We start from the raw sequence: 144,179 nt of genomic DNA on the forward strand, positions 1-144,179 counted from the left end.
GACGAAATGAATCTTTAAGGTTATATTTTCTTTCATAAACTTTTTCTGTAATAGAGATCTATTTTATAACTTTTTTCTTTCATAGGAAACATTCTTGTATTCAGTCTGTTCTTCCAGTATAGTTATAATTTTCATTTACTGCATTGGTAACTAGAGCACATGCTTGCTCATAACACTTTATCTAATATTCAAATGGCGTAATCTCAAAGTTGATCTTTATGAAGATATCTATATCACTAAGACATGTGTTACATATCATTCCTATAACGTGAGCAGGTTTTTCCTGACTGATGCTATGATAATCAGTTGTCTTTTCAACTATTTTCTTTAGCTGGTAAAGTCAGGAAAATAAGAACATTTTCATTTAACGTTATCTTTTTAACACCCATATGTGATACATTCTTGCTAGTTCCTAGGGATAAAAAAAAAATAATTATCCATTTCTTTTCTCAAAAGAATCAGTCTAGTAGCAAAGAGATGGGTGCTAGCACACACAAAAGGTGTAATACAAATTTTAATAATCTTTCTTTAGTCCACACCATCCCAATTCTTTTTGTTCTCATTTCAATTCATCATCCAGGCTGCAACCTCAGTTTTTTGTTTGTTTGTTTGTTTTTTCTTAAAAGGTAAATCTCACCTCTTTGCTAACTTGCATTAAAAATCTTGATTTAAATTAAAGTATCTTAAGTAATATTGAATAATAATTTTGAAAATGGTCACCTTGAGCCATTTTCCATTTGGAAAAAAATAAACTCTGTTAGAAATGTTTGCATTATTTATTAGAAGAATAAGGGCATATGCACATTTAATCAGTAATTTATAACTCTCTTTTGGTCATTTCTTAGCAGTTTCCTAAATAACAAAATTTCATTGGCTACAGTATATCACCGATGGTACATCATTGTACAAAAGCTGTAGGAAGAGATTATTTACAGACTTTAGTAATAGTATCATAGGTGATTTATTTTGGAACCAACTACTAAAAACTTTGAGAATTCATTAATTGATAAATTACAGGCTATAAATATACAGATTTGTAAGAAAATACACTGCAGAATAAGCCAAATGTCTCTCAGCATTTAAAGCTGAAAATAGAAAAAATTCATATTTTATCATCAAGTAGTAATAATGGCTAACATTTATCTAGAATGTGAACACCTTACAAAGCTTTTTGTATTTGTCATCTCATTTATTCCTCATACCACTATCAATAAGGTATATTTTTATTGCCAATTTACTGCTATGGAAACTGAGGCACAGAGAGGTTTAGTACCAGTGATTACATAATGGAGTGGCAGAATCAGGATGCAAACTAGGCAATTTGACACCAAGGCTAGTACAAAAGAAAGAGAAATCTTGAATTTCTCAAGAAAAAAATTTAAAAATACACTCTTAGTATTATAACTCTCTCTGTAGTATCATAAAATAGAAGCCTAACTAGGTTGGACAAAAGGAGAATTAATTGGTTAACACATTTGAGAGTCCAAAAAATAGGAAAAACTTCAAGAGTATTTTGATTCAAGGGCACATACAATACCATCTCTCTATTTGCAGCTATGTTTTCCTCTACCATGGCTTCTATATCTAAGTTTCATTTGGCATCGAGATGGCTGTTGGCAGTTTTTAGTCCACATCTATAGGTTGAATTCCAAAGAGGAAAGAGAGGGAGAGAAGTTCTTGTCTATAACTTTGTTTAATTGTTGCAAAATCATCCCTGAATCAATCAATGTGACAAGCACAACGTGATGTTCTGCTTGGTCAGGTCTGATTTGCCTTCCAAACTCTGGCCCTAGAATTTGAGTCAAAACAGCCAAATCACCACAAATTGATCTTGAGAGATGTTTCATTGCTTAGAGAAAAATTGGAGCACTGAAACCTAAAGGAAAAAAAAAAAAAAAGTCAGAAATAAGGGAGATAGGGAGCTATCCAGCATACAAATATGAAATCCTTCAATTTGTAGGAATTACAATTATCTACTTATATATGCCTGTGTCCTAGAAAATATACAGTGCTGACAGTAATTGAATGGTAGGTTACTATCTAGCAGAACAATGGACTTTAGGTCTCAAAAACTCTAGCAGTATTGTAATACCAGTATATGAATACAATGTTAAGAATAATTATTAATAACTCAGTTGATTACCAGTAAGAAATTATTGCTTATACCTAAAAATAAAAAGCACTTATTTGACTATAAGGACTAAATAAGAGAAGAGCCTTATTTTTATCAGTACCTGACCCTACGAGGCAGATACTCCAACTTCAGAGATTAGGAATATTTGACTAAAACACTGGCATACAAGGCACTTTAAAAATTAATCCAACTTACCTTCATGGTACACTACTTCTTCTTGCAACTTTTATGCTGTCACATATGAAAGATTTCATCACTTTTAAAACACTCTTTTCTTCATGCCTAAAGCGTGTTCTTGTGCTTACTGCTTATTTTACTGGACATCAACTTTTCTGTCTTCTCAGCTAAGTAAATTGATAATCGCCCATCATACTGTCATAAAACATATATTGCTTCTTGGAAGTTTTCCCAAATGAGATTGGGTAAGTTTAGACTCTCCTACAGAGTGCACTCACGTGGCGTTATATTATTGATTATATTTGTGTACCTTGTATATTTCCTTCTCAAAATTTGCTTTCAAGTGACAAGGTTTTTTTTTTTTTTTTTTTTTTTTTGAGACGGAGTCTCGAGTCTCGCTCTGCGCCCAGGCTGGAGTACAGTGGTGTGATCTTGGCTCACTGCAAGCTCCACCTCCCAGATTCACGCCATTCTCCTGCCTCAGCCTCCCGAATAGCTGGGACTACAGGCACCCACCACCACGTCTAGCTAATTTTTTTTGTATTTTTAGTAGAGGCGGGGTTTCACCAGGTTAGCCATGTTAGCCAGGATGGTCTCAATCTCCTGACCTCGTGATCTGCCCACCTCGGCCTCCCAAAGCGCTGGGAATACAGACAGGAGCCACTGTTCCTGACCAAGGTTTGTATTTTATTCATCACTGTCTCTCTTACGCCTAGCATAGCATGGTGTCTAGAACACAGTAGGAACTCACAAACACTGTATTTCATTACATCTAAAATACTTTCTTATGTAAGGGGAGCCATCATGTTATACACAACTAAGTAAGAAGAAAAAATACTTTAGCAATTAGAACTGTTTTTTATATGGTATTTTCTTATAGGTTTTAAAATATATTCCTGGAATGTATTCACACTGAATCTGAAATTTTAGAATTCCTTTTCAACTTGGATAGATTGGTATTCTTTTTATTTTTCTCACAAAGTCAAACTCTGTGTCATTACCAACACTGGATGTTATGGTATTTCTTGAGAGCATCCTTAACAATTATGCTAAATTCTCTTCCAAGAATGACATACATTCTTCAGGTTTTTATACTGGGCTACTTTGATCAAGAATTCACATGCCTTCTTCCAATAGTACTTAAAAGTTTATTGATGAAAATGTCAATAGTTATGATTGTGCCATTGTGCCACCAAGAAGAATAACCAAGTTAGTACTGAAGTATGTTTAAAGTGAATAAAGAAAATAAAACAATTATATCTTATATTTATTTCTTTTTTTCAGCATATTATAATGAAGGCTTTCAAACATAGGGAAAAAATTGAAAAGTTTTACAGTGTCTACTCACCTACTCAGCACTTAGACGATATAATTAATATTTTATTATACTTTCTTTATCACATACTTACTCATCAACCTTTCTTCTATCCCTTCATAAACCTATGTTATTTTTAAGCACTATGAAGTTAGTTGCAGACATCAGTACACTCCCCTCTGAAGACTTCAGAATATATATGATTATTTAGATTTTAAACTTTGTTTCTTTTGAGAAAACGCTTACAAGCAACTAAATGCAAAAATATTTAGTATATCATTTTATAAATTTCCACAAACACATACACTTGTGCAAGCCGATATCATATCAAGATATATAATATTAGCATGACCCCAGGAATTGTCCTCAGCTACTTTCATGGTAAATCATAGTATCAACTCCCCAGAGATAAACACTATGTTGTTTTGTTTTGTTTTTTTATTATTCTAGAAGTTCTTATATATGTAACCATACAGTCTTATATATGTAACCATATGCAAGGTTATATACAACCATACAATCAATTCTTTGGCGAAATTCATTCATTCAGTGTTTTTGAGAGTCACCCATGTTACACATATCAATTGCATGTTCTTTTGATTGCTTAATAATATTCCATTTTATGATTATGTCACAATTTGTTTATCCATTATTTTACTGAAGGACTCCTGATACATTGCCAGAAAGTTTTCACTACTATAAATATAACCAGTATGAATATTCTTGTAGGTGTCTTCTTATGAACATGCTTTAAAATTGTATTGGATAAAAAAGCTTAGGACTAAAATTGCCATGTCACGGAAAATATGTGCTTGGTATTATAAGAAACAGCCAGATCGTTCCAAAGTAATTGTAACATTTTAAACTCTCACTAATAATACTTAAGAGTTCCAGCATCTCCACATTCTTGCCAATATTCAGTGTGGTCAGTTTTTCTTTTTTATTTTAGCCATTCAAGTATAATAATAGACAGTGACTTCTCATTGTTGTTTTATGATGATTCTTTTGTGGTGACTGAGGATATTACACACTTTTTTTCTGGTTTTATTGTTCATTCTTATATATTTTAAGACACCTATTAAAATATTTTGCTAATTTATATTATCTTTTAATATTTGATGTAAAGGAGTTCATATTTCTGAGATACCAGTACTTTGTCAGACGTATGTTGAGCAAATATTTCAAATATGTTTTCCACATCTGAGACTTAAATATTTGTTTCCTTTATGACATCTTTTAATGAATAGAGTTTTATTTGATGAGGTCTAATTTATTTTTACTTTTATGGCAAAGTTTTACATCCTAACAGACTTTAGTCTACTTACAAGTTGAAAAGATATTCTCCTGTCTTCTAAACCCTCAATGGAGGTTAACTTTAACATTTAAGTACATCATCCAAATTATTAATCTCAAATTAATTTTGTATATAAGGAGAAAAGAGTTGATTTTTTTCTCCATATATTTAGTTGTTTTACCACCATTTGTTGAAAAAAAAAATGTCTCCTTCCTATGTTTTTCCTGATTCATCAAAAGATAATTATTTTCAGATTTTTGTATTAGACATTATAAATAATATGATGTAGAAATTCTGACTCTTATATTCTCACAAATACTTTATTTTAAAACCAGCGATTTAACTTGGCTAAACTCTAATTAAGAATTGTTTCCCTTTCAGTGAACAACAGCTTAAATCTCAGATCAGGTCATTTAGCTTCTTCTGGACTGCTTGGAGACTTCCCCCAAGCATACATACTGTGGGGCCAAACAAAGATGTGAGAAGAGTATACATAGAACTTGGGATTCCCCTTTTTGACTTTCTTCCTCTCAGGATTTCACCCCTAGCTTTCCAGTAACTTTGGTCCTTTCCTGAGCTCTGCCTTGTTCTCATGTAAATAAGACTGAGGGGTTTTCATTGAAGTTTTAACTGACCCACAATGTATAATCTCAGACCTGCCTCCAAGTATGTAGTACACTGTAAGTGACAAATTGTAGCTATGAGATCACCAGTACCCTTAGGTCCACTCAAACATCTTGCAGTGCTGACACTATGTGTCAGTTAGCAATCTAGCCCAGGGATTTTCAGTCCTGGCCCAAGGACTTCCAGGAGGCAAGATCACCTTAGCACAGATGAAATTCTCATATACCTAAACCATAAAACAAAGCTTATCCTTACAAGTATAGCTTAAACTCCCTCTAAGAAAGAAACGCCTTGTAACTGACGTAGACTCAACACCGGTATAAGAAAGGAGGAAGTATCCCCCAAACTCTGAGCACGGTCTCCAGATGTAGACCTTCTTGGGCAGACAGTCCTCTGACCCCTAACTGCATCTCTCTATCTGGCCCATGCCACAAGACTGCTTTCATTATCTGTGGTGGCATATGCCACAATAAACTGCTTGAATATCAGAGGGTATCTAAGTCTCTTTTTGTTGTTTGCTTGTTTTTAGACATGGTCTCACTCTGTAGCCCAGTGGCACTCTTATAGCTCACTGCATACTTCAACTTCTGACTCAAGCAATCCTCCCGTCTCAGCCTCTTGATTAGCTAGGACTACAGGCACATGCCACCACACCCAGCTAGTTTATCTGTGATGGAATTCAAACTGAAAGTGAAAAGTAACTCCTGGGGAAGCTGATTAACTATAACCATCCAAGAGTCCTGAGTACCACAAAGTAAAAGCTGTAAAAATGGAAAAATCTCCCAGTGTAATTCCTTTCTTTTCTTCTAAGTGTCACCTCCTTTTCAGTATCTGCCTACTTTTGGACAGTCTCCAGTCTTCTGGTAGTGGTTTGTATCTTTTCCAGAGTTTGTGGTTATTCTTGGTGGTATGGCTGGTCCTGATTCAACAGGAGATGCACAGTCATACCTAATTACATTAGATAAATACACTAATTGTTTTTACATCCACTTATATGTAGTAATTCATTTCTTCTACCAATGGAATACATTATGATACGGTGAGATTTTTCAGTAAGATTAATTATTTTATTCCATTTTTGTCAAAACCAATGGAAAATACTAGGTTTAACAGAATATGAACTGATAGTGGAAAGATAAGTCATAAAGGGAAAAAACAAAAATAAGTTTCTGTTTTGTTTGATAAGTTTATATCAAACATGTAGATAATCCAAGAATAAGACTATTTTTTTCTTTAATTTTTAGAACCGAAGATATTTTATATATCCTATATATAGCTTTTATGTTACTCTAAAAATGTCTTTGTTATCCAAGAGAAAACAACTTTTTTAAGGCCAATACTTTAAAAGAAGATATAAAATTTATCAAAAAATTCTGACAAAAATAATTTTTATTACTCTAGTAATTCTAAATACAAAATATTTTCAATCCTTCTGTATACAAGTGCATTATTTTCTGTATATATATAGAAAGTATATTATATACATAATAAATATCAAAATAGTGAAATATTATTACAGGGAAATCAATAAATAACACAGAAGTCAACCAATCTGTGATTATTTATTTTATATATATACTTCCAAAACACCTCAATGAAAATTAATGTATCAATCACTTCTACATAAATTTTGCCAAAAATTATCCCAATGTTGCTAAATAACTGTCTGAATGTTTCTAACATATATAAAGTTGTTTTGAATTAGCTTTTGCTGTAATTCCACCAGGCAGTCTATATTTACGGAGTACCTATCTGTGCAGGCACTGTCTAAAAAACAATTATTCCAAATGAAGAAAGCTGAAGAATGATAAATACAGAAAAACAGAGAAATAACACAACCATATGAGAGAAACACAAATCATATTTTTTAAAAAAGAGGATTAAGATTGGCATTTGGAAAGAATTAGAAAATAAGAAGTTATGAGATTTAAAAGTGTAAAAGGTAAAAATAATAAAATGTAAATAAATGAAATCCAAATAAGAACCAGCTTTGCAAGAATTAAATGAAATGCCATTTAAAGATTGGAAAGAACATACACAGGGCATGTTTAAAACAAACTAAAAGCCCAATCATAGGGCACCTAAATGTGAAGTCCAGTTGACGTAGCACGTGGTAAACATAATTATAATTAAAATGGGAAAAAATAATTAAGATTAAATCAGTCAGAATATGAGTTTGAAAAATATTCATCAAATAAAGTAAATAAAAGGTTAGTGGTCTATAACAAGTTCCAATAAACAGTGCTTGAAATATATCACCTTCCAAAGGTCCAATTTGAAATTTGATTATGCTTTCCTTCTAGAGATGAAAGAATGCCAATTGCCATTTGTTGCTTTCTATCTTTATTATAGCATATTTACTTTCTTGGTCTCATGTATAAAGCTTTTGGTTCAGATATATTTGGAATGGAGTTATGGTACACCGTATTTTTTCAGGCTGTGACCTTAAAGAAGTCTTCATTTCCAATTATAAGGGAATTGAATGGATTTTTTTCTCTCTCGAACTTATAAAAATGAGTAAATCTTCTAGTCAAACAATACAAACAAGAAAACAAAAAGTGTTCCATTTTGAAAAACCTTTAGTGATATTCGGTTCCCACACACACATACATTAAAAAACTCAGCATTTATATGTGCTCCTAAAATTTCCAAGTTATACTGTCTGCTTTTGATTTATGAACCTGCTTTAGATTCCATTACCTAAGTGGATAACCTATGTAATAAATGATTTAACTACATTCTTCAACATAATTCTTAGATAAGAAAAAAGTTGCAAAGAAAGATGGTAGAGTAAAATCTATTTTTAGTACATCTTCTCATTTACTGAAAGTCCATATCCATTCTGCACTGATGAATAATGTAAATAAAACTTTGTCCAAATTTTCATATTTCAAATATTATGATACACACTTTTTTATAGTTTAACATATCTTCAACTGGATATATCTTAGAATTGATGACATCTTACAGTCACTTTCTACCAGAGGGCAGTTGTGACAGGAAATATGTTATGTTACTCTTTAGGCATTGGCTTAGTTTTTGTTCCTTGTAGCATGACAGGATAATCACAAGTCCTCAAAGTTTCAGTCATTATATTATCTAAGAATCATTTAAGAAAAGAATAACGGTTCCAGTAGTTACCTGAAAATGTTCAATTGACGTCTTCTGGCAAAATCAACAAAGTGCTAGCATTAAAAATTAGAGTGTTTATCAGTGCCTTGTGTGAAAATCCTGGAAATAATGGTGAAACTCTCTTAAGGAAAAGAGAATTAACAACCCTCTTGATGACACAGAAAATGGTATTGTAAGGAAAACCGTGGAAATTGATGACTAATCCAAAAGTTATTAAGAAGATTCAGACTCTAAGTGGGAAAACATTTTGATGATACCTTAACCAATGTATTTCACTTATATTTTTCTTTATATGAACACACAAGATGTGTGTATATATATGTGTATGTGGTAAAAACTTTCAAAGACAAAAATAAAACTTACCTTTATTCTAAATGTTTCTCTTCTTCTGTTAGACTATCTGAAATAAATTATCATTATTATTGAAAATTGGAAATTGATTTTGCATTTAAATTAGTAACCAGAATAACAGTCATTTTTTCATATGCAGTATACATATACTACCCTACGATATTAAAAAAGGCGGAGTTCTGGGGCCAGACTTTTGAGTTCAAATCCCTTCCTTGAATGTTTAATTACTTAACATTTTTATGTTACAGTTTTATTATTTGTAATACAGGTATAATATGTTATATCATAGATTTATTATATAGCTGGCATGTGTAGAGTGCTTACAATAGTGCCTCCTATATCATTACTGTTAGTGTTATGTGTATTTACTATGCAATGAAGAGGAACTCAAAATTTAAAACTATGGATATTACAAACCATTCAGTTTTTACTTATCAATCTTTTCTTATCTTTTTATCAACAAGTGATCTTTGAAACCAAGAGTGACTGATGATAAATGTGGAAAAATATCAATCAAAAGAGAATTATTTTTTTTCAAAATTCTGCCTAGAGTCCATATAAAGCCTACTGATTCACTATTCAGGACAGGAGTGAGGTAGAGAATAGAGGTAATATGTGTGGGACAGGTTTTTTGTTGTTGTTGTTTTGTTTTGTTTTGTTTTTTTGAGTTGAAGTCTCACTCTGTCACCAGGCTGAGTGCAGTAGCATGATCTAAGCTCACTGCAACCTCCACCTCCTGGGTTCAAGCAATTCTTCTGCCTCAGCCTCCCGAGTAGATGAAACTACAGGTGGGCGCCACCATGCCCAGCTAATTTTTGTATTTTTAGTAGATCCGGGGTTTCACCACATTGGCCAGGATGCTCTTGATCTCTTGACCTCATGATCCACCCGCCTCGGCCTCCCAAAGTTCTGGGATTACAGACATGAGCCACCACGCCCGGCCTGGGTCACCTTTTTATCCCAACCATTGAGAGTCTTTTTTTTTTTAAAAAAAATAGGATCTAGATTCCAGAATGACTCATAAAAATGAGACTGCCCAATGTTTCAACATTGCAACCTTTTTTTCTGTTTCTTAACAGCCAATTCAGAAGAGCAAAATGTGGCAACTATTTTAGTTACTTATTTTTAGTTTACTCTCCTCCAGAGAGTCAAGGAAAAGGGAAAATTAATAGCTCATGCTTTTCTTTGTTTTCTTTGCCTCATGGAAGTCTCCCTCTTTCTCCTGAGCTGTAATGTTACAGAATACTATGACTTCCTCTTTGTTAATAACAGTGAACATGTTTTCTTTACAAGATCGAAGAAATGGCAAAGCTAGACATTTGAGTTGCTTTTTGATTTTAAAAAATTAAAAAAATTAGCTAATTTTTAATGATTGTCAGTGTGATGTTTTGTGCTTGCTCTAAGAAAGGGTAAACAAAACTTCCTTAACAACAAAAAGTTGAAAACTCAAACCAAAAACATGATTAAAAGTAGGTAATGTGTTTACCTTTCTGTTCCTGGCTTATTTCACTAAACATAATGTCCTCCAGTTCCATCAATGTTGCCATGAATGACAGGATTTTGTTTGTTTTTTACTGCTGAATAGTATTCTGTTTGTGTATACAACTCATGTTCTCACTCATGTGTGGAGGCCTTAAAAATTTGATCTCATAGAAGTAAAAGGTAAAACAAAGGATACTAGAGGCTAAGAAGGGTTGAGGAAAAAGGAATAGGAAGAGATTTGTTGAAATTGAAAGATACAAAATTACAGCCTGATAGGAGGAATAAATTCCAATGTTCTAGATCACTGTAGGATGACTGTAGTTAACAATATGAAATAATTTCAAATAGCTAGGCAGAGGATATTGACTGTTCCCAACATAAAGAAATTATAAATTTTGAGATGAGATATATCCTAATTACACTGATCTGATACCTCTACATTATATGAATCACAACATCACCATGTACCCCATAAATATGTTCAATTATTATGTGTCAAAGTAAAATTTAAGTAAAAAGAGTAGGTACATATGCTCTCCTCTTAAAATGTTACTAATAATAGTCAAATACCACTTTCTGTTTTAAAAATTACTGATAACAAACTCGGATCATCAAATTTTGCCCCAATGAATATGCCTTCTTGTAGATAACTTGTTTAATTAACTGTAACTGTGTAACTGTAACTGTACATTGAATTTTATAGCAGACTAGCTTTTCTATGAATCTAGAAGTCTTGCTATATATAAACTTTAACCTTAACCGGGGATCCAGAAATTCCATTTAATGTCCAATCTATGCATGGATAAACATCAATAAATAAAAATCCTCAAAATTAGGTTCAATTTATTATTTTTACAGTTTATAGAAAACACATTGTAACCTGGAACTTACTCTAACTAAGATTGCATTAGGCTCCTCTCTAATATATATGATTATTTCTGAAATTTTAGCTCTGTTTGGCTCTTTGTTAATTTGGAGGCTGCTCTTCAGTTCCCTCTATTTGTTTGGATCCTTCCACACAAGTGAAGGATTCATGGATCCTTCATTTATTTATTCAACATAATTATTTGTGAGCCTATTATGAACCTGACAAAGCAAGGAACAAAAAAGTGCTGTCCCTGTCTTCTGAGTCACTGAAGGAAAAGTCTACACTTTTGAAAAAAGAGTGAAAGGGAACTCTCAAGCTAGGTTTACATGAAGATGGAGTTTTATTAGGAATTGAGAATTTCAGGTTAAGATCTGAGATGAAGAGAGGCTACTGAGAAGGAAAGCCTAGCATTTCCAAGGAATGGTTTCCCCTGGTTTCTAGGTGACTTTAGAAGCAACAGTCATGGGAATCTTAACAGAGTAGAGAGAAGTACTTTCTTTTGAATACACCAAAAAAGTACTCAGAAAGAATCTTTGTGTTAATAAAGGGCATTGAGTAAAATCAAATCCAGACATTTTGTTTGTCCAGTCATTTAACAAACAGTTTTGTGTGTCTGTAATGTAGAACTACGATAAACCTTAGGAAACAGACCCAGTATCTGCCCTCTTAGAGTTTGTACTTTAGAAGAGCCAAAGTTTATTTATAAATATACTTATTGTGATATATTCTGTCTGAGAGAAAATAAAGCAAAAAATATTCAGTATCCATCATGTGTGTTCAGATACAATTGTAAGTATAGCAGATTGGCTCCCTATAGGTGAGGAAAACATACCAGTCAAATACATACACAGATATGCAAACTGGCACATGTAACAAAGTGAAAGTATGGTGTACCACATGAGAGTACATAAGGGGTGACTGACAAGGTTGGGGACTCAAGGAAGACGTTCCTGAAGTAATGATGACTGAGCTCGTAATCAAAGGACTGTCAAGAGTTAACTAATAAAGTGAGATGGAAGATGGGGTGGAAGAATCAGGCCTAGGCCAAGCGATCATCTTTAGCAATGAAGATAAACTCCAATGACCTGATCTAATACCTTTCACAGCCTGCGTTCTAATCTACCATGATGGACCCAAAAGTTACAGTCATTCTCCTACACTTTGCAAAATGAGATACTAAAAAAGTCTAAAGAAAACAAATAGTGATTTTTCTGGGAAGAAACCTTCCTTAGCAGAATTCTATAGGAAATTATTTTTCCCCATTCGAAACGACCAAAGTGAGGCAAAGGGCTTTCATTGGGTTGACATAGAAAATGCAGGCAGGAAAGATTATGGAAGTCTTGGAAACCAAAATGAATATTCCATTGTGTGTAAGGACAGCTCTGCCTAAGCCAGAAGGGTTAACATGTGAACACTAAGACTTGTGGACCTGATGACAAAAACAAAAGGAAAAGCATGAAGCCTGAGACATTTTAGGAGACCAGATGGCAAAATAAATAAATAAAATACCTCTTTAACAGCAGACCCAGAATACAGTGTGAGGCAACTGCAGTCAAGCAAAACCAATGCAGTGTTAAAAAGGAGAAGACCAAGAAAGCACATAGCAGTGGCGTTAATAAAAGAAACAGTGATGAAGAGCATTTCGTGGTTCAGTTTAGCAAGCCCTTGCACTGTGGCAATATGATGCTATATCTGAACATCACTGGAGGCAACCTAAGAGCTCCGGCATGAACTGAAATGGATTAATGTATTTATTCATCAGTTTACCAAATATTGGTTGAACTCCCACTCTGTTCTAAGCACTCTGCTCGACATTGAGGATACAGCAGTGAACAACAACAACAAGAAAATCCTAGCCTTTATTCATTTAAAGAAGACCAATAAAAACTTGTAAACTAATCTTTAGTACAGTAAATAATTTTAAGTACCACAGTGGGAAAATGTCAGATAAGAAAGCTAAACACTTCTGGGAGTGGAAAGTCAACCATAGCTCAGTGGCAATGCAGCATTAAATAGAGTCCCACAAGAAGAGAAGGAGCAAATGATAGGGATTCCTGGAAAATATTCCAGGCAGAGAAGAGGAAATAGCCAAGACTCTTCCTCCAGAATTTTCCTCCTGAGTTCATAATACTGGCTTAGACAGCATTCACTAAGTGCTAGGCACTGTTTCTAGTGATTAACAGAAGTACACTAAGATAACTCTTTTCATCTTTACAACAACTCTAGAAGTCATGTACTATTATTATCATCATCCTATTTTACAGATGAGAAATGGAGGAAAAGAGAAGTTGAACAACTAATCCAGAATCGCAGTCACTATGAGGCATTGCTGGGATTTGAACCCAGATGGTCTGCATCTATATTGGTCTTGAGGCCTTCTCACATCACATCGCATCTGACCTCTTCCATAGCCACACCCTTCTTTGATTCTGTCTTTTCTGCCTCTCTTTTTCAATTTGAGAAACTCTTGTGATTATATTGCATCTATCTGTATAATCTGGAATATACTCTCTATTTTACAGTCAGCTGATTAGCAAACTTAATTTTATTGCAAACTTCTTTCTCCTTCACCAGATAACATAACATATTCACAAGCTCTGGGGCAGAATGTTGACATTTTTGTGGTGAGGACAGAGGGTGGGCAGGCATTAATCTGCCTACCATAAGCTCTAAAAATGTACTCTCAACCACTAAATTACTCTACCCTTACAAACATAGCCAGAACACAGGTGGTTTCTGTTTGGGTCAACCAGACTAAGTCTCATATCCTCTGCATATTCTAGGGCACCCACATGATTAAAACTAGACAAATTTGGGTTCTGAAATATGTTTTGAGTCTAGTCATAAACTCAACAGGCATTGAGTTGAAATGTAAAGGACAGGGGTGCTACTCATTCAATTGGCATGGAATTTGAGTCATATATGATTACTTGAAACACAATTTTATTATTTCTATGTTGTAAAAACATGAAAATATTTTTAATATAAAAAACTTTAGTACTCTTACTTCCCACTTACTTCAGTTCTATTGTCATTTGTACAACTTGTTTCTAGTAGCTTTTTCTCTACTTTTTTACTCTGCATTCATTCTTTTGTATTCCACATGAGAAGTTCCAAATGTTATTCCTGTCTGTTGTGTTTTTCAATACATCTAAAAGCAAAAATAAAGAGTGTCTGTCTACAATATAATTTCTCTCAAAGATTGAGACCATTTTCCTTTTCCTAAACCCATCCTATACTTAGTCTAATCTCTACAGTCTTCAATCATTGTTCCTTCATCCACTCTCCAGTCTTGCTAGTAAATTCTACTCATCTTTCAAAGCCTGGTTCTTTTTCCTGTGTGCTCTTAATGGCATTTGTTTCTTCTTTATGATGACACGTATTGTAAATTGTTATAAGTTATTATTTGTTGTATTCATTTTTATGTATTACTTACTGATTTTTTGTGTAGCAGGATATACCTGCAAATGATTTTTATAGACAAACATAACTCTTTAAATTTTTTTTTTTTTTTGGTAAATTAATACTGGTCACATTTTTCAGTTATATAAAAAATGTGTTTATAATTTTCTAACATTTCTTTATTTTCCTGAAATTAAATTCATAGATTAAATAATTACCTGCCTATGACTAATTAAAAATAATCTATCTAATATATCTAATGCCAACTTTGGAATCTGGCATTTGATAAATAAAAATAAAATAACTTATAATAAAACACTGCTTTCTTTTCCTGTCAATGCCCCAGCAGGTCTGCAGTACACAATATGAGTGGCAAAAAGGTTGTGCCTGTGTATAAAATTACAGTGGATTCACTGCCATGTATGCTCATTGATTCTGTGCATTATACTGTCGACTTAAATATTATCATTGGCATTACTATTATTTATTTTATTTCCCACAACATGAAATACTCTTGGTAAATTCCCCAACATAATATATATTTTATCTTGATATATACAGTAGTTGCATTTCTACATAATTCTGTGTAAATCAAAATAGTGTAAAAATCCTTTATGATTACATGTAAAAGAGAAAGAAGAATATATTACAAATAGAGTACATTTAAAAAATTTTAATAAGAACATACAACATGAGATATACCCTTTTAACAAATTTTAAGTGTACAATATAGTATTGTTAGCTATAGCCATGACGTTGTGCAGCAAATCCCTAAAACTTACTCATCTTTTGTAACTGAAACTTTACATCTGTTGGATAGCTTTTCATTTCCCCTTCCCTCATCCCCAGGCCACCACCATTCTACTGTCTGCTTCCATGAGTTTGGCTATTTTACATACTTCATACAAGTGGAAAAATACAGTATGCGTTCTTTGATGACTAGCTTATTTTACTTAGCATAATGTCCTCCAGGTTCATCCATATTGTTGCATATTTCAGGATTTCCTTCCTTTTTAAGGTTAAATAATATTTTATTACATATGTATACCACATTTTCTTTGTTAATCCACTGATGGACATTGAGGTTGTTTCCATGTCTCGACTATTGTGAATTACACTTCAATGAACATGGGAGTGAAAATATTAATTCTTTCCCTTCTCTTTTTTTCATTATTTACTCTCTCTTTGCAAAGAAATAGTGCAAGAGAGTATGATTTTACAGCATTTCCTTTTCCTAATGTTCTAAGATTTTTCTAAATCCAAACATCAAATTCATGTTTACACAATATGCAGCTAGTAATTGGTCAGACCAACTAATAATGATATATGTATATCTATGTATATGTGAAGGTGATATATTTTGAGCATAAAATAGGTATCTTAATAAACATTTGTTTAATTGGATTTAAAATCATTGTAGTCACTACAACCACAGTCCTTTCTTCTACTTTTTTTTCGCACTTTGATAATTAGGATTGTTGAAACTTTCTTCTCTAAGTATCCACCACAACATTGCATATGTTATAGGTTTCAGAAACTATTTTGAATGAATTTTAAAATGAATGCATAAATAAAGTGACTACTAATTGTTAAGCAAGAGGCTTAGCAAGAGGCCTATTATGGTGTGCATTCAGCACCTGCCTCGTCAACTCTGAAATAATTACTTTGATTTTCACCATTACCTTAGTTTTAGAAAATAATGTTATTGGATTTTGAAGTTAAAATTGAGGATTATTTTTCTTGCCTATACCTACCTGTGTTTGTAGCTAGATCAAGAGGAACGAAAATGCACAGCTATTTTTTGAACTTCAAGTATGGTCTCCTGTGCTGCAAACTATGCAAATAAATTAACACACCTGGGTGACCTAGGTCAGAAAAAAAACACATAAACAACAACTTCAAGTCTGTTTAGCAAATCTGGGTATTATTGCCTCATGCAGGCCATGTCACTGTGGACAGCTTCTACAGCTACAGCATGGCTGCAGTGCTGTACCACAGAAAATGTAGGCCCTGTTGGATCAAAAGTAAACAACCATGCAACAGTGAACTTTTGATAGACCACAAGTATATTTAAGTAGAAAAACAGCATCCCACCGTGTGATTACTTTAGCCAGCTGTGTGAATTTGCCTTGGGCTGAGGCAGACCCTTCACAGTGCCAATCCATCATTAGTAGAATTCTGAGTATGTGTCTTTTGGAGCCAAGAAAATGGGATAGAGAGAGAGGGAGTATCCAAATACCTAGGTGCATTTTGGCAAGCAAATCAACTGGACACAATTATATTTTAAACTTTGCACAGTAAAAGAATCATAGCATTTGTGAGAAAAAGTGTCTAATTGATTTCTTTACCCTTGATCACTTGAATGAAAGGGCATTAAATCAGCCATCAACACGAGACAATGTTTTTCTATACAGAGAAATGTAAGACAGAAATTACTTACCATGTTATAGCAATGCAGAAAAAATAAAACGTGTTTATAACCCCACTTTAACAAAAAGAGTCATAAAATATTTCTTACTTATCTACTCTGTATTAGGAGCTGTTATAATTGATTAATAGATATCTCTGAGAAAATGCCATTCTCCTTATAGATTATATGTTCTAATAATAAACTAAAAAATAAATTAAGATTATATATATGTATGTGTATATGGAAAGAGAGTACATAAGGAATATATAATAAGAGAATAATACAAAAAAGAGTGATCAGGACAGGAAAGAAGTTTGAAAGTGGGCACTTATTTTTACTGAAACTGTCAAAGAAGACCTCGGAAATGACAATTATGTTTGTATGCATTCTTTTATTTTTTTTATTTTTTATTTTTTATTTTTTATTTTTTTTGAGAAGGAGTCTGGCTGTGTCGCCCGGGCTGGAGTGCAGTGGCCGGATCTCAGCTCACTGCAAGCTCCGCCTTCCGGGCTTACACCATTCTCCTGCCTCAGCCTCCTGAGTAGCTAGGATTACAGGCGCCCGCCACCTCACCCGGCTAGTTTTTTGTATTTTTTAGTAGAGACGAGGTTTCACCGTGTTAGCCAGGATGGTCTCGATCTCCTGACCTCGTGATCCGCCCGTCTCGGCCTCCCAAAGTGCTGGGATTACAGGCTTGAGCCACCGCGCCCGGCGCATTCTTTTATTTATGAAACATATACTATAGGAGATGAAGATTTCTAAGAAATTTGCCAATAATTGTGAATAAATAGACAAATATCCCTACCATCATTACCTTCCAATGATGATGGAGAAGAGGAGTGAAAACCAAAAATATGATCAGTAAACATAATAAATAACTAATATAAGAGAGTATGATATGTGCCGTTTAAAGGTGATAACAGATATTTGGGATCCTAAGAGCTGGTGGAAAGCTGCCATTTAAATAGGGATCAGAAAGTTTTATTGGAGAGATAATATTTGAGCAAAGACTTGAAGGAGGTAAGAGATCTAGCCATAAGATATTTGGAATAAGCATATTCCAGGAAGAGGCAACGTCTAGTGCAGAATCTTGAGGTAGTTTGCTTGGAGATTATCAGAAACAGCAAAGAGGCCATTATGTCTGCAGTAGAGTTAGGAAGGGGATAGATTGCAGAGAGGCAATGGGAATCCAGGACGTGTGGAACCTTATCGGACATTGTAAGGTCTCCGGGTTTGAATCTTAACAATGTGTCTGTAGCTATATGTCAAACTATTTTTGCCTAAAAATTCAGCACTGCTTTACTTGATAGAAAAGAAGCTCTGAAGGGAGGAGGTGCACCTGCGCAGAATGAAAACCCCTTCCTTTTCTCTCTTGATCTTACAAAAGACTTCTACCCCAAATCTTCATCCACATACTTCTCCAACATACACCTATGCCTACATGCACTCTCAGCAGAGAAAATCATTTGTCTAAGTCAGTGGTTCACCACCCTGGCTGGGACTCAGCCTCACTGCTGGAGCTTATTAGCTGCACACGTCAGAGGCCCACTTGAATGAACCTAATTCAGAACTAGGTTTAGACACAGGCTTTTCTTTTGGTGTGAAACGTCCTTCAGGTGACTTTGATGGGCTGTCACATATAAGACCCACTGGTCTAGATGCTAGCTACTCAGTGTGCAGTCTGTGGTCCAGCGATATCAGTATCATCTGGGAGCTTGTTAGAAATGAGAAACTCAGGCTTCATCAGAAAACTATGAAATCAGAACCTATATTTTAACAAACTCCTCGGTTGATTTGTATGCAAACTCAAGTTTGAAATGCATTTCTCTAGCTCTTTTACTCAACTCTGAATTACTTTACACTCAGTGTTTGTACATATGCCCAGGTACTTCAGATCATTTCTTAGATGAAAGTAATTGCAGATCAAGGAAATAAAATAATCTCCTTCCCAACAGAAACACTTCATCAAACTTCTTGTGTAAATCTGTTCTTCTTTCTCACCCATATTTTTATAACCTGGAAACGATTTGTAAAATACTTTATGTGACCAGAAATCCTTCGTGATAATTCTGTGTAATTTGATACCCTAATAATACAATTATTTGTTAATTCTTTGTTGAAACTTTTTTTTTAAGTTTCTATGGAGAAGTCTTGAAATTAAACATTTCTCCTGATATGGTTTGGCTGTGTCCCTACCCAAAATCTCATCTTGAATTGTAATCCCCATAAACCCCATAATCCCCACATGTTGTGGGCAGAACCAGGTGGAAGTAACTGGATCATGGAGACAGTTTGTCCCATGCTGTTCTCATGAAAATGAATGATTCTCACAATACATGATGGTTTTATAAGTGTCTGGCATTTATTTCCCCTTCTTGCACTCACTCTGTCCTGCCACCCTGTGAAGAAGGTGCCTGCTTCTCTTTTGCCTTCCACCATGATTTTAAGTTTCCTGAGGCCTCCCCAACAATGTGGAACTGTGAGTCAATTAAACCTCTTGCCTTTATAAATTATCCAGTCTCAGGTATTTCTTCATAGTAGTATACGAATGGACTAATACAGTAAGTTGATACGGAGGTAGTGGGGCATTGCTATAAGATACCTGAAAATGTGGAAACAACTTTGCAACTGGGTAATAGGTAGAGGTTGAAACCATTGGAAGGGTCAGAAGACAGAAAGATTTGGGAAAGTTTGGAACTTCCTAGAGACTTGTTGAATGACTTTGACCAAAATGCTGATAATGATATGGACAATGAAGTCCAGGCTGAGGTGGTCTCAAATGGAGTTGAGTAACTTGTTGGGAACTAGAGTAAAGGTCATTCTTGCTATGCTTTGGCAAAAAGACTGGTGGCATTTAGCACCTGCCCTAGATATCTGTGTAACTTTGAACTTGAGAGACATGATTTGGGGTATCTGGTAGAAGAATTTTCTTAAGCAGAAAAGTGTTCAAAAGGAAGCATACAAGTTTGGAAAATTTGCAGCCTGATGATGTGATAGAAAAAAAAATTCTGGAGAGAAATTGAAGCCCACTGTAGAAATGTTAATCACCAAGACAATGAGGAAAATGTCTCCAGGGCATGTTGGAGACCTTCATGGCAGCCCCTCCCATCACAGGCCCAGAGGACTAGGAGGGAAAAATGGTTTTTTGGGCTGGGCCCAGGGCATCCCTGCTCTATGCAACCTTGGAACATGGTCCCCTCTGTCCCAGCTGCTTCACCTCCAAGCGTGGCTAAAAGAGGCCAAGGTACAGCCTGGGCTATTGTTTCAGAGGGTGCAAATTCCAAGACTTGGCAGTTTCCATGTAGTGTTGAGCCTGTGGGTATACAGAAGTCAAGAATTGAGGTCGGAACCTCCACCTAGATTTAAGGGGATGTAAGGAAATGCCTGGATGACCAGGCAGAAATTTGCTGCAGGGGCAGAGCTCTCATGAAGAACCTCTGCTAGTGCACTGCAGAAAGGATATGTTGGGTGGTAGCACCCACACAGAATACCCACCAGAACACTGCATAGTGGAACTGTGAGAAGAGGGCCACTATTCTCCCATCCCCAGAACAGTAGATCCACCAACAGCTTGCACCATGTGGCTGGAAAAGCTGCAGACACTTGGTGCCAGCATGTGAAAGCATCTAGGAGGGGGGCTGTACCCTGCAAACCCACAGGGCTGGAGTTGCCCAAGGCCATGGGAGCCCACCTCTTGCATCAGCATGACCTGGATGTGAGACATAGTATCAAAGGAGATCATTTTGGAACTTTAAGGTTTAATGTCATCCCTATTGGATTTGGGACTTGCATGGTGCCTGTAGCCCATTTGCTCTGGCCAGTTTCTTCTATTTGGAACAGGTTTATTTACCCAATGCCTGTACCCCCATTGTACCCATTGTATCTTTTTTTTTTTTTTTTTTGAGACGGAGTCTCGCTCTGTAGCCCAGGCTGGAGTGCAGTGGCCGTATCTCAGCTCACTGCAAGCTCCGCCTCCCAGGTTTATGCCATTCTCCTGCCTCAGCCTTCCCGAGTAGCTGGGACTACAAGCGCCCGCCACCGCGCCCGGCTAGTTTTTTGTATTTTTTAGTAGAGACGGGGTTTCACCATGTTCGCCAGGATGGTCTCGATCTCCTGACCTCGTGATCCGCCCGTCTCGGCCTCCCAAAGTGCTGGGATTACAGGCTTGAGCCACCGCGCCCAGCCATACCCATTGTATCTTGAAAGTAACTAACTTGCTTTTGATTTTACAGGATTATAGGCGATGAGACTTGCGTTGTCTCAGGTGAGACTTTGGAATTAGACTTTTGGGCTCATGCTGGAATGAGTTAAGACTCCGAGGAACTGTTGGAAAGGCATGATTGTGTTTTAAAATGTGAGGACATAAGATTTGGGAGAGGCCAGGGGTGGGATGATATGGTTTGACTATGTTCCTACCCAAAATCTCATCCTGAATTGTAATCCCCATAATCCCCATGTGTCGAGGGTGAGACCAGGTGGAGGTAATTGGATCCTGGGGTCAGTTTGCCCCATGCTGTTTTTCTGATAATAAGTCTCATGAGATCTGATGGTTTTGTAAGCATTTGGCATTTCCCCTGCTTGTGCTCACTCTGTCCTGTCACCCTGTGAAGAAGGTGCCTGCTTCTCTTTGCTTTCCACCATAATTGTAAGTTTCCAGAGGCCTTCCCAACAATGTAGAACTATGAGGCAATTAAAGTTATTTTCTTTACAAATTACGCAGTCTTGTGTGTTGCTTCATTGCAGTGTGAGAGTGGACTAATAAATCTCCTCTCCTAGCTTGTAAATACATGTGGGATCTTCTACATGTTGGAAATTAGAAAATGTTCAAATTAATATAGGGAAAATTTGAGGGAGGGGCCCCAAATATTTAGGCAAACTATGTAATTTTTTTTTCATTTTGTTCTCTTTCTCTCTCTGCTTTTAATGAGCAGACAGGAGGAATACACTTATGGCTCAGAATTTCTTTCTCCACATATGCATTTTAAATAAGAAATAACAGTCCCTAATTGAAACAAAATATTTAATTAAAAAAATTGAAAGGAAATTATTTAGGCTTTCACATATATAAATAAACTCTAAAAGCCTTATTTAACGTGATACACTAGAGATTATCACTTTTTGGTAAGGTCAACTTTAATGAGAAAAGATTATTAGCTAAATTAAAAAATAGGAAAATGAGTAATTAGTTCAGGAGAGAAAAATAAGTAAAATACTTTGGGGGAAGCATCACAATGCTGTCATGAACTTAAAAAAAAAAAAGTTGGCCTGCACCTTTTAAATCCAAAAACTTGAAGATGTCAGATAAAATATACCGCATGTAAAAAGTGTTATCTAAAGACAATTCATATTTTTTTTCTACTTTTTAAGGTAGCTTTTATTTTAAATACTTCATTTCAACCTCACTATAATTTTGTTAGTTTGGAAGGTCAAAATCTTTAGGACAGCTCCTTAGAAATCCAGAATCCTTTGGATTACTCATCGAAAGGTCATAATCTTTAGGATTGCTCCTCACAGTCTTTAAACATTAACTAAGCTATCTTCCATCTAGGTATGTACTTTCCAGAAACAACTATCTTCTCTAGTCCCTTGTACATTTTCTAAAGATCCAATGGTTTGAGGAACATAGAAGAATGGATGAAGAGAATACATAATATCAGTAATTTGATTTATTGACATACCTAGTATCCAAGAGGGAATGTCTCTGTGCCTCCATTTATAAGACCAAAAAAATTGTTCTTTGTAGTTAAATTAAATTTCCCTAATTTTAACTAGAACCTTCAGATTCTAATACACAGTCATTATAGCAGAAGTTAAAATAAACTCAAGGTTTTCAATAGGGTATGAAATTAGTTTGAATAATATATGCCAAAAAACTTTTACTGAATTATCTTAGAAAAAGAGAAATATGTATTGTACCTGTTTTCTTGAGTAATGTGGGAATTGTAGAGGTAAGAAACTTACTGGTTTATTTTTAGCAATTCTCAATTATATCAAATGTTTCTTCAGAATGGAGCTATTGCAATACCAAAATATATGCATTTGAATCACTGACAATTTAGAGACTATTGTCTGGGGAAAAATTATGAAAGAAGTTCAAATATTTTGAAAACTGTTTCTAAAGGAAAACAACTTTTTAATAACACCCACATCTTTTCATCCTATTACACTAGTTCCCCAAATTTACCACACAGTAGAATTTCTCACACTACTTAATGAAACTACAAAATTCAAATGTTAATCCCTGAAGATTTTGATTTGATAGAGATCTAGAATTTGAGTTTTCATTTTTTTAAAGATCCCAACAGACTTCGATGGTCCCCTAATATAGATATGAGGTTTTATAATCTATGCCAAAAGATGCAAATATATAAGATTATGTTAAAGAGATAATAAAATAAAACATAAAAATAAAAATAACTCAAAATATGTAACAATTCCATAAAAAATATAAATATTATATTTCAGTGTGGAACTACTTGAATTATCAAATAAATTAGATTTTTTTTTTTCTGTAAATGAGTCAGTCTAACTTGCTTAAGGCTATGTATTATCTCAGAGACCAACCATAGTGGCTACGAAGTACAACTGGGCACTCATGCCAGTGTCCTGAAGTAAACATAATCTTTTTCAGACAAGAATCAAATCCCAAGTAAATATCTCTGCAATTACTGTTTTCCACACTCCATTATGTCATGTTTATTCTTACCACTCTTTCCTATGACACTATGACATTGCTTTATCTATGGTTATTTTGGGAATCTACTTGAGAAATACAGGAATAAAGTGTTTGGTGAAGAGATTTTAAGGCTGTTTAGAGTAAGCCTCATTGAAAGTGTTCCCAATTAAATTTTGATTAGTGGAATTATGTGTTTCTTTATTTACTTTATTACTTACTGAAAAGTTACAAACTTTTCAGTATTTTGTAAATTTACATAATCTTTCTGAATTACTTTCACAATTAGAAAGAAATTTTTAAAAAGACCAAATGCAAATTGTAAATGGTATGAATATTGTTATAATAATCAAGGATATCTACACCAATTTGCTTATTCAGGTGATAAGATAATTCATTAAGTTAATAATTTCTGTGCTTTCATTCCTGTTAATATTTTTCCTTCCCTTTTTTTCAAACCATGTCCTTGGGCACCCCTTCCTCAGAAGCAAAGCAAAATACTTTCCTTTTCTCTCACACAAAAATTTGAGTTCATTGAATGTATACAGACTGTGAGTAGGTGAAAGGAAGCATTCATGATGATATGACAAATGTTAATTATTGAATATGAAAGTCATTAGTAAACATGAATTTATGTTTTACAGTAGTTTTCAAACTATTGGGGTAAAAGGAAGCAAGGAAAGTGCCCATGCAGGGGGAAAGAATTAGCCAAAGACTCTGCATTGGATCGAAGGAAGTCGGATTATTTAGATCCAGGTGTTTCACAGTAGGACAGAGTTAAGGGCATCTGGTAGGGTAAAATAGTTTGTGCACCTAAGTTAGTGCAGTATGGAATATACTCACTACTTTTTTTTTCTTCTTCTCAATTACTAAAGTTTATTTAATATACTCTATGGAATAATATTTCTTACAGTAAGTGACACAAATCATTTGCATCAAGATCCCCGAAGATATTTGTTTAAAAAAAATGCTGATCACTGAATCCCTTCCAGATATGTTAAATTAGAATTTCTGAGAGCTCAGAAGTTATCATTCAAATGAGCTACATAAGTTGTTTTAATCACAGTAAAGTTTGGAAACTATTGTTGTAAATGCATAAATTCATGTTTATTAAATACCTTTATATTCAATAATTAACGTTTATCATATCATCATTTTAAATATGGGAGAAAATCTTGTATCCTTTCCTCAGTCTGAGAGGAAGTCTTCTGTGGTCCACAATACATGAGAAAATAAGGATAAGGCAGTGAGTGTATAACTAGTTCTCAGCCTCCTGGAGAACTGATTGCTGTGAACAGGAGGATAATGAATCTTTATCGCCCTATTCACTTCCATATATTTGCTTCTGTCTAATCTAAGGTAAGTAAATATGGTATTTAGTTTTCTGAAAGAACTTTTAGTAGAAGGTATCTACAAGGGACAGATGCTTGGAAAACTCACAGCAATTACCACAATTTCTCACTGGCTCATAACCCTTTGGGTATGGTTTTGGAATTAGGGAGAGCAACACAAGGGTGAGTTACAACACTTTGGTGTCTACATGGAAGGCAACACACCCTATAGATATATAGTGTATTTAATATGAATATGGGCCTTATTGACAAATTATTATTTGAAACTTGGAGTGCCAAAATCTGATTCCAGACCTGTGAGCTATACCTAAAGTCCCAGGTCTCATACAGACAGTTCTGTTTAAGCCTCCTCTACATTTCTCAGGCAGTTTATTTTAAACAGAATGACTTAGACCTATGATATTTACTCAGGTCTATTTATTATGTCTCCCAGATTGTATTAATGGAGGGAAAGAAACTGATTATAAAATAATGGAGGGAAAGAAACTGATTATAAAATAAGGCTGGACTCTGCAGTTTTCAGTGGAGTTTTCCAAGAGGGAAAAACGAAACTGTGATAGCTTAGCGGGGAAGTATTGTCAGGAGATAGAGAACAAAGAAGGCCTTCATGTAGGGTAGCAGGGCTAGGTTCTGGGGAGTGTTCTCATGGGGGCCTGGATTAGTCTGAAAATCCTTTGGTTTAATGGTTTCTAATAGCATGGGAATTTCCCTAACACTTATCATAAAAGGAAAGACATTTTTTCCCGTATTCTCTCAGAGTATTGGTGGAATTAGGAACTTTTGATTGTTGACAACGGACCTTAAAATCTGCATGAACTTTTCCCCAAAGAAGATAAAATTAACCCTAATGGAAGTAACATGTAAGATTGGTCGCTATTTTAGTGTTGTTTTTAGAAAATAGGAAGGGACCACCTGTTCACTGAACCCATCTCAAATGAGGTGACAGAATTATAATTGCCTCTTCCCATGACCCATTGTTTCTGCCCAAGTGGAAGTCGTAAAAGTGGCCAAATTCCTCTTTACTTTGCAACAGTCACCTGGTTGTAAACAATACCAGAACTTCCCTCTCTGGGAGGCCCAGAACTTCTCAGAGATTGAGAAAAGGAGGAAGAAGAGAAGGAGTCATTCTAATTAGAACTAAGGGATGAAACCTGTAGGGATAGAAACTGAATGTGTTTAATGCTGGTTTGGGGTAACTAATAAAAAGGCATCGTAGGTTGGTCTCTGCCTCTGTGTCATTTTTGTTTCTTACAGAAGAATCAAACTAAAATTACATGATGTCTGATATTTGCTTTAAAATATTCTAGAAAACATTTACAGAATAGACTAAACAAGATTGGTAAATCTTTTGTGATTATTTAAGTTGGATGAAAAAGGGTGCAGGAGGGTTTGTTTATTGTTACCTTCTCTCTCCCTTATGTATGCTAGAAAATTACATTTAAAAAATTGAGTTTTAGCCCAGAAAATGCTGTCATCTCTGATTTTAGCTAGCTCTAAAACAGTGACCTTTTTAAATGCCCCCTGCCTCTGCCTTGAGTCCCCAAGTGAAATCTGGCCTTTTGTATGGCAACACCTCTGTTGAAAACATTTTCACATATACTGGGGAGGGCAATGGTCCTGAAGTTTTAGACCATAATCAGTAAAGAAGTTGCAGTGAGTTCTATTTTAGAAGTGAGAGAATTGGGAAAGAATACTTTAAATATCTGCTTCCACACGATCTAGTTAGATGAAGATATAACTACCTTCTCTCTCAAATACAGTAGCAGAGAATGATCCTCGAGGAATATCTGTGTATTTCTACACGTGTCTGTGTTCCGTAATACGTTGCCAACTGCCTCTTCTTTGAAAGGGTTAGCTTCAATTCTGACAGTATATTCTTCCTCTATTTTTTATTCCAACGTCTCTATGAAGTGGTGGGGATAAAATATGGTAGCATGGCAAATATTTTTGAAATCTCATTTTATGTTGTTCTGCAGAACTGTTTTGAAATTATTTTTAAAAATCCAGGAATATTGTCTTTGTTTAATCTCCTTTATTTGTCTATTCCATCCCTTCATCTCATTCCTTTAATTATATGCTTGTCTTATTTGTTTACTTCTATAATTTTTCTCCTCTATTCCATCAAGTCTCATTATGTTGAGATTTGTACAATCACATACAATCACAGATATTTTTCTAATTAAAAAAAAAAATCACTATTCACTCTGGTCACCATCCAAGATTCCTGTGGACACACAACAAACATAAAACAGAAGGGTGCATATTATGTAGAAGTAACACCTTGAGCTTCCTTTTGCAACGGGGAAGGAATTATGAAGTAAAAATTAACAAAGAGACTTTCACCTTTGTATGTCCAACATTTTTTCAGAGCTGTGTTGGTTGATGGTGATTACATTAATAAAGTCTATTTTAAAGAACAGAAACTGGGCCAGGTGCGGTGGCTCACACCTGTAATTCCAGCACTTTGGGAGGCCGAGACAGGCAGATCAAGAGGTCAGGAGATCGAGACCACCCTGGCTAACATGGTGAAACCCCGTCTCTAATAAAAACACAAAAAATTAGCCAGGCGTGTTGGCAGGTGCCTGTAGTCCCAGCTACTCAGGAGGCTGAGGCAGGAGAATCACTTGAACCGGGGAGGTGGAGGTCGCAGTGAGCCGAGATTGCACCACCGCACTCCAGCCTGGGTAACAGAGCAAGACGCCATCTCTAAATAAATAAATAGGTATCACAAAGAAAGTAAAAGGAAGAAGCAACCATCATCCTTTCAGTTGGAGGAAAAAGGAAGAAGTTGAAGGTATTAGAACTTAGAAGTTCGAAAGAGGAACCCTGTAGAGTTAAGACAGTCTTCTTAGAAAGGGGGAAGACCAAGTAGTGCTAATATTTTAGGAGCCAGGGAAAGGAACTCGACTGAGCTAGGACCTAGGCCTTGGAATGAAGATGCTGCTTGGCTGGTGCTGGTATCCCAGGAACTCAGATCCAGTGCTTTGCAAAGATGGAACTCATATCTCTAAAGACAGGGCTCTACTCATCTGGAACTAGTGCCTCTAAGGAGATACAATAAGTCTGTTTGGGAAAGAAAGTTATTCCTGTCACCATAATTAAAGTCAGGAATAACATTAGCATCACAGAGCAGATAATAGGTGTAAGTTTGGAGATAAGAGAAAAATGACTAACATGATAATAAATCCCTTCTGATTCTAATCACTTGTACACACCTTTCTGCATATATTAAAATGTCCATATAACAATATAAACAATTTTATGCTTTTGTCTCAAAGTATTCACTTATCTTTTATACACATGAAGATGTTGTCATCTACTCCCTAAGGGCAGACAAAATCTAAACAGTGATGGGATCCCTCTCTGGATACTATCCATTAATCCCCATCTGAAAATACTGTAATCTAAAAACTCAACTGTAAAGTTGACCATCCATGACAATCCTTAATATGATAAGGGTAAGAATGGGGGGCAAAGTAACTGGTACACATAAGCACACACACACACACATTACATCACAACATGCAAGAAGAAACAGGCTTAGCTGTTACAGTACTTGTTTTTGTAACCAGCCTTAAAGCCATAGTTGATATTATGCCCTGATTTGTAGCATTGGCTGAATTCTGTGGCGGTAAGTATTCCCATGAATGCCAATTTCAAGATGTCAAAGTGATGTCACTAAAAACACAGTTGGGAAATGATGCACATCAGTGATTCTGGGGAGTTCATATGAACCTGTTGCAGGGTGCCAGCTCTTTCATAGCATTGAAAGTTAAATTGCACCTACCCATCTTGCATTTGGCCATTTTGCACTCCTCATGCTGTTGAAACAAGATGCAAAGAGGATAGTATACTGACCAGGGCGATAGATCCTAACTAACATAAAATGGGGTTGCTACTCCACAGGGGAGCAAGAAGGGCTCTGTCTAAAACCTATGGAATACTCTAGGGGATCTTCTCATTCTTCCATTCCAACTGGTAAAGGTTAATTAAGAAAACAAACAAACAAACAAACAAAAAACCTTCAATGAAAAGTTGGAGCAAAGTGCAAAACAAATGAAAAAACCAACAGGCAACCATAAAAGAGATGAGGCATGTTCACTCATGATTCAGACCTTTCAGAAATGAAGGTTGAGATCACTACCAAATAAAGAACTTCAACAAGCTGAGACTCTTGACACAAAACTAGGGGCATATGGAATATGCAATGAAAAAAGAATACTGACTAGCCATATTTTTGTCCCCAAAATCTAAGAGAGTTTTGGCACATTTAAATACTCGAAAAAGTACTTGCCAACTGAATAAAAATTGTCTACCAAGCTAATTAAATTGTCATTAAACCAAGTGATGTTTTCTGAACTAAATGATCAAATACATTGATGTCTTTGGGTTTGAAATTCCCATTGCCTGATACATGTGTGCCAAAATATGACCAAAAAGTGACTCAATTAATTTTGCCAACCTGATAAAAAAATCTTCTGAGTAATCCTGTACAGAGGTACCCACATTTCTCACTTTGCTTTTTATTATATTGATATGATGGCTTTTGAAGAACTAAAGATAAAACTGTTATCTTCAGCTGACTTGAATGGCAGGGCTGAATAATAGCAATTTATTTGGATATTGAGCTTAAAGAAGAAATAACACCAAATCACCTATAATAGACACTGTTTTCTAATTCTCAGTATCATCCCTATCCTTCAACTCTCTCCCCAAAACTGCAGGGGAAGAAAGCTAAAGGCCCTATTTCCCTAATTCCCTGTCAGTAGGGCCATGAGAAGCACTCATGTAAGTTTGGGAGGTAGGAGATGAGGAGGAGTATTCTGCGACAGCTGTGGGCAAGTGTGAGGGAATCTGCAGGCAAGCAGCAGATAAAGGGTATTTGAGACAGGAATTCCACCTGAGGATTCTCCACATTAGTATTCTATGACTTGAGATCATTAGTAGAGACTACCTGAGGCTTTCTGGGGTCCTTCAGAAAATGACTCACCCTGGTACTGCAGGCAGCTGAGGTCACTGGCAACTAGTTTTCTGCTCTATTTTCATTTCTCAATCTCCTAAAAGTGCCTTTCTCAGCCCTTATAATGGATTTGGGAAGCTACTTGTTATTCAGTTAAATCTTTTCCCCGTATTACATTGATCTGTGATCACCTATGCATGATACACCATTCAATTCCATGCTTTTCCTTCATAAATTGCATAATGAAGATAGATGAAGCAGAAGGAATAAGGAGAAAAGGCAAAATAGATCAGTATTTGTTTATTTTTCTTGGAAATTAATACAAAGATTTCCTAGTCCCAGGGATACTTAGAGATGGATCAGATAAACATTTGTCAGAAAGTGCTGAAAATCAGTATTGTTTAAGGAATCTAATAATTATGTCTAAAATTAGCTTTAATGCTACAATATTGCATTTCTAAGAGCCATCATTGAATGGTAGGTGTTCTGAACCATTGTGAAATTGTTATTAAGTTATCTAAAATGTGATAGAATAATAGCAGTAATAGGACTGATAGCTTATATTACCACTTAAAACTATTTCTAGGTACAGGATTGCATAATTTCCTCCTAAAACTTTCCCTGTGGAAGCATTATTCTATCATTCTTTTCACTCTTCTAATTATTTTCAAATGATACAAAAATCTCCAATAAATTTATATATTAACACACACAAAATGTTTCATACAGACAAGACCCGATGCAATACATGTACTTTGGGAAATAGCAAAAAGTATAATTTACATGCTCCCTGATTTTACAGAGAACCTCAGAGTCATCCATAATCACCATGGGCCTGCCTCCTTATCCCTGCTTCTATACATTTTTCTCCCCATCCCACCACCACCACCAAGCTAATTTAAACTGAGCATGGAGATGACAGTTTAAAAAAAATCAGGATTATGCAAATCACCTGATTTTAAACTTTCAGGGCTTCCACCTTTTTAAATTACAACATGCATATGCCTTTGGTCACTCAAGTTCTGCAAGACAGGGCTCCCGTACATCTCTCAAGCCTTATCTCGTAATACTGCACCCTTTCCCTTCCTATGCTGCAGCCACTCTACCCTTGTGTATCAACCTCCTTCCTTTGTGTTAGCATCTTCGTATTTTCAGTTCTCTCCCTTGTAAAATCATTGGTGTTTTCTTTGTTTGTTTGTTTGTTTGTTTTGAGACGGAGTTTCACTCTTCTTGCCCACGCTGGAGTGCAATAGTGCCATCTTGGCTCACTGCAACCTCTGCCTCCAGAGTTCAAGCGATTCTCCTGCCTCACCCTCCCAAGTAACTGGAACAACAGACGCCTACCACCATGCCAGTCTAATTTTCATATTTTTAGTAGAGACGGGGTTTCACCATGTTGGCCAGGCTGGTCTTGAACTCCTGACCTCAGGTGATCCATCCGCCTTGGCCTCCCAAATTGCTGGGATTACAGGCATGAGCCACCATGCCTGGCCCACTAGTGCTTTTTTCAAATAAAAAAAAAATTTTTTTGAAATAATTTTTGAATTTATGTCAATGTTGTCAGCTAGTATTAAGAACTCGCAGAAGCACTTTTTCTAGAGTAGGACACTTGCATCGATAACCACAGCAAAATAATCACAATCGTGAAATTATCATTGATCAAATGTTGATTAAATATCATTATCTAATCCACAAACCTTATTCAAATCTCCTTGATTTTCCTTGTAATATGCTTCTAAGGACTAGAATCCAATCCAATATTGTATAATACTTTTAGTTGTCATGTTTCATTAGCTTTTAAAGACTGGAACAGTTGCTCAGGCTCTCACTGTATTTCATGGCTTTGAGAGATTAGAAGAATGCAAGCTAGTTGCTTTGCACAGTGTTTTATATTGATTTGTATTCTCATTACTTTGTATCAGAAAGTAGACAATGGTTAATTGTCATTTTACTGATGATACTAACTTTTATCATTTTGTTAAGATAGTGCCAGGTTTCTCCACTGTAAAATTAAGTAATATATGCATTAATTAATGTATAAGTTTAATTATTTTGTGAGAAATATACTCTGACACTTTGTAACTGTCCTGTTCCTCATCAAAATTTCACCCACCAATTTGCATCCATTTAAGATTCATGCATTAATTATTACTATGATGATCGCCAAATGCTGATTACCCAATTCCATCATTTCCTTTGCACTTATTAGTCAGCAATCTACTTAAGCAGAATTTGCCCTCTCTTCCATTTAATATTTATTCAGTTATTGTTTATTTATTTATGGATTTTACATTTCTGTTCTACTCAAAATGTTGACATTGTTACTATAGTTATTTTGACACTCAAATTATCTTATATTTGTTCAGTGGAAGCCTGTTCAGTGTTGCTGCTGTATCTTTTTGACACACTTACATTGTTCTTTGAGCACATTCTTACTCCAAGACCAAGTGGTTTCCAGCTCATCTTGTATTTCCTTGCCCAAGCCTTGGAGTGAGCCACTTCTTCAAAGAACCTTGGTTCATTTTAGTGAAGAATTATATTTATGAACCAAGACCAATGTGCTAATGTGCTCATTTCAAATGAAGCATCACTGTATATTGACTGGTCTGTGGAGAGAGTTGGGAAATATATATATATATACACACACGTATGTATATTTACATATACACACATATATGTGTGTGTGTATATATACATACACATACAAACTCACACATATGTATCTATTTTAATATCAACTTATATATAATTTATTCTTGAAAATCATGATTTCACGCTGCTACTTCAAATTCTAGCCATTCCGTTTCCATGTCTGTAACTCCATTTTTTAACAGTGTGAAACTTAGCTTCCTTTTTCCTCAATTTGTTTGCTTATTTTCTTCATCCTCTTATATTGTATGTAGCAATCTGATAGCAGTCTTGGTAATAGCTCAACACCTATGGAGGGGGAAAAATGAAAAGAAAAACAAAGAAAGAGATAATCTCACCATGTCTTTCAACTAGTTCAATTTCACCCTTGAGGTCTTAGCTCAAATGCAACTACCCTTTAAAATGGCCTTTTCACACAGGGCCACACAGGTCCCAAGTGAAAATATAAGTACATTGACTACCTAGTTTTTATAATGTTGTTTTTTTCAATGTGTCAAATTTTTGATGCTTTATTCCAGTAAACTGGTTAAGATCTTAGACTCTTTGAGATTTGATTCTGCCACTTATTAGCATTATGAAATTGGGTGATAGATTTTAATTCTCAAATATAAAATGGAGCTCACTGTACAAAGACAGCTAACTCATCCAGATGTTGTAAAGAACAAATGAGATCAGAACTTAAAGTTCTTGGCATGAGTTTTATCTGGCATGTAGTAATCACTTAACTAAGAAACGTTAGCTGTTGCTGAAATATATTTGCGGTAGTATTGTTGTTGTTATCAGGTTCAATTGATGTTAATATTAGCATTAACACTCTTCAGATTTTTTCCTACAATAATTTATGTATCCTCCAAATCATAACTACATGCTATATGGTTACCATTAAACTGTCTGAAGATTTTTTCTTAAGAAACATATAAATTCACAGCAATAAAAATCTTGCATAATTTTAGCATAGTATTCATAAGGATGTGAATATATTGATTATGTTAGCCTACAAATTACAAAGAGATTCTGTGATTTTCAAGTTGATTCATGGCATTTTACACACGCTAATACACACCCACATATACAGACGCATAATACATGCCTAAGCAATGACGAAAAAACTGACAAATTCATCTTTTGTTTATATTTTAATAAAAGTGTTTTTAAAATATATTAATAATGTCCAGAATTGTTACTAGAAAATCAATACATTATATCAATTTTCTTGCTGCTTGCTTTTATTTAGAAAAACAATATGTTTAATGATTGTCTGTATTTTGTTTTTAGGAATCAATAATGTTGGTCTCTCGTGTTTTTTAAGTAAAGGTTTCATTTCTAAATAGAAATAAAATACATTTTATTTTAAAGTTGAATGATAATCGAGTGTACAAAATAAAACTAAAACAACAACAACAACCAAAAACAAGAGGATTTTACATCAACTACACCTTCTAAGCAACCAATTATTAGCGTCAATTTACTTGGACATAACATCAATGAAAGTAGTTGAAAACCTACTGGTATGGAAATGTTCCACTGCCCTCTTATGGAAGATACTTGAATGACACTCAATGGTTTCACACATCACGTTTGGAGTGAAGATATAAATAAGATTACATTAAACAATATGGTTTGATTCATTATACTTTATTCTGTTCACTTATTGTTTAGATTTTTGTAAGTTAATTTCCTAACTACAAAATATTTTAAAATTATATTTGTATAATATTAAAATTCCCCTTGAACTAATCAGTATAGAATTTTGATAAATTTCCTTCTCATATATCGTCCTTCAAACTTGTATCAGAATTATAACAGTATGCTTAGTGAAAAATTAAAATACAGTAGTTGAGCATTTATGTTTTCAGATGGGTGACAATGCTTCATTTTAATGTTTAAATCATGGCTGGTTAACACAGATAGAAAAGCTGGATAGATGTGGAAAATAATAGTTCACATTATATAATATGTATTATTTGACATGCATTGTTCTAGGTCTAAAGTATTCCACATTATTAATCCACTATATGCTTACATCAACTTTATGAACCAAGTACTGTTATCATTTCTAATTCAGATGGAGGTATGGAAAAGTTACATGAATTATTCAAAGTCATTTGGATTCAAAGTAGCAGAGCTGGTATTTCAGCCAAGGCAACCTGGTTTCAAATAATTTATGTGAAGATCTTAGGCCTACCTTGTTTTATTACACTTTGCTTTACTGAGCTTTGCACATACTGTGATTTTTCTTTTACAAATTGATGGTTTCTTCCAGCTAGTCTATCAGAACCAATTTTCCAACACCATGCTCACTTCATGTCTCTATGTCACATTTTGGTAATTATTGAAATATGTTAAGCTTTTATATTATTATCACAACTTCTGTGGTGATCTTTTATGTTAGATTGTTGTTGTTTGGGGGTACCATTAACCTCCCCCTTATAAGACAGCAAACTTAATAAATGTTGCCGGTGTTCTGACTGTTTCACCAACTGACTTTTCCCCAGTCTCTCTTACTCCTAGGGCCTCCCTATTCTCTGAGACTCAAGAATATAAAAACTAGGCCAATTAATCGCATTACAGTTCTAAGTGTTCAAGCGAAAGGAAGTGTTACTCATCTCTCACTTTAAATCAAAAGCTAGAAATGATCAAGCTTAGTGAGGAACGCATGTCAAAAGCTGATATAGGCCGAAAGCTGATATAGGCTGAAAGTTGATATAGGCTGAAAGCTAGGCCTCTTACACCAAACAGGTAGCCAAGTTGAGGATGCAAAAGAAAAGTTTCTGAAGGAAATTAAAAGTGCTACTTCAGTTATCACACCAATGATAAGAAAGCAAAACAGCTTTATTACTGATACACAGAACGTTTTAGTGATTTGGATAGAGGATCAAACCAGCCACAACGTTCTCTTAAGCTAAGCGTAATCCAGAGCAAAGTACTAACTCTCTTCAATTCTATGAAATCTGAGAGTAGTGAGAAAAAAAGAAAAAAACTGAAGCTAACAGAGGTTGATCCATGAGTTGAAGGAAAGAAGGCATCTCCATAACATAAAAGTACAAAATGAAACAGAAAGTGCTTATGGAGAAGATGCAGAAAGTTATCTAGAAGATCCAGGAAAGATAATTAATGGGATGACTACACTAAACAATAGATTTTCAGTGTAGATGAAATAACTTTGTATTTTAAGGAGATGTAACCTAAAACTTAAAGTCAACGTCTAGCTTTAAATCTTCAAAAGACAGGCTGACTCTCTTGTTAGAGGCTAATGCAGCTAACGACTTTAAGTTGAAGCCATTGTTCATTTACCATTCCATCAATCCTAGGACCCTTTAGAATTACACTAAATCTACTCTGCCTGTGCTCTCTAAATGTAACAACATAGCCTGGATGACAGCACATGTGTTTATAATATGGCTTACTGAGTATTTTAAGTGCACTGTTCACTGTTAAGAACTATTCATGGGGGGGAAAAAAAAAAAAAACCCTTTTAAAATCGTATTGCCCATTGCCAATGCACCTGTTCATCCAAGAGCTCTGATGGAGATGTACAAGATTGATGTTGTTTTCATGTCTGCTAATACATTCTTCAGCCCAAAGAGCAAGAAGTAATTTTGGCTTTCAAGTCTTATTATTTAATGAATACATTTTGTAAAGCTATAGCCGCCAAAGATAATGATTCTTTTGATGAATCTAGGCCAAGTATATTGAAAACGTCTGGAAAATTATCACCATCCAGATGCCATTAAGAACATTAGTGATTCATGGGAGGAGGTCAAAGTATCAACATTAACAGCAGTTTGGAAGAAGTTGATTCCAGCCCTCATGGATGACTTTGAGGAGTTCAGAGACTTAAATGGAGAAAGGAAGCGTAGACACGATGGAAATAGTAAGTGAACTGGAATCAGTAAGTGGACCCCGAAGTTGAGACTGAATTGCTGCAATCTCATGATTCAAATTCAATAGATGAGAAGTTGCTTCTAGTGGATGAGCAAAAAAAGTGGTTTCTTGAGATGAAATATACTTGTAGTGAAAATGCTATCGACATTGTGGAAATGACAAGAAAGGATTTATAATACTGCATAAACTAACTTGATAAAGCGGCAACAGGGTTTGAAAGGATTGAATCCAATTTTGAAAGAAGTTCTGTGGGTAAAATGCTATCAAACAACATCACATCCTTCACAGAAATCTTTCACAAAATGAAGTCAACCTATGGGACAACCTTTATTGTCTTCTTACTTTTAGAAATTGCCACAGCCACCCTAACCTTCAGCAACCATCACCCTGATCAGTCAAGTGGATAGTTAATAGCATGTAGAAAGAAATTAAGTCAACAGTGCAACCATCAACATCAAGGTTAAATCCTCCACTAGCAAAAAAATTAAGACTCACTGATGACTCAAATGAATATTAGCATTTTTTAGCAACAAAATATTTTTAATTAAAATATGTACCCTATTTTTTATGCATAATACTATTGCACAGATAGTAGACTACAGTATTGTGTAAACTTTCTATGCACTGGGAATTTAAAAAATCCATGTGACTCACTTATTGTGATATTTGCTTGATTCAGGTGGTCTGGAACTGAACTTGCAAAATCTCTAAGGTATGCTGTGTATTTATCCATGATCCCCAAAGAGAACTTAGCAATGGTCAGCTCATCTCTACTTATATCATTATAATGAGTTCCCACAATTTAAGTGGGAAACTAATTTGATCCTATAATAAGAGTGTGATTGTTCAGATGGGGCTCTGTTTATTCTCCTCTAATGCTTCTTCCTCCTTCGATACCTGCTTCCCTTCTACCCCATCTACTTTTAAAAAAAAAATACAAATACAAAAAGCATGTGTCTTCCATGTCAAGTGCTGTGTAAGTTCCGGGAACATGATTCTGAACAAAACAGAACACCTCACTTCTGGGAGTTTATAGACTACTGTAAGAAACAGATAATTTCAATACAGTAATGAATGCTGTTCCAAGGGTGAACAGAGCACATAATCAGGGCAAACAGCCCCACAAAAGAAAATACAATCTAAACTAAGAACCGAAAGATGTGCTGATTTTAGTCAATGATTAAGGGAAGAATGGTATAGGTAATAGCATGTAGAAAGAAATGAAGTAGAAGAAATTTAGAATACAATAGTTAAAGAACGATGAATATAGCAATTGCTAGGGGACAGAGGCAGAAACCTATTGCAAAGAAGGAGGGTTACCATCTTAAACACTTTGTACTGAAGGAAATAAAAAGACTTAAAATGATTTTTGTACCTTAGAAGGTGTATGTTTATGTAAAATCTTGTTTCTTTATGTTTTCTTTGCTTAAAACTTTATTTTATACACCTCTACTAATGTGTAATTTTAAAAGAAAATGTGTTTATATTTCTCTGTAGAAATAAACTTAGTAAAATAATATTAAAAGATCAACATTATTGATTCCTAAAAACAAAATACAATCATTAAAAGTGTTCTCCTAAATGAAAGCAAGCATCAAGAAAACTGATACAGTATATTCATATTCCAATAACAATTCTGGACATTAGTAAAATATTTTGAAAACACTTTCATTAAAATATAAATAGTGAAAAGATTAATTAGCTAGATTTTTTCATCACTGCTTTGGCATTATTGTGTGTGTGTGTGTTTATGTGTATTACTGTGTGTTAAATGCCATAAATCATCTTTGATAATAATAAAACCTCTTTGTATTAAGTAGGCTAGCACAATAAATTTATTTACATCATTTTGAATAATATGCCATATATGTCTAATACTGCTAAGATAATAATATAGATTTCACTATTTCCCTTCATATTTCTAGAGAAAAATACAAATAACTGAAAAATTTAAAAGTATAATTCTAGTCTGATCATTCTCTTAAAAATACGTCAGGCTTGATAGTTATTCAATGAGCCAGACAAGGTTGCCATGCCTGGCTGATCAGTGAAGGACCTCAAAGAATGGAAAACAAAAGTAGGAGCTCACAGTCCATTACTCTGTCCCGTTCACATTTTTCTTTAATGATATTACACAGCTAATACTATCTTATATTAAAAGATAAAATCTCATCCACATATAGTTAGTCCTTCATCTCTGATAATCAAAACTATAATGTGAAGATAGAAATTTATAATTCTATTCAGTCTATTATCAAGTAATTATACTTTTTATTAAGACAAAGCATAATTTAATGCCAAAAATATTTTCTCCCTATATGAAAAACTTTTTTATGGCCTTAACATTACCTGAAATTGTATGACTATAATTTTAAAAAGTTATTATGCTTTAATAATATACAACTATTGAATTTTCTGAAACAAACTACTTGTGAAATTTCAGATATTTTCACGTAGTCATCAAAAATTGATGAAATAGAAAATTAGCTGGCGGAATCAAGGTAAAATCTCAGAATTACTGTTTATCAACATTACATGCATCATGAAATGCACACTAATGATGAGAATGTGAAAAAAAGTGAATGTTTCTACCCATCCCTATCATAGAGGTATTTGCTCACTCTGCCTAAGTGAATCAGTTCTAACAGCTTAATTTAAACAAATTGGAAATTTGAAAATTTGGAACCTCTGGAAAACTGAAGTTTAGTATTGAACTACTGTGTTTTCTAAAAACACAGAGGTAAATATACAACAAATTCATAACAAAAATAAGTGTTGTTTTTGCTATTGAAACGAATGAATAGCAAAACCAGAAGATAGATTTATTTACTTATTTTGGTTGAAATTTGTTTGAATATAAATATTTTATTAACAGTTGAGAAAAAATAAAAATGAAACGGTCTTGGATAAGAAAATGCTCCCTCTGCTTTATGGATGAGTTATTATTAAAAGAGTTATAAAGTAAAAACACAATAGAAAATAACTTCCATATCATGATATTAAAGTGTATATGATGTAGAAGGTCAGACTTATTTTACTGAAACTAATTCCTAGAACCAGTTTGCCAGTTGCTTCATCTGGCGAAAGAAATGGAGAGTAGGGCTGGGCATGGTGGCAAGAGCCTATATAGTCCCAACTACTCAGGAAGCAAGGCAGGAAGATGACTTGAGCCTAGGAGTTTGAAGCTGTAGTGTACAATGATCACATTAGTGAATAGGTGCTGCACTCTAGCCTGGGCACCATGGGGAGAAAAAGAAAAAAAAAAAAGAAAGAAGAAATGAAAGGGAAGGAAGAGAAGGAGAAGAAGGGGGAAAGAATGGAGGAAGAAGGGAGGGAGAGAAGTAAGGAAGGAGGGATGAAGAAAGGAAGGAGGGAGGGATGAAGGGAGGAAAGAAAAAAGGAGAGAAGGAGGGGAAGGGGGGGAGAAACAGAGGGAGGGAGGAAGGAAGAAAAGAAAGTGAAAGAAGAAAAAAAGAAAGAAAGTAGGAAAGAAAACAGAGAAAGAAAGGAAAGAAAGAAAAAGAAAGAAGGAAAGAAAGAAAGAAAGAAAGAAAGAAAGAAAGAAAGAAAGAAAGAAAGAAAGAAAGAAAGAAAGAAAGAAAGAAAGAGAAAGAGAGAGAGAGGGAGGGAGGGAGGGAGGGAGGAAGGAAGAAAGAAAGGAAGGAAGAAAGGAAGGAAGAAAGGAAGGAAGGGGAAAGAGAAAAAAGAGAGAGAGAAAGAGAAAGAAATAGGGTAGATATTGCTATTTTAGAATCGCTGGTTGTTTGGTTGGTTGTCTATTTCAACATTGCATTACTTGATACAGGAACTCAGAAAAAACGAATTTGAAAATATTAAATCTCTTGTAGGAATGCTTACATAAAGAAAGAATTCAAATTATTATTTTGAAAAGTGGATTAAGAAAGTATAGAGTGAATAGTTAAACTTTGGTCTGATTTGTTTAGCAGAGATTTGGACATCCATGTCCCTTCTGCTGAGACAGGCAATCTTCATTGTTCAGTTCTATAAGATATTAATTTCATTATTGTAATGCTCATATGTTCCTTTTAATATTTGCTCAAATTAAAATCTTTAAAATGAAGGTTTAAAAAGGCATATCCCCGATGAGACGAAGAGTGCTCTGGAGGGAATAAATCTAAGCCAGGGGTCTGCATTATGAAATCTATTGACCTTGCAGTAATGTTTGTAAATGCTAATAATGAGCAGATAGAATGGGTGCCACATTGCTTTTGTGCTTGAAAATTTTAAAATTTACTCTATATTATCAGGTCAAGGTTTGCTGGGGTTTCATGTTCTACTTTTTATTTTTATTTTTATTTTTTTTGCTTTTTATAATGAAACATTCCTTTAAAAACACTGAAACAACAAATTTTTGTAACTAGAATAATAGACTGTTCCGAAAAAAATTCTATTCTCAGAAAAATAAATGTCAATCTCTACTAATTAGTTTTTTAAAAAATCTTCTTTACTGTGCAACTGAATATACTTTGAAAAGGCAATAGATGAAAAATAATAGCAGCTGGGATATCACCACTCATCTACAGGGGATGGTTTCTTTTATTTACACGGCACCACATATGGTATTGCACAGGCATCACATGGCACATTTTTGCTGTTCAAACAAATCAAGTGTTTTTGGCCTTGGTGGTGACGGTGTGGGTACATAGGTTTTGATGGTGGTGCTAAAAACGATCATGGTGTGTTAAAGCAATAACCAAATCCAAAGGGCATTTAATTTAGGACAAGATAATGTGTAGTCCCTTTTTTTCTTTTCACCTCCATATGAGAGGCATTCTTAAGACAAACTTTTAGGTAGAATTTCACGTCATAATAACTAGAGGATGAGTCAGTTTTGGAGTCAAGCATTTGAGGCAAAGTAACATATGAAGCATTTTATTTCAGTTCCAAATTGTGAAGATGAAAATATGCTATACTCAGTAATATATAGCTTATGGAATGTTTTGTTTTGTTTTAATATTTCCAATAACTTTCTAGAGTTTTATGGTTTTCTCTTTTTGTCAAAACTTTATGGCTCAAAAATTTACAACTAAGCACTTTCATTTTCATTCTGTTTGAGAAAAGGCAATAATAATTTGTCTTATTTCATTTTGCGTTGCTATAACAGAATACCAAAGTCCGGGTAATTTATAAAGAAAAGCGTTTAATTAGCTCATAGTTCTGCAGGCTGAGAAGTTCAAGAAGCATGATGCCAGCATCTGCTTGGCTTCTGCTGAGGGCTTTTGTGCTGGTCACAACATGGTAGAAGGTCAAAAGGAAGAAGACGTGTGAAAAGGGACCAACCAGGAGGAACTTCCCTTTGCAACAACCCAATCTCATGGGCATTATTCCATTCTTACAAGAACTAATCCAGTCTCACAGGAGCGAGAACTCACTTCTGCAAGAAAGCCACCAGGCAATCCATGAGGGGTCCACTCTCATGACCCAAACGTTTCCCATCAGGCCCCATATTCCAATACTGCCACATTGCAGATAAAATTTCTACATGCATTTTAGTTGGGGAGAAACTATATCCAAAGGATATCAAAATCAGTATTTTACTTGTCATTTTTAAATTTTCTTTGCACCCATAATTCCTAACCAAGAATGCATATTAGAATAACTTTGAAGTTTTAAAAATATACCCTTGTCCTGCTTTCAATCCCAAAAGAATTTTTATTTAGTAGGTTGGAAATTGATATGGTTTGGCTCTGTGTCTCCATCCAAATCTCATCTTGAATTGTAATCCAAATTGTATTTCACATGTGTTGGGGGAGGGACATCATGGGAGGTGATTAGTTCATGGAGGTGGTTCCCTCATGCTGTTCTTGTGATAGTGAGTGAGTTCTCACAAGATATGATGTTTTTATAAGAGATTTTCCCTCTTCACTCAGCACTTCTCTTTCCTGCTGCCATGGGAAGAAAGATGTGTTTACTTTGCCTTCTGCCATGATTGTAAGTTTCCTGCGGCTTTCCCAGCCCTGCGGAACTATAAGGTAATTGTACCTATTTCCTTCATAAATTATCCAGTCTCAGATATTTCTACATAGCAGTGTGAGAATAGATTAATACAGAAATATAGCTTTAACAAAGGTACAGGTGATTGAAAACATAATTATAGTTAAGAAGCACTATGTATTGATATTGAATTTACTGGAACCACATACTCATTTGATGATTTCTTAAAAAGAAGTAACTTCTGCATAAAAATACACACAAACACAAACACATGAAAATGCAAGCATATTTTCATGAAATTATGTCCTAAGATCTCCCTGCATCGATATACTAGACTATCTCATTATGACTCTCATACCTTACTAAGTACATTTTCTCCTTCATTCTTTTATGCTTTAATTTTTTATTTTTAATTATTGTGGGCACATTGCAGGTGTACATATTTGTGGCTGATATGGTTTGGCTATGTCCCCACCCAAATCTCATCTTGAATTGTAACTCCCACAATTCCTACATGTCATGGGAGGAACCCAGTAAGCGGTGATTGAATTAGGGGGGTGGGTCTTTCCTGAGCTATTCTTGCAATAGTGAATGAGTCTCATAAGGTCTGATGATTTTAAAAATGGGAGTTTCCCTGTACCAGTTCTCTTTTTTTGCCTGCCACCATCCACCATCCACATAAGGTGTGACTTTCTCTTCCTTTCCTTCCTCCATGATTGTGAGGCTTCTCCAGCCATGTGAAAGTGTAAGTTCATTAAACCTGTTTCTTTTGTAAATTGCCCAGTCTTGGGTATGTCTTTATCAGCAGCATGAAAATGGATTAATACAGCTGCATGCATGAGACATTTTCATACAAACCTGCAATGCATAATAATAAACTCATGGAAATGGGGTAGCCATCTCCTCAAGCATTTATCCTTGTGTTACAAACAATCCAATTATACTCTTTTAGTTATTTTAAAATGTACAATTAAATTATTATTGACTATAGTCACCCTGCTGTGCTATCAATAGTAGGTCATTACTCATTCTTTATAACTATTTATTTTGACTCATCAAGCATCCCCACCTCCCCCACACTCCCCAACTCTCCTTCTACCTTTCCTAACCTATGGTAACCATCCTTCTACTCTCTATCTTAATGAGTTCCATTAGTTTGATTTTTAGATCTCTCAAATAAGTGAAAACATTCAATGTTTTTCTTTCTGTGTCTGGCTTATTTCACTTAACAAGATGACCTCCTCCAGTTCCATCCATGTTGTTGCAAATGACAGGCTCTCTCATTCATTTTTATGACAGGATATATTCAATTCTGTAACTATCACATTTTCTTTAACCATTTATCTGTTAATGAACACTTAGGTTGCTTCCAAATCTTGGCCATTGTTGTGACAAACATCAGAGTCTAGATACATCTTTGGTATACTGGTTCCCTTTCTTTTAGGCATATACCCAGCAGTAGGATTGCTGGATCACATGGTAGCTCTATTTTTAGGTTTTCAAGGAAACTCCAAAAGGTTCTCCATAGTGGTTGTACTATTTTACACCCCCACCAGAGTGTACAAGAGTTCCCTTTTCACCACATCCTTGCTAACATTTGCTACTGACTGTCTTTTGTTTCTCTGCATTCTCTATTCTGTTCCACTGGTCTATGTGTCTATTTTTATGGCAGTATAATGGAGTTTTGGCTAGTATAGCTTTGAACTATAATTCAAAGTTTGGCAATATGATTCCCCTGGTTTTATTCTTTTTGCTCAGGATGCTAAAAACGGGGCCTTTAAGTCCCTGGCTATTATTTTATTGGAGTTTCTGTCTCTCTTTAGATCTGATAATATTTGCTTTATATATCTGGGTTCTTCAATGTTGGTCACATATATATTTATGATTGTTATATCTTCTTACTGAATTTACCCCTTTATCATTAAATAATGACCTTCTTCATTTTTTTATAGTGTTTGTATTGAAATCTATTTTGTCTGACATAAGTATAGCTACTCTTGCTCTTATTTGTTTGTTTCCAGTAATTTGGAATATCTTTTTCCATCTTTTATTTTCAGTCTACGTGTATTTTTATAAGCGAAGTGTGTTTCTTGTAGGCGACAGATTATTTGTTCTTGTTTTTTAATCCATTCAGCCCCTCTATGTCTTTTGATTGGAGTATTTAGTTCATTTATAATCAATGCTATTATTGACAAGCAAGGACTTCCTCTTGCCATTTTGCTAAATTTTTTCCAGTTGTTTCATTGTCTTCTCTTTTTTCTTTTCTGCCTGTATTTCTTTTAGTGAATATTGTTTTCTCTGGTGTTATGATTTAATTCTTTACTTTTTGTATATCCATTGTATGTTTTTCAATTTGAGGTTACCATGAAGCTTGCAAATACTATCTTATAATACATTATTTTAAACTGATGACAACTTAATACTACTTGTATAAATGAACAAATATGCCAGAAGAAACCTTATAAAAACTCTATACTGTAATTTAATCCCCTACTTTACAAACTGTTTTTCTTTCTCTTCATATCTTATTGTACTATGTCTGAAAAGTTGTTGTACTCATTTTTAATGGTTCATCGTTCAGTCTTTCTACTTAAGATATGAGTATTTCATACACCCCAATTACGATGTCATAATATTCTATCCTTTTCTATGAGCTTACTATTATGTGTGAGTTTTGTATCTTCTTGCTTATTAAAGTCATTTTCTTCCAAATTCAAGAACTCCTTTAGCATTTTTTTGTAGAAGAGGTCTGGTATGAATGAAATCTCTCAGCTTTTGTTTGCTTGGGAAAGCTTTTATTTTTCTCTCAGGCTTGAAGAATATATTTGCCATATATATCATACTAGCGTAAAAGTTGTTTTTTTTTTTTTTTAATTTTATTTCTGGCTTCAGCACTTTAAATATGGTATGCCACTCTTTTTTGGCCTGTAATCTTTCCACTGAAAAGCCTGCTCCCAGACATACTGACATTCCATTATGCGTTATTTATTTCCTTTCTCTTGCTGCTTTTAGGAGCCTTTCTTTATCCTTGACCTTTGGGAGTTTGGTTATTATATGCATCAACATAGTTTTCTTTGGCTGAAATCTGCTTAGTGTCCTATAACCTTCTTGCATTTGAAAGCTGATATTCTCTAGGTTTAGGAAGTTCTCTATTATTATCCCTTTGAATGAACTTTCTACCCTGGTCTCTTTCTCCGTCTCCTCTTTAAGGGCAGTAACTCTTAGATTTGCCCTTTTAGGCTATTTTCTATATCTTATAGACATGCTTGATTCTTTTTATTTTCTTACGTGTCCTCTGACTGTATTTCAAATAGTCTGTCTTCAAGCTCACTAATTCTTTCTTCTGCTTAATCAGTTCTGCTATTAGGAGATTGATGCATTTTCATTATGTCAATTGCACTTTTCAACTCCAGAATTTCTGCTTCTTTCTAATTATTTCAATCTCTTTGTTAAATTTATCTGATAGAATTCAGAATTTCTTCCTTGTGTTATCTTGAATTTCTTTGAGCTTCCTCAAAACAACTATTTGAAATTCTCTGTCCAAATGATCACATATCTCTTTTTCTCCAGGGCTGGTCCCTGGTGCCTTTTAGTTCATTTAGCAAGCTCATGTGTTTCTGAATCATCTTGATGCTTATGGATGGTCAGTGCTTCCGGGGATTGACGAGTCAGGTGTTTATTGTACTCTTTGCAATCTGGGCTTGTTTGTGCCTGTCCTTCTCGAGAAGGCTTTCAAGGTATTCAAAAGGACTTGGGCCCGAAGCCCAATAATGCTGTTTTGTTTTGTTTTATTTGCAGATTCACAGAGATACCACCTTGGTGACTTGAATAAGATCTGGGAACATTTTCTGGATTACCAGGGAGAGACACTTGTTCTCTTCCCTTAATTTCTCTCAAATAAATGGAATCTTTGTACTGAGCCACCTGCAACTGGGAGTGTGGCACTGAAAGTACCCCTGTGGTACACTGTGGTACACTACTGGAACTATGCTGGGTTTGACCTGAAGCCAGCACGACACTATGTCTCACCCAATGCCCTCTGTAATGACTACCTGGCTACCACCTGTGTTCATTCAAGGCCCTACAGCTCCACAATCGGTAGGTAGCAAAGCCAACCAGTTCCTTCCTTTCAGGTCCTTCCTTTCAGGTGGTGGGTTCTCCCAGGTCCCAGACAGGTCCAGAGATGCTGTCCGGGAGGCAGGGATTAGAGTCAAAAATCTTAAAAATATACCTGATGTTCTATTCTTCTGCAGCTAAGCTGGCACTCAAAGCACAAGACAAAATTCTTTCCACTCTTCCCCCGCTTTCCTCAGTCAGAGGAGCCTCTCTGTGGCCACCATCACCACCAGCCCATAAGGTTCTCTGCCAGACCACCACTGATGTTCACTTAAAGACCAAGTACTCTTCAGTCAGCTATGGTGGATGCTGCCAGGACTGGGACACACCCTTCAGAAAAGTGGGCTCCCCTCTGGCCAAGAGCTGGTCCAGAAATGCTGTCCAAGAGCCTAGTCCTCGGCTCAGAGATCCCAAGACCGTGCTTGTTGCCCTAGCCTATTGTGGCTGAGCTGGTACCCAAGGTGCAAGACAAAGTCCTCTATTTTCTCCCTGATTTACTTAAACAGAAGGAGTCTTCTACTATTGTCACTAGAGCTGGGAGTGTGCTGGGTCACATCTGAAGCCAGTACATCTCAGAGCCCAAGGCCCATGGCATACTACTTGGGTATCACTACTGGTTATTCAAGGCACAAGGGCTCTTTAGTCAGCAGGTGGTAAGTCCTGCCGGGACTGGGTCTTTTCCTTCAGGGCAGAAGGCTCCCTTTTGGCCCAAGATGTGTCTAGAAGTGTCACCCAGGAGCTAGCATCTAGAATGGGGACCTCACAGCTCTACCCTGTGCCCCATCCTACGGTGGCTGAGCTGGTATCCAAGATGCAAGATACAGTCCTTCTTACTGTTTAATCTCTCCTCAAGCAAAAGGAAGGAGTCATTTTTGTTGCTGTGAGTCACACTGCCTGGGGTTGGGGGAGTGGTGGCACAGGCACTACTCCCTTAACCACCCAGGCTGGTGTCTAGGTCATGTGCCACCGTAGTCCATCCTAGTCCCAGCCCAGCAGTAGGAATTGCCTAGGAATTGCAGTCCTTGTGTCCTAGACTGCCTTTCAAGTTTACCTAGGACCCCAGAGCACTTTGGCCCATGTTGTTGAGGCTTGCTGAGACACCCAAGTTTTGACTGCTGGGATGGGCGATTTCCTTCTGGCTATGCATGGTCCAAATACTCTCCCTGTGCACAGGTGCTGACTGAGCCCAGCACAGCTTTTCTCTCTACGGTGGGAGGGCAGCACTGAGTTAAATGAAAAAGTCCCTTAGTCACTGTGCTTTCCCTTCCCCAAGTGCACACCCTGCACAGCAGGCCCTCTATTAGGAAATGGGAAAGAGGTGGCTTCAGCAATTCAAGAATGTCCCCTACCCTCTTCAATGCCTGTTTCAGCAATACGAAGTTAAAACCAGTATTATGAATGTTCACCTGATTTTTTTTGTTCTTGTGATCGTGCTCTTCTGTGTACACGCAGTTGTTAAAATTTGGTGTTCCTGCAAGAAAGATAAAAGGTGTAGGCTTCTATTCCACCATCTTGCTCCACCCCGTCATCCTTGTATTCTACTCCAGAATATTTATTATCCCTCCCGTCTCAGTCCCTAGTCTCCTTTCTGTTTGAAGACAGATGAATCTTGGCTACATCACATGGAGGTGCAACATTAGGCCAGAGTTTATAGAAGTAGTGGAAAGTAACACAAATTTGAAAGCCTCAAATTTTACAGTATAGAGAAGGCTATTTCAAACTGCTATTTGTTGATTAAATCTTACATTGCCCGGGAAAAGGCAGGTAGCAGTTCTCACTGGCAAACAAGAGAAAATGGAAAAAAATGAATAGCATTTATACTCTAATTATAATGGTGTCTTGCATAAAGTACTTAGAATAAGTTAGAATTTTAGTTAATAGATCCTGAGTGAATAAATCAATAAATAAGTGTACAACTGAAGAACCGACTGCATGAAGGAAGCAAAAAGAAGAGCACTTTGTCCATTTTTCTTTAACTTCTTTGGCCAGATTTCCTTATCTGCCAAGTGAAACCATAATAAGGGTTTTAAATTCTATTTCAACTCAAAAATAATATTCCTGCATTGTTCATATTACTCAGTGAATAGAAGGATGCAGAAATAATTCCTAGTGCAAGGCAGGTACCCAAACTGTAGATTATATCAAAAGGAAATGAAATCAGCACCTCATGGAAGATCTGTGCTCCCACATGCATTGCAGCCTGATTCATAATAGCCAAGATATGGAAACAATCTAAGTGTCAATCAATGGATGAATGAATTAAGAAATTATGATATATATACACAATAGAATATTATACCATTTGCAAAAGCATGGATAAATTTCGAGGACATTATGCTAAGTGAAGTAAGCCAGACACAGAAAGAAATAGAGAAATAGAGAATGACCTCACTTATATGTAGAAACAAACAAACAAAAAAAAGCCAAGTATATGGAAACAGAGAGTAGAACAGTTGATTACCAGGAGTGGGAAGAAGGTGAAAATGGGGAGAAGTAGGTCAAAAGGTTCAAAGTTATATAGATGAATAACTCTAGAGGTCTCATGTAAAACATGAAAATAATAGTTAATAATATTGTATTGCATACTGAAAAAAATGCTAAAAGAATAGATTTTAGGTTCACTTGCCACCAGAAAAGGCAACTATGGGAGATGATTGACAAGTTAATTGCTGCAACTATGTTTATGTATATCAAAACAGCATATTGTACACCTTACATATATACTTTTTTTGCTTTCACTATATTTATATACATCAAAACAGCATGTTGCATGCCTTAGATATATACTTTTTTTTTTTAAGAGCCCTCATGGCAAGAGAGCGAGAGAAGAAGAATGGTGCTATTTGGCAATGCATTATTGTGTTACCGTTAAAGTCTGGCAGGTTAAGTACTATAAAGATTAGGGTACTATATAAAAATATTGCCTCGACACAAAAATAAACAAAATTTTTATTACTTCAGCCTCTGAAATAATGAAGCACATTTGTGAGTATTCATATGTAAAATGCTGTCCAAAATAAATTTTTCACAGAAATAAGTAAAATATAGACGAAAGAATATAGAATGCTGTCATTTATGCAATATATTGTATTTCCAGAAGGATACAGAAGAAACCGGCAATGGTGATTGCCTTTAAGGATGGACAATGGATGGCCAGGAGAAATGTTGGATGAGAACTTGCTTCACACTGAATTGTCATAATTTTTTAGTTTTGTATCATGTGCATATACTGCCTATTTATAAAATATTAAACCTTTTTAAAGGGATACAAAACATAATACTCATGAATATATTTTAAAAGACTAAAAATGTATGCACCAGTGGAATTAATATTTTAAATGCTGTGATACTGTTTATTAACATCTATCTATAGCAGAGCAAGAATACTGGCTGAAATAAATCGATAGATACGGCATGTGTATTATCTCACCTATTTTGCTGCTATTTCCGTCACTGTTTTTAACATGTAACTGATCTGGTGGTAGGAAAAATGAAAGATTTTTAACTAGAGGGCACTCAGTGAGGTTTCTCTGCTCTATCCAATTTCATATACACAACAGTTTTATTTAAAAATCATAGTCTTTTATACTTTACAGACAATATTGACACAGCAAGCAGTCAATTGCACACATGGTTTCTTGGGAGGCTATAAGTACTTTTTCAAGAATCATAAGACTACATAAGAACACCATTGAACCATAATATTCTATTTTTCCTTTGTCTCTGAAGTGGTGGTAACTCTATTCAATTAATGTAATTAATCCCACTTGGAATGTGATGTTTAGTTATTATGAAATGCCTAAGTGCTGACTGAAATGAAAGACAATCCAGTTGAGGTGATACAAAGAAAATCAATGTGAAAAACAAACATTTCTAAACTTTGTTTATTTGTAGATTAAAATGTAATGCATTACAATTTTAACAATCACTTAAAAATGATGTATATTTGCATAAAACAGAAGCAAAACAGAAATAGATTAATTAAAATGCCATCTTGCTTCAAGTTTTCCAATTAGTACTTTAAGTACTTATATGCATTGCAAGTATATTGTATAAATATACTATGAATAATCTTGAAACCACAATAAATATCAAGTAGATTTTTAGGCACATGGCATGAGAAAAATGCAGAGTCTGCATAATTCTTGAGAGTGCTGAGTAACTCACTCTAGTTCATTTTCACACATATATTTTACACAAAATATACAGCCATCACTCACATGATTCTCAGTCACCTCTGAATCTCATCTTTCATCCCAGCATTAGTGCCTTCTTATGCTTTGATGCTATTGCTCTATACAGCTATTACATAAGAAAATATTTTGCAGTTTTCTTCAACTAATTGCCTAAGAAGGTATCAATGCTACCAAAATCAATACAGCCTATCTACATAATATATTCATGGAAATGTGCTGAGAGGCACCCACTTACAGAACTGCTCATTATGATACTGGAAGTTACCCTGAAGGCAAACTTATAAATTTTAAGGTATACCATTTTTAATTGCCAACACTACTAAACCCAGAAATTATTAGAAACTGAGGTAACACCATTTTTTTAAGAGATAGAAATACTTGAAAATACACCAAAGGTACTTAAAAAAAATCCTGGCATACATGTGCCTCAGCCATCCTAAGATTTGTCTGCAAACCTTTCTGTACAAATGTAAACCAAAGAATCCAAAAGAATGCTCAAGTTGAACTGACATATACTGTTAGGATTAAAGATCACAGCCATGGAACACCTGAGATCGCCCTCTGATAAGGGAAGCCTAATGCTTCTCTTAGTAGGGCCAATGTTCATTGGTAAAATTGAACCAAATAAAACCCACTGACTTTTCCCCCAGCTACAAATCAGATTCTGGCATATCTGGCATAATATCTGCCATCAAGTACCCTATTCCGTACCGTCCATTGGGAGCAGTATCCAGAGTTGGGGATCCACTCTGTTTTCGATAAATATTTTTACCAAAATTTGGAGATGGCATCTCGCTTGATATTTTTCCGTGAATGAGGCTTGTATCATCGCCCTCTAAGTTTACAGGCTCTTTCAGGACCCTTCCTCTCTTATAGGTCACAGATGCTAAATTACCAGAACTATCATCTATAAGGTTGAAGCGACGAACAACGAAGACTACAGGGACCGGGAGTATTGCAAAGACAACCAGAGAGACACAGACGACCAGTCCCCAAGTTGGATAGCTCAGAAATTCTTCAGATGCCTGTTAAAGAAGAAAATAATAATTATTAGTAATCTATCTTTCTTTGCACATACATGAAATATCGTACTTGCTTCCGGCTTATGAGGAAAGAATCTGGGCTGGCTTGGTGACTTGTTTTGACCAATAGAAAGCGGTGGAAATGACGCTAAGCAAATTCCAAGACTAAGCCTTAAAGACCTTCCAATTTCTGCTTCTGTTTCTTACAATGTTGCCCTGAATCCATAATGCTTGGAAACGTTATAAATGAAAAACCACCTAAAAAGAGAGCCCAGCTCTCCTCCAAGTTGAATGCAACTGCTTGAGTTAGCCCAGGCAAAAAAAGAAGAACAACGGCTTAGCTCAGCCACGGAACTGTAAGAAATAATACATCAATGTTGCTTTTAGCCATTAAATTTCAGAGTAGTTTGTTACTAAGCAATAGATACCTCTTAAACGTGTCATATATCTTTCTCAAATCTGAAAACCAAACTTTTGAAGCACATCTGGCCCCAAGGGTTTTGGTGAGAGAACAGATTTGTTTATGCCTCAGTCTAGAATTATTAACCACAGGATAGTTAAAGGTCACAGGTATCTCGGAAAATAAGCACTTTGATTTTATGGCAGCTGAGATATACCTAATGATTACATTATTATTCAGCTTGAGAATAGAAATTGAAATAGTTATTGCTAATATAAATGTTATAACAGAACTTTACTTTAAAATTTACTAAATTGTGTACTTTGCTAATACATATTTTTCATCATTACATAAAATCTGGGATACAATTCTTATTGATTGATTGATTGATTGATTGATAGAGCCTTGCTTTGTCACACAGGCTGGAGTGCAGTAGTAATCATAGCTCACTGTAACCTTCCACTCCTGAGCTCAAGCTATCCTTCAGCCTCAGCCTACCGAGTAACTAGGACTATAGGCGAGTGCTACCATGCCCAGATAATTTTTTTTCATTTTTTGTAGAGACAGGGATTCTCTATGTTGCACAGGCTGCTCTCAAGCTGCCAGCCTCAAGTGATCCTTTTGCCTTGGCCTCCCAAAGTGTTGGAATTATAGGTATGAGCCACTGCACCTGGCCTGGGATACAACTTAATAAATTCATGTATTAAAGCATTTCTGGTTTTGATTAATATGTTTCCTAGAGTCAAAGGCCTAATAATTATTGGTTCATCAATGTTAAGATGGATATATCTGCTTTAATAAGGACAAGGTCAGTGTTTCATATGTGTTAAAAACATCCACAATGTATTTTAAAAATCATATATGCTTGGGGCAGGGCACAAACGTAAATCTCATATCCTTGCATAAAAGCTATGCCATTCATTAACAGCAAAAAAATGCTGTGACAGAGACAAAATGCTCTAAAAAAGCTTTTTATGTACCTTTTAAAAATGTAATTCCCTTATTTTGTATTTACCTTATCTTCAATCCATGCATTATAGCCAGGAGGACTTAATCCCATATTCACAACACTAGCTATTAGCAATGATAATAGCATTAGAGGAGAAATGTATTTCCACATATAGTAGTAATATCTGCTGGGAGCAAAGCCCAGCATATCTTTTAGGTCTTCCATAAACCTGAATAAAAAGAAAGTATTTAATTATTCCTTAATTTAATATTGCTAAACCTTAAAAATGTGCATTGTATTAATGGTCTGACAAAGATTTAGCCATGGATACCCTATGACATTTTATATTGTATCAAAGTTCCTCTTGGAAGATGACTAGAAAGTAAAATGAAAACAGTTAAGTACTATAATTTTTATTTAGGGAAAACTCTCTTAAGCCAATTATTGAATTCTTCTACTGATAACTTTCTATTCTATAAACAAAATATTTTCAGTGCATTAAAAATTTATTGTCTCTTTTTTAGTAATACAAGTAATAATTACTAAAAGAAATTATTTAGAAATTATTTCTTTTAGTAATTATTACTTAATTATTATTAAGAAATATTAAGTAATTATACATTAAGGAATTATTACTATGCTATTAATACTATGCTATTAAGGAATTATTACTTTTAGTAATAATTACTTTTTAGTAAATAATTTTACTAACTATTGCTTTTACTAATTTTTCTATTACTTTTAGTAAAAATTAGTAAAAGTAATAATTCCTTAATATCACAGCATTAAAAGCATAATAATTCCTTAATATCATCAAATATACCTAATCAATGTTGTATTTTCTGAACTCTTCTTTTTACATTCTGAATTTTTAAAAAGGTCTACATATAGTAACTAATTGTTATGAATTGTCATATCTCTTGAGTCCATTCTTTCTTTCTTCTTTTTTTGAGACAGAGTCTCACCTGTTGCCCAGGCTGGAGTACAGTGGCACAATCTCGACTCACTGCAACCTCGTCTTCCCAGGTTCAAGCGATTCTCCTGCCTCAGCCTCCCGAGTAGCTGAGATTACAGGCGACCGCCACCATGCCCGGCTAATTTTTGTATTTTTAGTAGAGATGGTGTTTCACCATGTTGGTCAGGCTGGTCTCGAACTCCTGACCTCAAGTGATCTGCCCACCTTGGCCTCCCAAAGTGTTGGGATTACAGGTGTGAGCCACCGTGCCCGACCCAGTCTTAATCTCTATGTTTCTCCTCCCTTTTTCATTTCTTCCAAGTTGCTCCAGAATCTTAAAGGACATCTTCAGTGTAAGAATTCTATACCTGCCCTTTAGAAAAAATACGAACTTTGAAGAGCAAGAGACCTCATTTCAGATCACAGTTCTGTGTTCTTTTGATGTGTATCTTAATCTCTCTAAGTTTCATTTTTGGTGTTTTCCAAAAAGATAATATAATACCCACCTTTGAGGGTTATTACTAGAACCATAAACAATGGATGCTTAGCATACTACCTCACATATAGTACAAAATCGACAGATGCATCTATTAGTAGTAGTATTTTTTCTTCTGTTGTTATAAATAGTGTTATTCAGGAACACTAGCATTAAAAAGAGAGATTCCTTAGTAAGTTTATTATGAATAATTAACCATCTAAATGGAAATCTAAACTACAAATGTATTTACAGATCAATCCAATAACAACATCAAATTCCATCATGGTACGGGTTATGAGTTTTGAGTAGCCTAGTAAAGCTTAGAGAAAACTGGCCTTGAAATGAAGGTCAAGGTTACAGTACTGGCTCTACAGCTAACATATTGTATCCTCCTGTAAAAGAAGAGGCAGTTTCCCATCTGTAAGATATGGTTCATGTTAGTTAACACGGACTGTTTTTTTATTACAGACTTTATTTTTTAAGAGCAATTTTAGGTTCACAGCAAAATTGAACTGAAAGTGGAGAGATTTCCCATATAGCTCCTACCAATATACACGCATAACCTCCTCCATTATCAGTATCTCCCACAAGAGTGGAATATTGGTTACAACTGATGAACCTACATAAGTTAACATATCATTATTACCTAGAGCCCACAGTTTACATTAGAATTCACTGTTTGTGTCGTAAATTCTCTGGGTTTGGACAAATGTATAATGACATGTGTCCACCATTACAGTGTCATACAGAGTAGTCCCACTGCCCTAAACATTCTGTGCTCTGCCTATACTTCCCTGGATCTGGCCCAACCCCTGTCAATTGCTGATGTTTTTACTGTCTCCATAGTTTTACCTTTTCCATATTATAATATAGGGGAATCTTACAATATGTAACCTTTTCATATGTGACTTGTTTCACTAAGTAATATGCATTAAAATTCCCTCTGTGTCTTTTCATGGATTGAATAATATTTCACTGCCTGTATGTATCACAGTTTATTTATCTATTTACCTACTAAAGCATATCTTGGTTGCCTCCAAGTTTGGGCAATTATGAATACAGTTGCTATAAACACCCACGTGCAGAATTTTAAGTGGGCATAAGTTTTCAACTCCTTTGGGTAAATACCAAGTAGCATGATTGCTGAATTATATGGTACAAGCTATTACTACTATTATTATACAGTACATGATTATTAAATGTAAGTTCTCCTAACCTTCCTGGCCTGGAGCTTTTGGCAACCATAAAGCTTTGTTACAAAGCTTTGTTACAAAGCTCATTCAATACCAACAATATTCTTTATGTTGCTTAAAAGGACTCTGGTCTTCACTTAAGGTGCATGCATTGCTACTTTACCTAGGGCTGTAATGAGCTTGGTGATCTTATTATCTCTCAGTTCATATATGTGATTAGAGACAGTGACTATAAAAAGTATTGGACAAATCCTCCAAAGGTCTTTTTCCCTTGAGATTACTCTGATGCTTCACATCAGTTAAAATACATATAGTTTTCGTATCAGTGTACCTGATTGATGTGAAAAGTATATGTATTTGATATGAATTTATGAATAGTGAATTTATTCATTGTTTATGCACATAGCGAATTTAAGTAATGACTCCTTATAAATATAACGTTTGTGTGCAGCAAATGACATACACGTCTCACCTGGGAAAATATCATTTCCCAATATTGTCCTGCTATATAAGTCATTATGACACATGCACTCCTCTTATAAATCAGTTTAGCAAAATAATTAGGAGATAAGCTTTAGAGTTAAACAGAAATGGACATGAGTCCCAGGTCTGTCGCTGTCCAGGTGGGTGACAGGCAAGTCACAGGGTATCTCTCTAAGCTTGATTTTCCTTATCTGTGAAATGTAGATAACAACTACATCTGTGGAATGTAGATTAACAACTCAAAGAACCTAAGGTTCTTGGAACACTGCCAATACTTACTAGATCCTGAAAGTTACTTTTTGATAACCAGGACTAAATCAAAGCTCTAAAATTCTACACACTATTACATCCTATATAATTCTATTTGCCCAATAGGTAAATGTACTTTACCAAAACTGTTGAATCAATAAGAGCCTGCAAAAGATTTGATTTTTTAAAAGAATTGTTTCTTCTATTCATTTCTTTCCTCTTCTTAATGAAATGAATGTTGATAATTGATGTTTTCAAAAGAGAGATAAAAGTGAATACATAAAAGCAAATATACTTACTTATCTATGCCATAAACAAAGCATACAGCAATATTCTCCAAAATGACTACAATTAGCAGAGGCAGTGTAGCAGAATAATCATCAAACATTGTAACAAAGTAATTTCCAGAGCGTTGCACAAATATCAGGCCAATACAAAATGCCAGAAGACAACAGATAACTAGACAAAAGAAACAAATGAAAAAATGAGACTCTATGCAGAGCCAAGTCCTTTAAACTTTATTATAAATTATTATATTCAAACTTTTAAAACTTTTATAACATGTCCATCATATAAACAGGCAATACCTTTCCTGATACATGGTATATAACCTACTAGGAATTAGGTTACCTGGGTATAGTCCCAACATTCATACAAATTTATTCTAAGACAGTAATTCATCTCCCTGAATTCATTTACCAAGGTAAATTTACCAAGGTAAATAGGGCTGTAATGAGCTTGGTGATCTTATTACCTCTCAGTCCATATATGTGATTAGAGACAGTGACTATAAAAAGCATTGGACAAATCCTCCAAAGGTCTTTTTCCCTTGAGATTACTCTGATGCTTCACATCAGTTAAAATACATATACTTTTCATATCAGTGTACTTGACTGATGTGAAAAGTATATGTATTTGATATGAATTTATGAATAGTGAATTTATTCATTGTTTATGCATATAGTGAATTTAAGTAATGACTCCATATAAATATAACGTTTGTATGCAGCAAGTTATTCATTTACCAAGTACAATAATAAGTGAGACAAAATTTACAGAAAATTTTGAAAGTATAAATTTCCATACTCTATTCCTATAATTAATAGCAAAGTGACTTCAGGCAGCAAATATTCATAGGTCATTTCTTCCTTTTATAATGTTCTGTAGTGTTGAAATATAGATGAAATTTTTGAATTAATAATGAGACTAATATGGCTTATAATATTATGAAGTATACATATTATATCATTGATTGAAATATGGTTACTTTTCAAGCATAACTGAAAAAGTCTGACCACACCTAAAACCTCAACAACAATCCACATTTATATCTTTATCTTGCCTGAACAGGTTAGTTTGGAAACAAATTATAATGGAGTTATGCAATCTGATCATCCAAATAACATCTAAGAAAAATAATCTAAAAAGAGTTTCCCCAGCAATAGCTAAGAAACAGATGCATAAATTTCTGACCAGCTACTACTTAGAGAAGATTTGAAATTCATATAATATTCCCATGTTTTTGTTAGACTCTTTGTTTTTTTGTGCTCATTAGCAGAGAAGCCTCCAAAGGTAAAAGATGACTGCATTCCATTCCTCAACCACATTTCGGCAGAGGTGAGTAAACTTGAAAGAAGTAGAGTAGTAATGGCAGCTAAGGAAAAAAGACATCCATGGATTCAATCATATGAATGTTCCCTAACAATTTCAGCAAGTATGTGTTACACGAAGAAATTACCTCCATCTCTTAAGTACTATACTGGTGCTGTGAGTTACATCTTACAGAAATGAATATCATATGTAAACATATAATGTAGAATAAGAAAAGTAACATTTACTTGGATTCTACTGCATATTAAATTTAAATGCTTATCACAGTATAAAATAATATTGCATTATCTCATTTAATTTTTATAACATCCCAATTGAACAATGTATTGCTTTCTTTACAGATTAGAGAAATGGTCCTGAAGAACGTTAAGTAATATGCTTAAAGTCTAAGCTGGAAGTAGCAGAGTCTGGATTTGCACTCAAATCTGTCTTTCTCAACAGCCTGTGTCACTTTCACTATCTCCTAATTACACCACAGTATGAGGCAAATATAAAAAAAGCACATTATGGCCGGGCGCGGTGGCTCAAGCCTGTAATCCCAGCACTTTGGGAGGCCGAGGCGGGCGGATCACGAGGTCAGGAGATCGAGACCATCCTGGCTAACATGGTGAAACCCCGTCTCTACTAAAAATACGAAAAAAACTAGCCGGGCGTGGTGGCGGGCGCCTGTAGTCCCAGCTACTCGGAGGCTGAGGCAGGAGAATGGCGTGAACCTGGGAGGCGGAGCTTGCAGTGAGCCGAGATCGCGCCACTGCACTCCAGCCTGGGTGACACAGCGCGAGACTCTGTCTCAAAAAAAAAAAAAAAAAAAAAAGAATACAAAAATGACTTTAGCTTGCATTTCAGGCAGGATATGGATTTTCATATTAAGAAGTAGAAATCACTTTCTTGAATAATATAAAGCAGTTCCTCATTTCTGTTCAGCTGAATTGTGGATATATAGCTATCAACATTAACAAACTGCTGAAATTAAATTGTTTTATACACACACATACATGCACATGCACAAACACATACAGACATACTTATCAGAGCAGCAAGTGATAAAGGTATATATTTGAGAGTTATTTACACATAAATTCTTAGTTAATTTTTATGGCTAAGAAATAGCCTTTGGGAGATGCACACCATTGCCCAGCATTCAAGGTTATCCATAAAATTTTTATCCAATCTTATTTTACATCACTTACTAGTACTGTTTCTGTACTCTCGTATGGTTAGCTTTCTTACTGTTGCCTTTATCTCCATTTATGTATATTTACTAAAGTTATCCTCTGACCCTTGAGAAGACCCTTCCTCTTTCCAATTCAACTTCCATCTCTTTCTCTGACAGCTCCATCATATATTTAGATGACTTAGAATCTTTTGAATTCTTACATGTAAAATCCATTATGCTCTCTATCAGTATTTTACATGCTATAAGTCTTATCTATGCAATCTGATTTTAATTTTAGTGTTATTATTTTTGGAGATTTTTAAATATATATTTGTATCTCTCTTATAATTTTTTATATCTTTTATATCCCTTAAATGAGAGTGTGATGCATTAAACTGGTACTTTAAGAATCACTTGTAAATTGGACCTATTAACTACCATTCATATTGATAAATTATTTTCTTCTCTACTTGGAGACATTAACTACTAGTAAATCACTGTTGCTGCTGTATATGAGAACTGGATTTAGGTTTATCATTTTCAGCTATGTACTTTTTGGATAGGAATATTGCATCTGAACTGCTCTAATTATGATTATTTGACTTGAATACAAAATTATACACAAACACTCCATGACTTTATTCTAGTGTCAGTAATTCTTGATAATGCATTACTATTAATGAATTATAACAATAAATATTTATTAATAAATGATAAAATGTAATTTATATTAAAACATTCCTATTTTATAATATATATACAATAAAAATTTATATAATTAAAATGTATACAATGTATACAATCATAAATAAATAGTAATAATAGAAATTAATAAAACTCAAAATATAAGACTTTCCAGTTTTCATCTCTAAACTTTCACCAAGAATAAAATGGCCTGGCTTTGTTCAATGAAAAGTCAAATACAAAAATACTCACCAGTAAGAATTTCTTTCCTCACTTTGAAAGTGTCCACAATAGGCGTGACAATCCCTTCAATGGTTCCAAACATACTGCCAAGGCCTAGATTGACCAGCATGAGGAAAAACATCACTGACCAGAAGGGAGATGCAGGGAAATGTGTCATCGCTTCTGTAAAGGCAATAAAAGCTAAGCCAGTCCCCTGAACAGCCTGTAAAATACACAAAATAGCAACATTAGTACAGAATAATAATTAAACAATGGCTCTATATCTCAGTTACAATGAGGAGAAAAGAACTCTGAATAATGTCCAGGGCTGCTGGAAATAGACATGCTCACATCAGCTCTTAACCTGATGAATCATGTTGTCATTCTCAGAACCCGGATTTAATGTGATCAAGCAGATCCAAATAATGAAATTTTGTGTATAATTACTAAGCAGAGTACACGACTGTGTTGTATATACTATTTCACAAGACTCCTAGAATGAAAAATTATATTAAAGAATACATAATATGTTTGGTTTTTTTAAAAGCTTATGAATATGAATAGTGACATATTATCATAGACATATAAATACATATATATATATAAACTATTTCTGGCTCATATACATAAAGATTTAAAAAATTTGGTTTTACCTTACCTCAAAGTGGCTCAATCAATTGTTGTAAAATATATATATACTATGAATAATAAACTTGTTTTAAGAGAAAACTGCAAATGCAAAATAAAAGGATGTGAACAGAATAAGTAGATCATAAAAAGCCAATTTTTAATTTAAAAAATCTGTATCTTTACATTTTTTACTTCTGATATTCCTACCTCCCTGATTTAAAAAAAAAAAAAAAAAAAAAAGTTGGGCTGGTTTTCATAATTCAGGAGACACAATGAATTTCCAGACAAAACTAATAACAAAATGAATTAAAAGACAGACACTCCAATTGGGCAGAAAGAAATTGACTTACTTGCCAATATTAATGTTAGCTTATTTTTACAAATATCACAAATATTGAGTTGTAAAATAGCAACTTACTTCATCTAACTGTACCTATAACCAAACTTCAAGTTGATTGTGTCGTCTCATAAAGATAGATGAGAATTAAAAAAACAAAACTTTGAATAGTACATTAGTAATTAATTAAATATTTCCTTGAGAAATTCAAGGTTTTTCTATTAATGATGGCTTTACGTTTTTAATGAATAATATCCACACATGATTCTTTACGTTAGTCTCAAGTACATTTAACTATCTTAAAGCAAATAGTGACGAATTTCCCATTATATTTCCCTTTTTGACATACAGGAGACAGTGGCAGCCAATACAAGCACATTTATTAACGCTGACCGTTTTCTTACTTAATACAACATAGCTAAGAAAAAGAACTTGATCAGTCGGGCACAGTGGCTCAGAACTGTAATCCCAGCACTTTGGGAGGCAAAGGCAGGCAGATCATGAGGTCAAGAATTTGAGACCAGCCTGGCCAACATGGTGAACCCCCTTCTTCCATCTCTATTAAAATTACAAAAATTAGTTGGATGTGGTGTTATATGCATGTAATCCCAGCTACCCGGGAGGCTGACCAGGAGAACTGCTTGAACCTGGGAGGCAGAGGATACAGTGAGCCAAGATCGCACCACTGCACTCCAGCCTGGGCGACAGAGTGAGACTCCGGCTAAAAAAACAAAAAACAAACAAACAAATAAAACAAAAAAAAAAAAACCTTGATCATGACTTGTGGAACGCAACTACTAAAATTTCTATTTTAAATATTATTCATGCATCAAAGCAATCATATGATGTATATGTAAATGAGAGCCATAATTCTAATTCTGTATTGAATATTATAGCAAGAAAGATTTCAGACTGATCATCATTCTATGATGAAAATCACTTTATATTCATATTTTAAATTATTGTGGCTCAATCAATGAAATAACTTTTTAAAATAAAGCAAATCTTTACCATTTAAGAAAACATATTCTCTAAAATTAAGAATGTAAATTCTGAAAGCCTTACAATGCCCAGGAGCTTCTCTGGGCATTTTAAGAGCTTCCTCGGGCATTTGAAGACCCTTTTCCTGAAGGGAGTCTGCTGGACAATGCATATTTCAACTGAATGATAATTATTTTATTGCTCAAACATGGCTTACTAACTTTATTTAGCTCTTCTTCAATTTGGCAGGAATTGAGATGAAGAGCAGGAAACTCTTCTTCTTTCACTTTTTGAATGATGTCATAAACTAAATGATAATCTTCTGCAGTAACTGCTGAAAGGTTGATATGATGGGGAATAATATCCTGACTAATGTTTCCCATTTTCAAAAATTTCATGATCATCTCTGAATTTCTGAAAAATAAAACAACATACAAATGAGCACATAAGAGTTCTTTGGTGTATAGTTTGTAAACGACTATGCCATTATAAGCTAATGAATGAGCAATGTTCCCACACAAAGACATCATTAATGTTTGAGGTGATGACTATCCCAATTACCCAAATTTGACCATTATACATTGTATGTTTGTGTCCAACTATCACATGTATCTCATAAATATGTATAGCTATCATGTATCAGTAAAATTATAAATAACAAAATAAAAACTAAATAAGAAAAAAGGCAAATGGAAATTAATATTCATACTGTATAATGCATTTCTCATTTATGACATTTGCTTTGAAGCCCAGAACTGCAAACACCACCAATGTTGCCAGGACAGAAGTGAAAAAATTGATGAAGGACACCAGGACAGCATCAAAGTGGCAGTTGTTGTCTCTCTTGTTGTAGCTTGAAAAGGCAATGACACCACCAAATCCCAGACCTAAGGCAAAGAATACTTGAGTAGCAGCTTCTCTCCAGACCTTGGGCTCCAGCATTATTTCAAGCTGTTTAAAAATAAACATAATAGAATAAGCTACAAAATAATATTTCAGAATAATTAATTTTTATAGAATTTACTGTTTCAATATATTACAATGATATTTATGCAGCCAAAGGTTATTTAAATCGGGAAATAATATATTCTTAAGCATAAATAAACATCTATTTTTAGGAAACAATTATGAGTAAGCAAGTTTATTAATCCTTTACATGGAGATTTTAAGTACATGGGGATTTTCCACTTACATGGTGGTTTTTAAATACTTTAAGAATATGAAAGGGAATATGAAATGAGAATATGAAGAAAAATTAGTTATCTTCAGTAATTTCCCATTATGTCTTTTTTCTTTCCATAGCAAAACAGGTCAATTACCAATAAAAGTTAAGAGTTGCTTCACTAACACTCCATGCTTTGTGTTTTCTGCTGTTAATCTAATGGTTGAAGCAGAAAACGATTATAAACTTGTTAGAGTTGAACTATTTGTACTTTGCATATTCACATATGTATTCTTCATTCATTTAAAAGTCTACTAAAAGATTTTTCTTTGAAAATAGAGTAAATTCATCTATATTGTCTATAAGATACTCTTTCAGATCCAAAGTTCTGACACTGAACAGATATTAAATATTGAACAGATATTTCATGCGGTTGTGCTTTATGTCTTAGATAATTATCACTGTATATAATCAAAATTTAAATGAAACAATTCAGATCAGCCATGTATGGCACAGACCTCAATACATCAAAACAGTTCAGTTTGATTTCAGTAATAATAGTGTTTAAATTGGCGTTTTATCTCTTTTTACCATTACAATCAAATTGCCTTTATTGAGAGCAATGTCAAACATGGCTAAGAACATGAGTTCTACAGAGAGTTTCAGATTCTGATTCTGCCATTTAGTAATTTTACAATAGTGCAACCAATGGCAAATGACGTGTCCTCTCTGAGTTTCAGCTTCTTCAACAGAAAGATCAGAATAATAAGAAGGGTACCACTTACCACGGTGCCTACCACACTCTAAAAATGCTCAGTAACCGATAACATAGACAAGCTATAGCGGCAAACACACTGAAAAGCATTTTATGTGGCTTAATTCTTTTAGTATTCACAACAACCCATGAAGTTGTTGCTACTTTTACCTGAGTCTTAGGAAGGTTATGTAACTTGCCTAAGGTTACACAGCAGCTCTGAGGTAGAGATGAAATAAGAACACAGGTAGATTCCAAAATCCATATTCTCTCAAACAATAGGATGTATTGCTTCAACTAATTTTGGTTATTAAAATCTATGAAATATGCTTATTAAACATAATCATGATTATCTTCATCATTTATGAGCAATTAACATATGCATATTGTTTACTGGCCATTGCTACATCATATTCTATTAAAATACACTCAATTGTCTATCTCTATTTTGCCCACTAGATGGCAGAAAAGACCTATTTACTAAAGACCTTGCCAGCATCCCTTCCAATCTCTGACCTAAACCTCCACTCACTGTTTCAGGAGTATTGGATGTACTTACATACTTTCTCCCCTACACAAACAATGTAATTTTTTTAAAAAATTACAACTACTGGCCGGGCGCGGTGGCTCAAGCCTGTAATCCCAGCACTTTGGGAGGCCGAGACGGGCGGATCACGAGGTCAGGAGATCGAGACCATCCTGGCTAACCCGGTGAAACCCCGTCTCTACTAAAAAAATACAAAAAACTAGCCGGGCGAGGCGGTGGGCGCCTGTAGTCCCAGCTACTCGGGAGGCTGAGGCAGGAGAATGGCGTAAACCCAGGAGGCGGAGCTTGCAGTGAGCTGAGATCCGGCCACTGCACTCCAGCCTGGGCGACAGAGTGAGACTCCGTCTCAAAAAAAAAAAAAAAAAAAAAAAAAAAAAAAAAAATTACAACTACTTCTCATATTGAGTATCACATCCTACAGAAATGTAATAGAGTCTTATCAACACTCAATGAAAAGTTAGCTGAAGGAAAATTAACATTTTAATAGTGATCCCCAGTCTAGGTAAAAAATGTTAATTCATGCTGCAGTTTTCAGTACTGGGACTATATATAATTATTATGTATAAGCATTTAAATTCTAAAATATCTAGTTAAATCAAATGTTTAGAATTTTGTCAGAAGCAATTGTCAGTTTAGAAAGAGAATATATTCTAGAAATTCACACAGAACTTTGGTTGTCTTGAACTCAGAAAACATTTTCTTCAATATTATACATATAAGTATTTTTGGTCATTAAGTATGGCCCATTTGTAGCAGATTTAAATTATAGTGTGGCTGAAATTCATAAATCTTAACTAGTTGTTCACAGAGAAGTTCCAAGAACTCTAAATGTTAAACAGGACATTTGAAGTAGCTGAGAAAACCAGACACCAGTGTCAGCATTTTTGCTACTACAGAATGAATACCAACTCAGAACCAGACGCACAAAGAACACAGCTTCTTTTACGCAGTATCAAGGCAGCTGCCAGGAGTGACAAAGAATTCCAGAGAAGCTAATCCCTTCTGCCCAAATCTCACAGCACAATGCTGCCTGCACATTCATCCTTCAGATAACTTTTCATTTCTAAACTAATTTTGAAATCATATCTTTAGATAGTTTCATCTTTATGTCTGCCTATGATAGCATTAGCAAACTAATAATGGGGATCACCTTCATTTCAGTGAATTTTTTATATATATACATATATACACACACACACACACACACATATACAATCAAAAATTTGTTTCCTGTTAAATCAATATAAGAAGTTATGATTAAGTCCACAATTATGATTAACTAGGTTAAATGTGCCTAGTGTTGAGTTTGGCTCTACTAAGTTGCATGATGGATTATAAGTTCTGAGCCCTTGATGGCGTCTAATGAGAATTTTCCTAAAATATATATGCATCTATAGAAGTTACAGAATTTCACAAGCTGATCACTATATTCTTCCAGAAGATACAAAACTACAAAACCTCAAAAAAATTCGCTAAGAAAAGAAAACACTAATTTTCTCTGAGAGAGTATTTTAGGGTTCTTAATCTTATTTTAGGGTCCATGGATTCTAGATGATTGGTCAACCTCCGGATACACTAAGCAAATTAATATGTTCACTACTTTTTTTTGGTAAGAAAATCCTCGTCACTTTTTCAAATGGGTCCATAACACAAAAAGATTTAAAAGCACTAGAATAAAGGGGAAAGAGTAAATGAAGACTGAAAAATTGCAGTTAAATCAGTATAAAAATTAGAAACAAATTTATTATAAAAGAGGGATTTTTGAAGTTGAAATAGTGGTAGCCTCACTCTAAAATCAAAATGGGATATAGAAAATGGAGATAAATGGCTATAATTATACATTAAAAAATGCTGGTTTTTCTAGACTGGTTAAAAACTATATTTTGGCCGGGTGCGGTGGCTCAAGCCTGTAATCCCAGCACTTTGGGAGGCCGAGACGGGTGGATCAAGAGGTCAGGAGATCGAGACCATCCTGGCTAGCACGGTGAAACCCCGTCTCTACTAAAAAATACAAAAAACTAGCCGGGCGAGGTGGAGGGCGCCTGTAGTCCCAGCTACTCGGGAGGCCGAGGCAGGAGAATGGCGTAAACCTGGGAGGCGGAGCTTGCAGTGAGCTGAGATCTGGCCACTGCACTCCAGCCTGGGTGACAGAGCGAGACTCCGTCTCAAAAAAAAAAAAAACAAAACAAAACTATATTTTAAAAGTTTAATGTACATATATTAGAACAATTATTCCTTAAACATAACTTAGAACATTTTAACAATAAACATAAAGCTTTCATGATCATAAGCCTTAAATAGAAATATGGTACATACCTTAGGGGTAAACATGTGGCGAATTCCGTCAATTGAACCATTTAAAAGGAATGCTCTGATGAGGAAGCATATAAGTACCACATATGGAAATAGAGAACTAAAATATACGATCTGCAAAGAAAGAAAAATAAAAATAAGTGAGATGCAATGACAATTATATTTTTATAGTTAAGATTTTATATGTTAGTTTCTGTACTTTGACAGTCACTGTTTCATGACAGGGTTAATAAAACTATTAATAACTTCTAAAGCCATTTTTTAAGAATGGTTTATGAGTTGTGATTTGGCCTTAAGATTCTATCTGAGATGTAATTTAAATTTAAAAGATTCTATCTCCTTTGAAAAAATCCATAAGCTATGGTGTAGCTTCAACAGTGTTGATTCCTTATAGTCCATAAAACAAGAAATATTTAAGACAGAAATGAACAGGCACTAACTACCTAATGAATTTCTACTTTTTTGTTGTTGTTCTAAGTAGCAAAATAAAGTCCTATGTCTTTTTCTTTTAACCAAATTTTCATTGTGATTCTGTAAAGCTTTCAATGCAGCATTGTTCCTATGCTGTATCTTCCAGAACCCAAACAATAAAACGTGTAAAGATTTTACTTTCTGCTTCAGCAATTTTCACCATTAAACAGTTCATCAAATATTTATAATAGAAAAGGAAGTGTGCTACTCAGTCACTGCCTCCTTGACATCTTCCTCTGGAGGCCTAGTAGGTCTCTAAAATGTTTCAGATCCAGAGGGAAACTTCTGAATTTCCCTCAAAGCTGTTCCCACCCATCTCTATTTCAGAAAATGGCCCCACCCTCCATCCCACAGGTAAAGCCAAACATCTAGAAGTGGTTCTGGACCATTCACAATATTCTCCTATCTGAATTGCTGGCTGCCCCTTGGTTTATGTCTTTCCCTGCTTAAAACACTCCAGGAATTTCTAATGCCATTGGAGTGAAGTGCTGATTCCACCCTCTGGCCTGCAAAGCCTTACGCCACAGTGCCTGCCTGCCTGCCCACCACTCTTCCCATGGAGCTCTGGCCACTCAGGCCCTTGCTATCCTGTGAGTCTACCAAGCTCAGCCAGCCTTAGGGTGCAGGGCTGCACCTTCCTTCAGAAGCACCTCTTCCTTATTTGCAGATGACTTGCTCCTCCTTACTATTTTAGTCTCATCTTCGTCTTCTCCCTGAGGTCTTCCCTGACCACCCAAAATAAGGGGACGCCTCTTTCCATCCTCTCTTCTCCCATCTGTCCCTGCCAACCCTCAGTGATATTACCTGGGTTTGTTGTTGTTCTTTAGAGTACTTAGCACTTTTGGCATTTTATTTATGTGTTTCTGTGTTTATTTTTTGTATCTTCTACCAGGCTAAAAGCTAGTGAGGGTAAAGATCTTTTCTGTTTACTACCAAATCCCACACACCTAACACAGTTGCTGACATAGTAACTCTACAATATGTATCTGTGGAAGGAAGGAATGGAAGGAGAATGGGAACAATGGAGGAAAAAGTGTCATAGCAAATGATGCCTCCGGGCAGGTAAGAGATACTGAATTCAGTAATAACTACAAACAACATTAACATAAGGCAACACAATAAGGGGCACTTTCTCTCTCTCTTTTACCCACTTAAGAATCATATTTAAACACGTGGCACACTCTAAGGAAAAAATATGGATAAAATGTCAGCATACTTTAGAACTCAATATTTTAAAACTAAATTATATTTTAACTTAATTAGTTGTAATGAACATAATTTTTTAATAATTTCAAATTGGTTTAATCCTTTGATTAATCCTTCACTCAAATTTTAAAAATCAGAATGCTTTCAGATGGATTTTTTTCATTCTCCCTGCCTACTTCTGGCATTCATTAAATTTGGCAGTTGCCTTGATCTCACTTGAATTAAAGTTATTACCTTTATGATTCTTCTTCACAAATGTTGAGGCTAGCCAGAAGTATGGATTTACTTTTGAACAATAGCTTGTTTTTACCTTTTAAAACAAAACTCAAATGTACTGCTTTATTAATTCTACTTTTATATAAGTGTAATGAAGATTATACATTATAAAGTCTAGTTAGATTATGATTTTATCCAATAAAATATACCTTTTTAATTTTATATTTTATCTTTATATTTTTAATATAATTTCTAATTAGGTACTAAGAAAAGATTCTTCCTGTACTCATATTATTCCAGGCTAAAATATTCTAATCTATCCTTAGTATGTCCCTCTTCCTCAAATCCCATAAACCAACTGATCACCACACCCAGCTAATTCTACCACAGAAATCTCACATCTGTCCCTTTGCTTCCCCTCTCAATAGCACAATACCTTTCAGTATGAAAACAGTTTCCTGCTCATCTTGCCTCCAGATTCTGTTAGCTTTCCTCTGCATCCCAGAAATCCATCTTTCACACTTGCCAGAGTGATCTTTCTAAAAATCTGGTGCTGTCACTGAACTATTTAAAATCCTCAAATGTTCCACGCTGTTTGCTAGGTAACAGCCCATCATTTTACAAGAGTTCACAGATCCTTCAATATCATCAACCAATTTGCATATCATCCTTCATCTTCCACGAGCTGCACAAGTTGTATGTAAAAGTCACACAGAAATACTCAGCAGTCGTTGAGCTTTGCACATGCTGTTATCTGTGCCTACACACAGTTCTCTGTGAACTTGCTGGTGAACTTCTCTTCAACCATCAAACCCTGCTCCAAAATTCACATCCCCTGTGAAGCCTTCTTCCTAATCCAGTTTAATTGCAATTGCTGACTCTACACTATCACACACTTTCTTTTTTCTTTCTTTCTTTTTTTTTTTGGAGACCGAGTCTCACTCTGTCGCTGAGGGTGGAGTGCCGTGGTGCACTCTCAGCTCACTGCAACCACTGCTTCCCAGGTTCAAGTGATTCTTTTGCCTCAGCCTCCCGAGTAGCTGGGATTACAGGCACCTGCCACCATGCCCGGCTAATTTTTTGTATTTTAGTAGAGACGGAGTTTCACTGTTTTGCCCAGGCTAGTCTCAAACTCATGAGCTCAGGCAAGCCACCTGCCTCGACCTCCAAAAGTGCTGGGATTACAGGCGTGAGCCACCGCCTGGCCACTATTACACACTTTCTATGTGCTTCTGTTACTCTACTTAGTATGTTCTAATCATCATTACAATATGTTGTGCTATTGTTGTTCAATAATATAATAATAAAATATATTGCACATTAAGATAAGACTTACAGGAATTTAAGTTTTTCTTCTTGTACACAATTCACTCATTGATTATGGGTTCCATGAGGACAGACTGTGGCCTCATAGGCATATCCATCAGTGCCTGACAAACAGCAGATATTTCAAATACATTGTTCATTGAGATAGGATTTACAGGAATTTGAGTTTTTCTTCCTGCACGTAATTCCTAAAATTGCAAGCTTATCTTTATTCTGCAGTATTTTGAAAATTATATTCTAATTATATGTCCAGATATTTCGATTTTCATTTATTAATTCAACAAACATTTAAATTCTTAAGAACACTGATCTGTATTCAATAAAACTCTAACACAGTTTCCTAGTAAGTTACAAGAACATTTCAAGCCCACAAAATGGAGAAAAATAAGTCAGTATTTCAAACATTTAAGTGATATTAAGAAGGCAACCCATCAATTGTATTCCTCTGTGAGCAGGTAAGAGGACAAAATATTTCATTATTAAATTCCATGATTTAAAAAGATATGTCTTAGGAGTCAGCAGGTTACATAAATATCTGTGTCATTTTTAAACACAAATTATTTGCATCCGGTCATATGGCTCTAATCTTATTAGACCAAAATAGCCAGTTGCATAATATTATTAAAATGAGTTAAATTCAACCTACTGACTATATGTATACCAACCACTTTCTTGTTTCCATGCTTTATGTTTTGTAACTTGAAGTTATTTTATAAACGTGTTTATTGTTTGCTGCCTCTGCCACTATAATGGAAACTCCATGAGGACAGGCACATTGTTTACCTTGTTAGCTGTATTTCCTAAACTAGATCAGTGTCTAGAACATAGTAAATGCTTAATAAATATTTTCTCAAAATAATAATGAATGGGTGAATCATTCTTACTCATTGGCCAAGAAGTATACATGTTTAAAACTGGGAAATGATACAATGAAACATGTTCCTTTGATTTTTAAGACCCCCCTGGGCCTTGACAACTGTTATGCCTGTGGAAGCAAGTATGTTAGTAAGAGAGACTATTTTATCATTCAAAAGATTGTATGAAACATGTATAAAACATTTTCATTTTACTAAACTGTTTAAAAAATCGAAAACATAAACCATTGTTTTACATATGAAAATGTTTATTATAAATATACCTTCAGAATGTATCATTCTTTCTGAAAATTTTATAGTCTAGTTTTAGCCCTGTCTATCATGTATTGGTTACTTAATTCTGGCCAAATATTTATTTTTCCTGAGCTTGTCAACTTTGCAGTAAAATGGGGATAAAACATGTAAATTATCTAGCTGACAGAAAGAATAAACAAGCTAATGTATGCACAGTATTTAGCATAGTAATAGTAACAATAGAAAAGTAGTCGGAGTAGAAAATACTACCTTAGAGTTCGAAGAAAGCTTGGAGCTGCTCATTTCTATCCTCCATATTTGAGACAGGCATCCCTTTATTAGATGCTATAACTAGGGCACATGCCACTTCTGTGTGACCACCTCCAGTGATGCTGAGCTCTCTACCATTGAGGCAACTGATTTCATTATTGTCAAGTTTGATTCTTGAAAGGCCTTTGTTTCTTTGAAGGCTTACCACCATCACAACCTCCTCCATAATAGCCAATATTTGATCATAGTTTTGCTTTCTATGGTCACACAAAGCAGCCCTATTCTTCTTTTGTTTAACTCTTTGAAGACTTTGATCACAGAGCTGAAAGTTCTCATAATAAAAAGGAAAATACAAGATTTCAGTAAAATCCAGTATTGCAGATGTGGTCCAACTGATATGTGCCTACCTAGCACAAAGGACAATGTCCCTATCATACCCCTCTTTTAATTCATGCAGTTTCCACTTAGCATTTTGCGGTATATGTATATGCATGTATGACTATGTGGTTTGACCAAGCACATCACCAGCTGACTCATTCTTCTTTTAGCTGCTAAATCCTCTAAGTTGTTTTTCCATGTTCTAGCCTTAAACAATATTTCTCTCTTCAGTACTTGTGACACTGTTTATTTAGGGGCATTTTCTGTTTAGTAGGTAAACACAAAGCTTAACATTTAATTCCTCATGAAGTCATTCTTATTATACTTAACTCATTGTTTCAGATTGAGGAATTGTGACTATTTTGGCTTCCACATCTTTGCTCATATTACCTACAGCTTTCTTTCTCCCCATCAGTGCCTGTTAAATTCTTTCTTCAAATATTGCCCAAATACTAGTCTTTTCCTGAAGCATTCTCATTAAAATAATGAGTGTATGCACTAAATAAACTGTATTACATTTTCTATATAAATTTATACTATGTGACATGAGAAAAACAAGCCCAAGATTCTGTGATAAAAAAAGGATGCATAATTCTTTAAGTGATGCTACGACACAGACTAAGAAGAAACAGAAACAAAACGTGGTAGTAACAGAACTTGAGTACAAGAGTTTTCGAGCTTCTCTGGATGACCACAGTTGGTTTTCTTTCTACCAAATAATATTATGTTAGGAATCATATCAATATGGTTAGGTCTTATTTACGAATCTATTCCTTCATTTATAATGTGAGTGGAATGTGGTTCTGACGTAGTGGAAGACACACAATTGAACAATTTGAAGTTATTTAGTCATACAACACAATAACATTTGTCAAAGACTTAAAGATATTTAGATGTGTTATCAAGTATATTCACAAATTCAAAAGACAAAATGATACAGAGTTTCCTGCAGGAAAGTAAATGTAAAATCAGCTACAATTTACAAGTTAAAAAGTCACTAAAAATTTTAATTAAATATAAAGTAACAGGAAGCAAAGATGAATCAGACAGACTTCTGCCCTGAAAGAATTCACTAATTGTTGGGACTAGGACAGGGTGAGACATTATAGTGTTGCGTTAAAGAACACGGGCTCTAGATTTAGACAGACTTGCATTTGACTCCAAATACTAGAACTTAGTAGCCATGAAACTTTGGATAAGTCAACCTAATTTCTCAAGTCTGTTTATTTTAAATCTGTAAAATTGTTCTGAATATCAAAATTACTTCTCAAGAGTTGTTTTTGTAATTAAATGGGATAAAGCATAAAAAGTAGTTATCACAGTACCCAAAGCAAAATAAATTTGTAATAAATATTGGCTTCAATGATTGTTCTTACCATAATTATTGTCAGAAACATCTTTATCATCTATTATTATTATTATTATGACTACTTCTACTATTACTGCTACTACTACTAATACTATTGCCATTCCTGCTAGTATGTGATGATGAGTGGTAACAAGTTAGCCTGAAATCAGAGTTATACTTTGAAAAGGAAAATGGAACAGCTGTACTGTTAAACGGCAGAGAGAAGAGTCAACAGTAAATTCTTGCTATGATCCAGCCAAGAGATATAGAGAGCTTTAGAATAATGGCTGTAATAATGAAAAAAAAAAAAAAAGTAATATGAAAGCAAAATAGTGAATAGCAATTACTTTCCTAGTGCATCCTTTAAAAATAACAACAAACAAGCTACCTAGAATTCACTTAATGTCTTTTTAAACCACAACCATTCTAATTTTCAATTTGCCTTAGAAGGAATGATATTTAGTCTTTTACACTACACTGAATTCCTTGTTGGAATTATTATTAACTACTTAATGATGTTCAGAGCTTTAAGAAACACTCCACACGACTTTATTTCAAAATGTCTTATGCAACTATTCCTTAGAACGCCTACAGCAGAGTGAAACAAATGATATCAAACAAACAAAATGAATGAATTACTCATTTTACTACTTTCCCAACTTCCATAATTTAATTGGTAATTAGAGAACTGAAACATTAGGGTTAATTGAATAAATGGCAAGAAGAAAGGACTTTTAAGTATTAACAAACATTTTAAAGATCTTGTTGAAATAAGGAAACATTATAATTAACCTTAGATTTCATTATAAAACACTTATGTTTTTATTTGTCTTTTTAAAAATTTAAGCACACTTTTAAAGTGCCACTTTTCACTAATCTTTAACTACCTAGAATGAAGCGTTATGTGTGATTTGCCCACAGAAAATTTTAACAGAATTTGAGAGAGGGATGAATCCAGAAATGGTGATTAGCAGAAAAGAGAAGGGCTCTAACATACTAACTTTTCCAGAAGACTGAATGCCTTTGATCATAGCTAAGCAAACCATGACCCAGGCAGCCAACAAGCAGATGGTCATCTTCCAGTTTAAGCCCCCACTTTCAGAAATGGAACTTGAAATATTCAGTGCTTCCCTGTACCAGTAATAGGTGGTGGCAGAACTTTGTTCACATTCTGGTTCTACAACTGTAGAAAGAAAAGTAACACACAATTATTTCAGAATATAAAGAAAATGAGACAATTTTTTGTCCAATAAACCTGTAAGTGAATTCTTAATGCTTCCTAGAAAAGTACTACCATTGTATAGCAGCGTGTACATTCACAATGAACAATAAAATCTCAACTGTGCAACCAACAGAAATGTATCCTGTTAGATATTTCTTACATAGTTCTGCAGTAAGAATATGTGAACTTCTTATCAAAGTGATTTTTATTTATTTATTTTTATTTTATTTTATTTTTATTTTTGAGACCGAGTTTTGCTCCATTGCCCAGACTGGAGTGCAATGGCGCGATCTCCGCTCACCGCAACCTCTGCCTCCCAGGTTCAAGTGAATCTCCTGCCTCAGCCTCCCAAGTAGTTGGGATTACAGACACCCACCACCAAAGCCAGCTAATTTTTGTATTTTTAGTAAAGATGTGGTTTCACCACATTGGCCAGATTGCTCTCAAACTCCTGACCTCAGGGGCTCCACCTGCCTTGGCCTCCCAAAGTGCTGGCATTACAGGTGTGAGCCACTGCACCCAAACCCTTATCAAAGTAATTTAAACAAATCAGGCTTATCACCCCTACTACCCCTGGAATTATGGAATTGACTCCCTGGGTAAGCACTGTCAAATATGCTAGCTGCTGGCCAAGTGTTGCTTTTGAAATGAGGCCAATCTAAAGTGACATGGGTTACAAATGTGAAATTTGAACTAGATTTCAGATTCAATATTGGAAATTATTGTGAATTATTATATTAATAATGTTTAGAGTAATTATATATTGAAATAATATTTTTATATATTAGATTAAGTAAAATATTTCTTCTATTTCTTTTTACTTTCTTTCAACATGTTTACTTGAAAAATATAAACTATACTTGTGCATTAGAATCTATGTTTACTAGACATCACTACTATAGGTGACTGTTCTTTATAATATTTATATTATATTATGAGATTTAAAAAATGATGGGAAAAGTATAAAACAACCGAACCAAAGATATAAAGGCAACTATTTTCATTCAAATTCGTATTTCTGTCCCCTTTGTGTTAGTTTTAATGAAAATGTAAGGCATCAATCAGGGCCTACAAAATAAAGATTATCAAAGTTAATAAGTGAAGGCTTATAATACTTTACCCTAATATCATCGGGCATAGTAAAATAACCAGGAAAGAGCTAGAAAAACTAGATGGTCCCAAAAGTCTATCTCTAAGAGTATGTCAATCCTGAATGTGAGCAAAGTCTGTTATAATGATAATTTTGAATGATGTTTCTACATTATTTTTAAAAAGAAAATATCTCGAAAGCTTGTATCTTTGCCACTCTTATAATGCTTAAATACCAAAACACTATATTATACATATCTTACAAGTGTGTGAAGCATTTTTCACCAAAGGACACTGATCCCAAGGCAGGGGTTGCTGAAAAGACTGAGAAAAATAAAACAAACTCCAGCCAATGATGACGTTGTAGTAGAGAGCCACAAAATAGCACACCTGCAAAATAAAATGACATTCCATTAAACCTCTCATACCTCTTCCATTAAAACAATGAAATCAAATGCATAAAATGTTACTTAACATTTAAACATCCTCTTCATTTTATTATTTATTTGGAACACGTTATCTTTTCTAAAAAGTTAATGTCTTTCTCAGGACTTAGAACAGGCATTGACACCACCGAGCTATAGCAATATTTATAGTTAGTCCATATGCCAGTAATGTTTTCTAAAACATGGTAAAAGAGTTGTTTATTAACACACACTCCAAAGTTTCATTTAAAAATGAATTATATCATTTCAAACCCTATAAAGATTATAGCATACATCAACACCAGGAAACTTACTACACAACTTGCAAATCCAATCCCGCCCAGTTTAGGGCTTATGTAATTCCATACACCAATGCTGCCTCGCCGAATTCTTTGACCCACAGAGAGTTCCAGGAAAAAAAGGGGAATGCCTATTACCATAAGTAGTATTAAATATGGTAAAAGATATGCACCTAAAGAAACAAGAACAAAACATAGATTATATTTTCAATACTCACAGTAGAAAATACACTAATTCACTTTATCCCATTAAAGATATTTGAATTACTATATAGTGTCATTATGGAGAACTCTGAAGAAAACACAATTTCATTACTTTGCACTTTCTAGATTCTGAAACTTGAATTTGATTTCTACAAAGGGTTTCTGATAATAAAATAACTAGGATAAAATTAAGAATATTAATGAATAGCTTTAGTTTAAATTTATTTAAAGAGTAAAACAGTTTCATTTTCCATAAAAATAATTGATTATTTAAAATTCATTCTTTTCTGGGGCAGATTTCACAAACTCCTAGAAATCTTATTCACACAATGTTTATGAACTCATTTATTAAAATTTATGCAAACTCATTGAAATAATGCATTCTAAATCAGAAAAATTAGAGTGAATGAGATTTTATGGCTTTAAAATTGACTTTTATTTCCAAATAAAATAATGTCATGGAAGAAGAAATGTCTGCTTAGACTGAAAAATTTAAAAAAAAACAAAAAAAAAACCAAACAGCAAAATCATTTCTACCGGAGACAAATGTCGTTTTTTCCCATAAATACTACAGAAAAGAAGTATACAAAGAGTTTTTTGTTTTCCAAAATTATCAGAAAAGGTAGTGAGTCATTAAGAAACTAAAACATTTAATGTCTATTGTAAAAATGTATGTTATTATCCTTATAATAAAGTTTCCATATTTTAAAAAGTATTTTTTTTTTTTTTTTTTTTTTTTTTTTTTTTTGAGACGGAGTCTCGCTCTGTCACCCAGGCTGGAGTACAGTGGCCGGATCTCAGCTCACTGCAAGCTCCGCCTCCCGGGTTCACGCCATTCTCCTGCCTCAGCCTCCCGAGTAGCTGGGACTACAGGCGCCCGCCACCTCGCCCGGCTAGTTTTTTGTATTTCTTAATAGAGACGGGGTTTCACCGTGTTAGCCAGGATGGTCTCGATCTCCTGACCTCGTGATCCGCCCGTCTCGGCCTCCCAAAGTGCTGGGATTACAGGCTTGAGCCACCGCGCCCGGCCCTAAAAAGTATTTTTTAGTTAAATCACAAATTAAGATGTATGACTATGACTGGTGATTTTAAAAGGTACCTAAATAGTTTGACAGTGTTAATACAAGATTCTATTAACTGAATTATAAAAAGATAAATGTGAAACCTTTACTCATTTGTTTGTGTCTTTCTCTTCTTTTGGAGACAGGGTCTCACTCTGTCTCCAAAATCCAGGCTGAAGTACAGTGGTGTGAACACTGTTCACTGCAGTCTCAAACTACCCAGCTCAAGGGACCTTCCTGAGCCTGCGGAGGTCATTCCTACAAGAAGCTACATGTGCAAATTATTATTAAATAACCTCTTAGCTAAACTTTTTATATTCAATTTTTTAACCTGCAGTTTTGTCCAACTAGATACTGTTAAATGTAAAGGTCTTATAATCAATGGTAACTAATTCCTATTTTCTATAAAGAGCCTTTTATTATGCATTTCCTACATATTTATCATATGGTTAATGGCACTGAATAGATTTTTGAAGCTATTCAAATTGTCTTAATGGAATATTTAGTGGAATACAAATATTTAGTGAATAACTGTCTTCAGCTGAAGCAGTGAAATAATGGATTTTTTCAAATTATTTATCTCAGCATCTGTATATCTCTGTAATAATGATTATATACAGGAATTTTCCCTACATAGTGGTTGCTACATAATCTGAACCTTCCTATGACTGATTTTCAGTCTTTCATTCTTAGTTGATTCTAACAAAACTACATATACAATGTAAAAATTGGATGCATGAGCTTAGAAAACAAAATTCTAGTTCTAAAATGATGAGTAACATTCAGCAACTGTTGACCTGAACGTTTTTCCCAAAGACTGAAAGTGAATTTTAACACCTGCATCAAATCTTAGATTATGAATGGGTTGTTTACATGCATGTGAATGAGTAAGAAAAGAGAGAGAAAGAATTATGACTGAACTCATTGGGGATTTTTTTTTCCAGTTATGTGTGTGTGATGTGCTGTTGGATACTTAGACTTTTCTTCTATCTCAAATTCTTCTATGCAAAACAGCATGAAGATCTCTTAAAGAACTAAAAGTAGATCTCCATTCAAGACAGCAAGCCCACTCCTAGATATCCACCCAAAGGAAAAAAGTTATTATGTGAAAAAGATACTTGAGGCTGGATATGGTGGCTCATGCCTGTAATCTCAGCACTTTGGGAGGCTGAGGCTGGCAGATTGCTTGAGCTCAGGAGTTCGAGACCAACCTGGGCAACATGGTGAGACCCCTGTCTCTACTAAAAAAAAAAAATCCAAAAGAAAAGAAAATAGCTGGGCATGGCGTATGCGCCTGTAGTCCCAGCTACTTGGGAGGCTGAGGTGGGAAGATTGATTCTTGAGTCCGGAGTAGGGGAGAGGTTGCAGTGAGCTGAGATCGTACCATTGCACTCTAGTCTGGGTGACAGAGTCAGACCCTGTCAAAAAAAAAAAGCCAAAAACAAAAAGGAAAAGACACTTACATGCATATATTTACAGCAGTACAATTCACAATTGCAGAGATGTGGAAACAACCTAAGTGTCCATCGATTAACGAGTGGATAAAAAAAGGTGATATCATACACCATATAGAATACTACTCAGCCATAAAAAGGAACAAACTAATGCCCTTCATATTAACTTGAATGGAGCTGGAGGCCATTATTCTAAGTGAAATAACTTAGGAGCAGAAAACCAAAAGCTTTATGTTCTCATTCATAAGTGGCAGTTAGGCTATAAGTGTGCAAAGGCATACAGTATGATGTAATGGACTTTAGAGATTCAGAAGGGGAAGACTGAGATGGGGGATAGGGTTAAAAAACTACATATTATGTACAGTGTATGCTACTTGGGTGAGGGATGCATTAAAATCTCTGAATTCACCACTATATAATTCATTTATGTAACAAAAATCCACTTGTACTCCAAAAGCTATTGAAATAATTTTTCTTTTAAGCATGGCACTTTGGCATGCTGGGTACCTTGAACTAAAGGAAATTGGAAGGAACTCGGAAGCCAAGGCTTCCTGGCCTTTTCCTTTACTCCTGTCTCCCACTCTTTTTTTGTCCCTGAAGCAAGTCACAGACACAAGATTTATTTTCCCTCAAGGTGGGTCATAGAAACTAGAATGTCTCTTCCCCAGAGCAAGCCACAACACCTAGAAAGCTCATTTTCTCCCTTTTCCCTTGAAGATCCTCATTCCAGAGAGGTCTTGTTTCATATCCAGGAGGAAGGAATGCTACTCAGAGAGGCCAAGAAGAATCTGAACAGACAGGATTTGCTGGGTTTGCTGCTTTTAGTCTATTCTCATTAGATCATACCCTTTTGTCCAAGTACATTTCTACCTGGCTGCCTATTCTTCACATAATCTAAGCATAAAAACAGTTTTCCCTGAGTCTTTGGGTCTTCATTTCTGAAAGTTCTCATGTCATGTAAGACTACGATTAAATAAATGTGTTACGCTTTAAATATATATATTTGAACATTTACTATTTGCCAGCCACATTTCTAAACATATTACATGTAGCTATTAATTTATCCCTTACAAGAATCCTTGGAGAGAGATACAATTATTAACCCTATTTTACAGGGTGGAAACTAAGCCTGAACAAATGAGGTAGCCTGTGAAAGGTCACATGGGTAGTGTGAAAAAGAACCAGGCTTCAAACAGTCAAATTGACTTCCAAACCTGATCTGGAAGTCTGTATATTATACCACCTACTTCGCTTAACCATTGTGCTTTAAAAGGATAAAATCATTTGGAAATTAAACTTATATTGACTCTATTACTTTTTCTTTATTACTCAGAAAGTGCTTAAATGATTCATGAATAAGATTTTGATAGCCTGAGGCTGAGAACTATCTTCTTGTTGTTTAGCCAGAAGATATTCCTCCAACAATTAGAAGACTCAATGCCATACTGAATTTTGAGTGCAATCTTTGGTACTGTAACAACCATTCTAAAATGAAAAATCAGGTGGTATTTTATAATATGTATAGTACTGCTTTCTAATATTTCCATTTAGTAGAAAGTAAATAATACTAGAAAGATATTTTGACTTTTTTAACATTTGGAAATAAGAAGGAGGAGCCATTTTTGCTAAGAACCCATTACTACATATAAAATCTTTCAGCACTCTCCAGCAAGACAGAAATTGTACAAAATGGAAGTCAACCTCACTTTTTAGCCAAATCAGCTATCCTCTTTAACAGTGTGGTCAATACCATTTACAAGGCAAAAAAGTCTCAAAACCAGAATTGATCTTCTGCTAGTCTTGGCAAATGGAATGATTTGTGAGAAACAAAAGGCAGGAGAGTACATAGTTGCTTACAGCTGATTTGATAAATAATTCATGTGTGAGGTTACTGGCTAGCTAAGGAGCTGTTCAGTATAGGGATGCACAGTGCATCACTGACTCTATGTATCGATCTTTACCTCTAAGGCAGATTTGCCAAATGGGCTATGTTTTCCAAACCTTTTGTTTTGTGCCTACTTGAATTAACTAAAAGATATCTTAAACATATTTTGTCACCATAACATCTTAGAGTTTCATGTTTCAGTGGCCAGGAAAAAATTTACATACGCATGGGTTTTATTATTTTATTTGATGCAGGGTTTGTAGATTACAACTATATTAAAAATAAACCATATTTTTGCCCAGTCAATGAAATTATCACAAACTAGAATCAAATACCAAAATATTTGTTATATACTTTGTGTCCTGAAATGCATGACATATGGAGTATTTTGTTTTCAGCCACATTTATTTTAACAGCATGTACATGTACATAAATAATAATATTTCATATATATAATAACATTTCAATCCAATGTTAGATTAAATTCAGTTTGATTTTGGTATACTATAGAACTAGCATCATACATAAACAATTTTCTCTTTTGTAAAGTTTTTTCCCTAGACTTCTAAGATAATTTTTGCTAAATAAGCCTTTATAAGTACAAACACAGATATTAATAGCAAGAATAGCAATGATGTTGCAGATAATTTTGTTCAAAATTAAGGTTGCTAATTTCTTTAAAGTTGTCTTTGAAACTGAACATTGTTCCAAAATACCATGGAACTGGAAAGGAAATACATAAAATGCCTAAGGATGAAGAATGTCTAGCATTATATTATCTGTTTACATTCCTTCTACTGGGATTTAAATGTTCTTGTCAGCATTTGAAGATCATAATTATTCTAAATTACATATCATTTTTTATTTTTTGAAGAGTGAGGCAACTTAAAATTAAGAATTAATAAATCATGGAGAGAAAATTCTCTATTTTCCTTCACCGGTATTGTCATATATCAGAAGCTTTAGATTATTCCTCAAAGGGAATAACTGACAGGCACAAATGATGCAATATTTGTTAGAAAAGTTTCACTCAGTAATTCAGAGATGTTTAATAAGCTTCCAGAGAAAGAAGTTGAGAATGTGTTACCCTTAAGCGATCCCGGAGTATTCACAGCAAGCCCATCTGCTCCTATGGAAACCTAATCCGAAAACATATCTGGGTTCACTTCCCACAAAGAAGTGGGTTTCTCTAGCTTTACAATGAAATTGAAAGTTTCAAAAATAATGAGACACAGCAATAATACGAGCTATTTGAGAAACCCAATTGCAATTCACTACAGTAATTTATCACTTAAAAAAATTACTTACCGCCCCCATTCTTCTGACATAGGTATGGAAATCGCCACACATTTCCTAAACCTACAGAAAATCCAACTTGGGCCAGGATGTATTGTAGCTTACTGTTCCAAGCTGGTCTTTCATCTTCGACTTCAGATCCTTCTTCAACATCTGTATCTTTCTCTTCCGGGCTATCAACAATTAGTTCACTTGTCTTAAAAGCATCATCAGCTGAGTCTTCATTGGAAAGAAGGTCTTTGACAGACTCAGTAACATCATCATCTAATTCTCTTTTTACCACCTTGCTATTTTTAGGCATTGGAAAGTATGGGAAGTATTAAAAAAAAAAAAAAAAAAACCAACTCCCTATGGCAAATGTGTTAATTCTGTTTTTCAAAACAATGTTACTTGATAGGAAGACCGAGGATGATATCAAATAAATCCTTGATTCAAGGTGATAAAGCCTTATGGATTCTGAATCCGTATGTCCAGTATTCTGTAGGTACCTGTAAAATTATAAGTTGAAATGTGATTATATTTAATGATGAAAAATATTTAAAATACAGAATTATTCTTTTTTATTTTTATGATAGAAACCCTTTCTACAGAGTATAAGACATGTAATTGTCTTTAGCATTTCAGAGCTTAATATTCCCATAAGTATGAGAATTGTAAAGCACGTATGAGCTTCAAATACAACTTTCTTAGCTAACATCCTCCTTCTTGCAAAAATCTCAGATATACTCCAATGCATAATGAATATTCTGTTCATTAGTAACTAAACTTTTAGGACTCTTTTTCTTAATTCTTTATTTTTTCCTCCCTGACTAAAGCAGGTCTTTTCTTATATATCCTTGATTTTTTTCCTTATAGAATTACATACACAATTGCAAACCAACTCTGTAAATTTGTCTTAAATATAATCTCTTCTGTTCAAATATTTGTCATTCACTCATTTGATATTAATTGTTTTTCTTAAAAATTTAACCTAGTTTATTTTATTTTATTTTTGGAGACAGGCTCCCACTCTGTCACCCAGGCTGGAGTGCTGTGGCAAAATCAGGACTCACTGCAGCCTGTACCTCTCCCATAGATACTCTTGCCTCAGTCCCACAAGTAGCTGGGACTAAAGGTGTATACCACCACACCCAGCTAATTTTGTTTTTCCTTTTTGTAGAGATTAAGTCTCACTATGTTGTCCAGGCAGGTCTTGAACTTCTGGGTTCAAGGGATCCTACCTTGGCCTCCCAAAGTGCTGGGATTATATTGCATAAGCCATTGCAACCAACCCGTTTGATATTTATTGTGATGGGGCTTTATGGGATATAATAATCAATGAAACGTACAAAGCATGTTTTTAAGGATATTATATTTAACAGAGAGAAAGGAACATCAAATAACAATACTATAGTGGAGAATTTAAATGACCCAACATTATTACAACAGGAAAAATAAAGAATGTTGGATAAAATTAGAGTTGAGCACAAATGGAGTGAGGTCATACCCAAACATAAGGAAAAGTATAAATGAGATGAGAAATGGTCAATGTACATTATATATGTGATCAGTCTCTTAACAGCTCAAGAAAAACACTGTAATCACTTTGGGATTTTTTTTTTTCCTTTTTTTATTTGTATGTTACATCTCCTATCCTTTTCCCCATTCAGACACAGACCGAGTAAGTATACAAGACATGTCTACAAATCAGCGACACCTTGTTAAAATGTGACTGAAAATATGAGCACTTATCTTCAAATCTGGATCAGGAAGCTTATGAAATGGTAGCCCAATAATTCTGCCCTTCATTTATGGAATAAAATATAATTTCTTAAGAGAGCTGCTATTAGATTGACATTCAAAGTCAAAGAAAACAGCTATCATATTTCAATCTACAATCTTAAGGAGCAAGACAAAGTGTTGGGTAACCCAATAGAAAAAAATTACTTAACTTACTATGTAACTAATTTGTTGCCTTTAGGTTGGATGATGTTTAGTTGTTTCTAAAATTAAAATATACACCCTAAGAGCAAACACTTCTCATTTAGGATTTGGTGAAGATTAAGAGAAAATTGTTTAGAAAATTGTGAAAGAGGTGCATTCCCAAAATATTTTGACTGATAGACACATCTCTAGAATAGGTGTAAAACTTCCCACAGTGATTAAACTGATAAGAACAGATAGTACACTTGATCTTAGCAAAAAGGCCGAGAAGTGATCACAGTGACTATTTCACAGAGGCCAACAAGGTTTTGATATGGAAATAATTCATGAGGTTTGACATTTTATCTGTTTAATTTATATTATTTTCCCCTACAGCTCAGTAATTATTAGTTAAATACATTAATAAATATAGCCATTGAAAAACTGAAATAAACAAATTTCTAGACAGTATTTGCTGGAAGAAAACAACAGGATCTATAAAAAATTGTGATTTGTAAGACATGAATTATCCAGAAAAAAAGATTTACATTTATTAAATTATCTGAAGATACAATGTGTTGGCATAGTAGCAAGTGATATATGGAGAAGAGCATGGATTTAGTCTGATAAATTTGGAGTTGTGTCCTAGCACTACAACTTATTAATTGTGTAAAAGCTGATAGTTATGCCTCTCTTAACCTCAATTCCCACAATAAACTTTGGTTTCTTACTCCTTTTGCTTTTTCCATACAGACAGAAAAGTAAGGAGGATATCCAAGCTTAGAGATACTATCATAGTAAAAACATTCAACATTTTAAAAAGAAAAAAATTTAAATAGTGTTAACCATGAATCTCCCCCAAATTATTACGGAAAATAGTATATCTCTTCTATACATTTCTATTCTTTGAACAAAATAATACACAAAGAAAAATCAAAATAAAAGGTAATACCTCTGGCTACTACTGCATGTTTTTTACACACCAAGTGAATAATCCTCACCAATTTAGATAAGATATCCTTTGGCAAAGTTTACACTTAAAAATTCTGATCAGACTACCTAAAGGTCATATTTTCTATTTTTAAAAATCAGTATCTAATGTAAACAAATTTTAAATGTAATATTATATCATAAACACTTTGAATATACACATATACTATAGATATTGTATAACAACTCTAGCGAAACTTTATATAATAAAATACTTATTAAAAAGGGAGTTGAAGTGAGTATTTGCATGCATTAAGAGCTCCCCTTCTAATATGAGCAAAAAAAAAATAATGAATCCTTAATGATATTATAAATAAAATTATTTAAGCTCCCTTTTCTTACTATTTTGTTTACCCTCTCCCACTTCTTGGTCTTTCTGGGGTGGCTGTAGGAAGATAGGGGAAGAATTGTAATTAATATTAAGGTATTCACAATAACATGTAAGTCTGGGAGAAAATAAGTCATTGCCTTGAGAATGACATTGTTTATCTTACCCCCATATTATCAGTGTTTAAATTCATCTGTTGAATGAATGAACTGAAAGGTTTAAAGAATAAAATCATATAACTAAACAAGTATTGTGCACTATTAGATGTTTTCTTTTTTTTTTTTTTTTTTTTTTTTGAGATGAAATCTCACTCTGTTGCCCAGGCTGGACTGCAGTGGTGCGATCTCGGCTCACTGCAACCTCCGCCTCCCGCGTTCAAGCAATTCTCTGCCTCAGTCTCCTGAATAGCTGGGATTATAGGTGCCTGTCCCCATGCCCGGCTAATTTTTGTATTTTTAGTAAAGATGAGGTTTCACCATCTTGGCCAGGCCGGTCTTGAACTCCTGGCCTCGTGATCCACCCGCCTCAGCCTCCCAAAGTGCTACGATTACAAGTGTGAGCCACCGCACCCAGTTTGTTTGTATTTTTACTCCAAGACCATGCACCTACTGAACATAAGAATTCACTTCTTGTGCACAGGTTTCATACAGCCAAAAGTAAATAAATAAATTTAGTTTCTGAACAGATTTATTAAAACTAAGTATAGTGACAACAATTTAGAAGCCAGATCAATTTCAAATTTTTAAGAGAAACTTTCTTGAAGGATAACCATTTTTATAAATTCTAAAAGCCCGCCTAAAACCTTAGTCCATAAATGTAGTCTATAAACATAGACAAAAAAGAAAATCATAAGAGAGGTTGGCAATTGCCAAAAATGTGTTATAATTGTTACAACTGGGAATAGAAGAAGAAATGAACAGAATTGTCCAGGAAGAGAGATAGAGTGATAAAGTATCAGTGCTTGATAAGTCATATGGACAGTGGTGGAATCAGTATCAAGTAACAGCACAGCCTCTGCCAACTTAGCAGCATCCATTTTTGTGACAGAGAATCAACTGAGGAACAAACTATCATTCACTGCACTTCCTCTGCACCGAAGAGTTGTAATACATGTCCTCATTATTATTTGGTAAGAGCCTCCTGTCTACAACTGTACAATAGAGGAGGAGTCAACAAAATATTGCTCATGGGCCAAATAAAACCCACCATCTGTATTTTGTAAAAAAAGATTGTATTGGCATGTATCCATGCCCATAAAATATTGCTCATGGGCCAAATACAACGCACCATCTGTATTTTGTAAAAAAGATTGTATTGGCACATATCCCTGCCCATAGATTTACATATTGCTATGGCTGATTTTGTGCTACAACAACAGAGTTATTGTTATGGACTGTAAAGCCTAAAATGTTTACTAACTCTTCACTGAAAACATTTGCCAACCTCTCTTTCAGAGAATAAATCTAAATGAAAAATGTGGAGTTCCCCAGTTCACTCCATTTGTACGGCACTACTTTCCATGTCAAAAAATATTCTAATATAGAACTTTTCTTATTCAAAATGAGTAGTTTCAAATAATGAAAAATATGTGTATGGAAATGGAGAGATAGAGGTGATAGTGGACAGAGGAAGAAACATAAGCAAAAGACATATACAGAATATAAATATACACCGGGAAACAATATGCTTCAGAGTTACAAAGAAAACATTTATTTAAAATAAATTTCATGGAAGTGAACTAAAAGATTAACTGAAAGAAAAAGGTAAGTGGATGAACACCAGAAATGGGAGAATTCATCAGGGGACTAAAAATCACATTAGAAGCAACTGAAAGCTGGGTGTGGTGGCTCATGCCTGTAAACCCAGCACTTTGGGAGCACTAGGTGGGTGGATCACTTAAGGCCAGGAGTTCGAGGCCAGACTGGCCAATATGGTGAAACTCCCTCTCCACTAAAAAAATACAAAAATTAGCTGGGTGTGGTGGCGGGCACCTGTAATCCCAGATACTTAGGAGGCTGGGGCAGGAGAATCATTTGAACCAGGGAGGCAGAAGTTGCAGGCAGAGGTTGCCGAGATCACGCCACTGCATTCCAGCCTGGGTGACAGAGCAGGACTGCGTCTCAAAATAAAATAAAATAAAATAAAATAAAATAAAATAAAATAAAATAAAATAAAATAAAATAAAATAAAATAAAATAGAAAAAGAAACAACAGAAACTAGAATAAATACTACTGAAACTATATCTGAGACATGGAGGACAGATGTAAAGAATGTTCACAAAAAAGAAATGAAAAGGTACAAATATCTTAAAGTAATTTAGAAGAAAGCTAATGGAAACTGAAGTCAGCTAAAGGTAATCCAACAAACTTCTAATTGGTATAGCCAAACACAATAATACAATTAATAAAACACAAAATATTAAAAGAAAAGCAGAAGTTTTGCTTGAAGACTTGTATTTGCAAATAATAACAATATAGAAGAATAAACACTGAGAAATTACTAAGATAAAGAATTCTGAGGGATTTCAAGCAGAATTAGAAAGATGAAATTAAAACACTTCTCATAATATTCATTAATTTCAATAAAACTAAGAGAAAAATACGTGATTTCCAATTTTATACCCAATTAATTTGTATTCTGATTATAAAAGCCACAGGCAAATATTCCTATGCATGGGAGAAATGATGAGTCCTATGGGATGAAGGAGTGGGGAATGGAGGGAAAGACTAAATAATCATAAAATTTAGCCAAAGAGAGAAAACAAAGTAAAAGATCTTAGTAAAGAGGAGCCGTGTTAAAGAACAGAAGTGAACATTAATTTAAACAAGGAGATATGGTTTACATTTTATAGAAATTATGTGCAGGGGACAAGTATGAATTAAATTATAAAAATAAAAGCAAAAATTGAAATGAGAGGAGAAAAAGAAATAAAAGTGTAAAAATATGCTCATCTTTCATGTAGGAAGTAATAGATACTGTGTAAATATGACTTGTTTGGGCTCAGTGGCTCACACTTATAATCCCAGCACTGGAAGGCTGAGATGGGCAGATCACTTGATGACAGGAGTTCAAGACCAGCCTGGCCAACATGGTGAAACCCCATCTCTACCAAAAACTACAAAAAAGCACCTTTAGTCCCAGCTACTTGGTTGGCTGAGGCACAAAAATCACCTGAGCGAGGAGGTGGATGTTGCAGTGAGCCGAGATCGCACCACTTCACTCTAGCCTGGGTGACAGTAAGATCTGTCTTAAAAAACAAAACAAAACAAAAAAAAAACCTTATTATGTAAAACAGGATAATGACCTTAAGCTCTTCATGTGTTCATATAATCTCTCCTATTTAATTGTAATGTGATATTATAAGAATCAATATGTGTTGATGTGAAAAGACATGTATTATTCCCAAATATTTAAATATAGATTTTAGAAAGAGACTATCTTGAGTGCATATTGTAACTCTGTCACTTATGGTTTTATGACCCTGGCCAAGTTACTAAACTGTGCTTCAGTTTCTTCATTTATAAAATGAGAACAATAATATACTTATCTACTAAAAAAGTGCATAAAGTCAATGTTAGCACACTGAGAGGACTCAATATATTCTCTTTTATTACTATGATTATCACAACACTATAGACTATAGTGATTTGTTGACTATAGTCAAGACTATAACTGATTTGTTGTATATGCTTCTGTAATATTAAGGACAATGTTAAGTCCAGAGCCAATGCTACATGTTTTAATTTTCTTCTTAACACAACTTTTTTGTTGTTTGTTTGTTTCAGATATCCATTGCTGCACATCAAATATCCTCTCTATTTAGTGGCTTTGAAAAACAGTTTAATTCGCTCATGATTCTCTGGATTAGCAGTGTGAACCAGGTTTACATGATCAGTTGTTCTTGAATTTGGTCCTGCACTGCAGTGATCTGTCAGTTGTAAGGAGGTGGTCTAATATGGTCTAACTGACATTCTAGCAAAAGGCAAGCTATCAGATGGAGCACTTTGGTTTGCTTATAAGTAATCTCTCCAAAATACTAGCTGCAACTTGTTCATACTGTAGCTCAGATTTCCAACCGTAGCCAAAAAAAAAAAAAAAAAAGATGAGTCCAATGCACAAGTGCTACTGGAGCCTCTCTCTAGTTCACATTTGCTAATGCCTCATTGGCCAAAGAAAGTCTCAAACCTAAGTCCACGCTGATTCAAGAGTAGAGATAAACCTTACTTTTTGATGGAAGGGGCAACAAAACCCTACTGCAAAGGGCATGCAAAGAGAGGAAAAAAAAAAATACTGCCACTATCTTTGAAAAAAATTCAGCATCTGCTTAGTTTCCACCTCCCTTGAGTTTTAGTCTTGAGGAGAGGCACAAAGAGACTAAAAAAGTAGGCATGTCATCCAATTCCATCAAAGGCATTATGCCCAGGCTGTAAATACTGCCGTAGTCATGGACTTTGGTTCCTGGTTTTGAGAACTATTTTCATTCTTGTCCTTTTCCATTTCATTGCCAAGCACCCCATTGTTTCTTTGAGCTCCTGTGGCTGCCAATATTACTTTTCTTTTGCCTCTTATCCAGCATAAGTTTCTACAGATTGCAAAAAACCCCAAATGGCACACCAATTATGAATCAAAAACTACTGCTATGTTTCCATTCATCTATCTCTGTATATGAACATAAATACACAAATATGTTGGGAACTTCACACTATTTAACTCTGAACTTACATTTACCTCTTTCTCAAGCTCTCGTTTTTTGTATTGCTTTAGTTATCTTCATATATTTTTCAAAATAAATCCATTTTGAAGCACTTAAAACTAGATCCAAAATTTTTATAACCATGATAATAAATTTCCATCTCAGTGGTTCTTAACCCCAACCATTTTGCTTTTTGTGTTCCTTCTCAAGATTGTTTCACCTATTCTAGGTTCTTTGATTTCCACATAAATTTTGAAATCAGCTTGACAATTTCCACCACAAAAACAAAACAAAACAAAACAAAACAAAACAAAAGCAGCCTACTAGGATTTAAAATTGAATTACGTTGATTTTCTTGATCTATTTGGGGAACACTGACATCTAACCAATTAAGTTTTCCAGTCTATAAACTTGGTGTATCTTTTTATTTATTTCGTGCCTTTAATTTATCTCAACAGTGCTTCAGAGATTTCATTGGTCTTCTTCATTGGTCTTGCACAACTTTTGTTAAATTTATCTCTGATTAATGTGTGTTTGGGGTATGATTGCAAATTCTTTTCTTAGTTACAGGTTTCAATTGTATTTTGCTAGTATGTGGAATATAACCGATTTTTAATATAGGCTTCTGTCCACAAAGATGCTAAATCAAGTTTTGTATCTTTCTAAGATCCCGGAGGACCTCCACTTACATAATCATGTCATCAGTCAATAATGATAATTTAATTTTCATTTGTATAATTGTTGACTTTTATATCTTTCTCTTGACTTATTTTACTGGTTAAGACATCCACCAAAATATTGACTAGATATGCTAAAGGCAAGCATCTTCATTTATGTCTCAGTGTTACTTGAAAAGTAGTCAATGTTCCCCTATGTACAATGTTAGTTGGGCAATTTTTTCATAGATCCCTTTATTAGTTTAGATACGTTACTTTATATTCCTAGTTCAGTGTGGTAGTTACTTTGAATTATTATGGTAAATTTTGACAAATTATTTTTGCCTTTATTAAGATAACCATATGAGTTCTTCATCTATTGATATGGAGTATCCCATATTCATTGCTTTTGTATCTTAAAACAATCTTTCATTTATGAAACAAACCTCACTTGGTCATGATGAATTACTTTTTAATACGTCACTAAAATAAATCTGCTATATTTTGTTATAGATTTTCTTTCAACTGCATTCATGGGAAAGTGGGTATATAAATATATATATATATATATATAAATTTATTTTGTTTCTCTGGTTTTGGTGGTGTCTTAGAAAGCTTTAAAATGATTTCTCTTTTATTTTCTGAGAGTATGTGTATAGAATTAGTTTCGTTTCTTCTTGAAAAGTTTGGCAGCACTCACCAATAACCCAAACCATCTAGGTTTGGGGTTTTCTTTCTGAAAATGTTTTAAATTAAAAAATTCAATTTATTTCATTGATATACAGCTACTAAGATTTTCCTTTTCTTGTTTTACTTTTGGTAAGCCATCTTTTTGAGGGATTTGTCCATTTTACGTAAAGTGCCAAATTCATCGCCATAAAGTGTTCTATAATATTCCACAGTTTTTAAAACATATATAGAATTTGCCATCATATCTCATTTTTATTACTGATATTGGTAATAGGTCTTTTTCTTTGTTTTTATCTTGACCAGTCTTGCTATATAATATGTTCACTACAAAATTAACTCAATATTTTCTGCCATTCTTGTTCCATCTTTCAAAACTTTCTACCCCCCAAGCCATTGTTACAATCTCTTTTGAAATTGTATTACATTTTAATTAACATTTCCAGGGAAAATATGCAAACACTTGAAGTAGGAGGTAGGTATCTGCATCTGACATAAATGATGGATGACTCAACAGATATGTCTGCACTGGCTAATTTTTGGCATTTGTCACAAGCTTAATATTCTATAATAAAGCACTAGAACACCAGTAAATTATCTCCCTGACTTTGACAACTCAAAATTTCACTGAAAAAAAAGTTTTATTTAAATATGAACTAATCTGAATATGGAATTAATTATTTCCAGATTCAAATGCAATTCATTTTTCTATTTTCTTTTTTTTTTTTTTTTGAGACGGAGTCTCGCTCTCTCCCCCTGGCTGGAGTGCAGTGGCACGATCTCGGCTCACTGCAAGCTCCGCCTCTCGGGTTCCTGCCATTCTCCTGCCTCAGCCTCCCAAGTAGCTGGGACTATAGGCACCCGCCACCGCGCCCGGCTAATTTTTTGTATTTTTAGTAGAGGCGGGGTTTCACCTGGTCTCGATCTCCTGACCTTGTGATTCGCCCGCCTCGGCCTCCCAAAGTGCTGGGATTACAGGCGTGAGCCATCGCGCCCGGCCTCATTTTTCTATTTTCTAATATAGGACAAAAATAAAGACCATCCAAATAAAATCAAAATTTGGACCATATTGTAATGCTCAAGAAAATTTGTCACCATATGCTGATTAGTTTATAGTTATGGTATAATTACAGAGAAAAAAATTTTCATCAAGAGATTTGATGAAATACTGAAATAATAATGTTGATGAAAAATATGATTTTTTTTTGCAAATTATATCCCCTTTACATAAAATTTTTTTTTTTTTTTTTGAGACGGAGTCTCGCTCTGTAGCCCAGGCTGGAGTGCAGTGGCCGGATCTCAGCTCACTGCAGGCTCCGCCTCCCGGGTTCACGCCATTCTCCGGCCTCAGCTTCCCGAGTAGCTGGGACTACAGGCGCTCGCCATCTCGCCCGGCTATTTTTTGTATTTCTTAGTAGAGACGGGGTTTCACTGTGTTCGCCAGGATGGTCTCGATCTCCTGACCTCGTGATCCGCCCGTCTCGGCCTCCCAAAGTGCTGGGATTACAGGCTTGAGCCACCGCGCCCGGCCTACATAAAATTTTTACAATGAGCTATAAAATAAAAAATTACAGAACCAATCAAAAGGAAAGGAAAAATTTTTTTACAAATAACGATACCAAGTCACAATTTGTCCTTCATTAAATATATTTTTTTTTTCCCCAAAAGGTGGACTATAAATAACATGCCTGCCAGAATGGCTAAACTTTGTTTTTTAAAGTAATAATACCAAATATTGGTGAGGACACGTAGAAACTAAATCAATCATATGTTGCTGGTGGAAATGTGAAATAGTACAGTCACTCTGAAAAAAAGCTTGGTTACTTTTAACACTAGTAAAAACTTCTCGTAGTAACCAGCAACTATATTTCAGGGATATATCACAGAAAAATAAGAAAAAGACTTACCAAACTTGTATACAAATGTCCATAGCAGCTTTACTCATAATAGTCAAAAACTGGAAACTATCCAGTATGCATTTGGTTAATGGTGAATGGTTAAATTGTGCTACATTCACACCATGAACCACTACTCAGCATTAAAAAAAACTACTGATACATGCAACAACTTGCATGTACCTAAAGGAAATGATACTCAGTGAAAACAATATAAAAATGCCAATTTCAAAGAAATATATATATAACAATTTTTATATAACATTTGTGAAATAACATAATTATAGAAATGAACAACATATCCATGGTTTGAAGAGTTAGGGACAGAGACGGTAAGTGCGTGTGCTTATAAAAGAGTGGCAGGTTACTATCTTCATTGTGGTAAGGGATACAAGAAGGTACACATTTTATAAAATTTCATAGAGCTATAAACATAGACATATTGTGGATTCTGCCATATCAATATGCTGGTTTTGATATAGTACTGTGTCTTATATAAGATGTTAAAGTGGTGGGGAAGTCAAGTAAATCGTGCACAGACCTCCATGTGCACCCTTCCGTGAAATTGTAATTATTTCAAAATTAATTATAATCATAAAGCAATTTCCATAAATTGGAGTATATTTTTGTTGACTTCTGTGAACCAAAGACAGACAATCTTTCAAAATTCTTTTAAAGATTTCTGAAGTAGAGAAAAAGTTTTTAAAACAAAGTTTTATTAACATATTAAGAACACCTCAGACTTAGGCATTATATTCATTTCCTGAAGATTGCTTTAACAAATTACCTCAAATTTAATGTCTCAAACAACAGAAATGTATTCTTTCATACTTCTAGAGACCAAAGAATCCAAAATAAGTTTCAGTCAACCAAAATCAAGGCGTTACCAGGTCGGTATTTTCTCGGGAGGCTCTAGGGGAGAGTGTGAACCTTGCCTTCTCCAGCTTCTGGTGGCTGCTGGCATTCCTCAGTTTGTGGCCTCATTACTCCATTCTCTGTTTCTGTGGTCAGATTGCCTACTTCTTTCTACTTCAGTCTAATATCCTTCTCCATCTTTTTTATAAAGATGCTTGTCATGGCATGTAGGGCCCATCTGGATCTTCTGAAATCATATCTTCATCTCAAATACTTTATCTGCAAAGACTTTTCTTCCAAATTAGGTAACATTTACAGATGTCAGGGAGTAGGAACTAGACCAATCTTTAGGAGGCATATTTAAACTAATGTATACTATGTTTTCTAAAAATAATAATTTAAAGGCACTGAATATGTTTTATTTGTTCATAAATCCTTATAAAATGTTATTGGATCTTTCATAGTTATTTGCTATAGTAGGCTGTTTTCCCTTCTTTTCAATCTGGGTTAACTTTGAGCTTGCTTTGGCCAGAAGGCAGCAGCAGTGAAACTATGCAAGTTCCAAGGCTATAGAAGCTCAGCAGTTTCTGCTTTCCCTCTTTTGGAAGCTAGGCACTATATAAAACAGTCTACTTCTCCTGCTAAAACCCCACATGGAAAGAGGGGGGGAGAGAGAGAGAGAGAGAGAGAGAGCGAGAGCGAGAAATAGTCTCAAGCAACCATCATCTGAGGTGAAGCTCCAGACATAGGAAAAAAGGTATTGATATTCCAACCCTAGCTGAACTGCCAGGTAACACCAATCAGAACAGATGAACCATCCAAAAGAGCCCAACCACCTCACAGAATAATGATTTTAAAAAGTCATTATTTTAAGACACTATGTTGTAGAATGGTTTGTTGTGTAGCAATAGATACCTGAAACATTTGTCTATGGATAAGATTAATTATGTATTGGATTTAACTAAAATTAAACAAACTTTACTGAAATTTAAAATACTGTCCAATAATCTTCACAATGTGGCTAGATCTATGTAGAGGATATGTGGTTTAGGTGTTTAAATACACACAGTGATTTTATTTTAACCACAAAATAGGTATTAACTTTCCAAGCCACATTCAGTGAATCATATGTAAAGATGCATATAGTCAATTTCATGCTTAAGGCATCTTGGAAATCATAAGCGAAATAGGAATTATCACTGCAAAATCTGCAGACATCAAAATGACCATGAGAGAATACTAACATAAACTCTACACACATACATTTAGTAACTTAGGTGTAACCAATCAGTTCCTTAAAAAACACAAACTACCATAACTTAGCCAATAAGAAATAGATCATTTAATAGCTGTATAACTAATAAAGAAGTTGAATGCATAATTTTAAAACTGTCACAAAAGAAATCTCACTGGAAAATTCTACCAAACATTTAAAGAAGAATTAACATCGATTCTACACAATCTCTTTAGACAATAGAAGATGATAGAATAATTTGAATTTCATTTTATGAAAGCAGTATTACTCAGATACCAAAACCAGGCAAAGATCATAGTAAAAAATAAAAAAACTACAGATCAATATTCCTAATGAATATAGACACAAAATTCCTTTACACAGTGTTAGAAAACAGAATTCAGCGATGTATAAAAAAATTATATTCCATAACCAAGTAGGGTTTATTCTAAGTATTCAAGGTTGGTTCAATATTCAAAAATCAATATGTAATATACAATAATAACAGACTAGAGGAAAAATCACGTGACTATATTGATCCAGAAAAGACAAAATTCAATATCCATTTATGGTCAAAAATTAGAAATAGAAGGAAACTTCCTCAACTTGATCAACAGCATCTACAAAAATTTTACAGTTGACATTATATTTACCAGTGAAAAGCTAAATGCTTTTCCTTCAGGATAAGAAACAAGACAAAAACGTCTACTCTCACACTCTTATTGAACATAGTATTGGAAGTTCTAAGCAGTGGCATAAGGTAAGGAGAAGGAAATACAGTCACCCCTTAGCGTCCAAGGGGCATTGTTCAAGGACCTCCCACAAATACCAAAATCCTCCGATGCTCAAGTCCCACATTCATCTGTGTGTCCTGCATCCCACAAGTATTAGATTCACATCTGCATTGGTTGAATCTGTGGATGCAGAATCTAAGGATACAGAAAGCTAACTGTATAAGTCACATAAATCAAGAAAGGAGAAGAGTCAAGTTACAAATTTATGTATAAGTCACATAAATCAGGAAGAACAGCCAAGTTACAAAAGAGTTCCATCACATAAGGATTCCCTGTGTTGGCCTTTTATAACTACAAGCACTTTGCTCCAGTCCCCAGGCTCTCCTTAACTCCTGGCAACCTCTAATCTGTTCTCCATGTTTATTTTTTGGTCATTTCAAGGATGTTATATGAATGTTAATAATACAGTATTCAATTTTTTTGCAGACATTCTGATTGTCTATATTACAAATTCTAATGAACCTACAAAAATGCCTTCTAGAATAATAGTACAAAAAAATCACAGAATACAAGGTAAACGTACACAAATCATTTATAGTTCCATATGTTAGCAATAAACAAGTGGACACAAATTAAAAATGCAATAGCATTTATAATCATTAAACTGACATAATTACACAAAAATGTAACAAAACCTGGATGGTACATTTTTTGCTGAAAACTACAAAGTGCTGATAAAGTAAATGAAAGAAGATCTAAATGTATGGGAAGACATGCCATGTTCATGGGTTAGAAAACTCAACATAGGAAAGATGTCAGATTTCCCTAAATTGATATATGGTTAAAAGAATTCCTATCAAAATATCAGTGACATTTTTCTACAAAGAAGATTATTTCAAAATTTATATGAACAGGCAAAAAATTAGAGGAGCTACAACAATTTTAAACAGAAGAATGAAGTGGGAGGAATGATTCTTTCCAATTTCGTGACTTATTATGTAGTTACAGTAATGAAGTCTATGTGAGGTTGGTGAAAGGATAGCCAAAAATGAATGTAACAGAAGAGGCTACCCAGAAAGAAGTGCACACAATATGCCCAATTAATTTTTGATAAAGGTCCCAAAGCAATTTCAATGGAGAAAAAAATAGCTCTTTCCATGAATCGTTCTGGAAATAATTGGACAACCCTAGGTAAAAGTATAACCCTGAACCTAAACCTCACACCTTATACAAAAATTAATTCAAAATGAATCACAAACTTAGGTGGAAAATATAAAACTTTAAGAAACAAATCATCAGATTAAATCTTTGAGATCTAGGGTTAACCAAAGAACCCTTAGACATGACAAAAGCAGGATTCAGCAACACAAAAACTGATAAGCTGGGTCTCGAAATTTGAAACTTTTGCTCTGTGAAAGAACCTATTAAGAGGATGGGAAAAAAAAAAAAAAAAAAGCTTAAAAATGGAAGAATATATTTGAAGGTCACAAAGGACTGGTGTTTAGGATATATAAAGAACTCTTAAGGCCGGGCGCGGTGGCTCAAACCTGTAATCCCAGCACTTTGGGAGGCCGAGACGGGCGGATCACAAGGTCAGGAGATCGAGACCATCCTGGCTAACATGGTGAAACCCCGTCTCTACTAAAAATACAAAAAACTAGCCGGGCGAGGTGGCGGGCGCCTGTAGTCCCAGCTACTCGGGAGGCTGAGGCAGGAGAATGGCGTAAACCCGGGAGGCGGAGCTTGCAGTGAGCTGAGATCCGGCCACTGCACTCCAGCCTGGGCGACAGAGGGAGACTCCGTCTCAAAAAAAAAAAAAAAAAAAAAAAAAAGAACTCTTAAAACCCGACCGTTGCCGGGTGCCATGGCTCACGCCTGTAATCCCAGCACTTTGGGAGGCCGAGGTGGGCGGATCACCTGAGGTCAGTAGTTCGAGACCAGCCTGGCCAACATGGTAAAACCCCGTCTCTAGGAAAAACACAAAAATTAGCCAGGCGTGGTGGCAGTCGCCGGTAATCCCAGCTACTAGGGAGGCAGAGGCAGGGAAATCTCTTGAACTAGTGAGGCGGTGGCTGCAGTGAGCCGAGATCGTGTCATTGCACTCCAGCCTGGGGCACAAGAGCGAGACTCGGTCTCGGGGGGGGAAAAAAAAAACTCAACTGTTGCCAGCCGCCGTCGCTCACACCTGTAATCCCAGCACTTTGGGAGACTGAGGCGGGCGGATCACGAGGTCAGGAGATCGAGACCATCCTGGGTAACACGGTGAAACCCTGTCTCTACTAAAAATACAAAAATTAGCCGGGCGTGGTGGCGGGCGCCTGTAGTCCCAGCTACTGGAGAGGCTGAGGCAGGAGCATGGCGTGAACCCGGGAGGCGGAGCTTGCAGTGAGCCGAGATCTCGCCACTGCACTCCAGCCTGGGAGACAGAGCCAGACTCGGGAGGAAAAAAAAAAAAACAATACCCCACCATTATAAATAAAATAAGAAAATAGGTACAGACATTCCATTGAATATAATACATGAATGACAAATAAGCACATGAAATGAGGCTCGATATTATTAGCCAATAGGTAAATGCAAATTTAAAATACAATGAGATGTTGCTATATACCTATCAGAATGGCCAAAATATAGTGACAACCAAATTCTGGCAAGGATGCAGAGAAAATGGATTAGAGGTTGCCAGGAGTTAAGGAGAGCCTGGGAACTGGAGTGAAGTGGCTGTGGTTATAAAAGGCCAACACAGGCAATCCCTATGTGATGGAACTCTTTTGTAACTTGACGTATCAATGTCAATATTCTGATTAGGAAGTTTTCATGTAGTTATTACAAAATGTTATATTTGCAAAATGTTATATATATTGTGTAAATGTTATGACACAATGTTATATTGTCAAGAGCTTACAAGAACTCTGTGTTATTTCTTACCACCTACATGGGACTCAACTCCCATCTCAAATTTAAGACTTTTTTAATACCCTAAAATTATGCCTTTTTTTTTGGCTGGTATAATTGGCTAACTTTATTGAATCAAGTACTAAATATGCTTCTGCAATATAATTTTATTACTAAAACTCTGGAAAGAGGAAACTTTCTTGTAAATTCAGAAACAACAACAAAAATCAGGGAGTCGTCAAAATACTCATTGACTTTTGTACCTTACTAATTCCATGGCATCTGATGAATGAATAAAACTCTACCAAAGGTGTTCATTTGCCTCTGTCTTCACTTTAAAATATTTTATGTATTTATATTTTGAATACAGAATACTATGATATTAAAGGGCACAGAGTAAAGAAATATATATATCTTCCTACCCTTTCTCCCTAGAATATACTGTACCATCTGTACCTCCCAATAAGTAATCAAAATCTTCAATAAATATTTTCTGTATATACTAGCATATATATATGTGTGTGTGTATACACACTTAAACACTCTCTATATATTCAAGCTAATATGTGTTTTCTCCCCACCAGCCCCCAATCTGCTTCTTTTTACACAATTACGATGTGCATAATTCTACCTCTTAGTTTTTCACTCAAATAAATTCTTCGAAACTTTTGATCTCAATGTAATAGCTTCATTTAGAAAAACTTCTGTATGATATTGCTTGGTATAGGTATACCATATATTTAGATCACCGCTGAGAATTTGCTACTACAATGTTCCAACAAATTACTTTGTATATCTTGCATCTCCATATCTGTAGAATAAACTTCTAGAACTGGAATAGCTTGATCAAAAGGTATGACGCTCTTATAGTTTTGATAAATATTACCAAATAGCCCTTTATAAAAATTGTGTCCATTTGCACTATCACCAGCAATGCATGAGAGTACCCGCTTTCTTCTGCCCTCTTCTGTATAACAAATAATCTCTTTGATCTTTGCCAATCTGATAGGTGAAAAAGTTCCCAAAGTATGCACCCTATTTAAAAATAAAAATCAATTAATCTTATGTGAAAAGATACCTTAGCACATTAATCACAAGGAAATAAAGTGACCTTCAAGGCTGAACACAACTTACAACTCTGCCCTGTGTCAAGTGATACTATGCATTTAAAATTGCCCTATATCCCAGTTTATTTTTAGGGCTTGTTGTCCACAGAAAAAGAGATGATAATTACTGGTCAAAGTTAATACTTAAGCAGATAAATATATCAAAAATTATTTAGTAAAGACTGCCAGAAGAGTAGTGTTATAAGTAAGGGGGAAATAAATCTAACGATTCCTGCTGTGTAACCTTGAATGTTGTTCATGTATCCAACTATGCCTGTGGATTTTTATTAATACCATCTGCTGAGAAACCATTTCAAAATCTACTCTGCAGAGCTGCATAGGAATATACTAATATATCCTATCATGCATATGTATGTAGTAATAAAGAATTAACACATACTCTTCCACAAGCTGAGAGGTCCACTGAGAAATGAAAGAAAAGTTTTTAGGAGCTTTTGATAGCCACCAAGGTCTCTTTTGGGTCTGCCATTCTAAGTCAATGATTGAATTGCCTAGATGATATAATCCAGAGTTAAAAAGGATGCAAATATCTTACCTATCACATACACATTTTATTTTATGATAGGAGAAGCATATTTACAATTTCAACTATGATCACTGGGTAAGGTAATAACTATGAATATGGACTTTAGATTTTAGTAACTAGTCTGACTTATTTTAAATGTTTCAGTAGGTGGTAAGGAAGGCATCTCATCTGATTATTGGCATCTCTCATAACTGTTATCCAGTTTTAAGATTCTGTATTATTTCATATTTATTCAGTGATAGACTACTTATCTCCTAGAAACATATAAAAATGCTTTTATTTATTCCATTAAAATATTATATCTTGAGTTAACTATATTAGAATTATAAAATAATTTTTCAATCAAGTATATAATGTGCAATCAGAAAAAAAAGCTTATCAACAGTAAAGTATTATCTTTCTTTAAAAATCCTATTAATTCCTGTCATCCTTAAAAAAAAAAAAAAAAGACTGAGAAAGCTTTATTTGGAGAAAAATGGTTAATAAATTCTGTTTTAAATTTGTTGGGATATGTTTTACTCCAACAAATACACATGGATCATTGATGATTCCATGAAAAGGCAACAATCCACAAAAATAAAATCACCAGATTTTGATGGTCGAATATCTTGAATTTAATATGAAAGAAAAAAATACATACTGTTTATTAGTCCAAACTGCACCATGCTGTAAGCTCCCTGCTGTTTTGCAGACCTTGGTCAAAGCGAAACATTTCACAGGGGTTTGAGCTGTGAGAAACATCCCGTCTAACCAACTGTCCACAAGGGGGACAAAGGCCCAACTAAAGAGACATCCCTATCATATCTTATTGGACAAAGGTCCAAGAACACCCTGAACACCAGAACGACATTCCGCCAGAACAAGGGCCAGAATCGCCTCTCCATGGAAGCATCTTATCAATATCCCGCCGGGCAGCAAGCCATACTGCTCAGACCCCTTCTGCCCATACCTTTAAATTGACCCAGCCTGTAAGTGGCAGCGGGCTCTGGCATTAGCCGGGTCCCCCACTTCTGTAGGTTTTATGCTGGACAGAAAGCCTGAATTTGCTGTTGAGCCGCCTCCTTTCTGTGTGTGTGTGTGTGTGTGTGTGTGTGTGTGTGTGTGTGTGTCTTTCTTTAACCCTCGCCTTCCCTTCAAAACCTGACACTGTTCAAAAAAAATTTAGTCCATCATTAAGCATTTATTAAGAACGTACAAGTCAAGCCCAGTACTAGGTGCCTAAGACATAAGTAGGTCTATTTCAGCACTGTTCTTGCAGAAATGAGACTGGGTAGGTGAGGGGCTTGATGAGGGTTGTGTCTGCAGAGAATAATTCCTCAAAGCAAACACTTTGTTGCTGGTGTCGCGGAAAAGCAATCAGGCATTGACAGGTAGAAAATAGCTTTTACAGGATGGGCTATGAGGAGACCAAAGGCAGCATATAAAGCAAATCCTTCATTTTTCCCATACGTCTTAAGTAGTGAACTGCAAGGATGGTGCAGACTAAGATTGGGTCTACCTTTAAGATCTGGAGGGGAAAATGGCAAGACCAGAAGAAACGGTCGCAGACTCATTTGCATAAGCACCCAAACACTGCTTACGTCACTGCGCCGGAGTCCGGACCCCGCCCCGTCTTACTCCAGCCTTTCCCAGCTAGGGAGGAGGATGGAAAGGGAAAGCGGGAGGATGGAAAGGGAAAGCGGGAGGATGGAGAGCGCGAGCCTCGGAGCTTTGCTTTCCTCAAATGCGTATCAAATGCTGCTTCTCAGCTCAGGGAAAATAATTCCCGCTCCCACAGCCTGTGCCACTGGGTGGGTCATGCTGGCCCCCGAACGCCTCGGGCGTCTTGATTCATTCTTATGTATCACGCTGGTGCGCTACGTTAGAGTGCAAGATTTTCCCTGTACTCAATACCGTCTTCTTCCCAGTCACACACAGAACAGCCTAGTGAAAGAAAGGTAGAAAGGATCTGGGTTTCTAACTGATTCCCATCTTCTTACAATCCCAGCAGCACCACCCTCACCGCCACACTCTCAAATTCCGGGTGCGCAGAAACACAGGAGCCGTGATTTCTCCAGCAGCCACGTGCCTTTCGCACGGCGAAAGGCCCCCTTTCGGGCCATTTATCACAGGATACCTCAAGCAAAAGGGAACTGTGGTCACGTGAAAACACTCTGTCCTCGGTAGTCGCCTTCAGCCTTTGCAAAAGCGAACGGAAGCGAACGAGGAATAAAGCTCTCTGCTCTCCCCACCCCATCGCCCACCTGCACGAGGTTTAGCTTCCAATTCACCTCGCGCCTCTCTCTGCCCCGACCCTCCCAACTTTCCTCTTGGACTTCCCCGTGTTGGACCCCACCCTTCAACCAACCCCGACTTGACTTGGAAACAAGTAGGTCTCTGGGGATGCTGTGGGTAATTTCCACGACGGGAAGGAAGGATGGCGGCACGTTTCAACCCATGTGCTTCCCCTTACATGTGCAGCCTGTCGCCCCCCACCCTGATTGTGCAGAGGTGCAGAGTTAGAAGGTTGCCCGCCCAGCCCAGCTTCTCCCTCCCAGGGCTTTTGAGCTGCCCTCCCTCCTCCCACCCCAAGACGCAGGGAGTCCTTCCCGGCATCCGTCTGCCAATTCGCTCCCTGTGCTGGTGCCCAGGCTCCTGGGTGGCTAATGGCGAGCCCCACCTCATCCCCAGTTGTGCCCTTAGCGTAGGCGCTTGCCATTACCGTCAGTGTGTCTTGACCAAGCGCCTTTTGCTGCTTCCACGTCCTGGCAGGAGCAGCAGCAGTCGCGAAAGGGTAGGGTCCAGGTGGCTGTGACGGAGGCCGAAGAGGAGCTGTTTTCAGAGAAGCAGCTTCTTGTCTAAGATGGGACCAGGAGCTGGGTTTTGGGGGTTGCTGCCCTGCAGGCTGGCAAGGAGAGACTCGTGAGCGCCTGTGTGTCTGCCAGGGAAACAGCACGGGATACAGGCGCGCGGGTGCGGGTGCGCGTGTGCATGCGTATGTGTGTGCGCGCGCGCGTGTGTGTATGTGTGAGGGTGTGACGGAGGCGCCCACGTGCCCGGCCCGCCCGTGTTGCGGGCGCCTAAGGGCTGCAGAGGAGAAGGGTAAGCTGTGGGCGGCGGCGGGGCGCGGAGGGGTAGCCAGGAGAGCCCGCTGAGCTCCGCACCTCCCCGCCCCAAAACCCACTGATGCAACGGCCACTGCGGCTGCCCAGCGGCGTCTTCCCAGAGCCCAGGGCTGTGCCCGCCCGATGCGGGATGCAACTGAGGAAGCCCGCTCCAAAGCAAAACAAAACAAATTCCTCCAGCCATCCCGTCTTTCTCAACCCACTCAAGCGAAAGAATGGACACCAGTTACCCGCCCCTGACTTTTGCCTCGGTGAGAATAATAATAGGCATGGTGCTACCTGGCACCATGTGAATATTCTCTAAGAGTCAGTAATGGGACTAGAAAAAAAAAAATGGGTGACCCGAAGAACCCTTTTCCCTACCTATCTCCACAAGCCGGCCATTTCCATCTCTTGCGAAAGAAAAAGCCTCTGGGCATTGGCTTCTCCGTCAGGCGGTGGCCTGATAGCGCTCAGTGATTCCCTCCAGGTTATGAAAGGCCGTTTTAGAAAGCTGGTCCTCCCTCACCTATGGTGTGTTGGTGCCTCAGCAGCCGACTCTTTTCCAGGGGGTCTCATTAGAAGATGAAGCCTGACTTACCTCTGCTGACAATCAAGGCATGATCATAATTAAGCCACGTGGAGAATTCCTAAAATATACATCTCTGAACACAAAGCTTAGCCTGCTTTTGAAAATGGCTGAACTGTCCGCTAAACAGTGCATATGCTCTAGGGATGAAATTTTCCGTCCTTGAAACATTCAAAATTTAAAAGAAATGCAAAATGAACCTAGAACGTAGGTAAAAGGTTAAGTAACTTAGCAAAGTACATTTTTCACTTCCAGATTATTAATATTACTCTTAAAAATACTTTTGTGCACTTTGAGGCCTTTTAACAATCCCTTAGATTTTTACAGTTCGCAACCAATTAAGATTGAATTAAATAAAAAAGGCCATTGCAGACAGGTTTTTCATGCAGTGAAAAATCTCTTGGAAAGAAATCACAAGACCTAAATTTCAGGTCAGAACATTGCTACTAATCCTTAGCTTTTAAAGCAGCCAAGAGAGCTTTTTCTCAGACTCTCTTCCAATCCCAACTTTGAAAAATTAAAAGTTAAGAAATTAAATTAGATTTGATTCCCTGATACCCCTCCCCTGCCATAAGTAAATAAATGCTCTTTGATAGATGCACCACAGGAAAAAATAAAAACAGTCAAAATAAACCTTTTATAGAAATTTTTTGCTTTTTACTTCACATTTTGGTGACAGGCAAATATTTAATGTTGATATATAAAGAAACTGAAATACAGTACCAACGTTATCAATAACAACTGAGAAAATTTTAAGAAAATAAGGAGATCTGTGTCCACCATGATCAGGATTAGGATTATCTGTGGGAAGCAAAGTTATCCCTATGCTGGCAGAAATAGTTCACGGTAGTACCAAGAAGTACTAAAATTATTTCTCTCTCATGCGTTTTCACTTATGTCTGATATCTAATTCCAATACATACGCATAGGTCCCAAAATATTTGTAGAGTGATGCCCTCCATAATGACTGATACTAAGTTATGTCTCAATGCCAATGAAGAGAAGTAAGAGAAAGGAACTATTGTTTTAAGCTTCCCACTAAGTACCTGGGGCTTAATAATATCTTACTTAATCCTCTCAACTAATTAATGAGGTGATTTTTCCTAATTTAGAGATTAGAGAGAGGTGATACTCAAAAAAATTGCAAAAAGTCAGACAACTTGTTCAATGACAGAATGGAGAAATAAATTCAGATCTGCTGGCCTCAAACTTCATGTACGTTTATACTATTTTGTAAACCTTTAACAAATTTATATATTTTTAACAGGAGGAAAGAGTGGAATCTCAACACATGTGGTAGGCAACTTTGAAAACAATAAATAGAGGAAGAATGGAGAGACCCCAAAAGGAGAGTCTGGGAACCCCAGCCAAAGGTAAAATGTATCCATTTTTAAAATTTAACAACAATGAGCCTTCAGAGATTTAAAATTCAGTTGCTAATATATTTTAGGCTAATGATCACAGAGTTCTTTCTGTTTCACTATTGGGCAAAATAGCCAACATGGTATTGGTGTGGGAGGAAGAGGCAGCACACAGAAAGGAAAAAAAAAAAACAAAAAAACAGAACTTGGAAGAATTAACTACAAGTTAAGGTAGACTAGTGCTTCTGGCCATACTGTATTTACTAATATTGACAAGATTCATTAAATGTTAATTATGTCTTTGCAATGTACAGAATAATTTCAATATTTTATGAATATATACTTCTTAATTCTTACACCAAGCCTGTGATGTAGGTCTAGTTATTACCAAACATTGTCAAAGAAAAAACTGAAGCTTTGATTGTCCAAGGTCATACAGTCAGAAGGCATCTGTTAGATATTGTAAAAATAAAAACCTGTCCCTATCTAAATCACTTTCTGAAATTGATACTTGCTTTCAAGCAATTAACATTATACTTATTATTTTTAAAATTTGATAAAAGATCACATGAAGGAAAAGAGTATTCTCTTTGACTAGATGAGAGAAGGAATCTGACTCACCAAGCATTTCTACCTAATTTCTTAAACCAAATCCCTTAGAATAACAATATTATGTAAAAACTTCCAAAGATGTAGCACTAGAGTTCAGAAAAATAATTCAAACATTTACTAAAGGATGATTTTAAAACTACAATACTTAAAAAAAAATTGAAAACAATTCACATCCTAAGATTATATTAATTCATTTGCTCATATTGCTATATGTGCAATAGAGTATATTGTGAGGATCTTTTTTTTTTGCATCGTAATACAATTGTTTATTCTAATGTCCTCCATGCCAAATGTTGTTTGAAATATGGTCTCCAAATTTTTATGAAACCAAAGTCTGCACAAGCCAAAATATCCACTGAATATTCTGTTCTGTTCATACTACTGATAAAGAGCTGAGAGGTAGATGCAAGGAAAGTAGGTTCTCTGATGTCTTAATAGGTAGAGGATGGGTTAAATGAATTGAAAAAGGCCAAAGTAATCAAATCATTTTTTAACTAATTGATTAAGATAGTAAAGCAATTAAGACAATGTAGAAAATGATTGAATTTTGCTGTTTCTGCACTTTGAAGATAAAGTCTAAATGGCCCTGGCAAGTAAAAATACCAACACAAGCTGTCATTTTTTTGACAGAGAAATGCACCCCCTACCTCTGTGAACTGATTATAACCACTAAGTTTTTAAGTTGCTCTTTTATTATAATGTTTAATATAATAGCAGACTATGTCTCTAAAACATTTTGTGTGTGTCAGGTACTATGCTCAGCATTAGTCTATATAGCTACTTAAATATCCAAAACCAAAATATTTAATGATATTTGTTTTGTATAAATATATGAGTTGCCTTTTATTTGCTGCACAATCTCACTGATATATACATATTCTATAGGCTCCATGATTTTTATACTTACTTCTAAAAACAATTTAAATACAAAAGTGATACTTGCTCATTGAATACATTTCAATCTATGAACTTGTACATGGTGAAAAGTTAAGGCCCCTGTGTTTATGTTCCCCTGACTTTGAGGAGGGTCCCAGGAAAAGGGTAGAGTTAGATTTTAAATAGAGTGGTCAGGGTAGGTCTCACTGAGATTTTATTGGTTCAAGGACATGAAGGATTTGCAGGAGTTAGCCTTACAGATATTAGGAGATGGGGGTAAGTTCCAGGTAGAGGTCAGTGAAAAGGGTCTTTTCAGTCAGTTTAAAAAGATTGTAGGATTAGTGAATAGACTGTAAAAGAAGAATTTAACTGGTGTGTTTGAGGAAGAGAAAGGAGACCCAGATATTGCAAAGATGTCTCACTCCGTAGAGACAAGCTTATAGTTTTTATAATTTATTTTATAAAATTCATATTCATAGATTTTCTGTTATTGAACCATGCTTGCATCCCTGGAATAAATCCTACTTGATTATGAGATACTATTCTTGTTTATATAAGTTGATGGACCCATTTTTTTCATATTTTTATAGAGTTTTTCATCTATATACATAAATGTAATTGATAAGTGATTTATGTTCTCCTTATAAGGTTATTCTAGCATTGTAAAATGAGATCCAAAGCTTACACTTCTAGTCTCTCGAATACCCTTTTATGAGATAGATATTGTTTCTTACTCACCTGAGAAATCAAGGAAAGGAGGAAAGGGGTAAGATACAGATATTTTATTTATGCTTTTTTTTTTTTTTTTTTTTTTTTTTGAGACAGAATCTGGCTCTGTCATCCAGACTAGAATGCAGTGTTGCAATCACAGCTCACTGCAGCCTCAATCTTCCAGGCTCAAGTGAACCTCCCACCCCAGCTTCCCAGGTAGCTGAGACTACAGGTGCATGCCACCAATGCCCAGTTAATTTTTTAATATCTATTTATTTATTTATTTATTATTTTGAGACAGAGTCTCGTTCTGTCACCCAGGCTGGAGTGCAGTGGCACAATGTTGGCTCACTGTAACCTCCGCCTCCTGGGTTCACGCGATTCTCCTGCCTCAGCCTTCCGAGTAGCTGGGATTACACACCACCACACCCGGCTAACTTTTTGTATTTTCAGTAGAGACATAGTTTCACTATGTTGGACAGACTGGTCTCGAACTCCTGACCTCGTAATCTGCCTGCCTCGACCTCCCAAAGTGTTGGAATTACAGGCGTGAGCCACTGCACCCGGCTTAATATTTATTTTTGTAGAGACAGGGTCTCACCATGTTGCCCAGGTTGGTCTTCAACTCCCGTGCTCAAGCAGTCTTTCCACCTTGGCCTCTAAATATGCCAAGATTACAGTTGTGAACCACAGTACCTAGCAATATGTTTTATTATTTATTCAGTTTTTCTGTTGGTCTATTCAAGTTAACTAGTTTTTCACGAGTACATGAGTAAATGTTGGCAGTTCATTTATTTTAAAGTGTTCATTTCACCTAATTTTTAAAAGTGCTTCAATAATTTTTATACTATTTTCTTTTGAATTTTAAATCCTAGATTACATTTATAGATATATGCACTTCTCCATATGATTGGTTTCAACCTTTTCTTCATTTCTCTTTTAATCTGTTAAATGCTAAATGTTATCTGTTAGTCTTTTCAAAGAAACAGCTATTACTATTACTGGTGTTGTAATTTTTTATTTTCTGTAAATTTCTTTTCTTGTGTTATTTATATCTTTCTTCTACTTTCTTTGAGTTCAGTCTTTTTCTAGCTTTTGAATTCGAACAAGTGCATTATATTTTAATTTCTACATTGCTTCAAGGTTATAATTTATTTTATGAGTATAGCTTTAGCTGCAACCTAAACATTTTGGTTATATAATACTTTAAGTGCTCATTTAAAATAATTTCAGGAGTCTCTCTGAACCTATTCTGGCTTGAGGAGGCTACCCTAAAAAATAATAACGATAATTTCAATTATTATTTACTTAATTTATAAGCATATTTTAAACTATTTTACTGTTTATTACTTATAGTTAAATTTAAGTCATATAACTTAATCTTTATGATATCAATTCTGTTGAATTTGTTGAGACATTCTTTGTGGCCTAGTACTTGCTCACTTTCATTTACGTTATCTATGTTGGCTTCCAAAGAGTATGTATGTTTTACTTGTTAAATCCAGCTTATTAATTGTGGATTTTAAATCTTCAAATATGTAGCATAGACTTTTAAGACACATATGATTGCATAATCCTATTCCAACTAGATTTAGATTTTTATTTGTTTGTTTGTTTTGAGAAGGATTTTTGTTCTTGTTGCCCCAGTTGGAGTGCAATGGCACGATTTCAGCTCACTGTAACCTTTGCCTCCCGGTTTCAAGCAATTCTCCTGTCTCAGCCTCCTGAGTAGCTGGGATTACAGACATGTGCCACCACACCCGGCTAATTTTGTATTTTTAATAGAGAAAGGGTTTCACCATGTGTGTCAGGCTGGTTTCAAACTCCTGATCTCCAGTGATCCACCGACCTCAGCCTCCCAAAGTGCTGGGATTACAGGTATGAGCCACCATGCCTGGCCTAGATTTAGTTTTTTTGTTTTTTCTTTTTCTTTCTTTCTTTCTTCTTTTTTTTTTTAAATTATATTCTAACTTCTAGGGTACATGTGCACAATGTGCAGGTTTGTTACATCTGTATACATGTGCCATGTTGGTGTGCTGCATCCATTAACTCATCATTTACTTTATGCTATCCCTCCCCCTTCCCCCACCCCATGACAGGCCCCAATGTGTGATGTTCCCCACCCTGTGTCCAAGTGTTCTCATTGTTCAATTCCCACCTGTGAGTGAGAACATGTAGTATTTGATTTTCTCTCCTTGCAATAGTTTGCTCAGAATGATAGTTTCCAGCTTCATCCATGTCCCTCCAAAAGGACATTAACTCATCCTTTTTTATGGCTGCATAGTATTCTATGGTATATAGACTTAGTTTTTGTGTTTTTTTTTTAATTTTAGATTAAAAAAATAAAATGTGGGAAGGGGATTGGTTTGTTTTCTTTCTCTTTCTTTTTCCTCCTCCTCCCCCTCTTCCTCCTTCTTTCCCTTCACCTTCCCCTTCCCCTTCCTTCTCCATCTCCTTCTCCTTCTCCTTCTCCTTCTCCTTCTCCTTCTCCTCCTTCTCCTTCTCCTCCTTCTCCTTCTCCTTCTCCTCCTTCTCCTTCTCCTTCTCCTTCTCCTTCTCCTTCTCCTCCTTCTTTTCCTTCTCCTTCTCCTCCTTCTCCTTCTCCTTCTCCTTCTCCTTCTCCTTCTCCTTCTTTGACTTCTATACCTCCCAGGGAAGACTTTGGCTATGTTGGGTCACATTCCTACACCTGAGCCAACCAAGGTGGCCTCACAAATGAAGTTCATTTTTCCATATGATCAAACAGAGTGGCATAAACTTCTCCCAATGAAAGAAAGCACTATTAACAGTAAAAGGGCAAGGGGGGTGGGGGGGAACACAACATTTTAAACACTCAAAAACATAAACAAATAGAAGATTTCCTACACTTCATGATATAAAAATACCTTCTACAGGGAGTATAGCTACATTGGATACTAGGAACTGAAGAGTTTGAGTCATTGAGAAAAAGTTTGACGGTCTAGCATGTAATTAAAGGGTGATGTTTGGGCCTGGCTTTCTCAGCTGATGGTGGAATCATGAGTCACGAGTACTCAAATGAATGAAGAGCATCATCCCTGAGTAATGGTGAACTCTGACCTCCTATTGTTATTTCTGTATCTCATCCTTGCCCCCCCATCCCTGACCACAAGCAATATAATAGGGGTAGACTTGCAGGTCACCAGTCTAATAAATTGGAAGTTGGCTTTAGACCTAGAGAATTTGGAATTCTCTAGGTGTACAGGGATTCAGCATATGTAATTTTATGCAAGTAGTAAATATTTACTCCCCCACCTCCCAAATCTGAAGTTGACATATGCTAGAACCTGAGTAGGTAAATGCCCTAGGATTATCAGACCACATTCAGCAATACAGTAGTCTCCCTTTATCCTGGGAGAATATGTTCTAAGACTTTCCATGGATGCTTGAAATCACGAACAGTACCAAACTGGATTGCCATCAGTTGGAATATGTTTCTTTTAATGTCTTTTATCCACAAATTTGATGCCTTTTCCATCTTATCTAAGCACTAAATATGCACTGTAGCTATAACTTTTGCAGTTTGATGTGTGACAGGAAAACCAGCACAAATCTACTTTTTTCTTCACAATGACACAGATAGAAGAATTATTCTTAATGTAAATCTTAGCAACCTCAGCATACGATTGTTTCTTCTTTTCATATTGAGAGCTTTCATCTTTCTATTTTTATTTTTAATTATTGAGACAGATTCTCATTCTGTTGCCCAGACTGGAGTGCCTTGGTTCAATTATAGCTCACTGTAGCCTCAAACTCCTGGGCTCAAGCAATCCTTCTGCCTCCATCTCCTGAGTAGCTGGGACTACAGGCCTACATCAATACTCACAGCCTCACATTTTGCTTAAAGAAGGCACTTTACTCCTTTCCCCTGGCATATCGAAATTGCTAGTATCGCTACTCTTACACTTTGGGGCCATTATGAAGTCAAATATGGATGAATTGAACACAAGCATTGCCATATCATGATAGTCTATCTGATAACCGAGGCTGATACAAAGTGACTAATGAGCAGGTAGTGTCTGCAGCATGGAGAATCTGGACAAAGGAATGATTCATGTACTAGGCAGGACAGTGTGATACAGAACAAGATTTCATCACACTACTCAGAAGGGCCTACAATTTAAAACTGATAAAACTGTGGATAAAGGGGGACACTGTAGCTGCAACTCTTATTTCTATAAATTAACTTAATTTCTAACTCGGAACTCACATACAATTTATCTGGTAAAGAAAAAAAAAGTATACTTCATTCATTCTAAGGGCCTCCTTGCAATCTCCAAGCATCTTCCGTGCCCCCACCTCACTCCTACATTTTTATATCAAGGATTTTGGGACTTCATATAGGCCCCGGGCAAAAGAGTTGGTATCATCTGATTATTGGGTTGTCTGTGTGCAGAGATAATCACTAAGATGTCCACTGTCTTTGCTCATATTATTACTTCAGGTTTTATAGGGTACCACGGTTTCCATTCCAAGTTTGGAACACAAGACTGCTTAGCAGAGTCTATGCTTAGAATTCCACCCAACCTACAGTTAAACTTTGCTGATTCCCTGTTGCCTCTATAGCTTAACAGATGCTAATACTAAGCCAGAAGCTATTAGGATTTATTAATTGCAAGGCAGTTTGCTTGCTATCAAATAAATACCCATGCATACTTCTTCACAGACCCACATATGCTACCATGTGGCCCTCCCTACTCAACCTCAGTATTTTTTTACTGGAAAACACATGCCAAACAACGACACCCAGAGAACTGGAAACCCTGGGAAAGATCTTGTGATGCCCCCAACTTTACCTTATAGGGAAGGTACTTAAGTAAAATCGCATTATAGCATCCTTCATAGGGAATTGTCCAATAATTACAATGACAACATTGTAAATTAATAAAATTGTTATGTTAATCTCTGTTGCATGAGGAACACAAAAATAAAGGCAAAGTTACTCACCGTTAAGAGAATAAGAAATAAAGGAGGGAAGCTTGTAGTGAAAAGGGGGCTATGTCATTCATGGGCATCAAAGTAAGGGGCAGAAACAGTTTAAATCAAGATCAAATATCTACATTTGAGTTTCAGATATTCCATTTGTAGCTCTTATAGCTTGAGTTTGGTCCCCCAACTAATACTTCGGTGACACTTCTCATACTGACTCAGTTTTACCATTGTTATTTAGTGTCTTTCCTAATACTAAAGAGACTGTCAGAATCTCATTTACTACTGGCAGGGAAATCACTAAAGCCTTTTAATATAAGCAGATTCTAGAACCACTTTCAGACTCCTTTCCTTAAAGTCAGTTCCCCTAGAACCATTCTTGTATGAACATTTTTATTAGTCCTGGTTTGGTCAGCAAAGCAGAGCCACCATAAATGTTATAGGAATAAGATATTTAACATAGGGAACATGACTTCAAAAATTTGGCAGGAATTGATGTAGGAGAGTAAAATTCTAGAATGGTACAGCCAGAGAATCAAATATTTACCAACAACTTTAGCTTCAAGCAATGTAGCAAACTGGTTGTATGACCTCCTGAAAATTGTGGCTTCTATTTATGTCTTCCAAAATACATGCACGTTTATCTTATTATCAAGCCCTAAAAACCTACAAGAAAGAGGATTCTTTGAAATGTACTGCCCACTACACTAGAAGAAAGTAACGGTAGCAACAAATTGACAACATCCAATCCAGTGAAGTATTTCTATCTCTAACAGAAATTTTTTCTCATGAGTTTGTGTGTGTGTGTGTGTGTGTGTGTGTGTGTGTGATATTTTTGTTACATGTTGTTTTTATGGCAATGCTGATTTTTACAAAATGAATTGGAGATATTTTTTGTTTTACCAATTGTCAAATAGAATGGATGTATCTTCCTGGAAGTATCTCTTCTTTGCAAGATTGAAATAAATTAGCTTGTAAAGCCATCTGGCCTGGTAGTCTTTAGGAGGTAATTCTTTCACATTTTTTCCAAGATCTTCTTTAAAAATCTGCCTATTTAGTTTTTTCTTCTTTCTCTATAGCCATTTTGGAAATTTTTTTCAGAAATCATTACTTCAAGAATATAATTTTATATTGAAAAATCAATTTTTCCTGTAAGCTTGTATTTCAGTTAGTTCAGGTTGCTATAACAAATTATCATAGACTAGGCAGCTTAAACAACAAACATTTATTTCTCACAGTTCTGGAGGTTGGGAGTCCAAGAGCAAGATGCTGGCAGGTCTGGTGTCTGGTGAGGGACTGCTTCCTGGTTTGCAGATAGCTGACTTTTTTCTGTGTCCTCATATGGCAGAGAGCAAAGAGAAGAAAAACAAACCCTAGAATCCCTTTTATAAGAACACTAATCCCATTCATGAGGTGTCCACCCTTATGATCTAATTACTTAACTATGGATCAGTCCATGGCAGCTTGTCTCAGACAGCCTTACTGCACCACTATTCACCGAAAAATCTGAGTTCCTTACAACACAACATGCATTTATTACTCACTCACATTACATTCCTGCAACTGTAGTTTGCTCAGCTCTACGGCTCTGCTCCACTTTGCTCCATGTTTCTTCTCATTCTGGAACTTTGCCTGAAGGAGCAAACTTTCTACAGGACAGGCTTATTCTCTTAGGAGATAAGTGGGAAGGGAAGAACAAGAGGACAGATCAAACCACGCAATTACAAACAGAGCTTCTGTTTAGATGTAGTTAGTATGTTTCACATTTTTCAGTTTTCATTTTCCAAAGCAAGTCAAGTACATTTGTGGCTGCTCTTAATCTAGAGACATTGTACGGGGGGAAAGCCAAGTTGTCTAGCCTTCTACTCTTGCCACCAAACCCCACAATACAAATCCAATACTTAATGGCAGAATGGGGACAAGATTAGCTATGAGAAGCACTACCTTTTAGAGTATTCATTGTTTCATAGCAATTCTGCAGTCTCACTGAGCTAACTTTGTTGAGTGTTCCTACTCTAATCAAGGAAATGTTACTTAGAGGTTATGGTTTTCCTCCCCAGAAGTAGCACACTTGTTTTTTGTTCTCCATGACTCCTGGGTTCCCACTCTTTTTCCATTATTATCTTTGTCCACATCTGAAATGGAGAGTTTTGTGCCTAAAATATCTGTCTCTCTAACTAAACTGATGGTGTTAGGGAAACAGGAGCCTACAAGAGCCAGAGTAACGCCATTTTAAAATCAACTCCATTTTGAGACTAGCAAAGCACATTTCTTGCCGATCACAACCCATATTCACAGATGCTTATAGCAAAAGAAACAACCTAAGGATACGTGCAAGAACACACTCCTACAACAGCAAAGTCCAGATCTCTCAAAACCAATAACAATATATGTTCTTCAGATAATAACACTTATGATTTGATGTAGTCACAAATAAATAGAGAAATAAATTTAAATAATAAATTTTAAATAAATAGAGAAATAAATTTAAATAAATAGAGAAATAAATTTGCCATAATGTCTGCTCACCCACATGTGGACACAGCTTAGCTTAGTCTTTACATAGACAAGATCCCTATATAAATAATAACTTAAAGCCAGGGCATTCCTCCTCTTGCTTGCTTACCCTACTCTGCACCCAGGCTGGAGCCCAGTGGCCAATCTTGGCTCACTGCAATCTTCACCTCTCAGGTTCAAGCAATTCTTCTGCCTCAGCCTCCTGAGTAGCTGGGATTATAAGTATGCACCACCATGCCTGGCTATTTTTATTTTTATTTTTAGTAGAGACGGGGTTTTGCCATGTTGGCCAGGCTGGTCTCAAACTCCTGGCCTCAAGTGATCTATTCACCTTGGCCTCCCAAAGTACTGAGATTACATTTTTACTTTTACCAGTCAGAGAAGAGAACAACTTATATTTCCAAATCCTGCAAGTCTTGAATTTCTAAACTGCTTTTCTCTTTCATCGCATTTTGAAAATGAGCTGATTCTTCCTTGAACTTAACTCTTTCTTGGAAGGTATCTTATCAAATGCAGCTAATACCAAAAAGCTCATTTAACAACATTCTGTTTAAAAGTTCCTTTTCCCAGAGCTACAGTTTCATTACATACAATTATGTGTTTTTTAAATTATTGCAAGTGACATATTTACCAAATATTTTGCCATTGCATTATGTCTGTTGCCATTTCTCTAGTAACTGTTTACTATCTATCTACAGCCTGATCACAAGGCAATATTACATGTGTCAGTTTTTTGGTCCATATTTGCTTATTTGTTATGTGTTATGTCAGGACCCACTTCTTGTATCAATTTCTCTGTTAATCCTCTTTATTGGATAACAAACATGCTTAATGTAGCTTATTCTGGAGCTCTTGCAGCAGATGCCTATGTGTCCAGGCAAAGAGCAGAGGCAAGAATATAAGCAAAACCACGGGATCATATTCATAGCTGCTAATACATTCAGAATGTTTTAGTTTTGTGAAAGACCCAACTCTTAAACTTATTTATGTATTTTATCAATTTTTCTACTTTCGAATTTACTAAATTTGGCTTTAACTCTGTTATGTTCTTCTTCTCCTGTTATTGATTTGTTTGTTTTTCTATTTCTGACTCCTTAAATTAATGCTCAATTCATTTTCCTTTCTTCCTTACCTTCTTTCTTACCTTTTTTTTTCTTTGTTAATGAGGAAGTGATCTTGCCAGTCACAAAGTGGTATTGTATTCAGCCTCTTTCCTAGAGTTGCTGACTCAGTGTCAGGAACTTTCCCCAGATGCCCTTTTATTTCAGCTTTCTCTGAAAGTTACTTTCTGTTGTCTGTTGGCTTATTGGCTTATGGTTTGACGTCCAGCTGCTTTCAAATTTAAACAGTTCCATTGCAGGAAAAAAAAAAAAAAAAGAGATAAATGGTATCTCTGCCTCATACTTGATTGAAGATTTTACCCCTTGCTCTACAAATCAGAGTGCACTTAAGATGTTCTAAAAGGGTATGTCTTTATTATTTAGAAGTGACACAACATTTTCAAGGAGAAAAAGAATCCTCTTTATGCCTTCATTTGCTATATCTAGTTAAAATTCTTCACAGTTATTTTTTAACATCTTTCTTTAGTCTTCAGTTTATATTCAGAAATTTCCTCGTGAAAATTCCCTTTGATCACTGCAGTGAGGAGCCAAGGAGGATTTAATTGCCTGTGTTCATCTCACTCAAAACTTCTCTTTTGAATCATACATAAATAATGCAATACAGATTTCAATAATGTCTAAATACACTGAAGTTGTAGGGAGGCAGAGTTTTTACTTGTGGAGAAGAGTGATACAAATGAGCAATGCTGGAAGTCAAAGAAGGAAAAAAATGTAAAGAAGAACCGCCTACTGTTGCAGCAGAATTGCAGGTATCAGAATAAGTTCATTACTTAAAGGTATAATTTAAGCTTTAAGTGATTAAAAAGAGATGGGAGCATTCAAAAGGATACAGGAAATAGCTTGAAAGATTTCCAACCTGATATATATATTTAAATTGTATATTTGAATGGAAATTCAGTAGAATTTTATAAACTTTATACTTGAATATATAACATATATATTTAAAAATAAAATGTATTTATAAATCATAATATATGTCAATTTCAAAATAAAATTCATGAAATTTTACCGAAAGTGCCTAAAGTCAAAGACACACCTAGCAATGAGTATACCTAGAAGTCAAGTCTTGGCTTCTAGATGTTATTCTCAATTCACAAGAATCAAAGTTTCTGAAAGGAATGGCTGCATCAAGGTCTGGGACCAACACAATACAAGATGAGCTTGCAAATATCCTGTGTCAAAAGTGATTAAAATGGGATAGGGACATATCTAAAGGAAACAGAAGTAGCTTGGAAATTAATAATAACAGTGATGTAGTATAATTCAGTAAACAGAGTAAGTCCAGACCATGCTAACAACAAATAAATCAATAATTATGGGGGGATATAAAAGCTTTTTGTTACAGTAAAATGCCAACTAATAAATGTTGATGGAATAAAAGACAGAGAAACAATCATTTTGCATCCAGGAGAGTAATCATAGATTAGAGTAACAATATGATTTTGAAAGCTAGTGGTTAACATATTTTCCAATACTTATTATGAAAAATCTCAAGCATACAGAAAAGTTTAAGGAATTTTCTAGTAAACACTGATAACCCACCACTTTGATTCTACCATTAACATTTTACTACACATGGTTTATCACACGTTGTGACATAATAAGGATGTATATTTAGTCTCTGCCCCCAAGAGCTCCTAAACTACTTGTCATTTCCTGGGTCACAGAAAGATTTTTTTGTTCTAATGAGGGAACTCTTGTTGGGCTCCTGATAGCTTCATAGTGGGGGCTGGTTACCAGAAAGACCAAGCCATAATTAGAATATTGGAACTTTCAGCCCCACCCTTTATTATCTGGGAAAGGCAGAGGGGCTAGAGATTGAGTTAATAATTGTTCAAGCCTATATGAAGAAACTCCTATAAAAACCTCTAAACTATAGAGTTCAGGAGCTTCCAGGTTGGGGATGCATCCATGTGCCTGGTGTGTGGCACACCCCCACTCCATGAGGACAGAAGCTTCTGTGCTGGGAACTCTTCTAGATCTTGCCCTATGTGGACCTCTTCACCTAGCTGTTCATTTGTAACTTTTATAGTATCCTTTACAATGAGCCTGTAAACATTGATAAAACGTTTCCCTGAGTTTTTTTGGCTATTATAGCAAATTCTCAAACATGAGACGAAGGTGGTAGGAAGCCCAATTTGTAGCTAAGCCAGATAGAAGTGAGTACCCTGGGCACTAAATACTTGTGACTGGTGTCTGAAGTGGGAGCAAGTCTTGTGGGACTTACCCTTTAAACTGTGGGGTCTGCACTGACTTTGGATAATTAGTGTGAGAATTGAATTAATTGTAGGACACCCAACTGGAGTCCACAGAAAATTGGAGAATTGGTTGGTATGGAAAACTTACATCTTTGGTGGGTACTGAGTGTAAAGAAACAGTTTCCTATACACATTAGACCATCTTTTCACCATTCTACCTAATAATCAATCCATCATATTTTATTGAAGCATTTCCAAATAAATTTTAAATATCAATGCATTTTCTCTCTGAACACTTCAGCATATAGTCACTGGAATTCAATATGTTTGTAGTTCTTTTTTTTTTTTCCTTTGGAGACATAAGACATAAGACAAAGTTAACAAGTCTTAAGTATATCATTTAGAATCTTGACACAACTGTGTAACCCAACTACTTGTCAAGATACAAAACATTGCCATCACTGGAGAAAATGTGTTCTTTCCTCTTCCTAGTCAACACCTATACCATTCGCCAGAGACAACTACTTTTCAGATTTTGATTTTCCAACATATATACATTTTACTTCTCTACAACTTTATATAAAGAAAATCATAGAGTAGTGTCTTTTATTAATGCTAGTTTCACTGAGCATAATACTTTTTGATTCATCCATGTTGTTGGAGTTTCTTTTTATTGCTGAGTAGAATTCTTTCAGATGAACACAAATATACAACGATTATTCATACTCTTACTGATGGGTATCTGTGATATTTTCAGTGTGGAATGTTTAGAATACATTTGCTACAAATATTCTTGCATATTTCTTTTTGTGTACTTTTTTTTCATTTCTTTTAAGTAAATTCCTTGGAGTAGAATTCTTATGCTGTATCATAGTTGTATATTTAGCTTTAAAGGGAACTGGTGGAACTTTTAAAAAATGGATCTAGCTTCCAAGTTTGTGTTCTTAATGACTATGTATAGAGTCGAGAGGGACTTTATAGGAAGAATAGGATTTTTTTCTTTTCAAAGAGGAAATTTACAGAAAGATATTTCAGATCAAGGGAATAATACCAAAAAAAGTACAGACCTGTCAGAGTACATTTCGCCCATGAGAAGAAATTAGGTATGTTTTTGGATATAGTGAGAGACGAGATTGTGAAGGTAATTAAATCACGTCCTGGAGGTTTGCTTGATCACAGTGCTAAAGATTTGGGACTTAATGCCACAAAAAGTGGGCAATCATAGCAGTTTTGGGGAGAAGGAGTAACCATTTATTCATTCATTCTTAATAGAAAGTATTTCTAAACTGCTAAGCATACGTAAGCACTGTAGTGGTCTCTCTAGTAGTTTAAGAAGAGATACAAGGGGTCTGAGACAGTACAATCTCAGAAAAGGAAAGAACATCTCTTGAGAATCACTGAAAAGGTGAACTCTAAGGGATTTTGTGGTTAATTAGCTTCAGCTTTCTGAAAGAAAATAAGGGTCTGTTGTTAGCCCGAATCTGAAAAATTGAGAAGCTAACATTGCCTTAACCAGAATAGGAAACCTAAAAGATAGTCAAGTTAAAACCAGAAAGCTGGAAGCAGGAAGTGTTTTTGAAGACATACCTCTTAGGAAACACAGCAGTTCTGCTATGATATCAAGTACCTCATAAAAGAGCTTCTAAGTGTGAGAGTTTGTGTTCCAAGTTTTACATAAGAAAATAAAACTTGTTTAAACTGTTCTGCAATAAACACAGGGCTATTTTAGTTCTAAGTTGATATGCCATAGTCCAGTTATAGTTATAAGGATCTGTCAGATAATTTCTTAGAATAGTTTTGTTTGTTGTAGGAAAGAAATACAGCAAAGAAGATCATATTTCCTTTGAAAATAACAATATTCAATGATTTAAAATTGGATTTCAAGTCAAGTGCGGTGGTTCACCCCTATAGTCCCAGCACTTTAGGAGGCCAAGATAGGCAGATCACGTGAGCCCAGGAGTTCGAGACCAGTCTGAGCAACGTGGCAAAATACCAACTCTACTAAATATAAAAATTAGCCAGTCCTGGTGATATGTGCCTGTAGTCTCAACTATTGGGGGGCTTGAGGTGGGAGGATCACTTGAGCCCAGGAGGTGGAGGCTACAGTGAAGTGAGACCATGCCACTGTACTCCAGCCTGGGCAACAGAGCAAGAATCTCTCTCTAAATAAATTTTATATGTATGTGTGTGTGTGTGTGTGTGTGTGTGTATATATATATATATGGATTTCAGAGCTTTTAAAATGTATTAATGTATTAGTATTAGTGCCTTTTTGGACTCAGGCTAAACCAATATGCAGAACTAAGAGATAGAGGGAGCTATAATAACTTTATATTTCAAGGAAAAGCAGTGTACAATTGTATTTAATATGTCACTTTAATTTTCTGCCCAGAAAGGATTTGGAGATTTGCGTAAAACCTGAGAATTCAGAGTGAGTCAGAAGTGAATCTATAGTCTCATAAAAGCTCTACTAACAATTTTTCTCTTTCATTATTTTAAGATGCCCTACCTTGAGTCTAATTATCATATCATAATCTGTTGGTTATTTGCTCATGCTTCTCTTGTAATACTTGAGCATTATATTTTCCACCCAGGTAAGTCAATTTTTATATTAAATTATTAGATTAAATTCTGCTTTTTTCATTGTCTAGAGTCTTCCTCTATTTGAGAATGCTGGAACCACCATTTGATGAACACTTTTACCTGTGTGCTCAACTCTGTCAATTTCTGATTAGGAAAGTTATAATAAAAGTCACAATTTTAAATAATATAGCATGTAGGAGGATATAGGAGGGACTTGGGACATTCAATTGAAAAATAGTGCTAATTCAAGAAAAAAAAAAAATGAGGACCACTGAATAAATCAGCTGTTGCCACAATAATGCTGCAAAACAAATAATTCCCAAGGCCAAAGTCTTAAAACTACAATTATTATATTTGTCACATATCTATGTGGTTATTGAACAGTACATTTTCTAGACTGGCCTAGATCTATTGCTTCTAAACTTTATTCAGTACTGCTTCACAAGTTCCTCATCCATCTTAAATCAGTAGTGTGAAGGCATGCTTTTCTCATGGAAAAAGGCAGGAATGTAAAAAGGGTCAACAAAAACTGGTAACTCTTAAGGCCGGGATTAGTTCTGGGACACTATTAGAACTGCTGATATTCTACTGGCCAAAGCAAGCCACTTGGCCAAGCCCCACATAGTGAGGTAGGGAAGTAAATTTCTTCTATAATTTTAGGGGAAATAATTGAATATTTGTGAAGAGTAATCTAATACAATACAAGCACTTAGGTAATCTAAACTATTTTCTGCAACCTAGAATTATCTCTCTTGAATTTCATACCTATACATATCCCTGCCTAGCTGTTTCCCCAAATACTTCTCTGTCCTTGACAATTCTGATCTTGCCCAGTAGCATCTTTGAAGGAACATTTATTTGTAGGCACAGCCTCACCTGAGTCATCAATAAAAAAATAAAGCAATTTATTAGTCATCCCATTTCTGTTAAGTCTTGCTGTAGAAAGTAAACATCATTATGCCATAGGTCCTATAGGCTTGCCAGGCATCAGCCCGTGTTTCTAAAAAACTTTTGCAGAGAGGTGGGAAGCTTTAAAACTAGGATTCTGAATCACTTTTCCAAAGTGCATGCTAGAATCCTCAATATCATCATGTTAGAAAGGTCTAATCTATCTTTCTAGAGCTTGATCTGCTTCTTATGCCCATAGTGCTTGGACTGAATTCTTTTCCAATCTCAAAAAATGATCCACATGTCTGAAATATTGCTTATGGCAAATATTTCCTGCTTGAAAACCTACTTGGCCAAAATGCTACCTCTGAAAAGAGTTTTGGTTTTTTTGTGTGTATACTACATGCCAGATAAGCCCTTGGATGTTGACTTTATTCTGATTAAGGAAAGGTCCTTAGAGGTCTCAATCAAGTATCAAGAAAAACATTAAAGTTCATGGAGCTACCATCTTTTCACCTTTTTCTATGTACAATCACATATCAGATAACAACATTTCAGTCAAGGATGGGTTATATATATGATGGTGTTCCCATAAGATAATAATGAATCAGAAAATTTATGCCACCTGATGACATTATAGCCATCATAAGGTCATAATGCGATGCATTTCAGTGATGCTGGCTTAAACAAATCTGTGCTGCCAGTTATATAAAGGTGTACTGTAAGGTCCTCGACCTTCATATTCATTTACTACTCACTCACTAATGCACCCAGAGCAACTTCCTGTCCTACTAACTCCATTCATGGTAAGTGCCCTATAAAAGCATATATTTTCTTAAAAAAAATCTTTTATACTCTATTTTTACAGCAGCTTTCCTATGTTTAGATATGTTTAGGTATACAAACTTACCATTGCGTACACTTACCTGGAGTATTCAGTACAGTAATATGCTGCACAGTTTTGTGGCCTAGGAGTGATAGGCTATACCACATAGATTATGTAGGTAGTATGGTGCATCATCTAGGTTTGTGTAAGTTCACTCTTTGAGGTTCACAGAATGACAAAATCACCTAATGATAAGTTTTTCATAATATATCCCCATTTTTAAGCAACACATGATTACATAGTATATTAGCAAATTCTATTAGCTATTTCACGAAACATTTCTCATAATGATCCATTTCTCATTATTCTTTCTGTTTCTACCATTATCTCAACAAACATTTTACTTAGGAAACAGCTCTCATCACTGAGCTATAATCTCTGTGAGCTATCATTTCTACCTTTGAACCTTCCAAACACAGCTAGACATTTTATTTGGACTTTCGGCTGCTCTCTTCAGTATGTTAGTCTTGCTAACCTCGAATCTACACAATCTTTTTTTTTTTTTTTTGGAGACGGAATCGCTCTGTCACCCAGGCTGGGGTGCAGTGGCCCGATCTCAGCTCACTGCAAGCTCCGCCTCCTGGGTTTACGCGATTCTCCTGCCTCAGCCTCCCGAGTAGCTGGGACTAAGGGGGCCTGCCACCTCGCCCGGCTAGTTTTTTGTATTTTTTAGTAGAGACAGGGTTTCACCGTGTTAGCCAGGATGGTCTCGATCTCCTGACCTCGTGATCCGCCCGTCTCGGCCTCCCAAAGTGCTTGAGCCACCGCGCCCGGCCGATGAATCTACACAATCTTGACAGGCAGACAACACTGCTGAAGACCAAGGACTCAGAAGCCTGTTTTATTGGTTTTGAACCTCAGCTCTGCCACGTGCTAGCTGTATAGCTTTGGAAGCTCACCTAACATTTTTGTGTTTCAGCTTTCTCCTCTGTAAAATGGAGATAATAGCACCTACCTTACAAGATAGCTATAAGCATTAAAAGTTAGGTAAAGCATTTATAAAAGTGGCTGACATCTAAAGAGGTTCTTAAAAAGTTCGTGGAAAATGTGTATTATGAAAAAACTATGCATGAATTTCAATTTTTTTTGCACCAAAATAAACTTTTACTACCTTGTTATAATATGTCTGAACAATACATAGTGTCAGACACTAATAAGGATAAAACACAAGTTTGAAAAGAACTGCAGGCCACGCACGGTGGCTCACACCTGTAATCCCAGCAATTTTGGAGGCCAAGGCAGGAGGATCACCTGAGCCCAGGAGTATGAGACCAATCTGGACAACATGACAAGACCCAGTCTGTACAAAAATTTTTAAAAATATCTGAGTTTGGTAGTGTGTGCCTGTAGTTTCAGACACTTGGGAGGCTGAGGCAGGTGAATCATTTGAGCCCAGGAGGCTGAGGCTGCAGTGAGCCATGTTTGGGCTACTGCACTCCAACCTGGGTGACAAAGTGAGACCCTGTCTTGGGGGAAAAAAAAAAATACAAGAAAAAAGAGAAGAAAAGAACACCTTTCAGAGCAATGTGAACTCTGCTAAAGTTGAAGCAAGAACAAACATCAAATTCATGGTGGAACTTGAGTGGGAGAATGATGAAGTCATTGATGCTTTATGAAAAGTTTATGCAGACAATGTCCTAAAGAAATCAGCACTTTACAAATGGAAAACTAATTTTATGAAGAGACAAGAAGATGTTGAAAATGAATCCTATAGTGTCAGACCATCAATAATTTTGAAGGAAAAAAATTGTTCACTTTTTCATGCCCTTATTGAAGAAGATTGAGGATTAATAGCAGAAACAATAGCCAGCACTGCAGACCTCTCCATTGGTTTTGCTTACGTGACTCTGACTCGAAAATTTAAGTTGAACAAACTTTCCACTCGATGAGTGCCATAACCATTATACCCACATCAGCTGCAAATAAGAGCACAGTTTTCCATGAAAAAATTTAAACAAATGAAACCAAAATCCTGAAGCATTTCTTCAAAGCTTTGTAGCAGAAGATAAAACATGGCTTTACCAGTAGGATCCTCAAGACAAAGCGCAGTCAAAGCTGTTGGGAACAGGCCCCCCAAAATCTGGCCATAAACTGGCCCCAAAACTGGCCATAAACAAAATCTCTGCAGCACTGTGAAATGTTCATGATGGCCATAACACCCACGCTGGAAGGTTGTGGGTTTACTGGAATGAGGGCAAAGAACACCTGGCCTGCCCAGGGCAGAAAACCGCTTAAAGGCGTTCTTAAACCACAAACAATAACATGAGCGATCTGTGCCTTAAGGGCATGTTCCTGCTGCAGATAACTAGCCAGACCCACCCCCTTATTTCCGTCCATCCCTTCATTTCCCATAAGGGATACTTTCAGTTAATCAAATATCTATAGAAACAATGCTAATGACTGGCTTGCTGTTAATAAATACGTGGGTAAATCTCTGTCCAGGGCTCTCAGCTCTGAAGGCTGTGAGACCTCTGATTTCCCACTTCACACCTCTATATTTCTGTGTGTGTGTCTTTAATTCCTCTAGCCCCTCTGGGTTAGGGTCTCCTCGACCAAGCCGGTCTCGGCAAAAGCAATGGCTACCATGCCAGTTAAGAGCAAAAATCGTGACAATAGCTTTTGGGGATGTTCAAGGCATTTTGCTTGTTAACTTTCTGATGAGCTGGAGAAAAAATAACATCTGCTTTTTATGAAGGTTTTGAGAAAGTTAACCAAAGCTTTAGCAGAAAAACACCTGAGAAAGCTTCATCAGAGGTCCTTCTCCACCGTGACTCCTGCTCATTCCTCTCATCAAACAAGGACAATTTTGCAAGAATTTTGATGGAAAAATTATTAGGGATCCATCTTTCTGTTTGGATTTGGCTCCTTCTGACTTCTTTTTGTTTATAATCTTAAAAAATCTATAAAGGGCACCCATTTTGCTTCAGTTAATAATGTGAAAAAACTACATTGGCACTGTTAGATTCCCAGGATCTTCAGTTCTTTAGGAAATGTATTAAATGGCTGGTATTATGGCTTACAAAAGGATCTTGAACATGATGAAACTTATGCTGAAAAAATTGTTTTTATTTTTATCTTTTAATTTTATTTTCTTCATGAACATAATATATACAAGCTCCCTTGTGTATATATTATGAATTTGTTTCACTTTCCTTGTTCAATGCTAGAATTTCACACCTTGTTGGGGAGACCTAAAGAATCCATAATGGAAAAAAGTGAAGTTTCCACTACATAAGAACAAACAAAAATAAATATATAAAGCCAAAGAGACCAAATATAATGTCAAATTCAAAAAAATTAAATGTGAGAAAATATTTACTATGTGCCTTGCTTTTCCTTACCTTTATATAAGCTATTGCACTTTCTTCTCCAACTGACAAAAAGCTATTTGGTTTTTAAAACACAATTTATTTTTTACTGGCATAACATAAAAGTGGGATAAAAGATAAAGGTAAAGTTATAAAAATTCAAAATATTCAAGGTGAATAGTAAAATAATGGGACACCAATGATAGAAATAAAATTATCAGATGGGGAACCATTTTTGAAGAAAGACATTATAGAGATCCAACTGAAAGTTTCCAGGAAGCTTAGCAATGATATAGAACAAATTCTACATTGTGTTAGAAGAGAATTCTGCAAGCCAGGGAGGTCAAAGAATTTGTTTCTTGTCAGATGGCTAGTTAAAGAAGAATTAGAAGAAAAACACCCTAAATACATTTTCACCTACACTATGCTACCTTCTAACAAGTAACATACTTGAGGTCAAAATTAGACCTCCGGTTAGATAGTCCATGAGAGCACTAGATCAAGTGTCACTAGATATGATACTAGATCAAGTGTCAGGCCTGGATATTTAGAGGAACAAAGTTTTATATTAAGGACAAGAGAACATAAGTACACAGCAGTGTGCATTCTTTGATATCTTAAGAAATAAGTCAGGAAAGGAAGAAAGAAAATATAAAAAAGGAAAGAAAAATTCTGAGAAGAAGTAAGCACAGAAAGAGAACAACAAAGGTAATATGAAAGAACTTTGAATAAGTTCATCCTGTTTTTTTGTTTAGTTTTGTTTTGTTTGACAGAGTCTTGCTCTGTTGCCCAGGCTGTAGTGCAGTGGCACGATCTCGGCTCACTGCAACCTCCGTCCCCCAGCTTCAAGCGATTTTCTTGATTCAGCGCACCATGTAGCTGGGAATACAGGCAACCACCACCATGCCTGGATAATTTTTGTGTTTTTAGTAGAGGTGGGGTTTCCCCATGTTGGCCAGGCAGATCTCAAACTCCTGACCACAAGTAATCCACCTGCCACGACCTACCAAATTTCTGGGATTACAGGTGTGAACTATCATGCCCAGCCAGAATAACTTCATTCTGATGATCATTTGCCTCTCTTAGGGGTTCTATTTAGTTTCTGTAGTATTAGGAGAAGAAAATAGAGAAAAATAATTAGTAACAGGAAAGTATAGTGCCCTAGAAATTTAAAGAGTAATCAGGCAACACAGTTTTGGTCTAAAAGGAAGTTGCCATAATTTATCTTAAATAATGCATTATTAGTATAAGAAGAATAAGGAAAGCATTGTCATTCATTTATTTAATAAATATCTTTGGGAAAATCTAATTTGTGCTAGGCACTTGTCTAGATGTAGATTTTAGAAATCTGAGAAAGAAACATTTGGACAGGAAGTTGACCTTGAATCTGGGAACAAAAGGAAAAACAAATGTTAGGATCAATAATAAAGTAATTATTTGGTTTTGTTTTCAACTTTAACACATTCTGCTCTGCAGCAAGCTATGTATTACTAGCACATTCCAGTCTACAAAGTGTACATGTAGATTTTAAAAAATCAGCCAAATTAATGCTGTTTTTTAAAAACTTCATCTTTCAATATTAAGGATTTCTTTCATTGTTTAAATTGATGACAATACAATGTTAATATGCATAATTGAAGTGTCCATGATATTAAATCTTAGGTAGGTCTTCTTGATCTTTGAATTTTTAAATTTTAAAATTATTCCTGATTACTATAAAAGTAACTGAATTCAAAGATATGTGGCCAACTGTGACTTAGAAAAAAATATGTTCTTTTTTTTTTTTTTTTTTGAGGGAGTCTCACTCTGTTGCCTAGACTGGAGTGCAGTGGCATGATCTCAGCTCACTGCAACCTCTGCCTCCTGGGTTCAAGCAATTCTCCTGCCTCAACCTCCCGAGTAGCCGGGATTACAGGTGTATGCCCCAGCGCTTGGCTAATTTTTGTATTTTTAGCAGAGATGGGGTTTCACCATGTTGGCCAGGCTGGTCTCGAACTCCTGACCTCAGGTGATCCATCCACCTTGGCCTCCCAAAGTGCTGGGACTACAGGCATTAACCACTGTGCCCGGCTGAGAAAAATATATACCTATAAGGTTAAAAAATAAATGTAAGAATAAGCTTTATTATTTGTTTTGCAATAAAGGTTGAGATATTTTTCTCTGTATTCTTGTGGATACTACTATATTCCAGGACATAAAATTTGGAAAGTAGGTCTATATACACATAATTACAGTCACAGGACAAAAAAAATCAGTAATACATATTATACTCTACCCTCAATGGTCATTACGTGGAATATAATCAAGTAATTTGTACTCTGTAAATAAATGGATATATTTAACAGTGCTAAGTTTGTGATTTGAAAAAAAATTGGCCCAATTTAAAGAAATAGTTCACGTCAACATCAAAAATGGCATTTTTATTTTGTTGTCCTTTTCTTTATAAAGAAATGATTGATGTGAACATATTGCATTTAAAGTGGTAGTGCAGAACTATGCCAACCTCATTATATTTGAATTACTAAAAATGTATCATTTTGTAAGAACATTAGCTAAAAGAAAAAGGAAAATGAACCTTCCAATAAAAAGTTAACACCTTTAAAGTTATAGTTCTATCAGAAAACTTTCTTCTGCTTCATAGAAATAGTTCTTAAAATCAGATACAATAAAATTGGTATCAAGCTAGCTAAATAGATTTAATAATGCCTATTATCTTTATTGAAAAAATTCTTTACTCAAAAATATTTAAAGTTTAAATTTTGTGGTTAAAAATTGATTAGAAAGATTACTAATTTACATAAAAACTGGCTTATTATCATACCAGCTGCTGAAAAATTTGTGAAACAAGTTTCAGGTTGGCAAGCAGAACTACAGGCTGTCGTAGATGTAAAAATATCTGCAAGCATGAAAGATGTTTTATGCAATTAGAGAAGAAGTACAAGCCCAAGTTTTGAATTTCTGAGAGTTTGTCTTGTAGACAATTTTCATTCTCAGTGAACATAGGAAGTAACAAGAGAAGTTTACCTGGCAAAGGTGGATACCCTGCAACTAATTTGACCTCTTCCTGGGTAAAAATATTATTATATATAGACAGGATCATGTAAGCTTAATGAATCAGCATGCTACAAGATATAGATGTACATTAGACATTTTCATAATAAAATTAAATCAACGAATAGTTCAGATTTTATTTTAAGTCTTTCTATCCTTACTCCTGAGAGAGTTCAGAGTTTTAAAATATGTCCGTGTGGTTTCACCTATTTTCCACTCAATAGCAAAATAGTCAAAGATTAAAATATCTTTATCTAAAAAACATTTCTCATTTGTTTTTGCATTCAAATTGTTGACAGACCAAAATAAAACAAAACAAACAAAAAAAAATTCACGAGAATGCTCTGAAATAGTTTCATGATTTGCATAATGTTATCCATTCTGTGGAATCTACTAGAGGTGATTTTTAGAAGAAAAATTATAAAATTATCCAATGAACTCAGTTTTTCAAAGAGCAGATGCTTCCAAAATATTTTTAAACTGAACTCCTTGTGTTACGTGAAGTTTTATAAAAACTTATGTCTAATCATTTTATTCAGTGTCCTAAATATCTTCAGTCTATCATTTATATTTACTAGTTAAAAAAAAAAAAAAAAAAGGCCGGGCGCGGTGGCTCAAGCCTGTAATCCCAGCACTTTGGGAGGCCGAGATGGGCGGATCACAAGGTCAGGAGATCGAGACCATCCTGGCTAACACGGTGAAACCCCGTCTCTACTAAAAAATACAAAAAACTAGCCGGGTGAGGCGGCGGGCGCCTGTAGTCCCAGCTACTCGGGAGGCTGAGGCAGGAGAATGGCCTAAACCCGGGAGGCGGAGCTTGCAGTGAGCTGAGATCTGGCCACTGCACTCCAGCCTGGGTGACAGATCGAGACTCCGTCTCAAACAAAAAAAAAAAAAAAAAAACTAGAAAAACTCTCGTTTCAATTACGTTGAAATATAAATATCAATTTAAAGGTACATGTAAGCATAGTCAATATAGACAATGTATAGTTACCATAATAATGCAAACAAGGTCCTTTGCTTCTCTGTCGACTAGACTTGTTCTCCAATTTATTGGATTAGTTACTTTCACCAGTGTTATAGACTTTAGATAAAAATAATTTTAAAATAAAATTAAGCTAAAATAATTAAATTTCCACTTTATATATTCATGTGTCCATTTTTTTTACTTTAGGACCCTATATATTTTCTCAGATCAAAAATAAAATCCATATTGACATTTATAGAAGGTAAAAACAGCGTACGTTTCCAATTTGTTGTCAGATTTGGGAACTATATCTTGTTTTTTTCTTACTATATAACTTAAATTTATAGAGGTTATTGGAAATTTCTGTTCATTTTGTGCTAAGTTTAACATAAACTTTACAAACTGTAAGGTCAAATGTAATTATATTTGTTGTACTACTTTTTGTTTCTTTATGAAAAGAACAATACCCAAGAATACTGTATTAATTGTTCTCAAGAATCTTACTGGCTTAAATTCACGTTGCCTTCCAAAAAAGATTTGTATTTAAAATAATTTTTCACTCCTTTCTTTTTTCATCCTTTCTCTTTCACTGGTAGTATCTCTTTCTTGATTGCATATTTTTGTTAGGAACACAACTATTACATTCTCTCAACATAGTAATAATATAATTGATGAAAGGATTAAGTGAATTAACCTTTGTAATTATTTTATTAAAATAAACATGAGTATCTGATCTAACATATCATTAGATGTCACATAATATTTTTCATTACAGAGCACATAATAAAATAGCTAAACATAATTGAAAAAAAAATTTAAAAGCTTTCTCAAATTATTTAATTTAAGAAACTTTACAGCAGTGGTAAGATGGTAGAATAGAACCCTGTATGGTTTGTCCCCAACACTGAAACATCAAATTTTAGCAACTATCTGCACACAGTAAAGTGCTGTTACAAGAACCAGAAATCAGGTGAGCAATCACAGTATCCCATTTTAACATCATATTTCTGAAAAGGGCATTGAGGAGGGCAGGAGGGACAGCCTTGACATACCAACAACACCTCACTCCCATCCTCCAGGCAGTGGCTTTCTGGTGTGGAGAGAAAATTCAGGCAGTTTGGGGAGGGAGAGCACAGCAACCAGGAGACCTTGCATTGAACTCAGTGCTGCCCTGTAACAGGAGAAAGAAAAACCATGCTGAGCCCAGTGAGCACTTGTGCATAGAGAGAGCATTTAGACCAGACATAGCAAGAGAGGAATTGCCCATCCCAGCAGTCAGAGCTTGAGTTTCTTAGCAAGTCTTGCCAACACAAGCCAAAGTGCTCTGGGGTCCTTGGTAAACAAAGTGGTCTAGGGTGACATGTGACCTAGGGAGACACCAGCCTGGGTGGTTAAGGGAGTGGTGCTTGTGCCACCACTCCCCCAACCCCAGGTAGTGCAGCTCACAGCAACAAAAGTGACTTATTCCTTCTGCTTAGAAAAAGGCGATCAAAGAGTAAAGAGGACTAAATCTTACATCTTGGATACCAGCTCAGCCACAGTAGGATAGGGCACCAGGTTGAGTTGTGAGGTCTCTATTCCAGACCCTAGCTCTGGATGACTTTTCTAGACACATCCTGGGCCAAAAGGGAGCCTATTGCCTTGAAGAAAAGGACCCATTCATGGCAGGACTTATCACCTGCTGACTAAAGAGCCCTTGTGCCCTGAATAAACAGTAGCAGACACTCAGGTAGTATGCTGTGGGTCTTGGGCTCTGAGATCTACTGGCTTCAGGTGTAACCTAGCATACTCCTAGCTGTGGAGGCTATGATAAAAGACTCCTTCTGTTTAAGAAAAGCAGAAAGAAAAGTTAAGGGGACTTTGTCTTGCACTTTAGGTACCAGCTCAGCCAAAATGGGCCAGAGCAACAAGCAGGGTCTTGGAGTTCCTGAGCCCAGGCTTAGGCTCTTGGACATCATTTCTGGACCAGCTCTGGGCCAGAAGGGAGCACACTGACCTGAAGGGTGAGTCTCAATCCTGGCAGTACACAACACAAGCTGACTGAAGAGCTCTTGGCCTTTAAGTGAATACCAGTGGTTGCCTGGAAGAACCTCCATGGACTAGTGGTGGTGGTTGCCACAGGGAGAGACTTCTCTGCTTGTGTAAGGAGGAGGGAATAGCAAGAAATCTTTGTATTGTGGTTTGAGTCTTAGCTTATCCACAGTAGAATAGAAATCAGGGAAACTGCTAAAGTTTTTAACTCCAATTCCTGGCTCCCAGCCAGCATCTCTAAACAAGCCCAGAGACTGGAATAACTTAATGTCCTGAAGAGAACAACCTTGGGCAAGACTCAGTGGTGTGCTGGCTTCAGGTCTGACCCAGCACAGTCCCAATGGTGGTGGACACAGGGTTGCTTGCATCACATACTCCCAGTTCCAAGTGGCTTGTTATAGAGAGAGGGAGACTTTGTTTGTTTGTTTGTTTGCTTGCTTGCCTGGGAGAAAGTAAGGGAATAGAACAAGAATCTCTACTTGGTTATCTAGAGAATTCTTCCAGATCTTATCCAAGACAACGAAGGCGGCACATCTATGAGTCTGCAAAATCTACAGCGTTATTAGGCTTGAGACCTATGCCCCTTCAAATACTTGTAAAGCCTTCCCAAGAAGGACAGACACAAACAATCCCAGATTGTAAAGATTACAATAAATACCTAACTCTTCAATACCCAGAGAATGACAAACATCTACAAGCATCAGTGTCACCCAGGAAAACGTGACATCACCAAATAAAATAAACAAGGCACCAGGAATGAATCCTGGAGGATCGGAGATATATGATCTTTCAGACAGATAATTCAAAAGAGCTGTTTTGAGGAAACTCAAAGAAATTCAGGATAATACAGAGAAATAATTCAGAATTCTATCAGATAAATTTAACAAAAAGATTGAACAATCAAAGAAAATCAAGCAGAAATTCTAGAGCTGAAAAATGCAACTGATATGTTGTTTTTTTTTTTTTTAAAAAGTATCTTTAAACAAAAAAACACACAGAGCTATTATTCTCAACACCAATGGCAGTGGTCTTCATAGGACAGGAAAGTGAGTTTTGTCCACGGAGAGGTGGCCCCTACTTGCTGGCAATGAGCAAGTTCTGCAGGACAACGATGACTGAGTCCCCATGCAGGACTATCTTGGAGATGTAATGGTCTTTGTTGACTTGCTTGGAATTCTTGCCCTTGCCACTCTTGGGTACCTCAGTCCACATCTCCTTCAAGTATCTTAATAGCAGAATTGATCAAGTAGAAGAAGGAATTAGTGAGCTTGAAGAAAGACTCTTTGAAAATACACAGTCAAAGGAGACAAATAAAAAAAGGATAAAAAACAATGAAGCACACCTATAATATCTAGAAAATTGCCTCACAAGGACAAATCTAAGAGTTATTACCCTTAAAGTGGAGATAGAGAAAGAGTTAGGGGTAGAAAGTGTATTCAAATGGATATCAGAGAACTTCCCAAACCTAGAGAAAGATATCAACATTCAAGTTTACAAAGGTTATAGAACACTAAGTAGATTTAACCCAAAGAAGACTTCCTCAAGGCATTTAATAATCAAACTCCCAAAGATCAAGGATGAAAAAAGAATCCTAAAAGCAGCGAGAAAAAATAAACAAATACCATACAAGGGAGCTCCAATATGTCTGAAAGCAGGTTATTTAGTGAAAACTTTATAGACCAGGTGATAGTGGTGTGACATATTTAGAGGAAGGAAAAAAAATTACACTAGATGAGTGTATCCGGTGAAAATATGCTTCAGGCATTAAGGAGAAATAAAGATGTTTCTAGACAAGCAAAAACTGACAGAATTCATCAACCCCAGACCTGTCCTATTAGAAATGCTGAAGAAAGTTTTTCAATTAGAAAGAAAAGGGAGTTGGCCAGGTGCAGTGGCTCATGCCTGTAACGCCAGCACTTTGAGAGGCCAAGGTGGGTAGATCACCTGAGGTCAGGAGTTCAACAAAGAAAAGGGAGTTAAGCAGGAGGAAGTCATTTGAGGGTATAAAACTCATTAGTAATAGTAAGTACACAGAAAACACAGAATATTATAATGCTATCTTTGGTGTGTAAACTACTCATATTTTAAATAGAAAGACTAAATGATGAACCATTCAAAAATAATAATTACAACTTTTCAAGACATAGATAGTGTAATAAGATATAAAGACAAATAACAAAAAGTTAAAAAGCAGGGAGCAAATTTAAATGGTAGAGTTTTTAGTAGTTTTTTTGTTTATTTATGTAATCAGTGTTGTCATCAGTTTAAAATAACGGGTTAGATAAGTATTTACAAACCTTAAATCAAAAAAATACAACAAATACACAGAAAATAAAAGGCAAGAAATTAAATCACATCACCAGAGAAAATCACCTTGACTAAAGGGATGACAGGAAGGAAGCTGATAAGGATGTGAAGACCACAAACCTGCCAGAAAACAAATAACAAGAAGGCAGAAGTAAGCCCTCACTTATCAGTAATAACATTGAATGTAAATGGACTAAACTTTCAAATCAAAAGACATAGGATGGCTTAATGAATGAAAAAGCAAGAACAACTGGTCTGTTACCTACAAGAAACACATTTCCTCTATAAAGTTACACATAGACTGAAAATAAGGGTGGAAAATAATATTCAACACAGTAGAAACCAAAAAAGAGCTGGAGTCTCTATACTTATGTCAGACGAATAGATAGCAAGACAAAAACTGTAAGAAAATACACAAAAAAAAGGTGATTATATAAAGACAAAGGGGTGAATTCAGCAAGAGGATATAATAATTGTAAACATATATGCACCCAATACCAAAGCACTCAGATATATAAAGCAAATATTATTAGAGCTAAAGAGAGACATAGACTTCAATACAGTAACAACTGGAGACTTCAAATTCTCATTTTCCAGATTGGACAGATCTCCCAGACAGAAAATCAACAAAGAAACATCAGAATTAATCTGCACTGCAGACCAAATGGTCCTAATAGAAAATTTCATGTAACAGGTGCAGAATACACAATAGTCTCCTGAGCACATGGATCATTCTTGAGGATAGACCAAATGTTAGGTCACAAAACAAAACTTAAAACATTCAAAAAAATTTGAAAAAATATTAAGCACATTCTCCAACCACAGTGAAATGAAACTAAAAATCAGCAAGGGGAATCTTGGAAACAATACAAACATGTGGAAATTAAACAATATGCTCCTGAATGACCAGTGGGTCAATGAAGAAATTAAAAAGGAAATTGAAAAACTTCTTAAAACAAGTAATAATGGAAAGACAACATATCAAATCCTATTGGATACAGTGAAAGCGGTGCTGGGGGAAATTTATAGATATGAGTACCCACATCAAAAAAAGAAAGAAAAACTTCAAACACATAAACAAACAATGCAACTTAAAGAACTAGAAACCCAAGAGCAAACTCATCTAAAACTAGTAGAAGAAAAGAAATAATAAAGATCAGAGCATAAATGAATGCATTTGAAATGATGAGAACCATACAAAACATTGCCAAAAAAAGGTTGGTTTTTTGAAAAGATTTAAAAAAATTGACAAGCCTTTAGCCAGACTACTGAAGAAAAAAAGGTAGAAAATCCAAATAAACAAAATCAGAGATGAAGAAATAGGCATTGCAACGAATACCACAGAAATTTAAAGGATCGTTAATGGCTACTATGAGCAGGTAAATGCCAATAAATTAGAAAATCTGTAAGAAATTCCTAAACACATACAACCTACCTACATTAAACCATGATGAAATCCAAAACCCAAACATAGCAATAACAAGTAATGAAATTGAAGTTGGAATAAAAAGTCAACCAAAACCAAAGCCAGGGACCTGATTACTTCACTACTGAATTCTACCGAATAGTTAATGAAGAACTAATACCAATTTTACGCAAGTGATTTCAAAAAAAAAAATGGAAGAGGGAATACTTCCAAACTTATTCTATAAGGCCAATATGACAATGGTACAAAAATCAGACAAAGACATAACAAAAAAGGAAAATGACTGGCTAATATCATTGATTAATATTGATGCAAAAATCCTCAACCAAATAATAGATAATGTAATTAATAATAATTAAAATATCATTTATTATGACCAGTGGATTTGCCCAAGAGATGTAAGAATAGTTCAACACATGGAAAGCAATCAATGTGATACATCATATCAACAGAATAAAAGACAAAAAGCATTTGATCATTTTAACTGATTCTGTTAAAGCATTTGACAAATATCAACATCCCTTCATCATAAAAACCATCAAAAATTGTGTACAGAAGGAACATACCTCAACATAATAAAAGCCATATATGGCTTTTATTGAAAAGGCCTGCAACTAGTATCATATTGAATGGCGGAAGCTGAAAGCCTATCCCCTAAGATCTGGAACATAATAGAGATGCCCTCTGTCATCACTATTATTGAACTTATTACTGGAAGTCCTAGCTACAACAATCAGACAAGACAAAGAAATAAAAGGCATCTGATTTGGAAAAGAAGAAGTCAAATTATCCTTGTTTGCAGATGCTATGATCTTATATTTGGAAAAACCTGGAGTCTCTGCAAGAAAATTAGTAGGACTGATAAATGCAGTAAATTTGCAGGATACAAAATCAACATACAAAAATTAGTTTCATTTCCATGTATCAACAGTGAATAATTTGGAAACGAAGTCAAAAAAGTAATCTTATTTGCAATAGCTACATATAAAATAAAATACCTAGGAATTAACATAACCCAAAGAGTGAAAGATTTCTTTAATAAAAAGTATAAAACACAGATGAAAGAAATTGAAGTGGCACAAAAAAATGGAAAAATATTCCACGTTCATAGATTAGAATAATCGATATTGTTAAAATGTCCACACTACCCAAAGCAATCTACAGATTCAATGCCATCTCTGTCAAAATAGCAATGACATTCTTCCCAGAAATAAAAATAACAATCCAAAAATTTATATGGAACCACAGAAGACACAGAATGGAAAAAGCTATCCTGAGCAAAATGAACAAAACTGGAGGAATCACATTACCTGACTTCATATTATACTACAGAGTTATAGTAACCAAAACAGCATGGTATTGGCATAAAAATAGACACACGGAGCAATGGGACAGAATGGAGAACAGTTTGGAGATTACTCAAAAAATCTAAAAATTGAGCTACCATACGATCCAGCAATCCTACTGCTGGGTATGTACCCAAAAGAAAGAAAATCAGTATATTGAAGAGATATATACACTCCCTTAGATGTTACAGCACTGTTCACAACAGCCAAGATTTGGAAGCAACATAAGTGTCCATCAACAGACAAATGAATAAAGAAAATGTGATGCTTCACTTGAACCTAGGAGGTGGAGGTTGCAGTGAGCTGAGATCGCACCACTGCATTCCAGTCTGGGCAACAGAGGGAGACTGTGTCTCAAAAAAAAGAAGGAAAAGGAAAAGGAAAGGGACGGGAAGGGAAGGGAAGGGAAGGGAAGGGAAGAGGGGGAAGGAAGGAAAGGAAGGAAGGAAAAAAAGAGGGAGGGAGGGAGAGAGGGAGGAAAGGAAGGAAGGAAGGAAGGAAGGAAGGAAGGAAGGAAAGAAAGAAAGAAAGAAGGAAGGAAGGAAATGTGGTCCTTATGCGAATGGAGCACTATTCAGCCATAAAACAAATGAGATTCTGTCATTGCAACAACACGGATGAAACTAACCTCATTATATTCAGCGAAATAAGCCATGCACAGAAAGACAATCATTGCATGTTCTCACTTATCAGTAGGATACAAAAATCAAAGCAATTGAACTAATGGAGATGGAGATTAGAAGGGTGGTTACCAGAGGCTTAGAAGGGTCATGGGAGGCTGAGGGGTAGGTAGGGATGCCTAATGGGTACCAAAAAAAGTAGTTAGAAATAATAAGTTAAAACGTAATATTCGATAGCACAACTGGATGACTATGTCAATAATAATTTAACTGTACATTTTAAAATAACTAAAAGAGTATAATTGGATTGTTTGTACCACAAAGGATAAGTACTTGAGGAGATGGATACCCAATTTTCCATGATGTGATTATTACACATTGCATACCTGTACCGAAATATCTCATGTATCCCATAAATATATACTCCTACTACGTACCCACAAAAATTTAAAACATTTAAAAAAGAATCTTTAATGCTAAAATATTTGCTGAGTACCTTGGAAAGTTAAGGCAAAGTGATAAATATATACACCCTGTCCTCAAGCAGTTCACTCACCATTCATATGAGAGACAATAAAAATATACTTAAAAGGAAGAATGGGTGCAACATTTTGAGGAAGTTAGCATTATATGGCCATTTTAAGAACGTAATCTGCAGCTGAATTAATATAAGAACACATTAAACTTTTTTTTTTTTTTTTTTGAGATGGAGTGTTGCTCTGTCCCCCAGGCTGGAGTGCAGTGGCGCAATCTCGGCTCACTGCAAGCTCTGCCTCCCTGGTTCACGCCATTCTCCTGCCTCAGCCTCCCGAGTAGCTGGGACTACAGGCGCCCGCCACCACGCTCCGCTAATTTTTGTGTTTTTAGTAGAGACGGGGTTTCACCATGTTAGCCAGGATGGTCTCAATCTCCTGACCTCATGATCCGTCCACCTCAGCCTCCCAAAGTGCTGGGATTACAGGCGTGAGCCACCGTGCCCGGCCAGAACACATTAAACATTTTAAATGAAACTTAAAAATGGGTAAACTTCAAAATGCATTCAGATAGTAATTACTTCTCATTCCTTCTCCATCTATGGTCCCTATATGAACCACCATCTTATCTTTTATCTACATTATTCTCAGCCTCCTCACTGACCTGATTCTGCCATGTCTCTCTACACTTCATTTGCAATAGCACATGTAATTAAACTATACTTGTAAAAAAGGTATATTCTGTCTCTTCCATGTGCAAAATCTTCAGTGACTCCCCATTTCATTCAGAGTAAAGTCAAATTTTATCAAATGACCTGTCAGATCTTCCATGATCCCCCCTCCTTTCCTTATCACACCACCCAGGCTTATTATGTGCGATTCTCCCTTGCTCATCTTCTTTGCTCAGTTAGCTGCTGCCACATTGGCTTCCTCTCTATTCTTGAACACTCCATGCATGCTGTACCCTTAGTAGGGCCTTTGCAGTGGCTATTTCCTCTACCTGCAATAATCTTGCTCCAAAATCAAATGTTATCACCTTCAACTTTGCTCAAGTATCCTGACTATGTTTTTTTTTTTGTTTGTTTGTTTGTTTGTTTGTTTTCTCCCCAAAATGGAGCCTCACTCTGTTGCCCAGGCTGGAGTGCAGTGGCACAATCTCGGCTCACTACAATCTCCGCCTCCCGGGTTCAAGCGATTCTTCTGCCTCAGCCTCCCAAGCAGCTGAGACTACAGGCCTGTGCCACCACGCCTGGATAATTGTTGTATTTTTAGTAGAGACGGTGTTTCACCACATTGGCCAGGCTGGTCTCAAACTCCTGACCTCCAGTGATCTACCCACCTCAGCCTCCGAAAGTATTGGGATTACATGCCTGAGCCACCGCACCCAGCCAACCATCTTATTTTAAATCCCATACTACTCCTTAGCCTGGCATTCTCAATTCTCCTTAACCTTCTCTATTTACTGTTTTTCCATTGCACTTTTTATATTCTAATGAACTGTAATTATTTAGTTATGTGTTATGCTCAGTGTTTACTTTTTCTCCTTAACTCCATGAGGCTAAGGGTCTTTGGATTGCTTGCTGATATATTTCAAATCAGTAGAGTAATGCGGAACTCACAGAGGGAACTTAATAAAAATGTGTTAGGTAAATGAACAAATGATTATATGAATGTATAGGAAATTCTAGTTTGATTTTTATAAAAGGTCAACTTTTACGATAATGAAAGTTACCTATATTGTGTTTGGATTTTAATATATTTTTCTTCTTTATTTTCTAATTATGAGCTTTTGTTAGAAAAAAACTAAAATAACATCACTGTGTATGTAGTAGGAACAAGAAATAATAAAAGACAAATTATCAGTGCGCCTCTGTTATTTTTCATTAAATATAAAATTTCAAAGTTAAAGTCTAATTATTTTCTTATTTGCTATTCAAAAGGGAATATCTCTTGTGATGGTACATTAGATAAATTATTAATCTGATCTTCCAACAGGCAGATCAAAGCCTGAGCTTTGGACCACTTTCTGAGAGGGGCACCTTATATAGATTTGTGGAAGGATGAGACTGAATAGCTTTTCCCCCTTGATGAGAACAGACCTCTGCACACCTGTTTTGTTCCCACTCTCTCTTCTTTGGTGCTGGCACTTTTTTTCCCTTCCAGGACATAGGCCATGGATACATACTTAAGGGTATAAATAGAGCTATGTCAGATTCTTTCCTATTTTAACAATGGCTCTTCCTCTTTCTCATCTACAATAATAATAATGATAAGCATATCAGAATGCCAGTAACACTAGTAATATTATATGTAATCCTAGTGGTTTCGTGAAAATATTTTAAAATTTATAAAAGTTAGCTTTTATTGCCTGCAAATATAAAGTAGGAATATAGATGACAAAGCAACAAAGGATTTTGACACTGAGTGAAGAAACATTAGCTGATCAATTTCTGAGCACACATTTGAGAGAAAAACGGGAAGTGAGAGGTTCCACTGCTACATACTGACAGCTGACTATAGAACATTTATTGATTCATTGATTCATTAATTATTCAATGGATATTGAATCTTGTCTCAGAAAATATATTATTATAACAGGGTGCAAATATAAGACATTGTCTTTAAAAGAAATAAAGTATGAACTAGTAGGAGAAGGAGAGAGAAAAAGACAATTAGAGTGCAATATGCTAATTTTGCTAGGCACAAAATATAAGCAAAAATTCCATAGAAAAAATAAAATAAAACTTTATCCTCTCTGAAACTAGATAGTCAATATTCACTAAAATTTAGCTCAAGCAGTTCCCTATTTTGAGCATCCTGTGATTTGGACTGTGGAATAAATTCTTTGACTTAAAGTTACACAAAAATATGCATGTATAAACTAAATCTCTCATGGTGATATTAACATGGAATGGACATCTAATTATTTCTTTCTGTGGTTAAAGCATTTCAATGTGCTCTTTTTTTGTCAATGACTACGTGACTTTTTATAACTTGAGCCTCAACTTTTACCTCTCATGTTCTGCCTCCACATCTTGCTTTTCTAAAGTCAAACTTCTCCCCTTTCCAAAAACTGCTTCTTTTTGATTTAACAAGGCAGAACCACATATAGCTTCCTCAAAACAAACTATGCTTTTTCATGCTTCTGAATTTTTGTTCATGCTGTTTGCTATTTTCTATTCCTATAATACCATTGCAACTTTCCCCCAAGAAAATTCTGCCTATTCTTTAAAACTTTTTACATCCAAATTCCATGAATCTTTCCCTGAGGTCACAGTCACCCACTCCTACTTAGTACTCTTGAAATTGCATTTAAACGTTTTTATTTTGCATTTGTATATCACATTTTAAATGTACTCCTATTTCTGTCTGTTTCTAGTTGGCTAAAACAATCTGAGAATAAGAGATACAACATTCATTTATGTTTCCATTATCTCTCATAGTATTGGTATATAGTGGCTGATCAGTAAATATTAATTAAAATGAGCTTAATTTGAACATCATATAAGTTTTTGTTATTTTTTTGTTTATGTCATGGGAAACTTTTTTAAAGCATCACATTTGCCATTTACTTCTCAGCAAATATTTAGTTTGCCTTATTCTCCTAGCCTAAGTGAATTCAGCACTTTATGTTAAATTCATAGACAGCTAATATTTTTTAATTCTATCTTTGCCCAGAACCACATTTTAAAACTACCAACATTTATGAAACTTTCATTCACAACTCCAAATCAGAAGACTATGTATCTTTGTTTCTAGTTGAAGTACCTTCCAACTACTTCACGAAACACATGTATTTTTCAAATGATAAGTTACTCAATTTGGCAAAGACAATCTGTTACTCTAGAAGATACATATTCATTTTTCTATTCATAAGAAAATAATATTGATAACCTAAATTACTCAGATTCTTATTGTTTCAGGCAAGAAGGAAAATATAAAGAACCCAGCCATATTATAATAAGAGCTGATTCCAGTGCTTTCTGTATATTGACTTATTTCAGTGTGTCACACTTCTGTTATTTCACTGAGTCAACACGTTGGTGCAGGTTTACGAATCCTGACCTCTTGAGGAATGGTTCTATACTGACTAGCTGACAATATTTGAAACATTTGTGAAAAACAGAATAATTTGTCCACCGCCGAGAAACATTTTTATATTTATCAGGTCATATGAGTGAAATCACAGAATCAAATTAGAATATTTATTTCTAGGCCAGAAGGTTTCCTTGGTCATTATAATGATTTGTTTGGGATGGGAGTGGGAAGGACACGTTTTAAAGAAGAATTCTTTAATGCACCCTTATTTTAAAATTTGAAGAAAAAAAAAATGTAACCTTCCTAAATCTTAGGCTAATTTTAATACAAATAATCAATTTAGTTTAGAATATAAGGTAAATAATCTACGAAGTCAATAGCTAGATAATAATATCAACCAGCACCGGAACATAAAGACTTGGGAGTTCTCTCTAGAATGTTGAGTTGGTCTACTCTACCCTGATTTACCCAGGAAATTTTAATAAGATTTGTGGCAATTATGACTTCCAACCCAGTTTTAAAAGGCAAAAGATTTATATGATCTGAAGAGTAACCAGAGTTTAACCTAGTTTTAATCCACAGAGGAGGTAGGTGGATTTATGATAAAGGAACACCAGACATTCACACATATTTTTACCAATGAAAGTAGTCAGCTTGATTCTTGAAATTGAAAACAGTACTGTTTCATGATTGTGGAGATGTGGCAGGAAATGAAAACAGAGGACGGTGTTTTCAGTCACTTTCAGCTAGTTTCATTGAGCAATGTAATAGTACCAAACATCATCTGGATTCTGTGATTTTTGTTTCCTATGCTGTATTACTATCACAATCTCTAAAGTCTCCAACATTTGCAACTCTCATCACCCATCAACCCATTTCAATGGGAATCTTTGCATAATCTATATTTCTAACCTTGTGTTCTAGACCTAGATGCTAAAGTAATTGGTATTATGGAATCCAACCTTGTTACCATCCTTTAGGTGCATATAAGAAAATGTATTGATCTTATATACCCAGCAGAATTCTCCACATACACTGCTGCAAATACATAGATTCCACTCTGTTAGGAAAATGTGTTGTTCATTAGAAAGAAAACTGTAGGTGATGTTTGGTGAAAACAAATCTGGTGATTGACAATCGCCAGGGGTAGAAGAGAGGGAGAAAATTGCTACAAACATGTTGCTAAGTCCAGTATACATGAAAAAATGGATTTATTAACAATGCCACCTAGCTGGTACCTTTAGCCAAAAATTTGGTAAATGACTCACTGCTGTCACCTTAAGACAGTGCTGCAGGCTTTCAGCACTCAAATGCATTGTGTCTAGAAACAGAAGCTGATGATAGCCCTAGCCATTGG

General features: G+C 35.5%; 1 protein-coding gene and 1 pseudogene across 2 annotated transcripts; both read right to left on the reverse strand.

Annotated features, from left to right (window-relative positions):
• Positions 1-49,716: 49,716 nt before the first annotated feature.
• SLC6A15 (solute carrier family 6 member 15) lies at positions 49,717-104,683 on the reverse strand. Of its 2 annotated transcripts, XM_025403615.1 has the most exons (13): positions 104,568-104,683; positions 103,585-103,767; positions 82,373-82,848; positions 76,476-76,633; positions 76,000-76,126; positions 74,427-74,608; positions 67,105-67,215; positions 63,035-63,276; positions 62,547-62,739; positions 60,408-60,600; positions 57,004-57,163; positions 53,413-53,575; positions 50,654-52,000 (listed from the first exon to the last, which is right to left on the reverse strand). In XM_025403615.1, the coding sequence occupies exons 3-13, from the start codon at positions 82,659-82,661 to the stop codon at positions 51,626-51,628; spliced, it is 2,193 nt and encodes a 730-aa protein (XP_025259400.1). In that variant the 5' UTR covers positions 82,662-82,848; positions 103,585-103,767; positions 104,568-104,683; the 3' UTR covers positions 50,654-51,625. The 2 variants fall into 2 exon arrangements, with proteins under 2 accessions (XP_025259401.1, XP_025259400.1); XM_025403616.1 differs by lacking the exons at positions 82,373-82,848; positions 104,568-104,683 and having other exon boundaries at positions 49,717-52,000; positions 103,585-103,889.
• On the reverse strand, positions 84,410-84,558 carry LOC112635738 (annotated as a pseudogene).
• Positions 104,684-144,179: the final 39,496 nt, after the last annotated feature.

This window comes from Theropithecus gelada, chromosome 11 (genome assembly GCF_003255815.1).
Source record: "Theropithecus gelada isolate Dixy chromosome 11, Tgel_1.0, whole genome shotgun sequence".
NCBI classification, from domain to species: Eukaryota; Metazoa; Chordata; class Mammalia; order Primates; family Cercopithecidae; genus Theropithecus; species Theropithecus gelada.

What these genes read in the sequence shown, in the direction of transcription:
- SLC6A15 (XM_025403615.1), bottom strand. Translation starts at nt 82,661, where the DNA reads ATGCCTAAAAATAGCAAGGTGGTAAAAAGAGAATTAGATGATGATGTT. An exon ending in TTTGTTTATGGCATAGATAA is followed by an intron (nt 53,576 to 57,003) that starts GTAAGTATATTT and finishes CTTTTTATTCAG; the next exon opens with GTTTATGGAAGACCTAAAAG. An exon ending in ATGCATGGATTGAAGATAAG is followed by an intron (nt 52,001 to 53,412) that starts GTAAATACAAAA and finishes CTTCTTTAACAG; the next exon opens with GCATCTGAAGAATTTCTGAG.